The 118,053-nt window shown below is 43.2% G+C and overlaps 1 protein-coding gene across 2 annotated transcripts; it reads left to right on the forward strand.

Annotated features, from left to right (window-relative positions):
• Positions 1-12,857: 12,857 nt before the first annotated feature.
• Positions 12,858-96,286, forward strand: PIGN (phosphatidylinositol glycan anchor biosynthesis class N). 2 transcript variants are annotated; one of them, XM_026034562.1, is made up of 28 exons: positions 12,858-13,102; positions 16,677-16,798; positions 17,927-18,025; positions 22,060-22,166; positions 27,655-27,779; positions 28,897-29,027; positions 33,393-33,509; positions 36,301-36,341; positions 38,236-38,295; positions 39,382-39,474; positions 41,178-41,233; positions 56,519-56,597; positions 59,281-59,463; positions 63,243-63,379; positions 64,385-64,484; positions 64,607-64,699; positions 66,278-66,369; positions 69,996-70,107; positions 74,931-75,039; positions 77,946-78,048; positions 79,843-79,945; positions 81,881-81,967; positions 84,679-84,734; positions 85,224-85,299; positions 86,590-86,663; positions 88,588-88,630; positions 89,465-89,517; positions 96,005-96,286. In XM_026034562.1, exons 1-28 carry the CDS (start codon positions 12,876-12,878, stop codon positions 96,126-96,128), a joined length of 2,802 nt encoding a protein of 933 aa, XP_025890347.1. In that variant the 5' UTR covers positions 12,858-12,875; the 3' UTR covers positions 96,129-96,286. The 2 variants fall into 2 exon arrangements, with proteins under 2 accessions (XP_025890347.1, XP_025890346.1); XM_026034561.1 differs by lacking the exon at positions 38,236-38,295 and having other exon boundaries at positions 12,950-13,102.
• Positions 96,287-118,053: the final 21,767 nt, after the last annotated feature.

Here is a 118,053-nt window from a genome sequence, read left to right on the forward strand (position 1 = left end):
CCCCCCGCCCGCCCCGGGATGGCGCCCGCGGCGCGAGCAGGGCCTTAAAAACGGGACGAGGAGGCTGCTTAGGCCACGGCCCGTACCGGGTGCTGCCGCCCAGGTCGCAGCCAGCGGGTAATCTAAGTTGTGGAGGGATTTATTTTTAATAATTTGCTGTTTATTATCATCTGTGTTAGAAACAAATATATAGTGTCGGTGTCTAAGCTGGTTGCCAGTTCCCTCTCTGCCTCCGCGCTTGAGGCGGGAGAAAAGCTTTCCGCCGTCCTGTAGCAGCCTCTGGTGGCCGGCTGCGGTGTTAACGGGTGCTCCAGGGCTGCCCGGCCGTTAAAACGGTCAGTTCCGCACGTGCAGGGCGCGGCTACGGCCGCGGGCTGGCACCTGGCCTTGCGGTAACGGCGGTTTGCCCCCCGCCCTTGGAGGAATCAGAAATACCCCCTGTATAAAGTGGTTGTGAAGGTGGGGTCTGGATAAACCCTCGCAGAACTGAGAGGGGTCGCTTGGAAATGCTTCCAGCCAGGCCGAAAATGCAGCTATCCCTCTGTCCCCCGAGTCAGGTGAATGGGGCTGGGGGGAACGAAACCAGAAATGGGTTCCCCGCCTTTTGTGGTGGGGGAAGGTCTGGATCTGATAACCTTTCTACCTATAAAACAGTTGTTTTGAAGCGTTCATGTGGACTATGGATATCGAGAGGATGTCAGAAATACCGAAAAGAAACAAATTGTGAGAAGAGGTTTTTAGAAAATGGGGAATGAAGGTTTGTTGGTGCATTGTGATATGAGTGTTATATTTTTGTGAGCATGAACAGGAACAAGGAGAAGTTAGAGTCGTTGTTGAGTGAGCAGCTTTAGCCGAGGGAATAAATGGAATGGCAGGCGCTAGACACCAGGCGCTCGTTTGGAGGCATCTGGAAGGCAAGTGCGGGGTGAGGAAATGTGGATTGCGGGAGCTCTTTACTGTGTGTGAGACATTTTGAGGAGGAGGGTGAGCAAGACTAGACATGGGAAAGGTCCTGTTTGTCCTGCTGACTCGGCACCGCTGCGCGGAGCCTCTCAGGGCTGCCTGCCCTGCCCTGCCTCGCTCCTTCAGGCTCCCTTAGGCAGCCTGCTCGTCCTCAGGCCTTCGGATGTAAGGGAAAACGTGGCATTTGAGCCCATCTGTGCAGAAGGTCATACACTAAAGACTAGGGTGCTAATAGCTGGGACACAAATAGCGTGTGCAGCCTGATGGGAGAGCGAGCAGGAGCCCGAGCGTGTGTTGGGGCAGCGCGGTCCTTGGGAGGAGATGCAGCCCTGTCCTTGTGGGTTATATTGGGCAGCTGAACTACAACAAAGTGCTTTGCTTCCCTCCTCCTCCCCTTCTTCCCGAGCTTATTGCACGTAGGGACATTTTCTGGTCTCTCACTGTGCGGTTGTGCAGGTGACTGCTGGTCCATGGGTTTGGCATGGTCAGAAGTGGCTGGGAGCAGAAGAGGGCTTTCTGCAGCACTGCTGGTTTAGTATTTTCTGAAGTGTTTTGTGACTGTGAGGACCTCTTCTAAGCATGTTGGCTATTTCTGTAGTGTGGCCTGATAAAATTTGTTTGCCTTTATGGTCCTAAATATTTTGAAGGGAAAAAGAAAAAGTAATTACAAGTGAATGTGTAAGGACGCTGCATCCCAAATGAATAGCTGTCACATATGAGTGGCAAACTGACTTTTCCTATCCCGTTAAAACTATGTGGTTGTGTGTTCTCCAAAGGTAGGTGTTAAGATAGGTGGGTACACCTTCCCTTCCTGTTCTTAATTTCAAAGTGTATTTGATATCTCTTTTGAATAACATTAGTTGTTTGCTGTTTGTAATCTGCTATCTACTGGTGTTGTAGGACTCCTCCATTCTAGTAGCAGATATTAGGAAACTGCAAGTAACTGTCCCTTTTCCCAGGGGAGAAGTGTAATAAAAACTAGAGAGATGCTATCCACCCACATTTTGAAGCTTCTGGGTCTCTGTCCAGTTGCTCTTGCCTTGTTCTCTGAGCTGTCTTCTAGAGTGCAGCTGTTGTCCAAGTTTGCCAAGGAGAATTTTGGAGGAGTGGGGAGCTTCCCTTTTAAATTGGTAGTGTCCGGTTGTCTCCAGGAATAAGCCATTATTTCCTGGCTGTGTTTATACTGGAGCCGGTCAACATCTGGAAAACAGATGTCTCTTGTGTACAAATGAAGTGTACTGAAGTGTCCTTCAGAAAGCAAACTGGAACTCGTGGTGTTTCAACAGAGGCCGTTTACAATTTCACATGTCATAAATGATCATTTTAATTACTGAATTAGACTGATGTAGGGGCAAAAGGAGAATATTGTTCTGAAATAAATATATCCCAGGCTGCAGTGACTGGAATTTCAGTTCCTGTCCCACGTGCACTGGGGAAAATGCTTTCTATACTAGCGCTCTGTAACTGGGCCTAATAGAGGAAGACGTATAGAAAGAGCAGGTCATTTCTTTCCATGAAAACTTTTTAATAAACTTCAAAGTGTCCTCAATGAAACAGCACATAAAGTTATATGTTAAACTTAAACTGCTTCTAGTTTAGAACTTCCATATGCTAGTTTATTTGTGATAAACCTGTTTATTAAAAGCATCTGCTTTTAAGCTGGCATTTCCTAATGACCAGGATGTGCAATGGCACCCAAGTCCAATTGGAGTAGAGGCAAGATCCTTGGGAATATTTGCTTAGGACTTAGAAAGACGGGTAAGGTAATGGATGGGGAAGTTCCCTTTCAGAAGCACCAAAGAGAGCAAGTGCTGAATGTGATCAAGTCACACCAGGAAGCGTGGCTTCTTTTCCAGGGACATGGATGCTTCCTTTCCTGTGGAATTGTGTTAGTACCTTGGAGAGCAACCAGCAAATAGGAATGGAGAAAGCTTGTCCCTTTGGTTACACTTTATATAAGTGTTTCATCGGGACGTTGATCGTTGTCTCTCCTGTTTAATAACTCCTTGCTCTTTTGACCTGCATGTCTATTACTGGCATTTGTAATATAATCTTTATTATTAAAAAAAATCCAGGGTAATTCATATTGCTTTCTTTAATAAAAAGATAAAAAGGAGAGATGTGATTGCCTCAGGCTTTAAATGGGTTTTTGCTCAGAATCACAGAATGGTTGAAGTTGGAAGGGGCCTCTAGAGATCATCTAATACAACCTCCTGCTCCAGCAGGGACACCCAGAGCACGGGGCACAGGGCGACATCCAGGCGGGATGGGAAGATCTCCAGAGAGGGAGACTCCACAGCCTCCCTGGGCAGCCTGTGCCATGTATTTTTCAGTGGGAAAAAATCCATTTACAACAAGGTTGACATAGAAGTAACTTAGTTAATGTTAGTTAAGTTTTGTAGGTGAAAAGTTTCAGTTGGGTAGCGTAATTGGCTAAAGGAGAGTCATTTTTTGCACCCATAAGCACTTTTTTTTTCACCACCAATAAGCCTTTTTTTCTTTTAAACTTTTTTTTTAAAAGTTCGAGAAACCTTGAATTGATTGTCTGACTTGTTTATTTCTTCAGAGTTTTGAAAAATATTTTAAAATAGATATTTAGAAGGTCTTCCTGGAATTCTTTTCTCTTTCCTTGAGCCTGAAAATATTGCCAAGTCAGCCTTCAGAGGCTTACATGCAAGATTCACTAGATAGCTGCCTTCATACTGCTAGACTCATTTTTTGCTTTTGGTAACAATTCATATAAATTAGGAAATACGACTTAAATTATGATAAAACTTCTATGGCAGCTCTTTTCTTCTTTTTCTTTTTTTCTTTAATGCCTTCCTCTCTCCTATTATTGCCTAAGGGACATTCTTTAAGCACTATATTTTTTATTCAAGTACTTTTCTGTGCGAACAGAATAAATTGCAAGCTGGGTTATTGCAAAAGTTAACCCAGCTGTAGAGTATTCTTTTTTTCCAACTTTTTTTGTGCACTTCACTTCTGTACGTACTGTATAGCTTGGAGCAGGGACGAACTCTTTCCTGTTACTGCTAAATATTCCTGCCCCTCAAATATTCCGGGTTATTGGAGGTTGTTTATGCCTCCAAACCAGACAGAAGAAACCAATGACAATACTAATTCAGTGGAGGAGTAGAGAAGCTACACAAAGAAGCACAAGGATTTTTTGAGAGGAGAGTCACTCCAAACTGAGATGCAAACAGGATGTTGAGCTGTAGAAGAAAAGTGGTCCTTGAGGAAGACAAGTTGATGGGGAAGAGCTGCGTGACTCAGCGGAGCAGGCAAGAAATAGCCAGGAGGAGCAGTGAACCCTTCTGGAGAAGAGGCTTGGGCCCCACAAAGTGCGCTGGCCTCGTGAGCTGGCCGAGCTGCAGGCAGAACGCAGGATTCGTTGTTAGTGGCCTCTGCTTCCCTAAGATCTGAACCTTTGCCTGTGCGCGTGCTCAGCAGGCGGGATGCTGAGTTTCTGCTCTTAGCTTTGCCCACTTGGCTAGCAAGTGTTACTGAAGGATAAGAAGGATGGCTACAGGATGCCACTTCTCTGTCTGTGTGTCTCAAAGGAGTTGTCATCTTTCAGAATCATCTTTGCATTAATTTTCCTGTTGTTAGCGTGGTCCTTGAGTACATTCCTGTTTCTGGGACGTTTGTGAGTACTGTTTTCCATGCGTACGGGCTAATTTGGAGAAAATTGCCTATGTTAACATCTCGTTAACTGACTTGTTGATAAATCCAAGATTATGCATTTGATACTTTATCTGTTCTTCTGCCTTTTGGGCCATAATCAGAATTCTTCTTTGAAAATTTTGGCAAAGGAGGCATTTCCGTGCAGAGCAATCTTGCATATGAAGTGGTGTTTAAAAGAATATTTGATTTTCCCTGAACTGTTTGCCTCAGGTTTGGATGTGCTTTACTGAACCACGTTTAAAATTTAAAGCAGATGTCATTTGTTATTGTGTCCACAAAAATGCTCAGTGAGGATGTTGAACATAAAACAACTTCAAACAGATGGTTTGAATTACAAAAGCCACTTCAGCGCAAGAGCGAGTGGAAATACTGGAGCTGCAGATTCATTGCCTGGCACAGCGCGTTGCTCCTCAACGGGGACAGAAAATGAAATTGTGGGAAGGATGAAAAGGGCCTCGATCATTATTCCACCTCTCTTTGCTGTGTGATTATGTATCGTGAGGCCACAATGAAGAGTTTCAGTTCTCTGTGCTTGAGCGTTGCATAAGGGTACGTGTGAGGGCTGCGCTGGGGCTGGCTGCTGAGTCCGTTGTATAAAGACACTTACACAGGCAGTAGGTGCGTGCTTTTGACAGCAACCCTCACTGATTGCATTTCTTGACTAATGTAATTTCTTTTTAAAGTTCTGAATTAATAAAACAGCAGGATGAGGCCTGCCAGTGCCAGTTTAGATGATATATAGTTGCCATGCTGTGAAAAATCCTTGTCACTTCCACCGGAAAGCCTCAATTTTGCTCCTTTGCCCTAAGCAAAAAGATCATTTTTATGTATGGACAAATTGGACAGTCACTGTTTTGACAGCTTAAATTAAATAATGCACAACACTGTTTAGCTGAAAAATGCATTTGTCAGACAGAAAAATAATAGACGCTCCTGTCTTTTATTTTTCTGTGAAAGATACTTACCAAGGCCATTGATACTTACAGAAAATGCATTGCCAAAGGATTTTCTTCATCTTTACAGACTTGATGTTTAGTGGAGCGTGGTCCTTAAAAAAAAAAAAAAAAAAAAAAAAAAAAAAAAAACCACCCTTGACTGATGTCTCTGGAGCTCCTTGTCTTGCCAGTTTGTCCTTAAAAATATTCCTGCCAACAGGGCATATTCTGTGTAGTATTTTGTGTATGTTTTATTGCATATTTGAAAATAGGAAAAGGAAATACTACATTTCTCACAGAGAATTATATTGTGCCCCCATGCAAGTGCTGGGAGTGTTTTTTCCTGCTTTATTTACAATGCTGAGAGCTTCTAACTTCAAGGAAATACAGCTTAGCTGTTGATTGCTGTGGGGAAATGAGAGCTGCGCTTACTTGTGTCAGTATTCCTGGGAAGATTGAAAGGGCCTGATTCAGTGGGGTGCTGTGGATCCTGTGGTCCTGTGACAGGCAGGGCTCGCGGCAGGGGAAGGAAGTGCTGGTAGGTGGCAAGTGAGTAATATTTTCTTTTTTCTTAAAAAAAAAAAAAAAAAAAAAGAGAGAGAGGAATCTTGAAATCTTGTTGTGAAGCAAAATATCAACTTGAAAAGCAGACAGAGCTAATGAGAAATGAGCCCCTGGCTGCCAGCCCTTCTTGTTGGGCTTGGGTGGCTCCCTGCAGCTTTCCTGCCCCCATCCCATGGCCGTGGCCCAGGCCACACGTTCTGTGTGTGGGTCCTTCTCTTACTCACAAGATTGCTGGGGAGGAACTTGCAGCTATTGGATTTTTTTTCCTATGGTTTTAATACCTGTGAGTATAAAGAGTGGTGGTGGTGGGGGGTTTGGTTCCTAGTAGGTGGCAGATGGGGTGAACTTTGTGTCTGAAGATTCTTTTAAAAGTAAACAGATAAATAAAAGACAAAAAAAACTTCTCCAGTCTGTTGAGATCACTTTATTCTGGAAAAATAGCTAATTATGGTTGGAAGGTCTTTCCTTTTTTATTTTTAATTTGTCTCTTTAATCTCCTAGACTTTAAGAAAGGTGCCTGCTTATTCTGCCTGGTCCCCCTGTATGTTCTTTTCTCTATTCGTGTACAGTAGAAAAGAAGGTTTGATGAAGTAAGAAATTATAAACGTGCTGGTGGAATAGCCATGACAGTGTTAATTTTCCGTGTGTTACATTTGTGTGGAGGACTCGTATTTAAAAAGCAGTCATAGCTTGGTGGCTCTTTAATACTTTTGTTTTAAGAGCTCTGAACAGGATCCTTATTTAAAAATCAACACCAAGTTTGTATGGTTGGCTCCAGCTTATTAAAACAGAAGATGCCCTATCAAGATAGACAAAATTCAGATATATTGGGGTTTGGATGATGTCCTTACTGGCTCTGTATTTAGTTTAGGAGGTAATGGGAGAAGCAACAAAAATATGGAGAGGAAGGAGTAAACCCTAATTTGATGAATTGTTTACTATGAGGGATGCAGCTTTAAAGGAGGTGAGTTGTCTGAGCTGTACTATAACAAGTCCAGTGTTGGGATGGATGATAAGAAGCATCAGGGGAACATCAGGGGAATGTGCTGCAGCCTGGGATCTCTTAACCCAGGAGTTGGGTGCTGTGCTGCTAGTAGCAACTAGCAGTAGCTAACATTATGTAAATGATGCAGTCAGGATTTGGGGAGAATCCACGTCTTGTTTTGAGAAAATAAAGGTGGTGGGAGGTAGCTCGCTAAGAAGTTTAATGTAGGAGTGTCTGAGAAGGCATCGGAGGATGTAAAACTGCAGAGGTATCACGGAATGGTTGAGGTTGGAAGGGACCTCTAGAGATCATCCAGTCCAACCCTCCTGCCCCAGCAGGGACACCCAGAGCACGGGGCACAGGGCGGCATCCAGGTGCGTTGGGAAGATCTCCAGAGAAGGAGCCCTCATCTTTAGTTTACTTGATAGAAAGGGATGGAACTGTTTCCTCACCTTCTTGTGGCAGTTTGTGTCTGCTCCTCGGAAGAGATGGTGCTTGAGGTTGGAGACACTTTTTCCCTAGTAGTAAACTCTTAGGTCTGGCTTCTTGTCCTCCAAAATGGTGTGTTCAATGCATTTCCTTTCTTTTCTTGATTTGCTTATACCCATGAGGGCACAGAGGCTGGACTTCACTTCTGTGTCTCATGTGAGCCTTCTTATGAGGAACTAGGTAGTTGAAGTGTTTTCTGCCAGGGCAGATGCATGTTCCTGGGAAGTGTGTCCTGTACCTATCATGCAGTGCAGGCTTGTGGGGTGTCTGAGCACCTGAGGTGCTTGGGTTAGCTGCTCCCTGCGCTTCCCAGCCAGAGGAGCATGTCAGAGGGCTGCTGGGCATGCAGGAGTTGGACACCCACACTTCCATGTGCAGCTCCTCCTGATGCTGACAGGCCTGTCGTGTCACTCGTGAGATGCTGCTGGGGCTCTGGTTCCTAGCGTGGGCCTTTAGCTTGAGGCTGCCAAGTGGTGATGCAAAAGCGTGAGGAGAGAGAAGAGGATGGAAGAGAGCTCCATACTGCAGAGGGCTCTGCTCAGCGCTCTGAAGAGCCACGTTTTCCAATTTGCTGCTGCTGTCAGCCTGTGCCTGCTTTAACGTTGTCAAGGCTGTATTGACTATTTGGTGGGATCCCCTGTAGGCATTTCCAAGTCCGGGATCCTGCACTGTGTCTTGAAGAAGATGGATTAAGTGATGTTTCTGTGCTGCTTGCAGGTGAGTATCCCCAACAATGTTTTCTTGCCCAGCAAAGCGCACTGGAAGAGATCCCTACATGGATTCAGTCCATAGTTGAGGTCAGAAAGTCGTCCCTGTGGTGGTGCCGCTGGTGCTCGTGGCTGCAGTTACACAGCACAGGTGTTGCTTAGCGGTAAGCCTCCTGGTCTGTGAAGGTGCATTCACAGGTCCTGCAGGTCGCTCCACCTGTTGCCTCCACTTCTGCACAGATGGCCTGTGGTTCAGTGGTCCACCATAAACCAGATTTTTAATAGCAGGGTTCTGGAGGATGGATGGCTGTTCTGAGACGTGTATTCTCTTCTGTTGCCTCGGAATCATCCCATTTATATGAAATAAATTGAATTACATGGATGTAATTACAGCATTCCACAACAGAATGGAAGGTCGTAATCCATTCCAGACTTAAAAATATAAATATCTGCAAATGTGAATTCAAGTGATTTTGGCTTTGCTGATTCAGGAAAAGGATTTGGATTTGGGAAAAAGATTTGGGAAAAGGTTCCCTAGTTTGCAGAGTGCCTCAGATCCTCAAAGTTCACATTTAACAATTAATGATATTGGCAATAGAGTCCTAGTGGTTCGTCTTAGTCACAGTCTGGTAGTTCTTACCTGTGCTTGTAGTTGGGGTGACTGCTCTTGGCAGGGGTGAATGTTCGTTTTCTTGGCTGCACAGATGCAAGCTGAAGGAGGGTCTGAATGACAGCTCTGACACTCCATTCGCCCTGCCGTGACTGACTGACTCGCTGGCTTTTGTTGTTAGAAGAACTGTTTGAAGTCTCAGCTGATGGTGATTGAGCCAGGGAAGGAGCTAGTACCACCTGGGACCTATTTTGCACAACAGATCAATAAGATGAACAAGCTTTCTTTCAAAATGGGAACTAGTTTGTGCCCGTTGTTCAACCACCTGTGTCTGTCTTACACCATAGTACATAAGCTTGGAGCGAGGACATTCCTTCAGTGCGGAGTATTTTACTCCATTCCTATATGAATTTGATATTTATTTCCAAGCACAGGTGTTCTTTAAGCCCCTGGTAACACACATGGATGTTTGTGAAATGCATTATCTTGGTCACCATTTGCTCTGCAAGGCAGGTCTGCCCGTACTGGGTATGTGTCATGTCCTTGGCTGATGCTGTTCCTCTGGGACCCATTTGACTGTCTTACAGTCAGATTTTCCATCTAGGAAATCATCTTGAGCATTTTCTTCTTTATTATCAAACCTTTTGGACGAACTGGTATTTTTACTTCATGGTTAGTGAGGGTGACTTATCTCCCTTGGCATTTAGAAACCTGAGTCCTTCTCATGCTCTCTACATCCTCTCTGCTTTTGAGAGGACTTCTGATACCATTTCATTGCTTTGCTCTGTCAGATCCCCGTGTTCACCTTGTTTAGCTGTAAGAAAACACTTGGTTAGAAAAGTGCTGTGTCTTAAGGTTAAAAGGGTCTTCGATGTTGCCAGCATTAACTGCATACCTGAATGGTGCTTCTCGCTGAGTTGTTTCAAAAACTGTTGCCCACTGCTGAAATGGTTTCTTTGCTTAAAGAACTTCCCGGGTGGCTGTTACTGAGAGTTTCCAAGCAGAAACCTTTGCAGTCATAGAATGGGTGCGTAGATAAATGTTTGAAGATGAAAAAAGCTTTAGTATCCGACTGCCAGCTGCCAAATCTCAGCAGGAGCTCTCAGCCACGTGGCCATCTGCTGTTCTTTTACCCTTCCTTGCAGTCAAATGACTCGACGTTACAGGCTGAGAAGAAATAAGTGTGCACTCTGAGTAACAGAGTGTGTTGAGAGGAGCTGGCAGTGGGATCTAAATGGACCTGTGGAGAGCTTGATCAAAATAAGCCTCTTTTGGGGTTTTGGTCATCCATGGGTGGGTCTCGAGGAAATCCAGGAAGTGATTTAACTTCCCTTTTCTTTGAAAATCACAATTTACTGGAAATGTCGGTTGTTATTCCATAGCACTTTTTCTTGTTGGAGGAATAGATGTTCTTTTATAGGTTGACTATTACAACAGAAGAGCAGGGGCTTTAGACCAGGAAGAACTGAACGCAGCTGTAGCTTCCTTGGTGTGACGAGGTGTAGGAGGTCAGTGCCTCTGCAGAAGAGGAGATCTCAGGAGATCTCGTTGCTCTTGGCTCTCCCTACACGCTGGTCACTGAGCCTGAGCTTTCTCTAACCACAGCACTGTGCTGATTTGCAAAACCTAACGCGATGCTGGCGTGTTTGAAAGCAAGACTGTGGTTCGGAAGGGAACCAACAAGTAACTCTTGCCCTCTGCTCAGATGCAATTGGGTATTTGCTCAAGAAATTTCCAAATTTTGCTCATTCCACTGGGAAGGAATTCGAGTGTGACAGGAGACATCCTTAATATTGTGCTGTTGGCACTATTGTGTCACTGTGGATAATATTGCATGCTGGAGTAGGGAAGTTAAGCTAGAGATGGAATGAGCATGGAGGACATGGCAGAAGCAGATGGAGGGAGACCTGGCTGTTCTAAAACATTCTCATAGTGATGAGCAGCTGGCTGCATTTTGCTTAGAGGAGTAGTTCAATATAAGGCAATTAAACTGTAGTTGCAGAAGAATTTTTTCCCCGAGTTAATTCTGTAGGTCCCTGTTATGAGATGAGACAGAATTAGACTTGAATTACGTTGCTGCACTCCCTGTGCTCTTTAGGCTAGGGCTCGGGCTTGGGGAGTTAAAGCCAAGAGAGCTCCCTAGTGCTGAGAACAGATTAACTTGCTAATACTTGAATTAAAAGAGTTTAGAATATGTTAAGTGTTTAGCGTTGTAGCCCTGGGAATATACACCAGCAAGTATCTGATTAAAGTAGTTGCTTTGTTTAATAGGATATTTAGATACCTCAGGGTAAAGCAGGAGTAGTTGTGGTTCTCTTATTTAAATTAAAAACAAACAAACAAAAAAAACCCACAAACACTGAAAAAGTCTAATGGCAAATAAGACTGAGTAGAATAAGATCCTGTGTTCAGCCTGATGGTCTTTCTGCGTCTGGCTGTGGTTTCATGTATTTTATCTTCATATCACAAACAAAATAGGCAAAAAACATAGAACAAAATCTGAGCACTTAAAAATAAAAAGCTGGAGTGCTTAAAAAATGAAGAAACCAGTATTTACAAATATTTGAAGTCTCACTTCTGGGACATAGAAGTTCCTGCTTAATAAAACATTTTAAGCCCTTAACTATATGACCACTAGATGTCTCTCTTTGAAACGTTTTAGTTATCTCAAATTTGATTGCTACCTGTTTTTTCACCTCAGCCTCTAAAATGAGAAGTCTTTACTATATTAAGGTTTTTGATAGAGGTAGAGATGATTGCATCTCTGTCACTTCTGTATTTCAGTAGGAGAAATGAATGAAATTGCAAGTTACAGTTGTGTAGAGCTAAATTTTCTTTTGATTAATAGGTAGCAATGCATATAGCTGCTTTCTTTCATAGCAATTTCCGAGTTTTGATCAGAGTTAACGTTATGTGATGGTGAAACTTTTTCTGTGCATGAGAAGAATAATTTTACTGTATGATAACTATGTCTATGAGTGTTCATATTTCTAAATACTCAAGCTCTGTAAATAATAAGAAATGTTGTCATTTAGAAGGACTAACTAGCTTCTGAAGTGGGTTGCCCTTTCTGAAGAAGGGCAACCTCCCTTCTTGAAGCGGGAGATGGAGGCTCTTGTAACCCCACTGTTTTTAAATTGGTGCATGGAGATGTTAGGTGGGCAAGGCAGATGAGTCATCAGCTTAGATTTAAATAAGGAAGTTGGCAGCATGGTCCAAACCAACACTGCACTGAGCCGAGCCTCATTCAGGCTGACATCCCAAATCTATTTCAGTCGATATACGTGTTTGCATTGACTTCAGTGGGCTGCAGACAAAACCGTGAGTATACGGGTGGCAGAGGTGTGTGTTTCCAGTGTACCTCTTCCTTCTGCATCCTTGTATCCCCAGGCTGACCTCAGAGGCTGAAAGGTGCAGAGCAGGGTGACAGAGCCCTGGCACAGGCTGCCAGGGAGGCTGTGGAGTCTCCTGCTCTGGAGATCTTCCAAACCCGCCTGGATGCCGCCCTGTGCTCTGGGTGTCCCTGCTGGAGCTGATTGATTGAGCTGCTGGACCTGATGATCTCTGGAGGTCCCTTTCAACTGGGAAGGTGCCTCAGTCGTGTGGCACTGATGTAGTGGCATCAAAGTGCTGAATGCCAGAGAATCTGGCTTGATTTGTGGTCGCATGGAGCCATCTGATACGCTGTTAAACACCATATGTGACATGCCGAGACATGATGACTGTCTGCAAGTCTGAATCTGCAAGGCCCTTCTGACCCAAAACAGAATTTCTGGGAGAAAAAGTCCTAAATGGAGCTCGGTTATGGAACTGGATACTGTCTCCAGTTATGGTACTCCTGTTCTATGACAAATTAAATAATTTAAGTCTTGCCTGACGAATTTCTCCCTCTGGCTGCCTCCTAGTGCTGAGCGCTGCCCCGCAGGGCTGCCGGCGCCATGGGCCCGCCGGCGTTCGTCCTCGCGGCGCTCCTGGTGCACTGCGTCTTCCTGGCTTCCCTCTTTGACATCTACTTCAGCTCCCCGCTGGTGCACGGCATGGCCCCGCAGCGGGTCCCGCTGCCCGCTCCGGCCAGGCGCCTCGTCCTCTTCGTGGCCGACGGCCTCCGCGCGGACGCCCTCTTTGGACTGGATGGCAGCGGGGCGCCTCGCGCCCCTTTCCTCAGGTGAGTGCCTCTGGAAACGCTCCAGCGGTTGTTGTTCATTAGCATGGTGGTCTTCCAAGCTGCTGCTGTGTCTCACTGCAATAACGTGGTCTGGTTTAGGATGGTGAGAAGCTAACACACCACAAACGAGTGCTCGAAGCCTTTTCATCCGAGTGCTTAAAGTTCCTTGTTTTCTAATATCAGGGCAAATGTTTGTCAGTCAAGTAATTTCCAAGACTTAAAAAAATGAACAAAATTCAATAAGCCTACTCTTGCTTCCTAGCCTACCAATAAGCCTACTATTGCCAGTAATAGTACTGGTTTAGCTTGAATATCAGAACAAATCCAGGTAATCGTTTGTCTGGAGCTGTTACAGTGTTCCAGTCTGCTGTGGAAGTGCAAGGAAAATGCTCTGTGCTGCAGCACTTGTGGTGCACACGGCACAGAGTGGGGTTGCTTGCAGCTGCTCGTGCTGAGCTGCAGTGTTTCTGTAAGGTGCTAGATGCCCCTTGCAGCGGCTGCCACCTCCACATGAGTTTTCCATGCCTTCTTTTGGCAGTGCACTTCGTGGCTTCTCCAGAGCAGGTTTTCTTTATATTGGTAAAAGTGTTGGGCTTTGGCACAGTCAGCAGGCTGGGAATGCTGTAATGCCCCGTCACTAGCAGCAGCGATGAATAACAGCTAAGGAAGAGTTATACTGGATAATTTCCTCTTAAAAGTGTATCTTGAATTTCCTCAGATTCAGCAAGTTGGTGTTATCACGCCTATCTAAAAATAAAAAGACAAACCATATACCAACTTTCCATACCAGCCCCAGTGCTTAGGGAACCCGGGCAAGTTCACAGTTCTGCTACCTTTTCATTACGTTGTTTGTGGAGTTAGAGCAGACTTTTGTTTTCCAAAATCACCAGATTGAGACACTTACCTGCAAGGAACACATGGGGCCAGGAGGGGAGGAACTGCCTTTCAGCTGGGTCCATGTGTGGAACAGGCTGCCAGGGGAGCGTGCGGGGGCATCTGTGTGAGTCTCCCTGCCCATGAAGTCGCACACGTGTGTGTGTGTGTAAGAGCATGAAAGGAAAGCCTGTGGTGAGCTCCCCATCTGGGAAGGTGGAAAACCTGGTAGGGCTTGCGGCTCCCTTCCATTGCACCATACTGCTGGAGCTGGGAAGTGATCTTGTGTCTGCAAAGCCTTGAGCTGTCCTAAGATTATCTTGCCAAAGAGGCCGACGGCAGCAGATGCTGGTGGCTGGAACCAGCCTTTCTGTTGCTTTCCTCCAAGTGATTGCTGACTATTTGTCCATTTTGAGACAGCCCCGAAATATAAGCAGTTTTACATAAAAGCTCGTTATTGTATGCTCGTTCCAAAGTGTCAAGTATTAAGTCCGTTGCTCACTTTATAGCAGGAGGCAGCAGAGCAGCCAGACAACTTCTCATCTGGGTGGAACACTTGAGAACCACTTCTCCCTGTTAATGAGGAAAGATTATCATTAAATGAGCTAGGGCCCTTCTTGTCCTAACACGCTGGAAAACGGAAGCGAGTTTTTTAGTAGATGCATAAGATTATTCATAAATATAATCCATTATGCTTGGAGCAGATCACTGACGTGGTATGCCAACTCTTTGGTCTTTTCACCTACAAAATTGCTTCAAAAATGAGCACTTTCTGCAGCATCGAAAAAGCTGCAAGGACGCCTGGGCAGCGTCTTCTGAACTGCATTGCCATGGTGTTGAGAGCTGTGGGAAGACTTTTTTTCCCTTGCTTGGCACGTTTCAACTGTGTTACGGTGTCCTGACCGTTGTAGATATGGGTTGCTGTCTCTGCTATCAAGGAAAGTAATTTTTAAAAAGATTCTGTCCAGTAAAGGGTTTTGACATAGTTTTACATGACTAAATGAATTTTGAAAAGGTAAATGCCATTCTAGCTGTGCTGCTTCTACCTGACTTGTTTAGATTCTGTAATATAAAACCTGAAAAGCAAAGGCAGAGGATTGCTTTTCAACTTAATAAAATCAGTTTCTTACCTGTTGACACTGCAAAATGCAAGTAGGACCCAAACTTTTTTATTGATGTAGTTTTCCACTAATGCTAATGCAGTGTTTCAATAAGTCTCTATTAGAGAGAGGGGGGAAAAAGTTAGAAACCTTTTTATCTGATATTGAAATCCTTTTCCAAGTAATAATTGTTTTAAATATAATTTGTCTTACATCATAGGAGACCATAAACTAGGAGTATAACGGAGCATTATATCAGCTTTTTCATTCTACACTGTAATATTTGGGTTGTATTTTTGAAATAGGCCTGAAAATGTGAGATGAGTTTCAAACAGACAAACAAACAAAAACCTCAAATCCAGTCAGCTTAGTGTGGATCCTAGTGTTTTAAACTGCTTTGACTCTTATTTTATTACTGCAAAATGGGTTTGAAACAGAGTACACAGATCTTGCAATAAGCAGTTGAATGAAGTAAGGGTGTTCTCTGTTTGAGTTCACACAGAATCCCAGAATCTTCAAGGTTGGAAGGGACCTCTAGAGATGATCTAGTCCAACCTTCCTGCTCAAGCAGGGACACCTAGAGCATGTGGCACAGGGTGGCATCCAGGTGGGATATTTCATGTTTGGAAACCTTTTACTTCTATCTACTGATGGGCTGTGAGCACATGCAATTAAAAATAGCAAATTCTCTAACTTGCATTTTGAACAACAAAGCTCAGAAACGTCTACGTTTTTATCTTTTTCCTGTCTTTTTTCTTTAAATCTTGAGCATTAGTGTAAAGCATGTCTCATTTATTTTACCTTGCCCAGACTTTGGGCATTGAGTATTTCTTCCAGGAGATGGAGACAAGAAAACAGTGCACGGCTGTGCTCACTGCTCGCTCTCCGACAGGCTCCAGCTGTTCACGTCTCTAGTCTCTTATGCTTAGGCTTTTGTCCTCTATTTTCTCATCTTTTTATCAATTATTGCTCTATATATGCATGCTGTTAAGACAGCTAACACTTCCATATGTTTGATGAGGATGTATCCTCTCTCACTTTGGTGAAATTGCATCAAATATGGGGCTTGCCTGAATTCGTCCGTGTTTTTCCAATGATTTGCTGCTTTTGTTTTCCGTTGTTTCTACATCCTCTTGATGCTGACTTCCAAGATTGAGCACAGATAAAGAAGACAGACGTGGTTACAAGAGCTAATTATGATTGAACATATTTAATGAATAAAGGGACATTAATCTAGACACTTTCAGTCTTAATGGAAGGAACAAAGAAAACGCTATACCAGACAGTAGCAATCTAGTGGGAGGGGAAAAGTGAACTGTATTAGAAAAGAACCAAAAAATAACATTAATTCTAATTGTAGATAAACTTGCCTCTTTGAAGTGCTGATGGCCCCCAGTAGTAATGATCTCTGTCATTTGATTTGATCATCTACAATTCTGAATGACTTGCAGGTTAATATTCTGCTTGCATTGCTGCAGAGCAGTATACAGGGAAAAATTGTTTAAATTGGGTCTTTTTTTCATTTCTTGCTTAAGATCTACCTGTCACTCTTAGACACAATGGAGTGTCAAGCACTAACAACTTTTTTATCCTGTTTTCAGGAGTATTCTGGAGAATAACGGTAGCTGGGGGATCTCTCACACCCGTGTCCCAACCGAGTCTAGACCAGGCCACGTTGCACTGATAGCTGGATTTTATGAAGATGTCAGTGCTGTTGCTAAAGGTATGCTAGTTCTAAACCTTCCTATTTTGTCCTCCTCAGTAATGTGTTTTAGAGATGCAGTAGCTTTCTAAATCCTGGCATAATTGTTTATATACTAAGATTATCTGCAAAACATAAGCTTCTTATAGAAGGATATTGTTAACAGTGAATATTAACAGCAGAGAAAAAAATAGATTCACATGCTTTTACTTTAGAATAAGATACTATTTTGCAGCACAGTGAAACTTAAGTATAGTGGTCTTAAATTGTAAAAGCAGAGGTGCCTTACAGGCTGACTTCAGCAGTTTTTAATTATGATTGGGGAGATGGTTATGCAGATACCCATAAACAAGAAGTGAGCTGCAGCATTGGAACTGAACTGCCTTGTTAAGCTGAGCTAGAAGAAGGGAATTTGATTCAGTGGGGAATCAAAGCAGAAGCCCCAGCTCTGTGTTTCATCCAGGGAGGTGGTTGAGGGTTGGTAACGTGGAGCAAAACCTCATCTTTCTGACCCGCTGTTTCGCATGCAGCTCTGCCCTGTCCCAGGCCCAAACACTTGCAGGGTTGTGTGTTGTTTTTGGAAAGGGGAGGCGAGAGAGGAATTATCTGATGTTGTCCATGTTTCTAATCAAAAGGTTCTTCATTCTCCCATCTATAAATGAAGATTTGGCAGGAATGGCTGTTAAGAGCATCTCTGTCAACTGCCTTGTCATGGAAATAGAAAATCTTGAAGGTTTTATTGTGAAGGGGTGGAACATAGCTGTTAATGTGATATATGAGTGTAATTTATTGCCTGAAATCTTGAAAACTGAGCACAGAGGTCAGGCAGCAAGGAATATAGCATTGAGAAGAAATTTAGCTTTGGAGAAGGTAAAACAGCCCTTTTTTCTTTTTTTCTTTTTTTTTTTTGAAACCCTGCCTAATAGGCTTGGCTTAGGTTTTCAGCCCATTTCATATTGAATGGGGAACTAATTGCAAACAGACTGAAGCTGAAGTAACACTGAGACCTGCACTTTATAGTCCGTTGTCAAATAGTGGAGACTTTTGATGTGTTTTGCCTGCATTGTCAATTTTAACAGTCAGTGAGATGTTTTGGCAGCCCCACTGAAATCTGTGTGTGTGATGGGTGCTCTTGTATTTCTGTACCAGGCTGGAAGGAGAATCCAGTGCAATTTGACTCCGTTTTCAATGAGAGCAAGTATACTTGGAGCTGGGGAAGCCCAGATATTTTGCCAATGTTTGCCAAAGGTAAGATTTAATTTTTATGGATCTTTAATATGCATCAGGTAATAAAATAGAGTCTTACCGTTTTTAAGAGTTAAATGAAGTGAATGAAGCATTTCCACTTGGTGTATTTTCACCAGTCTTCACAGATTGTTATTTCTAGTTTGTGGATCCTTCAGTGGGTGGGGAAGAAGTAAGTTTTTAAAAAGGATATCCCTATGTGTTCCTTAGGCCTTACCTATTTCTGTTGACATACTAAAATAAAAAGACACCCGTAAAGGAAAGGACCTATTCTTTTCTTCCTTGGTTTGTTGTTGAACATCAAAGCTCTGGTTTGCTGCCACGCAGCTAGGGCTCTTCCTTCTCTTCCTTGCAGCCAAAGTGAATCAGCTGATGGAGCTGGAGCTGTCCCCTTTTATGGGCCTGATCTGGAGCAGTGGCTTAAGGTGGATTTGTTCAGAGCAGCCACGTGCAGAGAGCAGAGCTGCACATGAGCCTCGGTATCGTCACTGGCGCTGACATCTTGCCCCTTGTGGGCAGCATGTGGCCAGTCTCTGTCAGCCCAGGGCACTTGATCCCTGATGGGCACGATGTGGTTGTTAAACAGCATTCCAGCCTTCTAAAGAGCCTCAGAATTTAATCTCATTTTGTTGGTGGAAAAATGTGGATATATGCACCATTTCCCTCGATCTCAGAGTAAGGCTAGGAAAGCTGAGAGAGGTCCAAACTATGGGCAAATCCAACTGTTGTATTTAGATATCAATAGTCACAAACTAGAAAGAAATGATAGAATAGCACTAGAATCTAATTTTATAAAAAATATATATATATTTTCTTCTCATGAGAATTTTTGAACTTTATCTCAAATTTAGTTTCTTTTAACCTGCTGCCCCCATACTTCCCACACACTCACCTCTTTTTATGTTCCTGGATTGATAGTCATAACAGTTTATGATGAGCTATCAAAATATCTCCTCCTGATAACTTTGATAATATATACTTTCCCAGGACCTCTGATTGCAGTTTGTGTTTGGGACTCTTGGCTGGGATGAGGGGAAAGGTAACAGTACGCTACCCTTGGGCAGATTATTTACATTTCTTGGAGCCATGTGTTCTTGGGAAACTATTCCTCAAATTCAGGAAATTCCCAGAGCCCCGTCCTTTAACCAGTCTTATTTGAGTGAGGAGATAAGCAGAGGACTGGAAGCAGCCTTGATGTTACTTGGAGGACTATACAAGAGTAATAACTACAGCTCCCATGTGTTTAAAAATATGGCTTGTTCTGAGCAGGCTCCAGTAGTTGGACTTTAATTCTTTTTTTTTTTTTTTTTGCTCTCCCCAAAAGTCCACTTTGCATGGCCTGTAGCTACAGTGCTTGAGGAACACTTAGCGTAGTGCTGTATTTGAAAAACAGTGGCTGCCTTAAAAAAAGGATTGCACTGTCTGTGCAGTTTGTTAGTGCTGTTAGGAAATTTCTAAAGCATCTTCAAAACTAGACTTTGTCACTTTCTAATGGTTCAATATGGTACCTGACACAAAACTAGCCTGCAAATTCTGGCTCTATTTTTCGTAACTATTCAGGACTAGAATATGTATAATTTCCTAGAGAAGCTTTGTGCCCTTGAAGTTACCTGGAAATAAGGTACTTAAACATCTGTACTTTATTTCTAGAATGCTCTTTCAGATTTTGAAGTTTTCTTCTAGACTTGCTAGAAGTTGAGATTTGACCTATCCTGTTTTATCATGGATCAGGGCTCCAGAGTCACAGTGAGTTGAGCACTGAAGCTGGGTTTCTGCTGAGGGAGGTAAATACAAACCCTGTGCACCCAGGTTGTTGCTTACTCCATGAGTTCCCATTCCCTCTCCAGAGCATTAGCCGTAAGGCTTGTACGGGTCATTGCTTAGCTTGAACCCTGAGCAGGTGCTATAAAGACCATGGAGACAGTAAAGCCAACAAGATTCCAACTTAGGCTGGGATTATTCGGGAGAGACTGTGCACCTGAGTGTCTGAATACGAGCAGACCTGCCGTGCAGTGCTGCAGTTCATTGCTCCTGCCGTGTGCTGGTGCAGCACAGATTCCTCACCCTCCCTCTGCTCCGAGCTTCTGTTGAGCCACAAAAGGCATCAGACCCAGGGGCTGCCTCGCTAGCTCAGGACATTCTTTTTTTGCAAGAGGGAATCCTTGCAAAAGGATTCTCTCATCCTAATACTTGAATCTTGATATTGAGGGCTGAGAAAACATGCTGAGTGGAGGCCTGCAGCAGGGATGGCTGGTGTCCGGGGTAGAAGTTTATGGTATCCAGTTATTTCTGTTAGTGCAGGTGGTGGCACTGAACCCAGTAAAAGTTTCAGGATTCCTTCTTCTTCTCTTTGCCTTCTTTGCTGCCCCCTCCCATTTTCCCCAGATTTAAAGGAAATATCAGGCGCACTGCTGTCTACTACCTTTCACAAAACAAGTATGAAATATTTTAAGTGGTGGATTGAGTAGCCTGTGTGTTTCCTCCCGTTTCCATCTGCTAACTGCTTCAAAACTTCCCTGTGATTGCTCCACTTAGCCAAAGCTTTTATCTGTATGAATGTGGTGTTGGATGGTTTTTCCTCTGGGATCCATAAGACGTAGATGTGCTCCTTTACTGTGTACTTTCCATTTAGCTCTCTCTTGCTGCCCTTGGTGTGGTACCCCCCAGAAGAGCCGTCTTTGAGGGTTCTTGTAACACTGCACAACATCAGTACAGAACCTCCTAGAGCATTGGTCCTTCTGGCAGTCCATGGCTTATTTCTTCTTCCTTCATCCTCTCTCTCTGCCAAGTTGATCTCCTTAATGATTTTTGTTTTAATGCCTTGGAGTATTTTTTCCCCTTTTCTTTCAGACTGAGAAACTGCCATGAGTATTCTGGGTTGTGAGTAGCAGTAGCATCTCCTGAGGGATGGGAGAAACTTTCTGTGTTAGCTTCCATCTTCCTGGACAGAAATACCTGCCATACACTTACATGGGTTTGGAAATCATCTTGGAAAAATAGCCCTTTAAAACTGGGCTCAAACTCTACAAAACTGCATTATATAATTGCCACATTGAGCAAATTGGTTGGATTGTCTGGCTATCTCCTTGCAGAAGAACATTTCTCCTTTGGGAGTTTGCATAGCCGTAATGGAACTAGCATCTGCAAGCTTTAACAGTGAGGGCAGCCACCGGCTGAGGAATGGCATTAAACCTGCCTAATTTCAGAGCTTTCCAGGATCTCAGAAATTCACTTCCTTATAGGTCTTAGTCTTTTTATCTCCCCCTTCCCTACTTCACTATCTTTACGCTGTGTCCAGAGTGAAGTTGTCTTGCCCAGATGCTGTGTTTTCGAATCAGAGGGCCTCCTGTTGAGCTTTATGCCAGTAGCTCCCTCTTTCATATTGCAGAAGCACGTTTTAAAGTTACAGACCTTGAATTTTGTCTTTATATAGTTGTCTGCTTGGTTTTCAGCACTGACTTGTCTTCCAGGGTTGATACAGAGTAGTTAAGTCGCACTGATGCTGTTCCTTTCCTCACCTGTGCTGTATGACGGCAGGACACTTATGTATTTCGGTTTAATAACTAAATCTTAAGAGTCAGGGATTCTGATACTGTGATTCTGTGATTCTCTCAGGTGATTGCTAAGCAGCATGTCCTAACATGACCCTTTTATGCTCAAATGAGACCCTGGGTGCTTAGCTTCCTCTCCCGAGTTTCCCAGGGAAACTCCTTTCTTCAAAGTTAAATGCTTTGCTTTATTTGCTTTAATTGGATTTTCTTCTATCTGCTTTTCCATACTTTTTCTTCACCTGAATCTAAAGGATAACATTGACTTAGAGATGCTGATAAGCTAATGACTTAAAGTACTAAGGCTTCAAAGCACCCAAACGATGGAGTAATTTAAACTAAAGGAAAAAACATTTTTTTCTCTTCTATCTTCTTTCAGATTGTCATTTTTGATGTGTTTCTGCTCCTGGATATTAATATTTGTGTCCTCTCAATTAAGAGAAAAGGAAGAAAACTTTTTACTGTATTATATCTATATTGTTTTTGCAGGTGCTAGTGGAGATCATGTTTATACATTTTGTTACACAGCAGAAAGTGAAGATTTTGGAGCACAAGATGCAGCGAAGCTTGACAGTTGGGTTTTTGATCATGTTAAGGTGAGTAAAGACCCCTTTTATGCCGCCTGTGCATGAAAAGCACAGCTGGAAGATGATGTTAATTATCGTTTTCTCTGTAGATCTCGGAAGTATCAAATTTATGAAAAATCTGTTGTTTGGGTTAATAATTAAACAAATGCTTGAATTGATTATCATTGTTAGTGTACTGAAAAATTAAAGGAAGCATTTGTCATTCAACACTAATCTTAAAAAAATACACTTTAAAAATACTGTGTTTTCCTCTGACATTTGCATATGCTCTGCACCCCATCCTTTTGGAATATTGCAAGCCCTTCACAATCTTGGATGTGTCAATGAGTCTCGATTATGACAAAGCAACGGAGAATATTCTTCTTGACTAATTTCTGCTCTAACTATAAAGTGTTAAGGTGATACGTGCAGGTGTCCCTTCCCTGCTGTGACTTGCACAGAGGAGCCCGAGCTGGCTGTGTCCTACAGGCAGCTTGGGCCCTGAGGCAGCCTGACTCCCTGCCCTGTGCTGTGCTCTGCTGACTCAAGCCAATGCTCATCCATGGACTGGTCATTTTTTGTGATTCCCTCTCCATACGTATTCGTATCCCAGTACATGTAGGTTGGATTTTAATTATTGTGAAGGCCTGGCTTTGTGTTGTGCTGTGCCTTCCCATTTGACCAGGATAATGAAATGTTGGTAAGTGGGTATTGGCTTAACTGTTTGTATCAGTGGAGCAATTAGAGGAGTTTTGACTTTCTGGATCTCATAATAACGTTGAATGCAATTTAAGATTTAATAAAGCTTTCCCACAGGCTCTCTGGACTGCACTAATGCAAGCCAAGGGTGAGTCTGCTTTAAAGAATGATGTTGGTGGAGAAGGATTCATTATAATTTGCTAATTCTGAAAGAGATGATTTTTCTGAGTCTGCAAGTGGAAAGATAGTTCTTTGTAATTGCCGTCCTCTCCCTGAATTTGCACTTTTACTGGGTTACATGTTGTAAAGTGTATGAATAATACAAAACAAATTAGACTTTTAATTTTACTTGAATAATTGCTGTCTTAAAGTTACACCCTGCTGTGAGTTGGAGTTGCCCAAGTGTTTGAGGGTGGTACCATCCTTTTTGCTTCAAAACACCTTACAGCATTTCTTCTTTCAGATTAAAATTAAAGGCACACTGATGACTTCCTGCTTGGAACCATCTTCTTTATTTTAAATACGTATTTTGCCTAGCTGCATTTCATGGTGTTGAATGGGTAGGACTTGACTGCCTAGTCCAAAGCCTCCATTCCACTAATCATCACTTCTATTGCACGTCGGTGATTGCTCCATGAGCATGAAAGCTTGAGGCTCACCAAAACTGAGGTCGCTCTGCTGTAAATCCAGCAGCTACACCAATAACAATGAGAATTTGAATTTGAAATCTGCTTTGACTAAAATCTTTCTCCCTCACCTGTTGCCTTTTGTCTCAGTTACTAAATGGCAAATCATCTGACCATGTCTTGAGCAAGGTGGTCCCGAGATTTCTGCTTCCTATTCCTAGGACAGGAATATTCCTTCCTTCTATTCCTTCCTATTCCTTCTTTCTGTTCCTAGGACAGGAATAAAATGGGTCCTAAAGTTTGGGACTGTGAGCTCTGGCATCCTCAGGTTGCTCTTTCTCTCTCTTTAATGCTAACCAACAATAACCTGGTTGGGACGGAGACCTGTGAACTGTAGCTAGTTTATATTGTACGGATCAGAAGCGGACTGCTTATAAATCATGACTAGAGGGAAGAAAATTTATTGATGCTTTGCAGTTCCTCTTAATGCTTGTTGGACAAAGTGTCCGTCACTCTGACCCAGACTTTTTTCTTCCTCTGGCAAACTGAGATGTTTTTCTTTTTTTCTTCTTTTTTTTAATTTTTTTTTTATTTATAGATAGGTTAAAACTCTTTGTGGAGTTGTATTATTCTGTGGCAGTGATTTGGTGATGGCTCCAGAACCAAATGGATGTGGAGTGGATGGAGCATTTTTGCCAGAAGCCTTCAAAATAATTGCGGGACTAAGCAGAATTTGCCTGGATGTGGCAAGTGTTTTACTTGGATCATGCTTTTCCATGGGCTTCTGCTAAGGAAAAAAATAGGGAGAAAAATATTGAAAGACCAGATTCTCAAACATTTAAAAAAAAAAGGTTGTTTTTTTTTCTTTGCATTTCAGATGCATTAAATTGTTTTTCTCAAAATACTTAACATTGAACATTTAGTTCAAACTGATTAAAATATCCCAGGCACTCGGGCAGTTTTGCAAATGAGAAAGTATCAATAATGCACATCAAACTGCAGTTTAATTTCTTAGACCTCTCTTGACTTGGACATGGGTGTGGACAAACAGATGCAAACATTTCTCCTCCTTTTTTTTTTTTTTTTTGAATACACTACTTTTGTTCTCCCTTTGGTGTCCCCATTGAGCATGGAAGGGCCTGGCTGAGACTTCAGTCTTTCTCTTCTAGGTAGGGTGGGGATGGGACTTGAGAACTGAGTGATGTTAAGCTCCAAATATCTGCAGACACAGTGTCATGTCTTGATGCTAATCTCTGCAGCTGGATTTCAACATGCGTAGTTCTAGCAAGCAGCACAGTGGTTGAGTGGTTTTTATTAAAGTAAGTGTAGCAACCTTGTGCATGAGCAAGCTCAGTTGATGTGATGTATCTGTTTAACCTGCCTTTGTACATTTTAGTTTGCATCTAAAAATTGGCCCACCTATTTAAACCCTTGCATGCAGACACATCTGCACTGCTTTAATCAGCCAATTTGATTACATTGTCTTGGATTTGTGTGTGGAGGGGCTTTAGGCAAGAGCAGGTTTGTGAGGTCTCTCTCCTTATGCATCCATGCAGTCAGTAAATATATTGGTTGTATAAAAGGAACCCGTTTCTAAGGAGGACTCTCTCAGTGGGAGCAAACGGTCCCCTCAAACGTCTATGAAGCCTGCATGTTTTTCAGATGCCAATATAAATAATGTATCTGCTAGACCTTTGGAGTCTCATCTTCTACTTTTGCTTTCCCCTACCCAGGAAGGGATATGATACAAAGATTTTCTATGCTGCTATTAGACAATTGTAACCAAAGTTCTTGAGTGATATTTTAATTAGTACTTGTATTATAATCAACCATCTCTTTTGCTTGTTATCGTGGGTCTTATTAGACTGTGTATCTGTGTAGGTAGGACATTATTTGTTGATATTTTACAGAAAAGTGAGAAGCTGGTTGGAATTCTGGAGATGCATCATCTGCTCCTCATAAAACTTTTCACAAATATATTTTAATGCCACAGAAAATGTAGCTTGGCTGGGAGCTCTGGAGGCCATACAGTCTAATCGTCTGCAGGAGGTCCAGTTAGAACAGCTTGCTCAGGCTTTGCCCAGCCAACTTTGAGCTTCCTCAAGGACAGAAACTCCACAACCTCTCTGGACATCTGTTCCAGTGTCTGATTACACTCGTGGTTTTCCTTTTCTGACTGGAATTCAGTGCTTTGAATTGACTGTACCGTCTCATCCTCTTTCCAGTCATTTCTGAGCAGAGCAGAGGCCGTCTCCATCCTTCCCCACCCTCGGCCTCCCAGAAGGTAGTTGTAGGCAGCAACTGGGTCTTTCTGTAGCCTTTTCTCAAGGCTAGAAAACTTAATTTCTTAATGTAGATCATATTCTTAATTTCTCTCTTAATGTAGATCATATTACAACTCCCAACTTGTTTTGGTGTCACTGTGCTTACATATGCAAAGGAGGTAATATCACTGAAGAGAACAACTGGAAGGTTGAAGGGGACATGAAAAATATCAAGACAAAATGCTGTAGTTAGCATTACAGCCGTGGCTTGGAAATTAGTGTCAAGTAGGCCTTAAGATTGCAGATAATGAGTACTAAGAAAAAGATGCATTTAATATGCTAAAAGGGCATATAAGGTTAGTGTTGGTAACCACTACAACAAGAGGAAGTGTTTATTGCCCTTCTTGTTTGTCCTCTTGCGAAGCCATCACCTCTGTCAGCCTGAGACAACTCCTTGCAGTGAACTTCCCATAGGCTTTTTTTCAATAAACTCTTCTACAAATGTTCTGCGGGATAAAGCTTGCTGTTTGCTCTGGGAAAAGATGCTGCGTCTTATATTACACTCTCCTTCCTTTTGTTGTCTTGCTGTTAATTAGCGTGAGGTTAGGGGAGCTGTGCTGACTGCTGCTGCTCCAGGTCAAGAGGTTTCTTGTGCCTAGGGACATGAGGTATCTTTGGAATGTCATGGGAACCCGTTGAGTGGAAAAGAAGGCCTTGCTTTGCTCCTGGAAAATTTTAGTTGTTCAATTAGTCTTTGCTGGAAAAATATACCTTTCTTAAAACCTTTCTTTAATGATGTTAAATCTTATTTAACGTAATGTTTCATTTCATTTAACATCATTAAAACTTTTAAAAGTTTTAAATTCAGGAATTTACTGTTCATCTGCTTTGAAATATTATTGATGTGCCCTGGGAGGTTTTTTCAGTCTGCAATTGAATGCGTGCAGGTAGACTGCTGTGGGAAACTGAAACCTCTTAAAAAAACCCCATTACATTACTATTAAAAATCAGATTTTTTTTTTTTGGTATTCTTATTTTAAATAACTCTGGACTTTAGTTATATCTCTTTTGGAGAAGAGTTGAAGTTGAGAACATGATAGAGCTTGCACGTGATTGGCAGTCTGCAGCTTGTGTGCATTCAGAAAGTCTTTGTTTTCTTGAGTTTGCTTTTATTAAGGTGGAATCAAGTATTTGCACGGTTTCCTGACGAAGCTGACAGTGGTTTTCTTGCTGCCAGCTTGGTTTTCCTCTTGATGCAGTGACTTTGGTTTATATAATGTTTGAGCTTCGTCTTTTTTGCTTTTGAGCCGAATCCTTCGCAACGCTGTTTCCTTGGGCAGTGCTGCCGTTGGGGAGATGATGCTGGAACAGCTGTCTGTCCACATCTTGCGTTGCTGTGATGTGGCTCGTCTGCAGCAGAATGGCCATGTTGAGACCCATGCCCCCTGGCATCAGCCTCAGGATGCTCAAGTGGGCCATGTGCAAGGCAAATACGTGTCCTTAGTCCACCTATTAAATACAAAGCACGAGGGGTGTGTTTTTGTTCTGTTTCACTTTGGTTTATACCAATGACTATAGCTTGGTGCCTCTGTCTTGCAGAGCCTGTTTCCAAAGCAAGAGTGCTTCAGATCTTTGCTTCTAGCTTTAAATCAAGAACTGGATGGAAATGGAAAGCCATAAAAGGAGCTCAGGAATGGTGTACAGCCATGCTAATGTGTGAGGCAAAGAAGGGGGGAGGCAGTTACCTGCTATCACTGTCTAAAAAACTAAAATAAAAACAAGAGTTGGGAAGTAATCAATTTTTCTTTCACAGCTCAAATAACTGCTAGTATTGAGACATGAAAACAGCTGCATTTTAGTTTTAATAGGCTGCCTGCCATCTTTTTCCTTTACAATCAAGTTAATATCTTGATGTCTTGTTCCATACAGGACTTCTTTACTTCTTCCAGAAATAATCAAACGTTGTATTCTGCACTAACTGAAGAAAAAGTGGTTCTGTTCCTGCATTTGCTAGGTATAGACACAAACGGGCATGCTCATCGGCCAAACTCCAGGTAATTTGAGAAACTAAGTATAGCTTTCCTATTAGTGTTGAATGCATGCCCCGAACTCTTTTTTTTCCTTTTTTTTTTTTCCTCAACTGTTTTTCTTAACAGTACTATTTACCAAGACAAAAACGTGACTTGTCTTGATGAGTTTCTATCTTAGGCCACAGAAGTCATTATGACTACTCATGCTCTTAATTTTTTTTTGGCGGGTGGGGGGGGTGTCGCTGTTTTAAATCTTCATGTATGAAGTGACTAATGTTACTGTTTTGCCTTGCACTTCGTAATGCTCCTTCAGTCATATCTGATTTTTAGCAGTAAAGGTGTGTGGGCATTACAGTTTTAAATGTAAAAGTGGAAGCAGTTCTTGAATTCCATCTATCAAAAACAAAAAAAAAGTTGAATTTACCAAAACCAAAAAGTTTAGAAATAATAATGCAGCCCTGCTTTAGCTTTACTGGGTGACTAGAGAGAGGAGAAAAAAAAACACAAAAAAGGTTTAGATCAACTTAAAATGTGCTTTCTTTTCACTCTTGAAATGCTCTGAATATAGAATTCTGTATTTTTCTCTTGCATGCTTCAAAATCTCCACCCTAATTTCTTATACTACTGCAAAGTTTGGACTTGCTATGTGTCTCATGTATGTCTTATTTTAAAATTAGTATTTTACAGGCACATTTTTTTTAAAAAGTGCACAGTCTTTGCTTTGTAAATTCTGTATCTGATAGTCAATTACTAGCTTCAAATAACTTTCAAAACTCACAATTTCGAGTTTCTGTTTCCTGGAATTCCTTTAAGTTTTGGCATTCGCCTTTGATTGCCTAATCGCTATGACTGATTAAATTATAGTCATCAATCAATGACTGATGGGATTTGAAACATAAATAAGAGGCCCTCTGAAACTGTAGTTTCAGGAACCTTAAAACTGCACAGTGATAAAGCAGCATCTCATCTAAGAATTGGAGAAAGAGATTTCAACTCTAGGATGCCTTTTGTTACCTTAAGGTCCTGTGAAGGACCATGTTGTCCGTAATCATGGGACTAGGTAGGATAACTCGCTGTCCAAGAGCCACCTTGATTCTAATATTGTTTTTCTCCTTTTATTTTTTATTTTATTTTTTTACAGGGAATACAAGGAAAATATTAAAAAAGTTGATGAGGGTGTGAAAGAAATTGCTTCAATGCTTGAAAATTTTTATGGAAATGATGGAAAAACTGCATTCATCTTAACTTCTGACCATGGAATGACAGATTGGGGTGAGCCGTTTTAAACACTGATAGTGAAACTTACTGGTGAATACCTGGAGTGGGATTAGAGGTCTGTTCCTTCAGAAGGTTTGAAGCATTTGCTTTGATTTAAGCCGTTTGCTTTGATTTAACATCCTAGATTTGGCCCTTTTATGAAGCCTATGTGAATTAGGAAAGAAATACAGGGCTGAAAGGGACCTCAGCAGCCCTGTGAAAAGAGAGATTGATATCTGGGCTGCAGAAAGAGTTAATAGGGTAGAGCTCAACACATTGAGCAGCTGCTAGTGAGTGAGTCAGAACCAAGAGAATGGGAGAAAAAAACCCTAAATACCACTTTTATCAGAGCCTCCCTGAAGGAAGCTCGCCTGGGCAAGAGGTGCTGTTTTGCTTGGCTGCTAACAGCAAATCTGGGCTTGCTCAGAGCCCCATGGCACAGAAATTTTCAGAGCACTTTGTTGCTCTGAGGTGCCTGGCAGAGGTGAGGGGAGCCAGAAAGATGGAGACCAACTTTGTGTCTCTCTGCTTGTTTTGTCCCTTAGGCCCCGCGGGGAAGGACAGGGCTGCTGCGTGGCCTTTCCAGAGGGGGCTGGAGCCAGGGCGTAGGTGCAGGGGCTGGAAGCACCAGGAGGGGAGCGAGAGCCGGGCAGATACCCGCCGGGGGTGCCTGGGAAGGACCTGACCACAGTGGGCAGTGACTTGAGGCACTCGGGGCATCGCTAGGCTGGGGCAGGGCAGGGAGAGTTTCCTGGGGTGAACTTGTTCAGACAAACTCCCCACTCTGCCCTGAGATCTTTAGGAACTTTCCTGTCCATGCTTGAAGTTGATTCATGTGAGGGGAGGGAAAAAAAGACTCCCTTAATGCCATAAACACAAGGATACCATTTAGGATACCAATTAAACTTTAATTTTCAATTAAGTTTTAGAAGGGTTAAATTACACTTTTATATTGTTTTTATCTCGGAAGGGAAAGTGCTTACAGCCATGTTCTTTGATCTGCTCAGATTTTTCCCCTTTCAATATTCTTGCTAGCCTTTTAAGACATTAGTAGTAGCTCTGCAAAAGGACAAGTTCATTTGTAAAACCTCAACTACCTATCTTTGTAAACATTAATAAAACAGTAATTCTGCTTCATTTCAAACAATAAAAAGTAAGAGATATTTAACAGTCTAGTGAGGCAGCAGTAGTGCTGTCATAGAAGCTGCAAAGTAACCGTAACCTTTTTTGCTAGTAAGCAGAGATGAGAGAGTGCTGTGGTACTATTTTCAGGTTTCTAAGAGAATATAAGTGGAAAATGCATGAACTTTTTAGTGGAAATTTTCCCAAAAAAAAAAAACGAGCTAAAGAAACAAAAAAACTCCCAAAAGTCAATACTTCAGCTTTGGAAGAGAAATGTAAATTAAAAAGACTCTAATAATGAAAGTACACTTGCTTTGAACAGAAAGTATCAAATGCAAGTGTCAAATGCAACAAGTTCCTTGTTGCAAGCAGTCAATGTGATTCTGTGAAAGAAAGCTTATGCATCAATCACAAATCTCATCTGTCCCTCTCCCTACACCTGCAAATAAATAAATAAATAAAAGATGAAACAGTTTCCCAGCTCCATCTGCTTCTAACTTTGGAGGTGAAGTAGTATGGACAGACTCTGGATATAGAAAAACTTGGAAGTAAAGCAAAATAAATGGATAAATGGCCAGATAGAGCACTTGATAATTCTGAGTTGCCCAAAAAAAAAAAAAAAGCTCTAGGGAGCACTAAACCCTGACAAGTTTGGTGCCTGGCACTTGTAGAAATTTTCATCTGCTTGGTGTACCTGTAGCTATTAATATCTATTCTTTTGAACCAGGGATGCTTTGGGGGTGGTCATGGCAAAACTAAAGGCCACAAGTTTTCTGTGTTATCCTAACCTTTTCACATGGATAGGATGCGGATTTGTCCTGATATCAGGGATGAAAAAAGTATCTATTTACTTATTCAAAATTGTCATAATTACTGTCAGCCTATTTGCCAAACAGGCCATTAGAGTATTATTTAGAGCTGTCACTTTTAATAAAAGATTTTAATTCCAACATATATATATATAAAAAATATTTCCTGCTTTATTTCGAGCTATCCCTTCGTATTTTTTCCTTCCCGTACGGTCAGTGGGCAGTGGGGAGGCCCAGCGCCCCGTTCCCAGCGCGGCCGCGCCTGTGGGGACGGGCCAGGTTATGCAGCCGGGCCTGGCGGGGCCTCCATGGCCGGAGGCCGCACCGCCTCTCGGGGAGGCCTCCTCCTCTGCGCGGCCCTCCTGCCGCTTTCCCTGTGCATCCAGCCTCTTGCTCCCCCTTGCTTCCCTCCGTGGTGTCCGTCCTTCGCAGCACGCCAGTGAGAGCCCAGCGCATGCTGAGGGGCCCCGCAGGCTCCCCCATCCATGACTGTCTCTGGCGCGGCCAGAGGAGGCCCTGCTCCCTCGGCCTCCCTGCCCAGCAGCTAGGCACCTGTCTTGCTCCAGCCGGTCCACGTCTCTGCTCTGTTGGGGGACCCCACGCTGGATGCGAGAGGCCATGTCACGAGCGCCCAAGAGAGGAGATAACCTTTCCCTTCAGCTCTTGTCTTTGCCAGGGTTAACATAGGCCATGCTGCCCTTGGCCCTCGCTGCTGCCAGCACATGCTGCTGCCTCCTGCTCAGCTCGTGTCTGCCAAGGCCCTCAGCTCCTCCTTGCAGGCTTGTGTGTCTCTATATGTACATATATACACCTTTATGTGTGTGTGTATGCATGTATGTGTGGGTATGTGTATGTATGTGCATACACATATGCATACCTGGAAAGTATTCAAATACCTGCAAAGACCAGAACCTGCTTCTGCTTAGCGTGTAGGTTAGTGTTGGTAGGTGAACCCTGATCAGCTTTGCTGTCAGTGCATCTAGAAGAGCAGCTAAGGAAAAGGTAGTGAAAAGTACTTCTGGTGAGCTGGAGAAAAGAAGAAAAGACGTTAAGGCTAATCTCGTAGTCTTTGAGAGCTTCTGCTCTGTCATAGTTTTCTCTGTGACTCCCATTTTGTTTAAGGAAGAAAAAGCATGATTTTATATGAGGAAGCTTAATGACATCAAAATTGACTTTAGTGAGTGCAAGAGCAAACCCAAAGGAGAGGCGCTGCACCCCAGCCAGCAAGCTGAAGGGTTGGCTCAGTAGCCTTTTAATTAGATCTGTAACTTCAGCAACTGCTGCTTTTTTTTTTTTTTTTTTTTCCTCCTGCAATTATCTCCAGATGAAGATGGACACCAGGTTTTAGAAACAARAAGTCTCTKAGKKAAKAKAKCWTAKCTAKACCTGGTACAACCCCGAAACTAGGAGTTGTGGGCAAAGACAGAGAATGCCCCTGCTAGGGGGTTCCTTACAGCTGGATTCTCTTACCAGACCTGGGTCTGTATGTTCTCAAGCTTAAAAGGAAGCCAAGCGGTTGTTTCCTTTCTGCCATAGCAATCATTCTACATTCAGTGTCAGCCCTATTCCCAGTGTCACCTGGTTCTGTAAAATAAACTCACATGCATGAGTGTATGCACATATATAGATATGTACATGCACAAAGATGGAGGTAGAGTCTATACACCCAAAATGTATAATCCTGTAAAGTGTGAAGTGACGGCCATAGATTTTGTATGAGCATCTCCTTCCCTCCAGGACTGGCTTCTGCCACTGCTGTGGTACCTCAGCTGCTGAGCTGAGTGATCAACAGATCCTTCAAGCTTGTGTAGCTGCTGCCGAGATGTTGTATTTATTAAAGCTTTCTCCTTTTGGCAGCTGATAAATTAATTTTGAGGAAACCAGTTTCCCCAGGGAAGGAAGTCATGTTTTATCAATTTTTAAGGAGTACACTGCTGGGCTTTATAAATGGTAAAACTTAACTTGCATCTGTAGGAAAGTGTGACTGTCATTATGCACATTGTCTCTTGTTTTTGAAATAGAGGTCTAATCCTTATCTAAGTGCCAAAGAGGTGAGTTTTGTGTAATTTTAGGCACACATTTCATTTTGCACAAATGTGTCGTGTCTGGTTTCCATGGAACCCTCAGGATAGTCACGCACACACTGCTTGAGCAGTGAGCACCTCTCCACCTTTCCAATGCTTCTATTTTGATTTCTGTTTCTGTATTTTAAAAATGAAGAGAAGAAAAAACTGTTAAAACACCTTGTATATTTTTATAGACTTGATTTGCTTAAATGCCAGCAATTCCCACCCTATAACTTGGATTCATTCTCAAATAGCAGAAAATAAGTTGTGAAGCTAGGGAGGTTCGTCTCTAACAGAAGCTTAGATATATGTACTTTATTTTGCTTTTAAGCACAGTGCATTTTGAATTTTGTTTACAGTAGTTTCGATTTTGTGCACCTTAGGATCCCATGGAGCTGGCCATCCCTCAGAGACCTTAACACCTCTGATTGCTTGGGGTGCTGGAGTGAATTACCCACAGAGGGTTGCATCCCAGTTCTTTGAAGACAGTTTTTTGCAAGGTATGTAAAATGCAAAACTTGAAGTGCAAAATTTTGGTTGAAGGGCAGTGTTTAACCCTTACACCTGTTTGGCTTCACCAAGTGGCCTCACTTGGTGAGGCCACTCCTTACTAAGGAAGCTTAATTCTTAGGTAGCCTTCTAGAGGTTAAAAGCTATTTGTACAGAAACATAAAACTTGGCATGTCCTAAGCCCCTTTCCCAGCTTAACAGGAGAGCCCTGGGAACTTGCCAGGGGCTGGCTTGCCTCATTTTAATCCTTGTGGCTCTTGTGGAAATGTAAACAGTCTTTCTCAGTAAAAAGTGACGTGGCTCTTCTCTGTTATTTTTCTTCCTTGGAGTTTATTTAAAAGGAGTAGATATCATTTTTTTTTTCCTTTTAACCTATTTAATATTTCAAACATAATAAATAGTGGCTTATTGGAGCATTTCTGCAATTTAAACAATCCATGTGAAAAACTGTGTAAACCCTTCCTTTTATATATGCTCTGGTTTTGGAGCCTGCTTTGCTTCTGAGTGTTGAATCTCTTTGGTTATTACTCAGGATCAAGGAGGTAATGGCTTTCTGTTTTTATTGCATTGCTTATCAAGCTACGTTAGAGGAGAGAAAACAGGCAGCAATGTCTTCAGGCCTGAGGTTTCAATTCCACCTTGCTCTTGAGGAATCACTGTAGCTAGGACTCTATAAACATGACTTCTTAACTCTAGATCCTGCCAATGTTTCACTTTCTGTGGTCACTGGCTGGTATAAGATTACAGCATCTCTAATAGCTCTAAAAATAAGTTGTGGAACAATGGAAAATAGAGTGGAAGTGACTGATTTGATCGTGCTTACGATGGATTATCTGTTAGTATCTTTAAATGTCAGTCCATAATAGTTGATTTTTTACAGCTGTCGCAGTTCTTTTCGTTCTCGGTGGTTTTGGTACAGACCTCTGCATCTGGTTGCAAGTAAGGATGAAAATGCTGTGAGAGCATTTGGAAAGGATGAAATAGGTACTGAGCTGACATCCAGGTACAGATGGTAGGATTTTCAGCTGTTACCTGTTAGAAAATGTTTGCTCACCTATGGGAGGGAATGTCTGCACCGTCTTGTGTCCCCCTGGATAGTCTTGCACTGGTTTAAAACAGACAAACAAAAAACTCCACAATTCCCCCTTCCTTACTTACTCTGCAGTAAGGGGCTTATTCTGCAGTCTTCTGTCTGAAAAGCCTGGTCTAAGTCCGCTTCGAGGCTCCGTTCACAGCTTTGTAATTGCTGGGAGTAATGTTGAGAATACCCTCTGGTTGCTGAGTGCTCCCTCTCTGCGGCAGGCCGTGGCAGCTCCCGGTACGCTCTGCGGCTTGCCAACAGAGTGGCTGTTTTGGCACTTCTGCAGGTCGGTACAGAGAACAGCTCCTGCACCAAGATACAACAAGGTACAACATCACGAGTGTTTTCTTAAAGCTGAGAAATGAAAGACAAGATGTTAGTAAGAAGTCTCAGTGACGTTCTCTGTGTTTGCCTCTTCAGCTCCTTCTCCAGGAGAAGCTGAAACGGTTTGCAGGAAAGGCGAGCTCTGTTGCTGTAGGTGCCCAGTTTGCATTTGACACGGCATGCATCTGTATTCCAAGTTCCTGCATCCACTGGCAATCCTTCCTACTTTCTCCAAGTTAGGAGTTCATGGAAACAGCACATTATTTTTAGAGCTGACCAGCTTATTCTCCGTTCAGTGCAAGCTGGCTCTGGGACGCTCAGTGAATTGTCTCCTTTCTCCCCATGCCCAGCAAGGGCACGTGTTCCCAGAGGCAGTGCCTGCAGCTGAGTCTGGGTCTGCCCAGTCTGCCATGGGATCACAGGGTGGTTGAGGTCGGAAGGGACCTCTCAAGATCATCTAGTCCAACTCCCCTGTTCCTGCAGGGATGCCCCGAGCACGGGGCAGAGGAACGAATGTGTCCCTCAGGGGGCTTGAGGTCAACTAGAAGATGCAGCAGATAGAGCACAGCCTGTTCAGCTTATGGTGATACAGAGGAAGGGGCTGTGGCCCCCTTGTTGGCATGAGCTGTGGCTCTTCCATGGAGGAAAGATGGGGTAAAGAAAGGAAACAGCTAAACTCCATTTTGAAGTAGCTTTCCACCCCCAAAGAAAGCACAGAATCAGACACTTTCTTCTTCCTTTCCTATGAGGTTGATGGTGAGCAGAAAAATGCTGGTTTTGAACCAACTTTTTACATGCTGTGCCACAGCTGCAGGGGCCAAAGGGACATTTGTTTCATCTGTGCTTTGGGCTTGTTGTGATTGCTAAATCACTGAACTTTTCCCTTGAGCTTGCTCTTGGCCAGCATTACATATGGCAGACGTGTGAAGTATGTTTACCACCCTGTACCAGTATATGGGACCTTGGGTTAACCTTTTTAAAAACTATTTAAGAGATTTAAACAGATTTTCTCCTCAACCTGCCTTGGTATCTTCCAGTTGGCACAGAGGTAATACATCACTTCATGCTGTATTGAAGAAGAAGGAAGAAAATTCAAAACACTTGGACTTTCTTCAGCTGTTCTGGGTCACAGTTGCTGCCTGCAATTTATGCTGAGGGATAAAAGAAAATGTGAACTGAAATGGAAGTGTTTTACTCTTTCTGCCTGTTGAGTTCCATCTATAAACCCTCTTGAGCTAGGATCCGAAAGCCAAATTATGATTTTCTTTAGTAGCAGCACGTTACAAAAAATGGCAACAGGATATTACATGTCAACTGAATTATCCATATGAAATCTATGTAGATTAATTATTCACGTGTTTTCTTGTTTCTTGTAGAATGGAAACTGGAGAACTTCAAGAGGCTGGATGTCAATCAGGTATTAAACATGCCTAATTTACTAGGTCATAAACTTTGTTTTTTACATCGTAAGTTTTGTGTGATTTAGACTAGTGGAAGGAACATGAATGAGCGTTCCAACAGACATAACATTTTCCTGGAATGTGTTACGTAATGTTAAATGAAGAGCTGCAGGAACTGCCCTGAGACTAAACATAACATGAAAAAAGCTTTAATCGTGTTTAACGGACGTGGCAAGTGCATATAACAACCCTTCCTGAAGAAGACTTCTCACACCATTCTGAACGGTTTGGGCATATGGCACTGTAGAGAGAATGCAGAACAATATGCTAGCTGCTCCTTGAAAGCTTGACGCCAGTTACCTCAGCAGTGCTTTGAATAGCATGTAATGTCTTCAGAGTAAGTGCCCCCCTAAACAACAAAAAAGCTTTGGAAATAATTTATAATGTTTTCCTTCTGCTTTCTACTTTGAAAGCATTTTAGAAGGGAGCTTGTGCTTCCTCTTCTGTGCATCCTGGGGAATGCCCAGCTGAACACAAAGCCTGGTCTCATGCCTGGTCTACTTAGTGAGCACCTTTACAATGCTGTCAAGCTGCCTATTTGTGTGTTCAGTGTGGCTTTCCACCATTTTGGTGTCTGTGCTTTTTGCCACTTTTTTTTTCCAGATGCTGCTATCATTATTAAATCATTTTTTGCCGTGGTCTTGGATTATGTGTGGGGCTTTTTCTGCATGTGTGTTTTATTTTGTTTCGTTTTTCTTTTGTGATTAATCCCCAGGCATGTGGTAATTCAGACAAGTATTTAGCATGTTCCTGGAAAGGAAGAAAAGAGTGAACTTTTTAACCTTTGGTTTTGAAGCAGCCACGTTTTTATAGTGTTTTTCCTATAACACATGGCACGCATGCATGCACATACCCAGAAACTCAGGCTCATATGTTAAAGTTTGGGAAGCTCTGGATCAGCAGCTTTCCGTAAAGCGCTGCTGTGAAGCTGGAGATGAGCTTGGTCTCAAGGGTGGCAGGAATTTGGGGAATGTTATTTCTAGAGTCACGTAGAAGACTCTTGAGTGAGTCACTTTGTTCCTGGTACTGGACTTTGCAAAGACACCAGTGCGTGTAGAATTAAGTGTAAAAACAGCTAATTAATTTCTGCTTGATATTACACTACATGGGTTGTGTCCTCCGCAAATAATGGTTTGGTGTTTGCCTTTGCACAGTAGTTCTGAGGCTGTAGCAGTGCCTTTGATTTTGATAGAGTTGCTTCAGCTTTATGCTGGAGAGAAAAAAAAAATTGAAGAGTTTTGGTGTATAGTTTTGCATTAAGGGAAAATGTAAACCTAGTAAGAGCCAGTGTTCATACAAGTAAAAAGGAACAGTAGGTCATTTTATGAGAAATCTTACTGTAGGTAAAGAGACCCCCTTAAGGATTAATGGGCATAGTAAACTTACAGAATCCCCCTGCAAAGGGGAGCAAGTGAATAGCTAGCACTAAGGGAACAGGGCTTAAGAAGTGCTTTTAAGTGCTTTTAAGAACAGTATGTTTTATGGACAGCTTAAAATTGTAAATACGGAAATAGTTCCTTCTGTGGTGTAAATAGTAATAAAAAGTGGTATGCTCTTCTGCGGGCAGGGAAAGACATGTTGGATTTCTGTGAATGTATACTGTGGGGTTTTTATATTTGCTTTTAAACTAAATGTATTTTCAAAACAGTACTAGAGTCTCGCTTTTTGAATCTAATCATGTCATGCTGCTGCTTGAAACAGTAAAGAATATTATGAAGGGGTTTAATACTGTGAAGCTCTAACTTGTAATACCATTTACTTTGCCAAATACAGATACATAAAAACTAAACTAAATTTATTAGCTCTGTAAGCTGGAAGTATGTTAAAATGGGGGTGCTTCTGTTTGCACAGGCTGATATAGCACCACTGATGGCTTCTCTTATCGGTGTTCCTTTTCCTCTGAATTCTGTGGTAAGAAGTTAAAATTATTTACCTTATGATAGCAGTTTTCTGTTCTTAGAGGAAGAGGTTTTCAAGAGAAGACTTGAGGATGTAAGACAGGGGAAGATTAGAGTTTTGGAAAAATTATTGTAGAAAATGAGGACTGCATGTGCTTTTAATTGTGCATGTCTCTCTTGAGATTGGAGAACTCAATCTTCTGATATATTGTTTAGATTTTAAATTTCCAATTGAATAATCTAAAATTTTATGCTCTTAAGCTGGATGAAAGTTTTGTTGATTTGTAATTGGGGCTGGTAAAATGCAGTTTGGTTCAAATAACATTTGGGTTTAATCATGGAAGTTGAGCCTGTAAAGCCAGTTCCTGCAAATTAATGTTAAATGCTCTTTTAATTTAGTGTGCTGAGTCTTTTAGATGATATCTTGTACCACTAATTCAGTGAACAGTTCCTCCTTGTGAGATGATGTTTTCTTTGAATTTGTTTCCTGTATTTTCATATAGTCCAAAGGTAGTCTAATATATTTTTGCTATTGATCAATAAAATCTGTAATGAGTGTTTCTATTTCACATGAAAAGCATCTATTTTGAATGTACTTCAAAATACTATTTTTTTCTGGCAACTTGCATGAGATTCTGTGCCTGTGCTTTTACTCATTGCTGCTCCTCGGAACTCTCTTGTGAGCGAAGTTGCCCAACATGCCGAGAAAGGCGTCGGAATTGCTCGCTCGCGCCCTGGGAATAATGGCCCGGGCGAGGGCCTGCCTGGAACACTGAAGTATTTAAAGAATGGACTCTGATTACTGGCTGGGGTTTTAGTATTATGTAGTGTAAAATGCCACAGCTTCTCCTATTTGTCTTTTTTGTGCGGCTGTGGGAGTTGGGATATTATGAACAGTCCTTTTGATGGAGAGAAATGATGCAGGAGGACTATTTTTAGTTTTAATGGAGTTACAGCAATTACCTCAGTAGTAATTTGATTTTTTTTTTTTTTGTTCGCTCGTCTTGTCATTCAGCTCAAGAAATTCATGTTTTTTTCAGTTAGATCTTTGAGATGTACATGTGTGTGTAACTACCTGTGTCTATATTTTTCTCTCCAGGGAACTCTGCCTCTGGACTATCTGAACAGCAGCGCTCATTTCAAAGCAGAGAGCATGTTTACAAATGCCGTTCAGATTCTCGAACAGTTTAAGGTAACTAAAGACATACTAAAAAGAGGGAAAGTAATCTCTTAGAGTAATAATTCTTGTTGCTCTTTGTACAAACTGTTAGACTAGAACAAATATTGTTTACAGCATGCTGTAATTCAAAGAACTAAAATTGAATGCAGATACTGGGTGATATCGATTAACTAGCCATGAACTAAATGTGAGTGGATTTGAGAGACTTTAATGAATGTCATTTTGGAAAGAAAACGAGTGCCCGCTTTTCTTGATTTTAACATAAATGTTGGTGTTTGTTGCTTCTAGTTTATCATCCCTGCTTGCAGTGAGTAGGCAGGCAGGCTCTATTTGGAGTGCTAAATTTTGAAGAGGAAATGTTTCCTTTGAAACAGTGCCCAGGACACACAGCCTAAACTCAGGATCAGTAAACAAACAGATCAAAAGGTAGTGGTCACCTGCGTTAATGAAATGCAATTAGTGCCTTAATTACCTTTTAGCTAATGGTTTCATATCAGCCTTTTCTTTCCTGCCCCATCTAATATTGAATATTATTATGTTAGGAGAAGTCTTTTCTGTCCTGCTCCATCTGATACTGAATGCTACTGTGTTGTGAGGACACTTCTGAGAGCAAAGGTTCTGCTTCACTAGATGCTCTTCAGTTGTAGAATAAGAAACCGTCTCAAATCCCAGAATCTCACTTTTGACAAAACCTAGAGATGCCGTGAGGCAATGACCAGGACAGAGTAAGGAGCTTAGCTCAGATGTGCTGCATGAGGTGAGCGTGGAGGTCAGCACTGTTGGCATCTCCTGTCTCTTGAACGCCCAGGCTCCCAGTGTAGTTTGCATAGATACCGCATTGGAAGTGTTGGTTTCCAAATCTGTGGTGGCAAGCTTGCGTGCAGCAGAGATGACACGAGTTGGACGTGGCTTTAATGCAGTTTATCCAACACTCCTGGTCGGTATAACCACTGGAGTCCAAAGACCTTTCTGCTTTAAGCACTGAAAGTGTCAGCTCTTTTTTAAGTTAAACTGATGTCTTGGGGAATATTTTTTTCCTTAAGCAGGTCATCCTTTCTCTAAGCTTGTTTTCATTCAGTCATTTTGTGGTGGTAGATTTGTTTTCTTCCTCGCTGGCTTGTTTCTGGTATTGTTTTGGGCCGATCGTGTGTGAACTCCTTGGGTTTCTGTACTGGGAGCAGAAGCAGCGCGCGGCTCGGACACGCCAAGCAGGCTTTTGCTTTTGCCATCATGGGCTGACCTGAGCACGGCTCGTCCTCCCTGCGGAGGATGTTGGTTTGGACAGATCGGATGCAACATGTGGATTGCTCCTTAAAGCTCTCAGAGTCGGGGGTGCAGTGTGCTAGAGACTCCTAGCTCTGCTTCATGCTAGTGGTCAAACTGGTGCAGGGGGCCCCAAAGATATTCTGAAGGGCCTTGGACAAAGCGATTCCAAATGCAGCACAGCCTTGGCCATTACTCAGGTGCAGGTAAATCGGTCTAGTAATAGAATAATAGTTCTTTGAATGTTGCTGAATGGGCCTGGGTTGAGAGGTTACTTTCTTTAAAGTCCATCTGGTCTTTTGCAGCACTCAGAGGAGCTACAAGTGCCTGTTTGGTTGTTAACAAGAGAGCGATACCCCTTTTCCTGGACGGTTTATTGATCACTCATTAGAGAATGCATAAATGTATATTAATATATATTAATAATATATAAATATATATTTTTAATGCAGGTAAAGATGACTCAGAAAAAGGAAACAACATTGTCGTTCCTGTTCACCCCATTTAAGTAAGTGCCTGTGAAAATTGCATACATTTTCTTTTTACCTTATTACTTTTGATATTTCAGTGGGATGCAACAACAAAGAAATTTGGTCTCTTCAGTCTTTTCATTGAATGAGTCTGCCTATCCAGCTCTTAAACTGTTAAAGTTATGCAGTTAATTTCTATTCAAAAATTCTATCCAAAGGAGATTTTTCTAAAAACCATATAATTTAATCCTTAACTGAGGGCTAAATGTATTATTTGCCTATCCTTTCTGACAGGATAGCTATGTATAGGCTGCATGGTAATTTTCACTGATTTAAAAAACAAATGCCTTGGGAGATGCAAGTCCCTATAGGCTTAAGAAATACTACCCATTTTTATCCTTGTTTATATGTAGAAGAAGCAGAACTTGGAAATGTTTCTTCTGTGATTTAAAAACTAGTATTCTAGGAAAAAAAAGGGGCGGGAGGAAGAAAAAGAAGAGCCTTTGCAGCTAAAAGAGAAGCTCAAAATCTTTAAAATTTGTGCTGTCTGGCATTAGAGTTTCCCTGATCATGAAAGGATTTCCAAAATCTTTTTTGCATCTGTGACCTCTGTGTTCTAGTGTATAGACTTGCTCACCCCTCACTCTTACCCAGTTAAAGCCTCATTTTTTTTTCCACTGACAGGCTTTTGAAAGGTTTCCTATGGGTGTATGTGGGAATAGGCAGTTCTGCCTTCAGCTTGTGGAGTGCTTCATAATGCTTTGTCATTGAGAGCAGCTGTTTTCCTTTGGGAAATAAAGCTGATGTTAATTAAGGTCCGTAAATCATAGGAGCTGTGAAGTACTTGAATCTTTCCTATAAAGTATATTTAAGTGCTAAACAGGATTGCTCTCTTTCTGAGCGGAGATTTACTGTTACTTTACACCAATAGTTTCCTCAAAGGGAGAGGTTGAAAATGCTTAGCTCCTGAGATCCCAATCAAGTCTTGGCCACATTATCTTGGGTACATAATGAATGTTTTAGCAAACATTTGATTAAGAATGACAGTTTCATTATCAAATAACTTCTTGCTCCATATGGAGCAAAAATGCCATATGGAAAGGTTGCTCAGTCATCTCTTTTTTTGAATCTGTGGGGAAGACTGATAGTTTAGTTTTGCAGCTCTTGTGTATATTTTACTATCTTCTTGTCTCCTTCTCCCAGGAAATTTGTTTCTGTAAAACAGGATATATTTTTCTGAAGTTAGTGCTAAATTTGCCTATGAAGGACCTAAGTGTTACTGATTGCCTCATGGACTAGTGTTTTCTCTCCTTTTTGTAATACATTGGATGTTTTAAGTGGAAATGCCAGAAACATTTATTACTTCAAAAAATATGAATAAAACTTGATATGAACATGATGTTACTTTGATATGGTTGATTGCAAAAATGCTTTCTTAGGTACTCTTAAATTGCTTCTAAACAGAGCTTGGGTTAATGGTCCTTCCAAGGCTTATACATGAAACTAAGAGTGCCTTAGGTTTGCGAGTTATTTGCAAGTTGTGTGAAGAATGACTTTGGTTCCTAAAGAAGACAATCCTTCAGCCTAGAAGGAAAGAAAAGATTTCATAAGCAAGCTGTCGTGGTGTTAGTATGAGTATTAATGTCAGTAGTTATGCTGCTGTGCCTGGGCAGTGCTAGCTACTTGGTCGTGTGCTCTTTGACTCCTCAGAGCTGCCCTGGCTCTGGGAACCTACCAACCAACCTTGTCCAGCTGATAATTTGGATGAGGCACTGGAGCACCAGCTTGGTTTTAAGCAGAGATGTGACTTCCTCGTGGTGCAGCTTATCGGAACAGAGGGGAAACCTTGGCATGTGGTGCTTGCAGCCCCGGGGCCTGTCCCTCCCCTGGAGGCTGCCCTGTGGGAGCAGCAAGCACCAGGCTGAGCGTCAGCTGCTGCAGTTCTCCTGCTTTATTCTTCACCTAATTTATTGAAATAATTTGAGGTTCCTCAGATGTCCAAGCTAGATCTGCAGGACTGTGGATAGGTCTCTTTCTGCGGCCTTGTTGTGGCACTGGAGGCAGGCCAGGTGTTGTGTGTGTTTGGGCAGGTGGAAGGTGCACATTTACAGTTATCACAACTAGCTCGGTCAGTGTTAACTTTCAGATCCCTCAGACTGGCTAGCACGTAAGAAGGGCTTTTTGTTTCTGAGCACCTAGTGAGCACCTCAGAAAGACTCGAGCCCAAAAGGAAGCAATGTTATTGCCCATGGGATCCGATTTATTGAAAGCTGGTAATGGAGCACCACTAGTATCGCTATACTGGATTAAAAACTTGCAAAATGAAATATGAATGCAATTTTATATTAGCACCCTCTTGAAGGAAGGGAGAATGAAGATGAGAAGAAACATTAAACTAAATTTCACAGACTCACAGAAGAGTTGAGGTTGGAAGGGACCTCTAGAGATCATCTAGTCCAACCCCCCTGCTCCAGCAGGGACACCCACAGCACGGGGCACAGGGCGGCATCCAGGCGGGTTTGGAAGATCTCCAGAGAAGGAGACTCCACAGCCTCCCTGTGCAGCCTGTGCCAGGGCTCTGGCACCCTCACAGTGAGGCAGTTCCTCCACACATGGAGACGGAACTGCCTGTGTTTCAACTTGTACCCATTATTCCATGTTCTGGGATAGTGGCCATCACTTTTTTTTTTTGAGTAAATGTTAAAAGGATAGAAGATTGGTGCTCTTGCTGTACCTTTTTCAGGCCAAGATTTCAGAAGGCAAAGCTCTGAGGACACCTTCCCCAGCCTGCAGCAAGAGCTCTCCTGCTGTGCTGTTGTGTTTCAGAGTGATTAGGGTTCAGTATCGGTACAGAGATTCTGTTTCTGCACAGCTACACAGAGTTTGACCATCTCAGTGTAGTGTTAATGGAAGCTTTCCCACAAATTAGTCTCAGTCTGTGATTAGCCATGTCTGCTGCTGCAGCCAAGCACAATTCCGCGTTGCCTTTCTTCCTGTCACTATCCATCTCATTAAGACAACCTCTCCCACTATTGATGGATTTGAATTTTTGTACCAAGGAATTAAATGTCTTTATTGTTTTTCTGTTCATCCTCCTGGTGTTTGAAACTTTTAACTCAAAGCTCAGAAAGAGTTTATGCCAGCAAAGTACTGCATTCCTCCCTAGTTTTTTCAGAGCTTAGTGAAGCATAAGTCATGTCTGTTAAATGCCTTAGGTCTATCAAGCTTATGTGGAAATAGAAAATGCAAATATTCTGTGTGAGAATATTACAGATTTTATGTATGTTTTAGCATCACAGGCATACTTCGTTCATTTTTAAAGTAATCAAGTATGCCTGTAAGAATAGTCTGACTAAAATTTGTCAGTTAGCCTTAAAAACTGGAACTGAACAAATGGTATTTAAGTTTGTGCAATGGGAATGTCAATCTGAGTTAGGGAATCTAAAATGTCAGACTAAGATGTTCCCTTTTCAGTGAGGTTGATGTAATTATTATTAAAGGTATTTTTAGGGCTGGCTGAAAATATGTTCACGTATTATCAGAAACATGAGCTTTTTTCAGCCAGAAATAATACAGAAAGGTTCATTCCAGTACTTCCTGGGGAAAACTGCATTTCCCAGGTTGCATTTTCGAATATTTTATTTCTCATTGCCAAAAAACCTGTTCATGAGCTTCAGATGTAATGACTTAAAAGCTAGTCTCTGGGTTGCCTGTTGAGGCTGTCACACCTGACATGTGGGCTAGTTTGTCTACCTGCCAAGCCGGTTTTTGCTGCTTGCTAGCATAGAGCAGGCAGGGGAAAGGAGGCATAATGTCCCTGCTGCAGGATTCTTCCAGTTTCCACGGGAATCTGTTTCCTAGAAGCAGTATGAGTAGCACGATGGACAGAGGATGGCCGTGGCGTTTTGAACGTGCCCTTTCTTTGCAGGATCCCAATTGGATCTTTGGGTGAAATCCAGCTGTTGAGTGCGTCAGGATGGGGAGGATGCATCTGATGGCCGTGTTGTGCTGTGGAAACTTGGGGAGCATCTACTTGGGAGGGATTGGGGCAGGTTAGAGTTGGGGTGGCTGGAGCTGTTCCCAAGGATGTATCTGGCTGTTGGTAAAGCTCTTTAGTCGCTGCCTCTTCATCAAAAAAGGAATCTGAATGAAAGACGAAGTGGAGGCTACCTGTGAAACAGAGTATTGAGGCATTTCCAGAAGAGCTCAGCTGCAAGTGTCCGGTAATGCTGCCTGGCAAGGGGCTCAGCCAGGGGGGGACACCCAGAGGGACAAATACAGAAGGGCAGGAAATTGTCCCCTGCCTTGTACACAAGTTAACTGAAAGGCTGATACTGAAAAATTGCTTTGAATGTTGACCTGCAATTCCAGCTGGATACTTGGAGAGATTTACTGTCTTAAATGAGTTTAGTCCCCATTCCTTTCTACTCCCTGCATTTTTCTCCTGCTATGGAAGGCAAGGTTTCCAAAAGTTACTTTCTTTGCGAAATCAGAAGCTCATCTTACCAGAGACGAAGGCACAGTGCTTTGACCTTTATGTTTAGAAAAAAGCAGGCATCAAGATGCCACAGCTTCAAAGGAGGAGTGAGGGAGGACAAATCTAGATTGCTGACAGGGGAGAACTCACGTCCAAGAAAGTTCACTATGTTATTAGCATTCTGACCATTTGATGTACCTTGAGGCAAGCGCAGAGCTGGCACAGCTTGCGGAGGAGTACGCCAAGGGGCCAGATGCTGCTGCAAAAGCAGCCCCACAGCTGGCATCTCTGGGCTGTGAAAATAATCTTGAAAGGAGCAGGAGGACTGTTGTACTGAGGTGAGTAGATGGGACATGAATGTCACACTAAAATCCTCTTAACCAATTAATTCAATTTGATTATCCCAGCAGGTGCAAGAGATTTAAAATATTAAATCACACAAAAGCACAGAGGTGCCTCTTGGGTGTGCTGGGTGTATACAATTTTTTTTTTTTTTGAGGGAAAACTGCTCCCAGCTGTTAGGGTTCTTGTTGCCTTACAACAAGATAGACGGGCAGTAGTTTAAGCAGAGCTATATATGAAAAAAGCAGAATGTGAGCAGCTGGATTTTAACTACTGCTTGCTTTTCATGAGCAGTGATTTCTGTTGAATGTCTGAGCAGTTTACACCAATAAGAGTTTTCTTGTGGCAGAGGAATAGCTTAGTACTGTTTGATGTCAAGTTTGTATCTTCTTGTATGAGAAATGCTATCATAGCTTGACAGTGCATTTTTTCAAATAACTTAATTTTGGGGAGGATACTGCATGTCAATCACCCTAAGGACTTGCTTATTTTTTTTCTGTTTGTGTATGGGAATGTTATAGCTATATCACTACTATCACTACTGTTATATAGAAAATCTTTTTTTTTTTTAATGACTTTCTGGCATAAAGTTCTTAAAAATGTGCCTCTCCTTCACTGTACCAAAATGTAACTCTTCCCCCCTCTCTCACCTCTAATATGGATTTAGATACAGCTGCTTTAAATATTTGCATAGGTTTAATACAAGAAAAGACTGAGTATTTCCATGTAATTATGCGTCATGTATTTATTGTAGTCATAGAAAAGAATATCACTTTTTCATAAGGTGGAGTGTGTCTTTGAAGATGTGCAGCAACTTCAAAGAAATCCCATGTGCACAAACACTGATTTCTTTTCTCCCTCTGATGACGGAAGGTGCAGCACTACATTGTGCCGTCCTGTCTGATGGTCCTTCATAGGAATAGGTTGCAATAATAGGTATTTCTGCAAAACTGACATTTGAAGCAGTGGAGTGATTGTTCTCCACCATTAAATGGGGCAGTGCTCCTTAAGGTGACAAACACAGCTGCTCGTCCTTTGAAGTTTATCCTATTTTTGTTTTATTATTGAAATAAATGGCAGTACATGCGGTGTATCTGTAATGTGTTGCATCAGCACCCATTAAGGATTGAATGTCGGGAAGAAAGGGTGAAGCTGCTGCTGCTGCAGGGAAAGATATATCCAATAGTGATAACTCTCCCTGTCGCTTACAGCATTTTATATATATAATGTGTATATATATAAAATATTTTATATATATATACAGTATATTATATATTGTATATATTTTATATATATTATATATAATATAATATATATTGTATATAATATATTATATATTTTATATATATAATATATATATAATATGTATTTTATATATATATATAAAAAATATGTGCGCACACACACATATATACATATACAGACCCACAGACTCACATAGGCTTTTCAGTGGCGTCTCAGTCCACTTGCTTTGTGCTCCAGGAAGAACCATGGTGTAGCCAAGGCCTGGGAGGGCAGCAGGACCTGTTCCTGCTCTGTCTCCGCTGTGCTGCTCTGTGAGGGTCTCAGCATCTCCTTGGGCCCGCTGCTGCAAGCACACCAGGTGGACACCTATAGGGACTCAAGGTCAAGGAGGGGCTCTGACCCCTCCGTGTGCTCCGACCCCTCCGTATGCTCCAGGCTCAGTATGTATCCATAGGAATGTGAAGTGCAGCACTCTAGGCACAGCAGTGCTCAGCAGGGAACAGCGGTATAATACGGACCGACTGACTGAAAGATTGATGAATTACCTCTTAGATGGGGGAAAGATTAATGCCATAAGGTGCATGTACCTTAGCCAGAACGCCAGCCCGTGCCTTGCTGAACATGCTGTGCATGAAGCGCTCGGTAGAACGTGGATGAGGAGGATGCAGTGCTGCTGGAAATCAGGCATCCTGCTGCTCTCAGATTTCGGCAGCACTCTTGGAAGCTTTCGGCTTTTTCACTGAAAGCTTGCTGGCAGTGCCTTTCTGCACAGAAGGATTGTGCTTAATTGGATTTACTGTCAAGTAGGAAACAGTTCCTTCTAAAGGCCTTACCTAAGAGGCTAAGGTATTAGATAAAGTATCACAAGAGTTGCTTGCTGCTCTGTTTACTTATATAAATCTTTTTGGTTGTCTTTCAGAAGCCACAGGCCCTGCCAGCAGGTGCCTGCCCAGCCCAGCACATGTGGCTCTCTTTTCCAGGCTGGCAAGCGGGAGCCAACGCTTGGGTGCTTGGCGTGTAGGATCACGCAGGATTGAAGAGCTGTGGGATGTGGCTGCATCTCCCTAACGCTGCAGGTCTCGCTGCAGCTCCGGGTATCCGTCGTACACTTTGCAGGGGGCAGGACTTGCTCACAGTGTCAGTAGGGCATTGCTGCAGAGTTAGCATTGACATGTGCCCACTGTAATCTAAAGTGGGGATTTAATACAATGGTTTTTCCCTTCCTTCGAGGACCGTCATCTTTCCCGTTAAGCTGTTTCCCTTTTCAAGGCTGCTGCATCAGGTCTCGCTGGGGCCAAAGGCAGGCAAACCCAAGTGAGCAAACAGCCCAAGAATCCCTGTGGGGCGCTGCCTGGATCCCAGGTTCGGGGAGGTGCTTGGAGCTGGCCGGAGGGCCAGTTGGGAGCATGACTGCCTCAGTGCCAGCCTACTAGTGGCCATGGTGCCTGGGCTAGGCCGGGCACGTGGGCTAGGCCACGGTGCATGGGCTGGCCTGTGTACATGGGCTGGGCTGGGTGCGTGGGCTAGGCTGGGCACATGGGTTAGGCCATGGTGCCTGGGTTGGCCTGTGTACGTGGGCTAGGCTGGGCGCATGGGCTACGCCATGGTGCCTGGGCTAGGCCGGGCACATGGGCTAGGCCGTGGTGCCTGGGCTGGCCTGTGTGCATGGGCTAGGCCGAGGTGCGTGGGCTAGGCTGGGTGTGTGGGCTAGGCTGGGTGTGTGGGCTAGGCCTCTGCCTGCTGGCCTGCCAGCGTGCGGCCCAGGGCTCCTCGCCTCTCCTGCCTGCCCAGCTGGCAGTTAGCTTGTCTGTGCCCTCTCCTCTCTCTGCTCTGCAGAGGATTTACATAAATATCCTGAGGCACTTTGCTGTTGAATGCATGAATATGCTGCACCTGGGACAGTAGTTTGTGGGAAATGGCAAGGCTGTTGTAGTTTTTTTAGCATCTGACGGTCCAGGATTAAACCATTATTGCTCAGAGCACTTATTGTGGTCTCACTTATGCCCTGCACTTTCTGCTTTTGCATGTCTGTAAATATGAATGCAAAAGCCGATGTGTACTGATAGATTTTCAGAATGTCTCCATGAAGATGCTTTTTGGTACCTCTGACCTCTGAAGGTGTGCCTTTCATCCCTTCATTCCATTATGCTTTACAGAATAAAAAATCCCCAAGAACTGAAAATAGGAGTTTCATTTCTCCTTTTCTGTTCTTTCTTCAGGATGCCTGATATATGCAGTGGTACTTTCTGATGCTTCTTCAAAACCTTTGCAAAGATAACTGAATACCGACCAACAGCAGTCAGAAATGATAGCCACACAAACACACTCCCATTTTAGATCCTACAAGACTGAAAAACTGTTGGTAGAGTATAGGAGCAAGAGTATATCAGGACATGAAAAAGAATATTGAAGGTCCTGGGCTTTAAAAAGCTGTGATAGAGGATTCCTGCCCTTTACTGTGGGCTAATGTGGGACAACTTTCCTTTAAACCAGCACAGAATAATTTTCTTTCATTCATTTGTAAACTAGATATCTCTTTTATAAATTATGTGAATCTTGCTTCTGAATTAAGAAGATTAAGTTTTGTAAGACGGTTTTATTTCCTTTGCTGCTTTTTCTTCTAGGTAAGAAATTAAAAAGTCATTTAAAGAGAGAGAGAGAGGTACAATTGAGTTGACCACTGAATTATTTAATCTTTGAAATTTTACCCTTTGATCAACATCAAAGCATCTGTGAAGGACTGTCTGTATGTCACAGTATGTGTTTTCAGTTTCTTTTGGTTAGAGTCAGTAAAACAATTCTTTGAGTAGGTGCATCTTCTAAAGAGCTGCAGTGAGCACTTTTTAAAAATGGTAAAATCAGCTTCTGAGTGACTAAAAATTCACATAAAGATGTAGTTTGGTAAAGTCCACAGAACTGTAATGCACTGTATTTTATAATCGCCTATAGTGGCATCATGCACTCTGTACTGTACAGTAAGTTCAATTGCAAGTAAATGTCATGGTTACAGGCTTTGATTTTGAAAAATTTGATTCTCTTTTCCCCCCTCCATGGTTCACTGATCGAACTCATGACTTTGCATAACTTGCCATTCACTTTCTCTGTTATGATCTTCTTGATGGAGAATTAGAAGGGCTTTATATATTGTGCATGCCATCCTGCTCTTACCTGTGCATACTGCCTTAAAAAAAAAAGGGTAAAATGACAAGGTTATGCCAGTGTGCAGTAGCACTATCATTAACACCAAGTCTCTGCATTCACAGATTGCAAGTTGGCATGAATTTGAGATGAATCAGGAATAAGCCTGCAATCACCCTTCTGCCAAATGAGCGAATACTGTATGTCCACTAAGTTATTGCCCATCTACCTGCCTACTGCTTTCTGAGAAGCCAGCTGGGTGCATGGTGAGAGGGGGTGAAGGCAGCTCTCGTAGGAGGCTGTTGTTGAAGTCTGGTGCTGCCTTGGAAAAACTGGAGCAAGAGCTGGCACACAGCAAAGCAAGTGGGAAAGTCTTCCCTTTGCAGCATTCCTTAGAAGTTGACACACAGAAAGTCCTAGTGGGCTTTACTCCCATGGCCTTCCCCTATCTTATTGGGTGTGTCAGGAAATTCAAGGGATGCCTTAGGCTCTAGCTTTTTAAGTTTGGGAATAAGGTGGGGTGTTTTTTGTTTTGTTTTGGGGTTTTGTTTTTTTTTTTGGTTGTTTATTTTTCTTCCACACATACTATAAAGAAGACAGAAGATCAGGGTCTGCTGAGCAGCTGGCAGAAGTGGGACCAATGCACATAATCACTGGGTCTGCTGCAAATCTTGCTGCTCCTAAGGAGTTGTAGGATGCAGAGTGTTTTTCCTAAGGCAGGCAAATAAGGGGGAGTAATAGGGAGTACCTGTGTATTAATTGAGAAGGGTCAGGTATATGGAGTTTGTGTTGAGGAGAGGTACTTCTGCACAAAATTAGAGTCCTCAAGCATGAGGACTGCAGTTTTTGCCTATGGCATGGAGCGGGGAGTTGGAATGAAGCACCTTAAATGATTTGTTTTAAATTGCCAGTGAGCTGGGCAAATAACAGCTTCCCTCCTCCCCCAGTACATCACTCCTGCTGGTTTGTGATGCTTCCTCAATGTTCATTATAAAATCTGGAGCATTATAAATGTTGATTTACTGCCAGTCCTGAGGGGTTCTTTTTTAAAGCATAATTCTGGAAAATTTACAGTACAATAAAATGGCTATAAATCATTACCCATATAACCAGGCATAGCAAAATTAACATACGAGTGGTGGTGGCTCCAGATGCGCTTGCAAGATGCCTCCTGCTGTTCCAAGACTTTTCCTGTGCTTTGCCTGCACTGGGCTACCTGTGATGCTGGGCATGGGGGCTCGTGCACGTGATGATGGAGTGGAATGGTGGTGGGACAGAGATCCTCTGGAGATGGCAGTGGCCGCCACGCTCTGTCACCGCCTTGTTACTGGGGCTGTCAAACAGTGGGGATTATATGGAGCATGGACAATTCGTTTTGTCAGGTAAACCTGTGACAAGGCTAATGAACAGCTCTTCAGGGATAGTTGACAAGCACTAGCGCAATTAGCCTGATTGTTTTGTCACACAGTTAATTCTCTTTGTTCGTGGATGATGCTCTGATTTCTGTTTCCAACCAAAAAGGTTGGTTTTTGGTAGACATCTCGAGAACCAAAGTTACCCTTTGCTTGTATCACCAGCCTTTCCTCAGAGGAATGCTGTTCCAAAACTTTACATTCCCACCATTACTGTGAATCCTTATGTGTTATTTAGAATACATGGGACCATAGAGCTCCTGTTTTTCGTTATGTTTACATCTTAGAGCTGCACTTGAAAGTACATGAGTCTTGCAATACATTTATTCTTAAAAAAAAAAAGGGGGGGGGGATAAGAGTTGTAAGGGTTAAATCCAACAACTGCAATCTCTTTATATATATTTGCTATTTAATGGGAGAGATGGCAGAACTTCTTGGATATTCTGTGTTTTAGGGAAAAAAAAAAGGCTTGATTTCACTGTTCAGTCTGTTTTACGTACTGTAGAACGGGAGTGTTTAGCTGGGAAGAGCATACATACCTTAAACTTTCCTTACAGAGCTGAGGACTTTTTAATACTGACCAGTAAATTGTTTTTCTACTCTTTTCTTTTTTCCTTTTTTTTTTTCCCTAGTTATTTTGCTATTAATTGCTGATAAGCATGTTTTAACTTTGCAAGTGCATTGACATACTAGCAGTGCCCCTGATATGGTGCCTACTAAAGCATGAGGAAGTCACTGTCTATTTTGAATTCTCAACCTTTTAAATGTTGGATGGTGGTTGAAGAATAGTTTAGGCTTTAACTTCCCACACTTAAATTTGTGTTGTTTTGTTGCTTGGTCACATTCAAAATCTATAGAAATGTTTATGTTTTTTATTCTGGCAATTGGAAATATGAGGATCATGCTATCTCAAACTTTGTCTTGAGATGGTGAAATTCTTAGGATATCTGATAATTTTTGTTGTTTGCCGTCTGGAACTAAAATCTTAGATGTATTCAGAAAGTTCAAATTAGCCATAATGCGTAATCATCCTTAAATACAGGTGATACTTGTTTATTTTGGGTGGTTCCTTCCTGGCTGCCTCAAAAGGACAAGTTTCAGCACTTTGCAGTTTTATTTTTCCTTCTTCAGGGCCTGACTGTCTTTCAGTGTGCAATATTACGCTACCGTGGGGCCTCTATATTGCATATGGATGGAGCTGAGTTGAGTCATTTTTAGCACTGCACTTAGGTCTCACTAAATATTCTTAATGTCCTCAACGCTACTTTAATAAAAAAGGCCTCTAGTTTGTGCATCCCTCAGCACCGTGTGTTTCTTATGTGTTTTGGTGCACAAGAATTTCATTTTTGGTCTCCCTGAGAGAGTGAGCTGCAGATTCCGAGCAGGCACCAGTTCTGTTTGCTGGAGATGCCATCCTGTTGTGCCTGTGTGCCCTAAATTGCATGAATGTTTTTTTCCTGGTGACTTGTTGCACACCCATTTATGTGTGGCTTCCACCTTGTGATTCTTCTGAGTTTACAGGCCATTTGTTCTGAAGTATGTTCTTGCTGAAGCAAACAGAAATGTGCAAGTTTAGCAAAGACTCCAAGATGACTTGCTAGTTTAGAATTGGAAGTGCAGAAATTCGTGAAATCAATTTACTCTGTATGCATTTCTCAGCCTTTTTGTTCTCTCTATGTTCCTCTGGGCTAAAGTCAGGAGGCTGGCAGGGTTTCTACACTTGCTTTTTTTGAAGTTCTTGGCTTCTGCCTTCTTAAAGGCGACTTTTCTATATGGCTCAGCCTTGTCTCTCTTTCTGCTGTACCTTATAAGAGACTCCTTTTTAAAATCTCCCATTGTCTTTGTCAGCTTTAGCAAGTGATGACAATCCTCAACAGATGATAAACTTTTTATGCCCATCCCTTAGTGGAAGAATAATCAAAATATTTAATAACTCTTCTTTCTAGCCTGTTGCAAGATGCAAAATTCTCCTGTCATTCTGTAAGAGCTGAATATGGTGACAAAACTGTCTCAGAAAACAAGCCTTGCGTTCAGGATAAAATGTGCATTTTCATACAGGTACCTATGAACAGTCCTTAGTTTCTGGTAGTATTCATACAGTTTACAAAAGCAGAGTCTGTGGATTATTGTAAGCTTAACATCTAGAAAAGCATGATAAAAGTAAGATAAAAGGTGTGATACAATATTAGCTAGCTCTTAAAAATTAACAATGCACTTGCCAGTGGTAGCTCTTTTGACATAGTAATTGTATTCTGTGTTGGGCCTGCTGAAACTTAACGGCTTAAAAGCCCCATTATTCAGCTGGGCTGCACAACGTGCGGATCCCAGGAGCTGTCATCTAGGAAGGAACAGGAAAAGGCTGTAACTTGTTCATTAATAATAAAATGGGTCTCTGAGAATAAAAAGATAATGAAAGGGTTTATAGCTAAATGACTACATGGAAAGATACAAAGTGAAAGATGAAAATAGGGCGTTTTTAGCATATTAAACCATGGCATTGAATGTGACAAGGATAAAATTGGTAGAAAACTGTGCAGGTGTAAAATAGTAAAAATGAGACAGTGCACATGGGAACATCTTAGATGTATTTGGGTCTTAAATAAAGCTGCTTCATATTTATTCTGTTTTTTTTAAATCCTACCTAAAAGCTAAGATGCCTTTTTTTTTTTTCCCCCCCCTTCGCTTTCCACTGCCAGAAAACTTGGAAAAACTTGAGGGATTAATATTTCTGTAAGGCAAGACTTGGATCTTGTTAATTGTCTTAAAGAGTTGATGCTAACATTAGCCTTGGTCCATACACACTGTCTACGTGCTTCTCACTCTCGGCCTGTGCAGTCCTAAGACTGGCTTTTAGAGGGACATAGTGTGAAGGTGCAGAGTGTTCTCTGCTGCTTTTCAAATCTTTGTTTTCTATAACCTCTCCCCTGCACACACCAAATTTAGGGGGTCAGACACCTACCATCACCTTAACTTTTTCTTCATCCTCCTCTTCCAGCCTTCAGAAAGTTCAAGAAGGGAATGACAGGCCAGTCAGCCTCATCTCCATCCCTGGAAGGGTGGTGGAACAGCTCATCCAGGCTGTTGTCTCTAAGCATGTGGAGGACAAGAAGGTGATCAGGAGTAGTCAGCATAGATTCACCAAGGGGAAATCAAGCTTAACCGATCTGAGAGCCTTCCATGATGGAATGACGGGCTGGATAGGTGAGGGGAGAGCAGTGGATGCTGTCCTTCAGTGGGTGTTCTGATGGCAGAGCTCGGTGATCAGTGGTGCTGAGTCTAGTTGGAGGCCTGTAGCTAGAGGTGTCCCCCAGAGGTCAGTACAGGGTCCAGTCTGGCTCCATTTACTCGTCAATGACTTGGATGAAGGCAGAGAGTGCCTTCTCAGCAAACTCACTGATGATACAAAACGGGGAGGGGTGGGTGATACCCCAGAGGGCTGTGCCCCCATCCAGAGGGATATGGATGGGCTGGATAGATGGGTTACAGAGAAATCTCTTGAAATTCAACAAAGACAAGTGCAGGGTTCTGCTCCTAAAGAGCTCCTAACCCCCTGTACCAGGACAGGACAGGGACTGACCTGCTGGAGAGCAGATCTGTAGAGAAGGACCCCTGGGCACCTGGTGGACTGCAGGCTGACCATGAGGTAGCAATGTGCCCTTGTGGCCAAGAAGGCCAATGGGATCCTGGGGTGCATTAGGAAGAGTTCCCAGGTGATCAAGGCAGGGGATCCTGCCCCTCTACTCAGCTCTAGTACTACTGCATCGGGAGCAGTTCTGGACTCCCCAGTACAAGAGGAACATGGAGCTAATGGAGAGAGTCTAGCATAGGACTACAAATATTAAGGATTTAGAGCATCTGTCCTGTGAGGAGAGGCTGAGACAGCTGGGCCTGTTCAGCCTAAAGAAGAGAAGGCTGAGGGGATGTCTTATTAATGGGGATAGATACCTTAAGGGAGGATGTCAAGAGGATGGGGCCAGACTCTTTTCAGTGGTGCTCAGTGGTAGGACAAGAGGAAATGGCCACAAATGGAAGCACAGGAAGTTCCACTTTAATTCGAGGAAAAACTTCTTTGCTGTGAGAGTGGCAGAATCCTGGAACAGGTTGTCCAGAGAGTGTGTGGAGTCTTCATCTCTGGAGATACTCAAAACCCACCTGGATGTGACCTTGTGCAACTTGCACTTAAGTGATCCGGCTTCTGCAGGGCAGTTGGACTAGAACATCTGCAAAAGGCCCCTTCCCATGTTAACCATTTTGTGATTCTGAGATGAGGAGAGAAGCACTTATTATTCAAGGAAAAGATTGTTGTGTCATGTATTGTAAGTGTGGCATCTGAACAATTGATCCCATGTTGGCAGGCTTATAACCTGCTTACAACCGTTGGTGTGAAATCGGTTAAATAGCTTAATTCTTGCATGTGCAGTGTTTCTAGTCCGGAGGAATCATCCATAATAGTGCATAAATTGTAGAATTTTCACAGGTGACGCTAGATGGGAACACCTACATAGAGGAAGTGGCACTTAATACAAGGATCTTGGGATAAATTAGACGGTAGCCATGTTGACTCATCCTTGGAGAATGTACAGGAATGGTTTACTTCTCTAATGTTCAGGATATTTTGGTTTACTTTGTTCCAAAGTCTTAGATTTTTTCACCTCTTCCTCTATTTGTGACAAGAAGCAGCATTAGTATTTTTCTCTTTTGTTCTACAGGCCACTTTCTGATTCTGAACAAATTAATTTTTTAAAGAAAACAAGACTCTACATTCAGCAGGAAAAGTACGATGAAGCGGTAAGTGTGTCTTTGCTATTTACCTTCTAGAAAATTTTTCTTAGAACTTCCATTTTATGTAAATATCTATTTCAATTTGTTTAACCTGAAATGGAACTAGGAAATGTCTGATTTTTTTTCTAATGCACATCTCACTAAAACAGAATATATGATTATTTTATGTGTCCAGAATTCCACACTCCATGCCATCTGGTTCTACACAGTGCTGACTTGCTGTTTTTCTCGTGCCTTCTAGACTGTTCTTCTACTACTGCATAGTATGCTAAGATGTAATGCATGTATTCATTTCCACATTTCCACTGTGAAAAGGAGTAGTTTCAAGCAGAAACTAAGGCATATGACTCACGTCATATTTCTCAGGCTGTTAATTCCATTAAAAACAAAGTATGTCTTCCCTGTCATAGATCCTGCTTTGTTTTGTTCTTCTCTTACCAGCTGTTCTTGTTTTTAATTTCACATTCCAGATTACCAGACCCTCAGAGCTGCATGTGGAGAGAACCATTCTGTACTTCCCAGTTCTTACGTTGTTTTCTAAACATTTGCTAGAAGTCACTCCCAGGCAAGCGATGTGATGATCATGGTTCACCAGTGATTGTGTTCTGATGTTCACAGAAATCATTTGTAGAATTTAATGATACAAAGAAGTCTCAAGTTTTAATGGGTTTAGGCTAGTTACTGTCATTTGTGTTAAAAAGTACATGGGAAAGTTGAAAATACGCGTTTCATACAGAAATGCATGCAAGGGTAATTGTGTTTTGTGCTAGGATTTAGCTCTTTCTTTTTTCTCTTGCATGTTTCCCAGGGGAGTCAACTACTATTTTATGCAGAGAAGAGCTACATCTATTTTATATCATAGTGTCTTTTCATTTACCTCTTGGTAAATTGGAATTACCTCAGTGGAAATCAATGAACCTGCTTGGGGATTCGTTGTGGGGGGAACAGAGTTGTGATATTTTGTTTTATTTTCCTACTACTTGTTGACTATTATATATTTACTAATATAAAGTATTTTATACATTTTGCTGGTAGAACCTGTGATTTTGAGTGTTTTCTTGATTATATGAGTTTTACCCTTTGTTCACTTGAGCGCCCTGTGTTCAAGATTGCTGGTGTGATCGCTGGCACCTGTTGGGTTTTTGTCTGAGCCTTTGGTCCTCAGCTCCCCGAACTGGAAGGCAAAAGAGTGGTTGTGCTGCTGGGACATGGGAGATACTTTTGTCTCCTCAACTCTCTGCAGCTCTTTTCAGTGCAGATGCAGATGCACGTTCGTATTTGTTTCATGGAGAGTGACATGATCTTGCGTGTGTTTGCCCCTTGGCAGATTCGTGATGGCTTCGGTAGCTGACGTGCCTTTTCCTATTGATTGTTGCTGGGATTTTTTTCCACTTTTGTGGCTTAAATAGGAATGCCAGTGTCCTATCAGTTTATCTAAAAACTGCGAGGAGGTGGTATGATCCATTTATTTTGGGAGACTTCATGCCATTTCAAGTATTTTGTATGTAAGGCCACTTCTCAAAGGATTTTGTCAATGAGGCGCACGTATCTTAAAATAACGTTGGCCTGCACCTTGTACCTGACTGTTCTTTGACTGGAACATATTCAGTGAACAACAGCTCCTTTCTTGAAGTGTCACGGTGCCTTATGGATCGTGGCACATTATTGATTGAGGCCTGCTGAAATTCAGCTGGGCCTGGAAATGAAGTGTGCCAAGAGAAAAGAGCTAACTTAGTGCTTCTGCTGAGAGGTGGGTATCAAATTTCCATTAACTGTGCCCAGACTTAAGGTCCATACTGAGTCAATTAACCAAGACAATAATAAAGAATCGTAGTGGATACCAGGATACACGTAGTAAGCATCATCCTGTATGTTCAGCTTGTTTCTTGGCCCCTGTTCTTGTTTTTCTCCAGAGAGCTCTAAGAGAGTCCTGTATGGCCCAGCTGTACAGCTGGGTTTCCCATCTTTGGGGGGATTGCAGGTGTCAGCATGTGTCTGTTTGGAATGGCCCTCACGGTGGGAGAATCAGTCTTTGTTATGGTGTTTCAAAATGATTCCTAACGGGGAAAAGGCGCTGAGTTAAGGGACCTGGAGTTGGATAAAGCAGAGCCCTTCTTATGTTCAAATGACTTGGGAGCCCAAAGCAACCTGGCAAAGTTAACCTGGTGCCCCAGATCAGTCTCTGATTTACCTCTCACGTTTAGGCAAGATACTTGAAGTATTTGCTGCTGCTCAAGTGGAGAGTGTCCCTCCTAGGAGAGGATATTTCAGGCTGTGGAGAGCAACCGAGTTTAACCCCATCCCTAATCCTCTGCCGTTTAAATGTTGTGCCTTCAGAAGAGCAAAGCAGCTCTGTGGCTCACGCTCAGTGGGAAAACAAGCAGCTTGCTGTATATTAGGTGTCATACGAGGTGCACTGCCTGTGGTGCCTACATGATCTTCCTGGCCACTGCTCTGCTGTCAAAAGAGCCAAGTGACGATGGAAAATGTGTCCCCCAGGAGCCCAGAGCAGCGTCGTGTTCATGTCCGCAGCAGCTGCCAGCCCAAGCGCTCTGCTTGAATGCACGGATAGAGAAAGCAGATGCCAGGAGTGGCAGAGCTGCTTGAGCTCTGGTTTACTCGGGACTTTATTTGAGGAATGAGCTTGCAGTATTCTAACCTCGTGCATGCGTGTTTTTTGTCTCTCCAGGTATCTCTGTGCAAAACGGTGATCAACCTTGCTTTGGAAGGCCTGTCTTACTACCATACTTACGACAGATTATTCCTGGGCCTGAGTATTGCCATGGGTTTTGTGGGCTGGACGGCTTACGTGATCCTGGTGATTGTCAAGACCCATACCAATCTGGCTAAGGCTGCTCCAAGACATGGCAAGGTAGGTCAGAAACATGCACTGTTTTTGTTATCATTTTTTTCAACCTCTCAGTGAGGTCTCGAAGCACCTGGTTCTCTTGACTTGAGAAAATTGGCAAGCTGCGATGCTTCCTAGCCCCACTCTTCAGTTCCTCAATGAGGATCAGCATTCCTGAGCGTGGCAGGTCTGCAGTACTGTCTTCAAGTGGGCACAGTGCGTGGCAGGGGATAAATGTTGGGGAAAAAAAAGCAGGGTGTTTTTTTGAATCAAAGCCAAACCATGATTTTCTTGCCGTGAAAATACGGGTAGCTTCAAGCTCTTCTGACCTTCCATCTCGGCTCTTATCTGAAGAATCCCCTTCTCACAATTTCTTTCAATCCACATCTAGAGCACTGCTATTTCTTCCTGCCTTTATTTTGCTAGATATTAATGCAAATGCAAACAAAGATAATGATAAATCAGTCTTCTGAAGCTGAGCAGCAGTTGCATCATCACATTTTTAAAATACATAACATATTCTAATAGAAAGGTGAACTGTGGTTTCACAGATCAGCTTGCTCACTTGCTTCTTGTGATTTGCAGAGAGCAGCAGAAGACATCAAAGATGAAGGAAGTTCATTTTTACGAAATTGTTATGGTTTGATTTTTCACAAAGTACAAAATCCTGGGAAATTCAATTTTCTTTCAATCATTCATCAAAAAAAGAGAGATACCTCAAAGCTGAACAGGAAAGAAAACACTAGAGGAATATTAAAGCCTTAAGGGGGAGGGGGGGAAAAAAAAACTACCTTCAAGAATTTGTTTCAGAATAAAAGGAGTTGTTTCAATTAGATATTATAAAGGAGAATGAGCACTCACTTAACATCTTTACTGCTTTCTGTAAATTACTCAGAAAATTCTTATCATGCGATCCTGAGGATTTCACTGCTGGCTGAAATGAGATATTCTTGGCCTTTAATGAAAATGATCAAACAAAATTGAAATGGAAAAATATTCATAAGTGCTATACTCTGTGACTTAGATTTTCTTTCATCAAAAAATTGAGAAGAAATCCAAGATGCTTGTTACATTAGACATGAACAAAATAATTATAAGAAAATAGACTGAGTGTATTAATAACATCATAAAGCAAAAGCCTTGTATTTTGATCAAAAAACAATAAGGGAAATGTTTGCATTTTTAATGTCAGATTTGCATTTCTCAAATAATTTGGTATATACATTTTTTTCTTTGTGTTGAAGAAAATTTTTATTCCTGTGATACCTTGTAAAACAAAGATTTTTTTTTTTTTTATATTCTTTGTCTATAGATTTCTCTTTCCCTAGTTGTAGTAACAGGCCTTTTTCTGGAGAAGCCATTTTATTCTTAATGCTCCTAAATACTTAGGAAGTCATAGTGTGAGACTAATGCTTCTTATATGGAAGTTATTTGCTTTATAGCTAATATTGAAGCTCCTTACAGAATTTTTCTGTGAAATTAATCTACCATTAAAAAATGGTCTTCTGCATAAAATCTAGTAGGAACCTTTGAGTAATGAAAATGCATATTCTGCACATCATCTACTAAAATTTTCCTTTTCTTACAGTGCTTCTGAAAAAACTTGTTCTTTTAAAGTGGTGTGTTGTTTCAGCTAGTGAGAAGCTCAGCCCTTCAACTTATTTTTTAAAATTTTCAGAAAATGCAAATCTTGCTTCTGTCTTTAGTGCATGACCAACTATTGGATTCTATAATATTTATATCTCTATATGGAATAAAACGTTGATTGTGCGTTTACTCATTCTCCGACAGATTGTATTGTGTGCATATAATATCTATACATTTTCATTCTGTCTGTATGTCAGCAAATGTGAGATTTAAAGCTAATAGAACAAAATTGCAGGAGGTCAGCTTTCAGTGTGACATACTTCATCTTTCTTTAATGGCTCATCTTACCAGAAATTCTGCTTTAGAAATCATTTAGAACTTACACTTGCCGTCAGCTTTCATCAGGGCAGCTTTATATCAATTACAGTGTGGGGTAGGCACAGAAAAAAACGATAACGTCTCGGTGTGAACTGCTAATTGAGTGGCTGTCAATCCCAGCTTAGACAACGCAGCGACCTGTTTGTCAAGTTAACTCCTGCACAGAAACACAAGGGCCATTCGGAAGAAAATAAGTTTCTTCTGTCATTAGCTACGCCATAGACAGGCGGCCTCACGTAGCGAGGCTGCTCCTGCTGTGGCACATTGCAGTACGTGAAGATAGTTATTTCTTAGTAGATAGTTATTTCTTAGTAGATAACTTAGTTATTTCTTAGAAGTTTGTTTAAAATCTGTATATAATCTTCCCTCACCAGTGACATCTGGATCCCCCAGTGCTCCTAAACTGAGTGTGTTTTGATGGTCAGATGAAAGGCAGGTGGAGAATCTGTCTAATGTTCCCCTTTGTGCTAATGAGATACTGCTCTTAACTGGTGCTGTGTTAGGGATTAGCCTGTCAGCTGGAGAGCATCCCTTTCAGGCTTCCATATCCCTTTTTGATATTCCTCCTTACAGCTCACGGTTTAAGATGGTGTTTGTGTTAGTACATGGCGGGAAGAATGTTCTGATCTCACAGAGGTCTTAAATGTTTTTAGAGAAGCCCAAACTTGGCTCTGTAGTTCACAGCTACATATAATAGCTGGGCTAGTTTTGTCTGGGAACCTTTTAGTGCATCCCTCTGAACTACATTCAGTCCTCTGTAGCGTGTGGAAATTTTAGCATCTCCGAGTAAGGCGAGCTCTTTCCCGCATCTCTAGCACCGCTGGGCACTTCTGAGCTGTCTCAAGCCTGAACAGCAGAACCGTTTGCCAAGCCGGCGCCAGCAGACAGTGCAAACTGCTTTTCCTTCATGACGGGAGCAGCCTCTTTCAAACACTCGGGTTCAGCCCCGGTTTGGACGTGGTGCAGCGCTGCGTGCCGAGGCAGCGGCCGCCCCACGGCCCTGCGCGGCCTGCGGCCGCCCCACGGCCCTGCGCGGCCTGCCCTACAGAGCAGCTCCTGCACCTCCATGTGGGCAGCACGTTGAAATCAGCACTAGGCCACCCTAATCCGCGCGGCTGGAAGCGGCAGCGGGATCGGGAGCAGCTCGGGGAACACGTAGCTGTGCATGGGAGCTGGGAGGAGAGGGCAGGCTGGGCCGAACAGCTTGGCCGGCGGCTGTGGGGCAGGTGAGAGGGCCTGCTCCCCCGAGAAAACTCCCCAAAATCCATCCTGTAAATCCTGAAGACAGCTGCTTTATTCTATAGTTGTTAATGCGTTGTATTTTAATCTAGTTACTTCTCTTAAAAGGAGCTCGAGCAAAAGGAGGGGTTTGCTAATGGAATTGTCATTAAACATTTTGACTGCAATGCCATAAACTGTAAAGTACTGCTCCAAATCTATACCTAGTATCTAAATGTAAAATAATCCAAGAATCCTTTCTTTTTTTTCTTCTCTCCCAAGGCTCCTCTAATTTCCGCTGGATCTTAAATATCAGATGAAATGAAGTTGTGTTGCTTGGCAAGGGTTTTCCAGATTGTATAAGCATGCTTTGCTTGTGTAGTTTGCTGCAGGACCCTATGCAGAAACTTATTTAGAACTAGATTTTTAATTTCTGCTATTAGTTTTCCATCTGTCTGGAAACTGTGTAGGCAGTACACTAGGCAGCTTGAGCAGCTGGGTTAGAGCAGAACTAGCTTTACTGTGTAAAATACGCCTCCACTTTCACAAGTGAAAAACAGTGTAGTTTAAACTATTTTACTGCTATTTCAGGAATGTTTGTATAATCGTTTGTTTTTCAGGAATCCACTATTCTCTTGTACGTCTTTGCATTTGTTGGAACAATAATAACTTTCTTCCTGTTGATCCAAACATGTCCTTGGACCTACTACATATACTGTCTGTTGCCAGTGCCGGTATGGTATGCAGTTGTGAAAGAGTAAGTAAAGTAGAAGCTAAGTAAATAACTTAATTGTCAATAAAAAGAAGCACAGATGTGGCTTTATAAAGCATGGTTTGTAAAACTTGCAGTCTTAAAGTTATTCCTGAAGAACTGGACAAAAATTATTACATACAATTTTTAATTTTTTTCTGAAATGTTTCCTGGGATGTTCTGGGATGCTCAGGTTCATATTGCATTTGGTGTATAGAGCAGTCTCCAAATTGACTGATGCAATTGCCAAATCAAGATAATGTCTTCTCTATTACCCAAATTTAATTAATATCTTTCCAAAACAAATATTTTCAGTACTTTGGTAATCGTAGCAAAAAAAAAAGGATGCTAAAACCTTGGATTGTGACAGCTGTCTCTCTTTTTTTTTTTTTTTTTNTTTTTTTTGTAAAATAGGACAAATTATTCCTTTCCTCAGGTAATTTTAAAGTTGTCTGATTCTGTAAAGTGTCAAGTCTTCTGAACTCCAAGAGTTTTTAGAGAATATGTGCCAGTCATGTTTAGGGTTGCATTCTGATAATATAACAAAAGTGTCTTGCTTGATTCCACTGTAACCTGAAGAAATGTCCCAAACTTAAAAGAATTTGGTACTTTCTGGTTGCCACTGCTTTCCTAATCTACTGGCAATTTTGTAGACAGCAAAAAGGTATTATTCAGGGAAAATGAGACCGACTGCAGTTAGATAATGAGCTTCCTCGTAAAGTAGTGAAAAAGCTAACAGGGGAGTATTTTCTTCTGGATGTTTTATCAATTGTGATTGACAATAAACACAGCATAAGCATAAATGTTCATAAACCTGCAGACAATTTGGATAAAGAGTAATCTGTGGCTTGTCCAAATGCAAAGGAAGATGAGCCAAAAACTGGGGGGAAAGAAACCTTAAAGGGTTTTTTGCCTTTTTTTTTTTCTTTTTTTGACCCCTTCTGAGAGAAAATCCTCTGCTATTTTTGTGCAGCTAAAATACTAATGATCTTGTGCTGTCATTTGAAACAGATTTCATGTTATTCAAAATCTTGCTGCAAATCTCTCGTTGCTTCCTGTTGGCCAGTCTGTGGGATTTCTGTTTGTTTGTGCACTGGGAATTGAAATATTAGTAAGTATTTTATTCATATGTATTAACAAAGAATATTATTGCTCAAATTTATCCATTTGAGGAAATTCAAGTCATTATTAGTGTGTTTGTTTATCAGTATTTTGTTGATTTTTTTTTATTAGGTTTTCAGCTTTTTCTACCGCTTTGCGCTCACAATTGGACTTCTTGTCTTTGCTGTCTGGCCAGTGATCACTCAGCTGTGGGTTCAGGCAAAGGTAGGGCATTGCTTTGCTGAAAAAGGCATTTTGGATGACAGGCAGCTCATTGCAATTTAGGACACTGTGACTGACGTCTTTCCGAACGCAGCTTCTGCTTCTTAGTCATGACCATGTTCACGTGTGTCTGACGAGCAGCCTGTAGCAAGGCAAGAGGCTGCAACAGCATCTGGATTCATCAGTTGTATACAAGACAAGTAATGAGGCTGCTTAGGAATGAAACCTGCTGATCTGATTGACATTTTGACTGGCAGCTGTCCTGGACTGTAGTCAGTAGTGCAGTTAGGCAAGAATAGTCCTAATCCAACAGGCAAACCCCAAACTCACTGCTCTGGGTTGATTTATCATGCTTCTGGCCTCATTTCAGGATAGCTATCAGTAAGCTATCAGAGTCATCTTTTCTGTTTGCTTTGAATGTTTGGTGATGTCATATCTGAAAATATTTGGATTAAAGTCGATAAAATACATGTCGTTTTTCGCATTGTCACAGTGACAAAACTATTGACATCCATGATGGGTGAAAAAAAGTATGGTCATTTATTTTGAAAAAAAAAAGTTGAAGATAACTGAAAAATACTTCTCATTTCTTTATTACCTGCAATCAAATGGCATATGTTGTTCCTCAGAGGCAGCTTGCTCTGCTCTTTTTCCCAGGAAAAGCTCCACTTTTTTAAGTATGGATGTGAAGTGGCACAAACTATAATATGTGAGATGGTTGCTCAGCTAGTTTTATTCAAACCTCTGTTATTTCACAATATACCCAAAACCTAGAGTTCTACAGTAAATCCAAATCTTAGAAGTAAATCCAAATAGAGGAAGGTTTATATTTACTTATTTACTTTATATTTAGTTATTACTTAGTTTTTATAGCATGTGATTAATCAAGGTAGACACGGAAGAGATTTTGTAGCACTGAACATTACCTTTCAGGCACCAGAATCAGATTTGAGCTTGAAAATTATAAGCAAGGTTGCTCATAATCTTTTTTATGTTTGTTTAAAACATTTAGAACATTTAAAGCATTTTTTATTTATATTTAGAATATTTAGAATATTACCAAGAATATTCTTACTTAGAAATTAGAATAAGATACTTTTTTTTTCTTACGCAGGCAGAATTAGAAGATTAGGTGATTATTGTGGATGGCCTTCAGATTCAAAAACTGGAAAATGTTACTGCATTAGTAGAGAACAGATGATCTGTTAGCTGTGGCAAGCTTCTGATGAGATTACCTTTTTTCCTTTCTTCTTAAGGTTACTCATCAGCTCTCTGGTGATTGCAAAGTGTGTGAAGGCCATGCTTTGAGAAAGTGCTTTTAAGTACAAGCTTAGCTTTAATTCTCACTGTCTTTGATAGGATTTTGACATCTGTTTAAATTAGGTTCTTCTCTGCGTTAAATTGAAGTGCTGTGATACAACTGACCTTGTGCCCTTTTTTTCTGTTAATTATGTTCTTAATAGATGAGATTTTTTGTTGTTTTCTTAATCCGTGGGGGATGTTAGTAGCCGTTAGTAGTTCTGAGCAGGCTAGTGGCTGTTCACATGACCTCCAAAAATCCCATTTGTTTGTTTCTTCTAGAAGACAGCGTTGACCTGGATTCTTCTGTGTGCACTTCTGGCAATATTTCCTTTAATGCCTGTTGTGGGAAGAGAACCAAACATTCCTCTGGTGTAAGCATCTCACGCTGGTCTTTAAACTTTTTACTTGCCTCTTTGATAACCACCATTTTAGGCTGAGTTTTAATATATGTGAGGGATTGTATGATTGAAAGTTGGCTGAAACAGGTATTGAAATGCAGAATTTAAATAGCGTGATTATAGAGATGTCAGTTATTCACTAATGTGAATGAGAATAGACTTCTAATTTTCCCGCAGTACTTCAAAAAAGCCACATCCATTTGCTGCTTGCATTATTCTGTAATTTCTTGTGGATGGAAACATTTCTCACAATACAAAAATTTGCAAATTGTACATGAAAATGAAGGCAATCATTAATGGAGGATTTTCGCTGGGGTGCGGGCCTGGTAAATAGGACTGACATATGTGAATAAGAACATTTAAAAAGCAATTTACTCTGACAGCATCTTTCTGAATTCCCTCATCTAATTTTGAATATTTTTTCTTTGAATAAACGTAGCTAATGAGTTATTCAGCAAAGTGTGTGAATGGGGTAGGAAGAACTCGCCGCTTTCTCCTCCTCCTCTATTTTGTGTCCTTTCTGCTTTTGCTTCTCTTTTCTATATTCTCTGGTGTTTTTTGGTGTTGCTTTTCTGATTGTTCGACGCTGGTGGTTGATTTGCTTTTTCTTTCTACTGCATCTTCCTTATCTCTTGCTTTTGTGAGCTGCTCTTTCATCATGGAAGTCCTTTTCTCATATCTGGACACAGTCTGGTTTGTTGGCCTGAAGGAAGTTGATGGTATCATTGTAGTAACTTCAGAAAAAGCCTTGAATTGACCTAGACTGCAACGTTTTCATCTGCTGTCTGACAACAGACTGTGCCCCATCAGCACCAGAGTGGCTGATGGTCAGTATATTATAGGATTAAAGCAGTGATACAGGAACGCAGATAGAATTATAAATCCAAGTGTTTTCAAAGGCATTGACATTCTGCCTTGATATTTAAATCTGCCTGTTGCAAGTCCTTCCTAATCTCGATGTCTGGGCATGCTATACATATACGAGAGATTTATTATGCCCGTTGCAGTCTACTGGTCATTTATGCACATTTATATGTTTCTACTGGTCCAAATAGAGCTTGTTTATTCCTAAGAACATTTGAGTAATTTGGAATTAAATTACTTTCAAGTCATTTTTCCCACCATTTCTTTACATTTATTTTACCCTGGCTGTACACCTTCCTGTTTATTCTTCTAAAATAACAAACATCAAAGCTCTGAAACTATTTGTACCTTCCTGACCCTTGTCTAGGGAGTTCTGAAATTGAAAAGACTTGAAGCAACAATGAAGATATATATACATGTGTGTATGTGACATTTTGGGATGCTGAAGATAAGGAGATGCTGGAAGACAAAATTCAGGAGGGAATAATTAGAGTGCCAGTGGAAAACAGGCACGTTTATTACATGTGCTCTTGAGCAACAGCACTGTGTGTCAGGTCAGGACTGCTTCAGTATGTTCATAAAACTTGTATGTGATGAACAAGGAGCTGCTGATTAAGCTCAGACATAAAAAGAAATGGAATGGAAGATGGAAGCAGGGTCAGGTGACCCAAGAGGAATGTGCAAGAGATGAGGTTGGAAAAGCCAAAACCCACCTGGAGTTAAGTCTGGAGGGCAGTGTGAAGGGAATCCCGAAGGGCAGGAGCAAAAGGAAGGCTAGGGAAGGTGTGGGCCTGCTGCTGAAGGGGATAGGGCACTTGGTGGCAAAGGACATGGAAAAGGTGAAGGTACCAGTCGAGTCCAGTTGGAGGCCTGTGGCCAGTGGTGTCCCCCAGGGGTCAGTGCTGGGCCCGGTGCTGTTCAACTTGTTCATCAGTGACCTGGACGAGGGCACGGAGTGCACCCTGAGCAAGTTTGCAGATGACACCAAGCTGGGTGGAGTGGCCGACACTCCGGAGGGCTGTGCTGCCATCCAGAGGGACCTGGACAGGCTGGAGAGCTGGGCAGAGAGGAACCTCATGAGGTTCAATAAGGACAAGTGCAGGGTCCTGCACCTGGGGAGGAATAACCCCAGGCACCAGTACAGATTAGGGGTCGATCTGCTGGAGAGCAGCTCCACAGAGAGGGACCTGGGAGTCCTGGTTGTCACCAAGTTAACCATGAGTGAGCAGTGTGCCCTCGTGGCCAAGAAGGCCAATGGGATCCTGGCTGCATCAGGAGGAGTGTTGCCAGCAGGTCAAGGGAGGTGATTCTGCCCCTCTGCTCAGCTCTGGTGAGGCCGCACCTGGAGTACTGTGTGCAGTTCTGGGCTCCCCAGTATAGGAAGGACGTGGAGCTTCTGGAGAGGGTTCAGAGAAGGGCAACCAGGATGATTAAGGGAATGGAACATCTCTCGTATGAAGAGAGGCTGAGTGAGCTGGGCCTGTTTTCTCTGGAGAAGAGACGGCTCAGAGGGGATATGATTAATATGTATAAGTTCAGGAAGGGAGAATGCAGGGAGGAAGGGGACAAGCTGTTTTCACTGGTGGCCAGCGATAGGACGAGGGGTAATGGCCACAAACTGAAGCATAAGAAGTTCCGTCTCCAGGTGAGGAGCAACTTCTTTCCTGTGAGGGTAACAGATCAGTGGAACAGGCTGCCCAGGGAGGCTGTGGAGTCTCCTACTCTGGAGGTCTTCAAAACCCGCCTGGGTGCCACCCTGTGCCACATGCTCTAGGTGTGCCTGCTTGAGCAGGAAGGTTGGACTAGATGATCTCTAGAGGTCCCTTCCAACCTTAAATATTCTGTGATTCTGTGTGAATCTGTACTCGATGCCTCTTTCACCTCAATCTTTACTACTAAGACAACCTTCAATATCCCAAGGCCACAAAGACTCCTGAGAAGGTCTGGAGTGAGAAAGGCTCTGCTTTGGTAGGGGATGGATGGGTCAGGGAACATCTAAATGAACTGCACGTGCCCAAAGGTACAGAATGCCTCAACAAGTGCTGGGGGAGACGGCCACTGTCACTGCAAGGCTGCTCCTTAAAGGCTTTGAGAGGTTGTGGCAGTGGTGAGAGGCTCCTGAGGACTATTTAGGAGGTTCAACTATTTCCACACCAAGATTGTAGCCTGACAGGGAAATGGATGCAAAAGTTTCTACTGCTTTGCTGTTCTTCTGCTTGGTGACTGGAGGAAGGCAATCATGGATGGTGTTAGTATGGGTCTTTCAGTGAGTCATATTTGTTATTTTGGAACAGTATAATAATAAGCTGATTTCTTTCAGTAATGCCAATCCACTGTTCTGTGATTACCTGATGAGTTGTCATTCAGCCTGCCTGTTAATCAGGCCGTTATACCACCATTACTAAAAGATGTGGAGTGTATTTTAAAGGCAATTTCCCTGCAGGATGACAGACCTTGAAGCCATTAACTTTAGTTGTGCAACCACTTTATTTCACTCAAAGTCTTGCTTGAAGGTAATTGAAAGTAGCTAAAAATATCAGGTGCTGATTCAGTGACACATAGCAAAGATGTATTTGAATAGAAGAAGTACTTCTGCATTTTATTTTTTCCAAAATTGAATGTTGAAGTAGAATTCATTCATTTCATCTGAATGAAGAGCATACCCATGAAAATTTATTGATTTGAGATTTTTTCTTGAAACTTTGTGTGATTTTATTTTTCTTTTGTTTTTACAGAATAACAGCTGGTTTGCTGACTCTTTTGATCTCTTGCTCCTCCTTGGCATCTCTTTGTAAAAGCAAAAATAAATACGTGATTAAGGAAGATCTGAAAGTACACCTTTGTCAGGTCAGTTGTTACTTTTCCATGTTTGGGAACATGAAGGAGTTTTTGCATGGGTGCTGTCCAAGCATCCATTCCTACCATGGCTACAGTTTTCAACAAGAAATGACTTGCTCAGGGCCTTGACTACTTTTTTCCCAAGCAAACTGTGTGCTCTGATCCATAGCTCTGCACACACGTTCTGATGCTCTGCTCTGAAGGTCCTGCTTTCAGTCTGGAAATGTAAATTCCAGTGACTTTTGTGGGAGTTTCACGCGTGAACATGCTTACTTGTTCAGGGGAGTCTTTACTGTTTCTGGGTGGTTAAAAATCACCTGAAGCTGACACAGAGCTGCTTTTTTGTTGTTTAAATCTTTTGAATGTCCACTGCAATCCTCCTCCGTAGCCTCCTGAAGTAGGTAAATCTTTTCCCTGGTAAGCACTAGTTAAGTTCTAAAGAGCGTTTGAAATTCTGATAGTGCTTTGCATGTCTGCTGTCCTCATCTTTTTAAACCTGTTCCAAGATAATGGTTTTCCTTCAGGACCAATAATGTTTCTTAAATGCTTTATCGGTTATGACTTGTAATGTGTTGGAATTTCTTATTGAGCTGAGCAATGCATTCATTAGCAGTGATTTAGAGGCAGAGATCAAATTTGTTCAGAGGAGGAGAGGAAAGAAAAATGAATGCTTCTAATGCCTTTAACTGTGTGCGTGCACATTTATAATGTGGTGGCTGTTCCTGTTCAGTTTTCAAGCTTAACTTGTTAAAAGAGGTATCCAGTCCTTTCTTAAACATTTAAAACAGACGATACTGTAGTTAGTCAGCAGTGTTCTTCTCGCTGGCTTGCCTGGATTGCCACAGGATCTCAGCAGCTAGAAATGTCACTTTGTGTAGTAGTTTGCTGCAGGGGTGAGTTGGAAGATCTTGTGGGAACAGACGTGTAGACGTAGGGTAAGAGACATGACAGACTATTCCTGAGCCAGCTCTACAAAGTCAGGAAATTCTCTGAGCCCTGAGACACATAATTAGATGAAAAAAAACCTGCCTGCATGCTCAGGAAGAAACATCTTCCTTCGCTTTATAAAGGCAATAAAGCTCCTCCAGTTGGTTTTTTTTTTGGGGGGGGTATCTCACAACAGTGCTGTGTAATAGTGGTAGGCAACACAGTAGCTTTTATTGGATTTCTATTTCAAAGGCTTTCCATAGTGAGGGCAGTGCTGGGGACTGCCATTCACATTCCGGGGCAGGAAGGATGGGAGGGCAGGGTGCTTCAGACGTAGAGGCAGGTGGAAAGAGCCCTGCAGAGGCATTATACCTGCACTGGAACCACGAGCTTTTCTTCATGTGTTTGCATGTAAGAATGCCAAGAGATGTTTGCCAGGAGATTGCTACTATTTTTGGAAGTAGAATTTGCCCTTTCTCCCTTGGCTTTTCCTTTTGGGCTAGAGTTCTCATTGGGAGGAAAAACTTCAAAAATGCAGATTTGAGGCGTTTTGAACCCATAGGTTTTGATACAGAGCTGCTGGGCAGGCTTAAGGCTAAGCTGAAACTTCTCATCAGACAAGACATAGCTGTTGTGAAATGGCAGTGATCAGGGAACTGACATCTGTTCACGTGAACACACACAGTGAGGTTCCTGCTCTGCATCTGACAGGGGGATTCTTAGCAACAGATCTCTCACCTCCCAGATACGTCCTCTTAGGAGGCAGTTGTAAAAAGTTTACGCTTTTATCTGATACGTGGTTCCTACATAGGAAAAAGTGAGATTGGGGGTTTGAGGGTCTTCGTTGTGGGGAGTGAGAAGATGGCTAAATCTGCGGCGGTGCCTTCTGCAGTGGGTCCTCTTTTCCTGACAAGTACTGGCTGAAGTAGGAGGGAAAACATCATGTCTCTTCAGCGATGGTCTTGGGGGCACATCTTGGGATTCTCTTAGCCCCTCAGCTGACCTCTTTTATAGGCTCAGCTCTGGGCAAAAAAAAAAAAGAAAACAAAGCACCTTAAATTGTGCCGTGGAATAGGAATCTCCCCTGGTTTTTGCCTTTTTTAATTATTTTTCAGGGAAAGAAACTGTTGTTTTCTCTAAACTTCTCTGACCAGGATGCCCCTGCTGCTTTTTAAAAATCATTTCCCTCCTCATTCTGGCAGTGTCTCTGTGCAGGCATCCTCTTCTGAATCTTTCATTTGACAGGATCTCAAGTGCCTTCACCTGCTCGTTTTGGGTGAGATGGACTTTCATAGAAGAAATCAGATAATGTTTCCAGGAGATTCAAGCAGTTCTGTCTGGTTGCCTGCGTTTTTTTCTTGAATTGCACTTAAATAGTGACACTTCCCTTTTCACTCCTGTCAGGGCAAGAGAGGAGTTTGCATTGCGTAGACTTTTTCCAGTGCTTGTGAAGATCTTTCCTCTCTTCAGAGAACATCTGTTTTCTACTCTCTTGCTCACATGGGCCCTTTTCACCTGAGAATTGGCAAAGATGCCATGGTAGCACCACCTCCCCTTACCTGGTGAGGAACAAGGCTGAATTACTCCCCTTTTTGACACAAGGAAACCCGGGCTCCGGCTGAGCATTTTGGCATTTGGCCATGATTCTTCTCTGCTTTCACGTCCTGCTGCTGTTTGGCAGCACCTACATAGTGCCCATGCTGAAGTAGTTCAAGGGATTGTGCCCTCAGAAACCCAAGATCCAAAGAATTTCCAAACCTATTTACTCACCTCTCTTGTATTTCCTAAATACTCTGTTTCTGTGCCCTCTTGCTGAGATTGTGGTGTAGCGCTGGCAAGGGGGCTTCACTCCCTCACAGTTGGGTGTGTTGTTTTGTTTTCCTGTGCTGTGCACCTTCTCTCAGGACCTGCTTTCCTGGGGGTGAAGCCTGGGGGCTGCTACGGGCCCAGGGCATTAAGAGAAAGGGGAGGTTGGCCCCACACAAATAACAAACAACCCACAGCAGTTCCTTCTCCATACGATGTGTGTCAGAGCTCCACCTCCAGCCTTGAGGCAATTTATAGGGAGGTGGAACCGTGATGAGAAACCTCCCTGTCTCACTCTGCAGTTTGAGCCTGCTGGTCACTTGTGCTTGTCACTTGTGCTAAGGTGGGCAAAAGGCTCCACCAGCTTCCTCCCAGTTGGCAGAGACTCTCTGAGTAGGCAGAAATAATGGCAGTTCTCATTTTATTCTCCCCAGAGGAGCTAATTCCCTATGTCCAGTCCTGGACTCTATGTTTGTGTTGGTTTCTCCAGGGATGCACCAGAGCTTACTGCTTGGCGGAGGAGTACGAGCTGCAAAGCTAGTGATCTGAGAGACCATTTACAGATATTAATTTGCTGATTAGGCCTTGTGCCTAATATTACAGATTTCCAGCATAAAAAATGTTGCAGACAACCAGAGAACTTGATCCCAAAAAAAAAAAATGATCAAAAATGGAAACAGAAAAATAGAAACTTAAGCAACTTTGTGTTTTCACCAACATTTCTGTTACAGTAACTTCAGTTACTCTTAGACTGACTTTTGTAGTTTTGATACAAGTTACTGTTGCTTGAAGCAGAAGATACCAGCTACTCCCTCATAGCTTCTCCAAATTGCCAGCAGTTTGTCCCATTTTTTGTTAACATAACTAAAGCAGAAATAATACTTTTGGCTGAGTTTTGTGTCCTGTAGCCAGGAGAGAAAGCGTTGTCTTTTGGCTAACGTCATTTTTATCTTTGAAAAGTCGTTAAGGCTCCAGGAATGGTGAAGACAGAATCACAGGATGGTTGAGGCTGGAAGGGACCTCTAGAGATCGTCCAGTCCAACCCCCTGCTCCAGCAGGCACACCCAGAGCACGGGGCACAGGGTGGCATCCAGTGGCACAGCATTGCGTCCAAAGATGAGCTGTTTCTAATTTGTCAGCCAGGTAGCAGTGGTGTTTAGTGTACACCATTTTTTGCTGGAGTAAAACATCAGTTTGTGTCACCATTTCCAGTTTCACAGATGGTGTCCGGCTCTTGTGGCGCTGCCAAAAATTCCGCTGTTTCCATTGGCTGTTAATGCTGGGCCATAGTGGGGACCCACGTCAAACCCATGGGGTTAGGGCACAGAAAGAATATTCCAAACCTGCTGCGTATCTAGTCCAGCTGATGTTGGAAGTGACGGTGGGTCTTGCACCATTTTCCCTGCGGGGCTATCAGGGCGGGTGCTTCGCAGATCTTGGATGTTGTTCCCGGAGCAGGTGCCGCTCAATGTCAGTGCGTGTGGAGGGGCCACGGCAGCGACTGGACTGGTTAAGCAGGAGGGCACTGAGCAGAGTGGGGCTTTTTTGCTGAGGTTGTTTTGCAGCTACCCGGTGAGGGAGGGCTGTCTCTTGAGTTAGTCCTGAGGAGCCCCTTTTTCTTAGCTCCGCTCCTTTTGTTCCTGGATCTTTGCAATATGTTGCAAACCTGAAATAAATATGTTTGTGTGTGTGTCTGTCCATTAAGAAATGCTAGAGAAAAGGCAACTTTATTTCAGGAGATGTTTGTAAAAGCCATAAAGTTGGGGCATGTGTTTTTTCTGACTTACGTGAGTGTTCAAGGAACCACTTTTGGAAAAGGACATAGCATTTCAGGTCGGTGATCCAGGACACTTGTTCAAGTGATTTTAAAACAGCATAAAGTCTGGAAAAAAATAAAAAACAATCAAAAAAATCCATAATTGTTTCACTTACACATCAGAGAGCCTCCCCAGGTGTTCTCATTCTCTTCCCATTTCTCTTGTATTGATTCAGATAAGGGGTTTATGCAACTCTGAAAAAGCAGTTTACATATTTAATATGGCATGGCTGAGTTTCGCTGTGCTGCTTCTGTGTTTCATTGTGAGATTTATTCCTCCTAGATGTTGAGCATTGCACTTTCAACGTACGTCGTGAGCAGTACGCATAGCAGTCTTCAGAGCAAGCAGGGACTGCCAGTATTCAACCAGATTATTAGCTGGGCAACTCTAGGTAAGATCCCCACCTCTCCCAAACCTGTATGCTGAGCATTGGGTTTGGGGGGAGTCTTATGTCTTTTCAGGGGGAGTGGAGATGGGGATAGACCTTGTATTAACATCTCATCCATCCTGCACTTTTTATTTTATTCCTGTTGGTTTTTAGATGTGCTCGCCATCTTTCTTTTCTGTTCTTTTTTTCTAATGAATGTAATAGTCTTCTAAAATATTACTTCTCTGTAAGCTTATAATAAGTGAACAACTTTGATTTAAAAGTAGCTTTATCTTTACTTTTTAATATTTTGAATATCTCAAAGATCCCTTTGAGATACATGGGATAAAATGGTACATGGCAATGGTACAAATGGCAAATTCGATTTTTGCTTCATTTGAATCCAAAGAAAGACAGTCTGGGATATTCCTTGAGCAAACTAGTCAAACACAGGGAAGTGAGCAAAATTACTCCTACTTTTCAATAAAGACTGAAGTCACAGCTAATGGCAGAGACTCTTGCTGTATCGACGTGCTCTTCAGAGCTGCAGCACAAAATATTTGTGATCTGGAATTGAGGCAGGTCTGCTAGCTGTTGGAAACTTTATTAAAGGAAAAAAAAAAAAGTAAACCCATGGATTTTAACCCTTCTAAATGAAAATCTTATGATAGTTAAACAGAGTAGATATAAGTATCACTGAGAAAATGAAATACAGTAAAAGAAAACCTTCGGTATTTCGTCTCTAAAACAGTCCTGCAGGGCTCTATTAGAAAATGTTGCACATTATTTATCCCTGGCTAATTTTGCAATGTGAGGTATTTAGACCTAAACATCTCCCCTTTATGATTTCATAGCATCTCTTTGCTGCAATTCAAAGCTAGCATATTTAAACATTCTTTTTAATGGCAGAATTAGGACTCTTGTTATCTGGCTGCTGGAGGCCATACATATTGCATACATTCCTGAAGCGGAGGCTCTGCCTTCATTTGAGCAGTGCTTGTTAGTTTTAGCAATCTTGCTTTTGAGTGAGGAAACAAGCTGAAGATTAATGGGACTGTGGTTAGCCTGTGCACAGGGAGGGCTCTCCTCCCCACTTCCTTTCCTCTGGGGCATTTTGCAGCACCACTATCCTCTCCTGGCTCTTGGTAGCCTGCTCAGCTACGTGGTGATCTCTGTGTGCCTGAATTCCTTGCGGCTTGAAAAGCCCCTGGAGTCAATGATGTCCTGCGTGGCTTGCTATCATAGGGATTGAGGGTAAAGATTAGTTTTCCCTTCCGTGTAATGGTCGGAGAGAAATATTTTTCAGCCAAGAAATGACTTGGGCAGTAAGAGTAATCAAGAGTTGAGGAAAGTGTACATGGGAAATTCTCTTTGCTCTGGGTGATATTTCTATTGAAATTGAATATTTTAGCAAAATCCTTCAGACTAGAAGTAATCATTTGTATGGTAACCAAGGTAGGAGCTTTATGCATTTGTTGAAGCAGCTTTACACAATTTGTTGAAGCTGCACAGCAAGGCAGGTGAAAACTTAGGTATCTAACAGGATGTCCTTGATACTCCTGTTGGAAAGATAAACCTTGTCACTAGCCTAACAACAAACTAGCACCTACCACAAACATGACGTGATAACAGGGTCTGAATGTGGCTTTCTCAAGCTTATCACCATTGCACATGGGTGAGATTTCTCTTTACCTGTTTCTGGAAGAGAGTTTTGGAAGAATAGCACAGTTACTTAACCCACATTTTTTATCACAGTAAATTTATATTTTTAAGTTATTACAAATACACAGTTATTCAGTACTTATTGATAAGCTAGGATTGACACTTGTGATATTTTAACTAGTTGTTTTTCCCTTCTCGGCTATTCATTCTGACAAATACGAAGGCCACCTTGCATAAAGTTTTAATGTAAGCCTAAAAGAGCGTTTTAAAGAAGGTGTGCTCTTTGGAGACCCAGGCAAGTGAGCTGGGCTTGTGTTCTTCTAAGGCCTGTGGAAAGAACTGGCCTTAGCTGCGGCGCTGTGTGGCTGCTGCAGTGCAACATACCAGAAAAGAGACAAACCCAGTGGTCAGTGTGATTCCAGCTGCTTCCCATGATCTTCAGAAGCTTCTTTTTTTTATGTTAGCAGATATTTTTAAGTATCTATACCTTATATTTCAACCACACTTTTTCATCAGCAGAAATCTATCTTCAGCATGTGACAAATTTTGAGGACCTTAATGTTATAACCATGGACAGGAGTCGCATAGAGAGGTTTGCGTAAGTCTGCCAGAAACATGGAGGTCTTTAGATGTTTAATAGGTCTGTACTACTGCAGACCTATGTTATGTCAAAAAAAAGAAGCACAACCAAACAATGCCCTTCCTACGTATTTTAGTTTTATTACTGATTCAGGTAATTATTAATTATGATTTACTGGTGATGCAGACTGAGTGATTCAGTAATGTGAGGGGGACTGTAGCACATTGAAGCATCATACCCAAATTATTTGTCATCTCACTATATAAAGAGATCAAATAAAATTGCTCAATAAAAGTTCCATGGCCCTGAAAGCCATGGTAAGTGTTTCTCAGGCTCCTGTTGAACATGTCGAGTTTAACTGTTTTAGGGGGCTATTGCTGTCTGAATTATTTGAAGGACATAGCGGTTCCTGAGAAGTTATAATGCCAGTGGGCTAGATAGCCAGGGAATTAATATCATAGAGAAGATAATTTATATTTTTTTCTTTCCCAAAGTTACTTTTGATAAATATTAAACTTTCTGAACACTTGGCTTTCTGTAGGTAAAGTAACTTCTCAAAATAGGGGCATATATGTCCAGATTTGAATTTCAATATGCATAAAACGCTAAGCTTTGAAGACTGATGGGTGGTTGCTGAGGGTGAAATGTTCTGCATGTAGTGACTGACAAATCTCTTCTTGTGTTGCAGTTGCTTCCTCAGTGCTGCCTTTACTGAGCCCCACGTTGCTCTTCCAGCGACTGCTGAGCGTGCTGCTCTCCCTCATGGCCATCTACCTGCTCCTCAGCACCGGGTACCTTTCGGTTTCTCTGTGTGTGTTGGTCTCAAATAGGAAAATCAGGGGCTAACTGTGAAATTGTCTGCTGAATCTCATAAATATTTCTATTAAAGACATAAAGCTTGCCACAATTGAAGGCTCAGCGTTTATCTGGTTATTTAGCTTGCTAAATAAAATTTCAGGAGAGCTTCCAAGGTTATGCCTGTATTATAAGCACTCTATTTTGTTGACATTCCTTTCAGCTGGATCAGGCAGTGGTTGGAAGGATATGTATTCAAGCAGCCTTGTACCAAAATAATGAAATCTGTTTTAATTTGTATCTTTTGTTGTTTTGGTACATGTTTTTCTGCTCACAAACAAAAAGAAATAACTTCTGTCTCTCAGCTGCTCAGCATTTGCATCTAACTATGCCTTAAATGGCACCCTGTAGGAAACAGCCCTAAAATGAGGGATAATTTTCTTCAAGGAGATATTTTCATGGGAGGTGGGTTTATTTATTTTATTATTTTTTTCCAAAGGGATGTTAGACATGCATGAAGAACAGGACTTGCTCCTTTTCACATAAAAAGGCAATTCCCCAGGGTTAAAGACTGAAGAAAACAGTGTGAGCCAATCCCATGTTTTATTTTCCAAACTCAGTAGGTCTTCAGAGCATAATAGGAACCATTCCTTCCCCCTCACCTCCCACTTCTCCTTTGGATTTAATTATACTGGAAAACTAAGTGGAATAAAATACATTGCAGCAGACACTTAGCAATAGCTTCCCTTTGAGGATGTATTCATTTTGCATGAAGCATTTTTGACTCTCTCCCTTTTTTAAAATTTCTTTTTCCTTTCCATCTGTATTCCCCTTCCCCCCACTTCTCCATTAAGATTTTGGCCCTAATTGTACCCCTGTCCACCCAAACAGTCTTAGATTCAACCTTCGTAGTCTGTCTTGGCTCCTGGGCAGCGTGGATGTTGCCCTCTCTGAGGCTGATAATCTCCCTGTCTGTGCTGTGAACATGCACCACACCACCTGAATGCTGCCAGCTCTCTCCTGTCATCCTGCAGCGTGTTCAGAAAAAAATAACAGATTATCCTACAATATTAAAATCTTGTTAGTCTTTGCCAGGTGCTCTAGGTGAAACGAGTGACTCCAGTATTAGGGATCTAGCGTCTCGGGTAGCAGAGCTGCCTTGATTAGAGCGTAGCTTGGCACAGTCTTGGAGATGCAGGAAAGCACGTAGGGAAGAAAAGGGTTGTTTGGTGGAATGGGATGCTCGTTTTACCACAAGGGCTGCCTCTCTCCTGGAGCTGGATTGAGATCAGCAGGATAAGTTTGCGCTTGGACCCCGAAGAGGGACCCTTGCTGATTGCCTTGTTGAGCTGGACTGCACCTCCTGTGCTCACTTTCAAGTAGTTCTGACTATAGAATTTTCTGTTTTGCAGAAAATCATATTTTTTTTTCTTTATCCTCTTCCTTTTTGTTTGGTCTGATTTTTGTTAAAACTAATCATTGCACTAAGGCAGTGTGAATGGCCAGCATCCAAAGTACGAATTGACCAAAGCTGAAGCAGCCTCTGTCTCTTCTGCATCTACCACTTAATCTTTGTGTGTCTTTAAACTGCACCAGTGAAGTGTAGAAATACCTCAGAAATGGGCACAGAAGGGAGGAGGGTGGTGTCAGCTCTTGGGTATGTCACATAAGAAAGAAAAAAGAAAGAAAAAAGAAAAAGAAAGAAAAAAAGTAAGAAAGAAAAAAAGTATTTGGTGTTAAATGTTTTTTGGTGACTGCACGTGCTGTGATTTAACTATGTTGTTGTTCAGATATGAAGCTCTCTTTCCACTGGTGCTGTCTGGTTTGATGTTTGTGTGGATAAATATGGAGCAAGAAGCGCTGCAGCACTACGGTCTTTCACTCAAACCAAAGGTAACCACTGCAGATAATTAATCTAATACAAATATAACTATCAGCTTTATTGTCTTTTCATTGAGGTACAATAAATAGTCTCAGTGGTTTTCATAGCACAACACTTTGCAGTTCCTTCTTTTGAGTTTGGAAAGCCACTATCAGATCTGTTATAAAATGGGAATGTGACCTTGTAAAAGAGATTTATATGAGATTTTATTGAAGATGTTCCTCACCAGAGCCATTCCTGAGAAAGCAGGAAATCGGTTTGACTTAGCTGTGTATCCTGTAGACTACAAAGCTCTGTTCTTTGAGTGTCATGCTGCTTCAGAGTAAGTTATAACAACCCTGTTTAAATTAAGTACAATATTGCTGTACTTTCTGCGCGTCTGATAGAAGAGTCACAAATGTGCTTGTAAGAGACTGAAAAGACCCATAGGAAATGCCAGAAATCTTGTTTGACTTAGCCCTACCACTCTCTCTCTCTATTTCTGTTTGGACAGCCAGATAGCCAGAGACTGAGCTGGAAGTAATACCTTGGTGGGTTTGCCTGGAGAGGGAGTTTTGGAACAGGTAGCAATGCAGGTGGAGATTGGAGATTGAATGTACTGTTCAAAGCCCGTTTTGCTGATGTTGCCACTTGGCTCTGAGGCTAGGCCAGTGGTTTAATGTGCTGTGGTTCCTGCTTCTAAGTTGGTTAGCACCAAAGGGCTTGCTCTGTGGCTGGGCTGAGCCGGGCAGGGATTGCTGCGCTCTGCTTTGCTCCTTCTCCCAAATGTGCTGCTGTTGGTGCAGGTCACGGAGCCCCTGGCTGCTCCACTGGGATGCAGCGGAGCTGCTTGTAAGGGGCATTGTTGCATATACTTAAGGTATTTCACGTGGGCACGTTTTGAAGCATCTTAAATGTCATAAGAGGAACGTGAATGTGAAATAATGTGTCCTTAGTGTGAGACCATGGAAGCAACGGGGGATTCTAGCAGAGCGTAGGCATCTCGAGGCTTCATTTCCTTCTCTGGGACCTACTTCGACCCTTTGCATATTCTGACAAGGCATCTCTGCTACTTGCCTGCCTCATAGAGGTCTATCTAATATTTAACCTGTTTAAAAACAAAATTCTACTGAAGGTGAATATTATGTATAGGACTAGGACAGTTCTGAAGCCCTGATGAACCAAATGCAAAGGACACAAGTGAGCTGTGATGAAGTTTTCTGCTGTCCCTCCCTGTATGTCTCCTGAGCTTTGTTTTGTTTGGAAATGGAAAGACTGATAGTGCTCAATCCCACCCACCTTTTTTGATTAGAAAAAATCATCTCCAAAACGGCTGCTGATACCTGCCCCAAAGAAAATTTTTAATTTGAGAATCCAGCTCAGTTCTCTGATATGAGTTTGCTTTTAATTAAAATGTTGACAGTATTGAAAATCTATTACTCGTTTTTTAATTTTCCCCAGTGAAAAGTTCATTGGCCGCTTAAACTCCACGAAGATGATTTCCCTTCAGATCAAGGGATGTCATGTTAAGAACTGAGTGAAGGAGATGGAGAATATTTTAGTGTTCTCATTCACAGCATAAGTCAGCTGAGGATAATTGTAGTCATTTATTGCTGTGGGTTTTTATACACATGCTCATGTGAACAGTGGAAGTGTGTGTGCGTAGGCGGAATATTTATGATGAAAGAAAGCTGATAAATCTAAAGCATAGAAGAACTTCTGTAGTGCAGACAACAGCAGAAACTCTGCTGTGTTCATTTGATCATCTCGCTTGTATTATCCTTCTGACTGGTTCATTAAAGTATAATGAAAATAGAGGAAAGATTTGCAGTTCTTACCAGGATGCCACTCTAATATCAATTGATGGGGAAGTAGGTTTATTTCTCATTCATTCCAGTAAAAATGCAGTGCTTATATCAAAATCCTGCAGTTGATATTAGGTATTGATTTCCTCTCTGTTTTTCCAGCTTGCTGTTTTCAGCTTCTCCTGCCCGACGGATATAAGCCAGTTTCGGCAGCTCCACTTGGATGACGTCCGCAGGTCTTTTTTCTTTGTATCCTTTTGCTGGTCGCTGTGTTCCAGCGAGAAGATGGACTCCTTTCAAAAGGTGCTGAAACCAGAAGTCTGGTAGTGGGTGGAAGCAGAAACTGGGGTCCTCTGGTCAACATAATTTGACTCATGTTGCTCAGAAGACCGTGACCTTCTGGTGTTAAGGTGTTTGATGCAGTGATGCTGTACAAACCGCACAGCTTTGAGGCCTGGCTCCAAGACCACTCTGAACAATTTGGTCTCTTATGATCACTATAGTCATATTCTTCTAAGGGGACCCATTTTCAGTGTGGTTTTATTGCATTTTGTCTGGAGGGAACTCATTCAGCCTTCACGGACTGTTTAGAAGAGGTGATATTAAAATTATTCACATTTTCTCATTTCAGCATATGACTGCTTGTTAGGAAGAAAAAGCCATGGGGCAGGCAGTGACCGTGGCCAATGGATTGGGTGAGAGGAGGAGGAGGGAGGTTACTGCAGACCCATGGAGACGTGTTCCCAGGATCTGTGCCACTGTTATTCATAGCATAGGTTGTTTTCACTGTCAGAAATGCTTCTGGCTAGGGTGGGGGGTGTTGTCTGTCTGTTTGTTCACTAACATAACAGTTATTTTACCTTTCTCAAACTGAAATTGCTGTTAATGACTTTTTTTTTTTCTTTTAATACTGTAAAGGCTTAATCATCCCATTTTTCTCTCTCATCATGTAATTGCAGTTAGGTGACAGTGATTTGGCAACAAGGGTAATGGGTATGTAAGTGGGAGAGAAATTATGAGCAAGTCTGGAACAGAAGGGTTTCTTGTGTAGGTAGGTTTGGCAGAGCGGGAGCCGGGGCAGGAGTGGTCTGAATACAGCCTGAAAAAGCCTGGAAAACGTCCTTACAAAAGAAGAGGTGAAACTGCTACCTTATTAAAAATGAAGTTTAGAGCTAAAGAAGATGAAAAAATGCTCTGCTAGGTGCTGAATATAGGTGTTTGCTTTGGAGTATCCCCCAAAAGCAACTAAAACACCTTGCAGAAAAGTCTTCCATTTTGCTATATACATATTTAAAGAAAAAAGAAAAAGCAAAAATTGCTAAAGCTCTCATTATTTGTCAGACCCTAAAAACTGTAACAAAAAAAAAAAAAAAAGATTTTTTTTCAGCTTCAACATAGTCCTTCTTTTATGCCAACTTAATGTAAAATACCTAAATATGTTCTGTTAAGCTCCTGAAAAACACTTGTGTTTTACTGAGACCAGGCACATCAAACTCAGCTCAGGAGGATTTTTTACATTTACAAAATGTTTAACAATTAGAAATAGTTGTGCTAAAAGGGAAGTCTTCTCTCCTGGAGCAGTCACATTGCAACAATGACCCTGTAAACTGTGTCTCTTAACACGACTATGCCACCATTCCCATTTAGGACCCGAGAGTCAGCTTCTGCTGAAGGGTCTTATAGCACAGTTTTCCAGAGAAGATGCTGGTTTCATGTGCTTAGTGTCTTGGTAAGGCTGCTCCACATGACCTATGTGCTACCGGGCTTTTCTTTTTTTTCGTTCATTGCAGAATTGTCTTTCTTATAAATCTTAACTGGCAGAATTGTGCTATGTTGCTAGATTGCTGTTACTAAACTTGGAATGATGTGGTACACTTGGGAGCTATAATTTCTTTAGTTTTGCTGGCCTAATCCTTCCAAAATACTGCAAGCAGAATCTCAACTCTTCTACTGTAGAGTTGACAGCAAACTGTTTATGCAGAGACCTTAGGGATCCTATGGAAGAAGCTATGGCCAGGCTGTGGGAAGGACCAGAGGGAGCTGTAAAGGCAGGAGCCATCATCACCGTCCAAACTTCTGTCTCAAGCAAAAGAGAATCTAAACTCACTGCTGGCAGAAGGATGTGAGCTGATATGGGCGCTGGTGAGCTCCGGAGGTAGGGAGATACCATCCTGCACCTTTCCCGGGCTCACAGAGCAGCACGGGTTATCCTGATGTGAGAAGGGTAGGTTTATAAAAACTTGGTGCTGTCCAGATCCTGCCAGAATCATCCTCCCACCCCACGTAGGGAATAATCACAGAATAGCAGACTCACAGGATGGTTGAGGTTGGAAGGGGCCTCTAGAGCTCATCTAAGTCCAACCCCCTGCTCCAGCAGGGACACCCAGAACACGGGACACAGGGTCTCATCCAGGTGGGTCTGGGAGATCTCCAGAGAAGGAGACTCCACAACCTCCCTGGGCAGCCTGTGCCAGGGCTCTGGCACCCTCACAGTGAAGATCATAATAATCATGAATCATCTGTTGCAATGGACAGAACAACTTTTGGGCAAGAAAACTATGGGAGGGACAGTGTAAAAAACCCTTGACTCTTGTTTCTTAGCCACTGACCTCTTCCCTGGCTGGTTCCCCAGCGACACCATCGATGGGGTGCAGGACCACGTGACATGAGTGTGTGGGAAGTGCAACGGGGATCCTTGTCCCAGTAACTCCAGCCTGGCTCGGAGCCTGCGACAAACCAGTTGCATCCCTCCAGCAGAGCCTTGGAGATGGGCTCTAAAACCCTGAACAGGTCCTCCCTCCCTGTCAAATATTTTGTGTTTCTAAAGTGCAGAGCTATAATAGTGGGCCAGCCTCTTGTAGCTTCATGGCAGGAGTTTGAAAGCAAACTGCAATGGAACAGAGAGAATGTTTTTGTTCTGCTGCAACTTTCCATGGTCTGTTTTCCTTAAATACATCTAGGTTTTCTTCATAGTGACAGCCTTTTTTGGCACTGGCAACATCGCATCTGTTAACAGGTAAATTTTATTCATTCATTTGAAAAGCAGCAGGGTGCAAAAGAAAACCTTTCTACAGTGAGTGTGCTGAATGTAGATTTGGTTAGCAAAAGCAGGGCAACAGTATTGTAAGAGTGGGTCGGTGGAGTAGCAACTCCTTGCATTTGTGCTGCCTGTAGCCTGTTCCTAGGAGCCAGAGCTTGTCCATGACTTAGTCGTCTCCATTTTCCATGGGAGCTTCTTGGCAGTTCAGGGGCTCCCCGGCAGCAGGTGCCTCACAAGGCACAGATAGAGAAAAGCTGCAGGAAAAGGAAAGGGAGGTGGAGAAATGAGCCCTTGCTCATTTAGAACTTGGGCAAGACATGAGGAATTTGGAAGTCTTGCTTAGAAATATTATATGCATAATGTGAGCTTCAGGAGAAACTAAATAACCTTTCTTTCCCCCTTTTTTTTTTAATGGAAAATGCTGTTTCACAGATAAGTTGTAATGCCTTTTTCATGCTTCTCTAGTTTCGATCCGGCTTCTGTCTATTGCTTCCTGACAGTGTTCAGTCCCTTCATGATGGGAGGCTTGCTTGTGCTGAAGGTGAGGAATCTTGGTGAAATTTTGTGACAAACTGTTTAATAAATGGCACATCGTGCACATAGTTGTTACCTTGCAATTTACAAGCAGCTATATTTATATAATTGAGATTCATTAACTCACTCGATCACGTGTGTAGCTTTCAGCCTTAGTGGTGTTTCTGAATAGACCTTTCTGACTTCCCATAAGAGAAAGGCTGAAGTGTATAGAAAATATAAATGGCCTATTGTATTTCAAAAGCAATTGTGAGTGTTGCAAAAATTATTTAACAAACAATAAATTTTCCCGTGCTGTAATAGCTACAAAAGCACTGAGGAAAACTATATATACATGTAGTTGTATATATAGTGTTTGTGTGTGTGTGTGTGTGTGTATATATATACACACACATACAGCTATACACCTATAGTGTGTGTATATATCTGTATGTATAGCATATATATGTAGAATTAGCTTCGTCTTTGTGCGTTAAGTACAGGCTGTGAATGTCAGAACGACTAGTTTGTCATTCTAGAGTGAACAGTATTTTTGATGATTTTTCATAGCTTGTTAATACCTTGTTAGTTGCTAGAGATTGAGATGCACTTTGTGTTTTCAGGCAAGGAGTGGGAGCTCCTTCCTGGTATTTGAGTACCAGGTATTGAGTATTTGAGGAGCACAGCACAGAGGAGAGACACCGAGTTTATGGATTATTGCCAAATTACATTTCTTACCTCTGTTTCTCCTTCTTCTGTCCCCGAGAAAGCAGGCTGAAGTTAGAAAGAAACTATTTCTAGCATAGTGTTTTTGTTTGTTTGTTTAAATTCACAGATCTATTTGTATTTGCTTAACTTGGTTTTGGAGGAGCAGTGTTGCCGTTGTGCTGCAGAATATAATCTATATTTAGATATTTGTGGCTGAGCTGCGATTGCCTCAGTATGCTTGGAGTTCTGCAGCCTGCCGTGTGAGATATTGGGCCTGGCCAGTTCTGTGTTCTAGCCCTTTTTGAAGTATTTATTAACAATGCAAAAATGGATAAATGAAGTGAGGATCATGAGTGTGGTTTAATTATCCTTTTTCTCATTGCTGCATGGTTTGTTTCACTGCAGTTCAGCCATGACCATGGAAGTTTTTTGTTTTTCTTTTTTATTCATTTTCCTACAAAATGATTTGCAAGCTTTACTTGCCAATATTTTTATTTTCGCACCATAAACATTTCCTGATAGTTTTGAAAGGGTGAAAATGTTTCGTCAGCCTTCCAGGTTGTTTTATAAATGTGGTTGGAAACTAAAATATACTTTGTGTTTTAAACAGGTTGTAATCCCATTTGTTTTGGTATCATGTGCTTTTGAAGCTGTCCAAGTCACCACACAACTTTCTTCTAAAAGGTATAGTAAATGCTGTATTTCTACATTGTTAGGGTTTCAAATCTATTTTGCCAGAATTCGTAGTTGTCCAATTTCAGTCTTATTATAATAAAGCAAAACAACTAAGAGATCATACTGTTACTTTTATTTGATATTATTGTTCAGGGTTTGTGTTGTTTTTGCAAGCTCAGGAATCCTTTGCTGAGTAATAAATGAGTATAAATGGAAGTGTTGGCCCTGTCTGAAACAATCAGCTATTTAATATTCTCTGTTGACAATACGCAGCAGGGACACCTTTTTTTCCTTAATGTAGAAAAATGAGCAGAATTTAAAATTTGATTTTTGTTTTATATTGCACGTCTGCCTACAGTATGATTATTTTAAATAACCCATTTGTAATCTAACCAATTTAGTAACACTGACCTCACCACAAACAGAGTTGGAGGGAAAGGGGAAGGGAAAAAAAAGGAGGCTCTGTGCTTTTCTGTGGCAATTTGTTAGTGCCCAGATAAAGCTGTTACGCCTCCCTGGCCCTTTCGGTGGGCCAGAGGACATGGTTGATCCTCTGTTTCTCATGTAGGATTGGGGATGATGCCATGAGGGAGGATGCTCCTTCTACAGCTGAGGGGACCAAAACACAGATTTTTGTAATTTGGACAAATTGTTCCCAAACTCCCCCTCCTTCTATGAAATTTAGGGTTTTTTGCCACTCATGGGGAATATTCTGTCATGGGGAATATTCTGTAATGTCCGTAGAGCTTGCTGGTTACAACAGCCCTCTGACTGAGCATTACACAGCCCTCCAGTACTGCGGTGTCCTGTCTGAAAGGCACACACAGTTGGAGCACGTATGAGACTTTCAGCAAGTCTGAGAAACAGTAGGGTTGTTGCATCCTTAGTTACTAATGATTTAGCAGTATCTGAAGCTACAGCTTTCCCATCCGGTGACATCAAGTACGAGTGTCACCCCGGACACCCTCACACAGAGCTGCAGTGGGACATTAAGAACCACACACACGCATACACAAGCACACACACAGTCCACCTACTTTTTGATGGTACTGGTAAATGAGCTGTATTATGCTTAAAGACTTTCCTGTTAATGGGTCAGCTGTTGGCAGCGTTGTTTCAGTGCCATTAACATAGAAACTAGTTTTAAGCAGTTCATGGCAACTACTTTCATGTAGTTTAAGCTTTATGTATTTTAATGAAAAGCAAATTAAGGTAATAGGGGGAAAAAAAAAAACAGCTTTGGGGCTTTCCTGAAGTAACCTGCAGTCTGCCAGCAAGAACCCTGCCTCTGGGCACATGCTCCACAATGCCAGGAGCCACATTCCTGGAGCCCCACATTCCTGGAGCAGCTGGAGGCACCCAAGGGTCTGGATGGGAGGCTCTCCCTTGCTTAGCCTCCTAGCCAGCCAGGCTGTCAGAATAGGGCTGATCAGCTCAGGTATCTGCATATACAAAAGCAGTTTTGGTCCCACTAGAGTCCGTCCTGAAGCTTCTACATCAGCTGTATTTGACTTATTCAGCACATAAGCTCCCTGTGTCAGGACGGGGTGCTACCTGCTGGACAGGTCTGGTTTGTAGCACTAGGTTGTTGATGTGAATTAAAAGCATGCCTAGCACCCAGCCTTTGGGATGCTGCTCTTGTTTTCTGGTCAGTGACTTGTGTTAGGCTTCTCTGTTGCAAAACTGGAACTCTTTTAATTAAAAATGGCTTTTTCAAGCAGAGTGGCTAATTGAAGAGCTGCCAAGCTGCCTGACAAGCACCAAACGCTCTGGTCATCTGTCTTAACTTTCTGTGCTACAGTGACACACACACCTGAGTGATTGAAAAGAACTCGTATAATATTAATTTCTTAATGGGTTTTAGCAAGCTTTGTAATTGTCTGTGGCCGTGAGTAACAGTTGATGGTCTGGTTCTTTTCTGTTTCTCTTGCAGCCTTTTCCTCATTGTTCTTGTGATTTCAGACGTGATGGCTCTGGTAAGCTGCTCTTGTGTGTTCTGCTCAAATGAGATCAAGAAGCAGAGAACTCCCCTAATTCCATGTGGGAAGAGCTGAATTTGTTTCAGACTTCAAAGTTTTCAGAACTAGGGCACTGAATTGAGTCAGAATTCTGGCATAATTTAGAGATAAAACTCCTCCAATTGCCACTCTGAATTTTATGTAGTTAATGGCTTCTGAAGAGGCAGTGTTCTTATTACTTCACTTTCTGATTCTTTAAGTTCTCATTCCCCATTTTTCATATGATTAAAAGAATGTCCTCAGTGCCCCCTCCAGCTACCTTCAGCCCAGCCAGCAGTGCCCCATGGTATCACAAAATACACAGGAACGTTTCAAAATTACCAGGTAGAGTTGGTGTTCTCCCTTTGTATGAACTGCTTTAGTTTCAACTCTGTGGAGTAACTATTCCTGATGTGAGTTGATTCTACAGTGTGATTTATGGATCTAAGCTTATAGGAAAAGCAGCAGGTACAAAACCAAATAAGGATTCATTTGTCTATTGATCTACTGATCTAAAAAATCTGCTGATTTTTTTTTGTAAGTAGCATAGGAAAAGGACTTTTCTTCCTGAAACGGTTCTGTGCTGATAATCTTTTGTGCTTCTTGCAAAAAACCCCTTGACAGAACTTAATCCCTCCGTAGCCGTTCGTGTTCAATGCGACATCAAACGTATTTCTCACTCCTAGAATATTCCTCACTTTGATCCAAACAAGCATTCCTGGAAAGGACTTGCCCTTTTTCTATGTGAAGAATTAAAAACTTCAAGTAAACAACCTGCAAACATTGCTTTTAATTTTGTGTTTTATTTCCCAGCACTTTTTCTTTTTGGTTAAAGATTATGGAAGCTGGCTCGATATTGGAACAAGGTACAGTATTTTTTGCCTTCGCTGCATTTTCAAAGTGCTCATAGGTTAATAATGTTGTTTATCTACTTAGTACTCTTGTAATTTTTTGCAATTACTCTCCCTAATCAAATGCTTGAGTAAGGGTCACAGGAGTTAAAACACATGCACATGCCCAAACTTAAAACTAGTGTCTTAAATTTGTGCTAGAGTGGCATGAAATAAGTAATGGATTTATGATGTCAAGAAAAACAGTACTATTTGTTTGCTTTCTAAAGAACAGTAATTACACAATGTATTTTAATTACTGTTTTGCATCTTAATTACTTTTAATTTCTGCTAAAATCATAAGTTATCAGAATTGCTAATTGCCTTGAATCTACTTAAGCCTCCACATGTGATCCCCTGTGAATTAATGAGGCTCGTGCAAGTGTGTTGGTATCTAGCAAGACCTATGCCATTTTCCAGCCTCCGCTGGAGGAGAGTAAATCCGTAATGTTTAAACATGGCAATCACAGCTATAACAAATATATGTCCAGTTTGCATGATGAGCCCCTCTAGCCTCCATAGTAAAGGTCTGAGGGTAGCATTGCAGTTCTGCTGTTTTATTTTTGCCTCTGCCAGGGTGACAGAGACTACACGTCTTGGCTTTGCCTTCCCTGACCTGCAGAAATCAGCCATACTCTGCAGGCGGGTTGGGAGAGCACATGTTGTTGTTAACACGGCCAGCCAGGTCACCTGAAACTGTTGCTTAAGCCAAAGCGGAATGGTGACCCGTGGTTAATATTAATGTTGTGTTTGCTCTGCGTTGCCTGTGGTGGGTGCGTGTGTACACACACATACCCCCACACAGACAGGTCCTCTGCGCCTCTTCCTTTGTGAGGGAGCACATCCCGCTTGTGGCTGCCTTGTGGAAGCTCCCAGTCGGAAATGCAGCTTTTGGTAAAGCAAGCGGCCTCATCCTCTGCTTATTTGAATTCCTACGTAGATTAATATGGATATGAAAGACCCAGAAATGTTCTCTTCTGCTTGACAAGAAGCTTTCTAGTTGCGAGTTAGCAAGCAAAAATAAAAGCTCTTACAGATAACCACCAGCTTCCTCTCTGTAGCATAGTGATTTATAGTCATGGTACATTCTTGGATGTGTTTCAACTGGAAGTGTGCCTTGTTCCCAAGGCTTGCAGGGAAGCCAGCTCTGCACCAGGGTAATTCTCTTCTCCGTGTGCACGCTCTGTGCCCTGAAGAAAGCTCTGAAAAGGTCCTCTTGAAAAAGTAATTTGTGGCCAATTTATAATGTGCTAGCTCACAATGCTCAGGCAGCCTTAAATTTGTTGTCACTGCATTCTGGAGTGTGCTCCACGTAGCCACTTCCATTGTTTCTAGTTCTTACATACTTGATATGTCTGTAAAACATGTGTATGAAGCAGAGCTTTCTTGGTTGCAAAGGAAAGCAGGTGAGGCTGAAGGCAGCACCTTGCCTCACGCAAGCAGCGTTTTGACCCCTGCACCTTCAGATAGGAGCAGTTCTCTGCTGTTTGATCCTGTTGTGGTCTGCAACAGTAGCAGACAACAGGAGAAGATATTTTGTGCGTTCCCAAGGGGGAAGAGGAGCATTTTATAGGTTGGTGGGCAGCTCCTAGTGGGAGACAGGCACTGAAGTGGCTCTTTCCTGTCCTCTTGCTACCGCTGCTGTGACAGTTCTGCGGCGTTCCTGTTGTCTGCTATTGCTTTGGCAGCAAGTCCTGAAAATATTCTTACTCAGTTGACCTTTTAGGTGTTGCCAAAAGACCTGAGAGGGACTGAGTCAGTGCAGGAAATGATTCTGCCTCCCTCTCCCTGACCACTTGTATCTCAGCAAAGCCAGTATGAAATGTCAGGGAGCGCCGAATTGGGGTGCCCTTAGGGACAGATTTGCTGCTGCCACCTTTTCTTCTTTTTGTGACACAGATCATAGGATCATAGGATGCCGAAGGTTGGAAGGGACCTCAGAGGTCATCGAGTCCAACCCCCCTGCTCACGCAGGGTCACCTAGAGCACGTGGCACAGGGCTGCATCCAAGCGGGTTTTAAAGATCTCCAAAGAAGGAGACTCCATAACCTCTCTGGGCAGCCTGTTCCAGTGCTTTGTCACCCTCACAGTGAAGAAATGCTTCCTTAAGTTCCTGTGGAACTTCCGATGCTTCAGTTTGAAGCCATTTCCTCTAGTCCTATAAGAGGCCGCCCCCCTCCTCCTTACTGCCTCCCTTGAGGTATTTATACACGCTGATCAGGTCCCCCCTCAGCCTCCTCTTCTCCAGGCTGAACAGRCCCAGCTCTCTCAGCCTTTGGATAGGAAGCAGTTGGGGGGGGGGGGCTGGGGAGTGTAGTTATCAGGGTTTGTTTGGCATTAGTGGTTACCAGTCCACTGAAAAAGCAGCAATTTGCCTAGTGAAGTTTGAAAGATTCAGTTGTCTGAAATCTGCTTGATTCCAGGGATATATGTGCTGTATTTGGAAAGCTTATGGTGCATTTTTCCTTTTGTTGCTGCTTCCGTTGACAGATTTTTCTGGATTTTGTAAATAATAGGCTTCAAAGCCCTTTTATGTCCTCTCTCCTATGTGCAAGTTCAATAGGACAAGCTCACTGGACAACACTTGAGTATTTCAATGCAAGTGTTCAGAACTTCTAATGTCAGAGATGATTTTAAATACCTCAGGAAGGATAAGGACTTCACTGCTGTTTTATGGTGTGCTGGTGTTCTCTTGCCCTGTTGACTTCTTTCATCACATGGAAGTCTTTCTTCTTTACTCAACTCTTGTGTTCCCATTTCATAATTTTGTCCCCTACTTCCTGGCTTTACATCTCATTCTGCCATACCGCATATCTACATTAACATGGTGTCCTTATTCTCTCAGATGCATTGCAGCCTTAACACTTCAGTGTTGTCTTTGAACCTAAAGAGATTTCTACTTTGCCCTCTGCTTCCAGATTGCTGCTGAAATGCTGAGTACCATCAAATCCATTCAGTCACTCTCAGCAAATGATGAAGGCACCATCGGGTCCCGTATTTCAGTAAATTACCCACTACCATATTTATCTGTGCCCTCTTAGGAACTTTTTATTCATCTTGCTCAATTGTGGTACCAAAGTCAACTTGAATTTGTTTTCAGAGAGTGTTTTTCATTTGCTTTGATATAAGAACAGGGTCATAACCTTGGAGAGGCCCCTTAGACAAGCTTCAGAGGTCTGCTAACCTTACTGTGCTCCTCTTACCCTACACATCTTGGGGTCACCATAAGCTGCATTATATTCACTAGAAAGTATCCAGCCTTAAAATTATAATAAATATATTTATAAATATTATAAAAATAGTAACACAGTCTTCCTAGTATCTTTGATATGTCCATTTGTGGTGCGTGATCTTAAGAAGTTTGTTCCAACAGATTCTTCTATTTTTGAATAACAGGCAAATGGAATAGCTAATTTCTGCTTCTTTGTCATTAAAATCAACATTTCTATAGCTTAAAAACTTCTTTACAGAAATACTTGTAGCTTTGAAGATGTATCTGTATAGAATATAAAGTTTCTAAATAGTTGTATATTCAGAGGGTTGAGATAAGCCACTGAAGCCTCGCTTTATATGACAGTATTATATAGGGTTTTTTTACAGACTCACTGTACCACTCCCTCTTTTTATAACAGTTGCTGGAAAGTATAGAGATAGATACAATCTGAACTCCTCTTCTGCGGTTTCAAAGTTCAGGGGATAGAGATAACGTGCAGGAGACTGTTTTTTTGTGTTTCTGTTTTCTTGAAATAGCAGAAAACGTGAGAGAAGTGTTCTAGCAGTGTTGGTACTAAAAAGAAGTGCACCTTGGACTGCTAATCTGTGCATGTTATTGGGGCATAGAGTAGAAACACTTTTGGAGAGATGAAGTTTCTGTGTGTGTTTATTAAAACAAAAGGCACGTAAATAGAGCAAGAGTGCTACCACCAATCTTAAGACTAGGAGCTAAGAGTAATATGGTTTGGGAATTGTTTCAAGTGGAGGGAGGAAGGAGAAGGACTCTGCCCTAAAATGCAGTAGACTTAAATTTTAGAGTCCACATCTGTACTCCTACATGTAGGCTTGTTCCTAGGCACACACTGCATGTAGCACATCACGAAGAAAGGAGGCTCTCAAGCTCGCCTGAAATGAGCTCTCCAAGAGGGATTGTGAAGTTTTACTTAGTTCTGTTTCAGTTCCAGTTTTTGAACGGCTAAGGTGACGTTCTCCATCTTACCAGTTTCTAATCCTGTCTGCTGTCTCCATGCACATCTTTGAAGATATCGCTAGAATTTCCCCGCAACCGTGTGACCAAGTGAGACGGATGCTGAGGGGTGCTTCAAAATCAAGCACTGAGGAGTTCCCCGATAGCAAAGTGCCACGGGATGCAAGAGCAAAAAGCCTGCTTTGCCTGTAGCTTTGGTGGGTGGGAGAGGGGAAAAAAACAGGAAAAAAATTGTTACAGTTTTTGAGAGAAGGGGTATCTCTTCCTTCTGTCATCTGAATACTCTGTGGGCTACAGCGATCTCTGCAGGGATCAGCTTGCACTTTGGTCTTGGTTACGGCGGGTATCTCTGAGGTCTGCCTTTAGCAGTAGCTGAAGGATCTCATTTGGGAAGCAGCTGAGGGGCAGGTAGCTAAGCAGAGTGTGGGGAGGTTTCTGCTTTCAGCAGCCCCACTTTGTGCCTGCCTGAAGTCATCTGCTGGCTCCCACACCTGGCAAAGCCCCTTATGGGGCGCGGGGCATCAGACACTGCACAAGCCCCATGCTGAGGGCAGCAGGCCTTCAGCAATGCTCAGGAAGTGTCTTAGAACTGTCTTGAGGTGCATACAGAGACCGAGCAGCCCCCATTTGACTTCTGCTTCTGGAATTCCCCACTTGCAAACTTTCTTGGAAAGGTAGAATCCTGGGGAACACTGAAACTCTGTCAGGCTCCATGGCACACCCGGGGCCCTTCCAAAGGGCGCTCCTGGGGAGGGAGGTGCATTATCTCTGTGCTGTGAATGTGAACTACGAAGCCCCAGGGGCCTGGCCAGGTTAGGGCACGCTGCTGCCTGCCCCCCTGCTCTCACTGGGCCGTCTTGCCCGTTCCCCACAGAAACCTGCCTGACATGAGGAATATTTTCAGTTTTCCTGCTTGCAGCCGGCAGTTCACACGGATGCATTTGAGGGATTTGCTGGGCTCAAACCTGCTGAGGTTTGAGGCTGTTTGCAGCCGTGTTTTTTAAGGAGCAGAAATAACTGGTAGCAGCAGTCAAGTCCTTTTCAGTGCTCTCCAGCCTGGCGTGTTCAGGCTGGTTCCTTTGGTTGCTCGTATCCTGGCTATGGAAGAGTTCCCACTCATTAGCCAATTTCTGGATTAGTTTTATTTTCCTGTGCTGGTTAGTGGCCAAGCTTTGTTAGAGCCAGTGTTTCTACACTTCACAGAACTAAATTATGCCACGTTAGTGCCAAGGCTGTCACAGTCTGGGGTCGTGAGGATTGATAGCGTCAGAATTACGAGCTTTGCTGCTCTTCCGTGGCTAAGCTGTCAAAAAGGATGAGTCCTCAGGCAGAAATTCCAGACCATTAAACCTCCAAGCACTCCTTGGAATCCTTTTTTTGTAAATAAGCTCAGACCTCATCAACTCTGAAGTTATCCCGCTCTTTCTAAAGAGCCATCTGTTTTGAAATAGTGGAGATGCAGGAGGTATGGATACCTCTAATGGCAGTGTCTTTGATAGGCCCAGGGAAAAATGAACAGCTGCATGGTGGCTTTGGATGCTGTAATGGACATGGATGCAGTGGTATTTCCTCTGAAACTCCAAGCTGAGATGTCACTGGATTCGGGGAAAAAAAATCCAGTTTCTTTATGGCTAGTGACTTACATTAAAGAGCTGCTTGATTCAAATATCAAACACGGGATGCTGAATGTTATAGGTCACAACTCAAGTCTAACTCAATACCCTCGCTGTAATGTTAGTCAAATCAGATATCCAAGCAAATAGCACGAGGCCTGGAGCACGTGAAGAACAATCTTTCTGCTTGCTATCTTTCCAATAAACAGTGAATGAAAAAATGAAACTCAGCTGGCATATCTGAGCTGTCTTATTACCAAAGAATATATCTGCCTGGTGGTGAGCTCTCCTTTCTGCATGATCTTGCACACACTAAAATTCTGCAGTGGTTTCAGTCACATACATTGAATTACTAGCTGAGTGAAAGAAAAAAAAAATATATCCTGTGCCTCTTTTTTGCTTGGTATACATTCAGTTGCATTTATTGTTGTCCCTACCCTTTCATTTTGCCAGAGATTTTGTTTCTGACATTGTAGTGCTATTATAAGGGTTGCCATCCCAGGGCAGTCTATGTAAAATGTAGTACTGAATTAATAAGTAATAATTAGATATGAGTATTTTTTCAGAAGGCTGTTTTACCACTTTTTTGGATCTCACATTGTGCATTTCTCTTTCCTTTGTCTTTTTCCCAATCTGTGCCTCCTTGCAGCATTAGCCACTACGTGCTGGTGATGTCGCTGACCATATTCATGATGCTGATGAATGGACTGGCCCAGCTGCTGACTACAAAGAGGCTTCAACTCTCCAGAAAGACTAAGCACCATTCCACGTGATGACGTGATAAATGTTCCCGAAGATTTTCCCACCCTCAGCCTTTCTCTGAACCAACCTCCGCCTCTGGAATGTAAATACAAGCTAACAGACTAGAGTGACAAAATCCCATCCAGGGATCAGAGTGCTCTACTGATACAGATTAAATCATGTCCCAGGGCTGAAATTTGTGCTTGGAGGTTGTCATTTAGACATCAGCTGGGCTAAAATAGCCTCGTCTGTAAGCGACACATCCCTTGAAAGAAAAACTAGCAATTAAGGCCTATTTAAAAGAAAGAGGCAACCATCTTCTGGGTTTTCTTTTTTGAATGAAGATGAGTTCACACACATACATTCTCATTAGGCGTCTGCAACGTTCTAGCTCCGTTTCAGGCCTCGCCTAAGCGTCTCGGGGCCGCCCACATGCTGAAGTCACTCAGGGCAGCGTGTGTTGCCCAGCGTGGCCCGTGCATTGGAAACCTCTGCAGCTGGCGGCACTTCATGCGGGAGGACAGTGACAGCCAGAGCAGCCTCTGTATTCCTGCTGCACACGAGGAAGAGCTGCTTCCCTGTGAGGGTGCCAGAGCCCTGGCACAGGCTGCCCAGGGAGGCTGTGGAGTCTCCGTCTCTGGAGGTCTTCCAAACCTGCCTGGATGCCGCCCTGTGCCCCGTGCTCTGGGTGTCCCTGCTGGAGCAGGGGGTTGGACTAGATGATCTCTAGAGGTCCCTTCCAGCCTCATCCACCCTGTGGTTCTGAGGGCGCGCGAGGCCAGTGGGCCCAGGTGCCACAAGGCAGCCGCTTTCGGCCGACCCCGGTGGCCGCTGCCACCCTGTCCGCCCTCCCGCTGTCCCCTGTGCCGGCAGTAGCACGTGGGCAGGCGGAGCAGCAGCCATGTGGAGCGACTGATGCAGCCCAACACGAAGCTGATGACAGAGCAGTGAAACACATCTCGGCCTGACCAGTTCTGTGGGCTGCCTCAGGGGTGAGTGCAAGCAGGAGGGCAGGGGCTGATTTCAGTGGCAAGTGAGGGGGTACATCAGTGTAAAGAGATGAGGAAACTGAGGCCAGATGGGGCGGTTTGCGTAGAGCGAGAGCCATGCTGCCCCTGCAAGGCAGTTTCTCTTGGTGGCGTTGGGTTCTGCTCCTGCTGGCCAGGTTCATCCTGCCGGATGGCTGCGCTGGGAGTTGAGCACAGGCCTCCTGGTGCTGCCTGGATCACGGGCCGAGGGCAGAGCGCGACGCGGTGTCTGCAGGCTGCTCTGGGTGACTCGCTCCCTCTTACATGAGGCTCTGAGGCAGCCCTGCAGCCTCGTAGCCTCCCCGATGGCAAGTGCCAGCCCGAAGCCTGCAAGGTGGGCACAACTGCAGCACCTAGCTGTGGTTCAGGGCTTTGTCACTCCTCAAGTCGTCTCTTCATAAGAACTAAGGAAAAAATCTTGTCTCCTGCTCTCTGGGAGCACTGCACAGAGCTACCTCTCCTGCCTCTGAAACATCTTTTTGCCTCTGTACTGTCAGTTGGAAGGACCTTTAAAGCAGATGGCTTTGCACAGTGAAGAAGGTGAGTCAAAGAGAACACTCTTTTCCCCACTCTTCACTGGGGGTGATGGCGTCATTGACGAATCGCGCTAACTCCCGTGTCACGCTCCGTCTTGCAGCCAGTCCTTCCTATCCAAGAGCTGATCCATACATGGTGCTGGCAGCCAAGGCTGGCCATCCGTCACGGGGGCAGCTCCAACACGCGGTTTCCAGCCATCTGGCACTTGCCCGTGGTCACACGGCTCTTTAACGCTCTGGAAAACCAGTCATCCCTGCAGGACATTTGGCCGGGAGAAGCCAGTCACAAAGCTCCATCTGCTTGCTGCGTGCCGGTGCGCCCTGCACGGGGGCCTGCCGTCACCCGTGCGGCCTCCAAGCGCCCCGTGAAGCCCCTCGTTGCTGGTGAAGGGCTGGTGGCCCTCGGGCGCAGCTAGGAGCTGCTGCAGGTGCCGTCTGTAACACGTGGGGAGTGACTGAAGAAGCAGGAACGCCGGCGCCGCGGGGCGGCCGCCCTGCACGGGGGCGTCTCCTGCACACGTGTCCGAAGGGCCAGGTACCCGTGGCAGGGCCAAGCGCATGTCCTGCTTGTCAAACGAAAGCACTGCAGGTGTGTGCTGCCTCGTGCTGCAGGAGGATGCACGCAGGCCGGAGCTGCGTGCTGTCCTTTATGGCCTTTCTTACTGGCAGTAATACGTGGGTTTACCCTGGTGTACTGCTAATACCTGCAGGAGCAATCCTTGCGCTCTGGCATGCAGGCACGTGAAAGTGGCTGCCCAAACTAGCAGCCCACAGTGGTTATCCTGTCTGCTAAGGCTTCTGTAATGTCTCCTTTCACGGAGAGGGCAGTGGGTTTTCTCCTTTGCACCCCTTCCTGTGAGATCAGAAAGGGCTGAAGAGCCTGAACTGATGAGGGAGCCGTCACAACGCGCACCCCCTCTATCCCCAGTGCTCCCCCGAAAGGGCCTGTGCTTGTTTGTCGGCTGCCCTGGCCGGGCTGCAGCAGCCTTAGCTGCCCTTTCCCTTTTTCCCTTTCCCTTTCCTTTTCTCCTGCCAGGCCCCCGCATCCGCGTCATTCCCAAACACCGCTCCTAGCACGCGCCATGGGAGTCGTGGAGAGCAGCTCCTGCAGAGGGACCAATTGGCCGGGCTATTCCTGTAGCTCCCCAGGGGAGGCTCTTGCCGGAGTCTTGGCCTGCGCGTTTGGGTTCACTCCAGCGCGGGGAGGTGTCAGGAATTCTCCCATGCAGCTCCTTTTTACAGCCCAATGGGATCTGTGGCAAAGCCGGCTCTGGCCTCCTACCGATGTGTGTTCCCTTCCTTCCTGCGAACAAATGCCATCTGCAATAAAAAGTCTTCCACAACATTAAAACCTACCTTAAAAGCTAAGGTAAGTAATAAAGCGTTGCACTCAGCTGATTTTAGGCTTTCTGCTGTCCTGCTTGTGATTCTTAAGCATCATCCCTCTTTGTGAGCATCCATGTGGGCACGGAGGTGCGGATGCAGGACGGTGCAGGGATCAGGTAGCTCCTGTGTTTCTCCTAAGGGCATGAGGGCAGAGTTAGCCCAAGCCCTCCTACCTTCCTTCCACCTGCAGCAGCCACAGACTCGCTGACTCCTGGAGGAGGTGAGACTGCTGATGGTGAAAACCTCCAGCAGGGAAATGCAGATGGATTGACATCATTATTTTTGCTTGGGGCTATGCTTTTTAAATATATTGGTGGCATAAAAACACTGCAAAGCTTAAATTTGCTGGCATTCAGAGCCATGGATCCCTGAAGGTACAGCCATAAAGCTGAAGTGCCCAGCAGGAGCTGCAAGGTAAGCGAAGCTCTGCTGAGGAGCCGGTTATAAAGATCTTGTGTTCGCCCGTTCCAGGAACTGAACTGCTCTCGGCTATTGGATTTTCAAGACTGCACACAGCCGCTTGATATAATTCCAGGGAGTGAGCTGTTTCTTCAGAGATGATGAAGCTTAGATGGTACCAAGGTCTCTTATGACTCAAACTAAATGACTTCCCCCCTCTCTCCCCACAGAGTAAATCAGCTTTTACAAGCTCTGGCAATTTCAGTGCATGTCATAGCTGTTAGTTGTAAGCGCAGCTACAGTCTTCCCAGTCTTGAATGAGCCCGGGGATGTGAATGAACTGCCATAGTTTTACCTAAACCTTTAGTTCTTTAGCATCACCTTTAAACTCCACTGTTGGCTTGGCCAAGCTGTGCTGGAATTGATGGTTCTCCAAAATTATGTGTACATCTGAATTGTGCAGTCCCTTTTATTTCCAGTGCCTGTCTGCGTGGGCTGGTGAGGGTTGCCCATCTCAGAAGGCTATGGGGTGGAGATGAGTGTGTGAAGGACAGATGGATAGGTGGATGTCCTACCTATCAAATGGATAGTGGGAAGGTGGGGTGGTGGAGGGGAAGGCCGGACGGCTCCGTATTGGGCTGCCCTGGGCCGCGCTCTCCATGGTGGTGGTTGGGAAGCCCTGGGAGGCTCCCTCACCATCCCGCCAAGGCTCCATCCCGCCTGCAGCCGCGGGACATGGCCTGTCTCCGGGTGTGCCCTCTGGGCAGCTGCCCTGTGACCTGCTGCAGTGGGGCAGCTTGGGCCGCACGTCTCGTTGGTGGGAATGTGCTTGTGGCGAGTGGACGGAGACGCTGCTCCTGCAGCTGCGTCCTCGCAGAGAGGGCTCCCGGCGTCCGCTACCATCAGCGGCGTGGATTGCGTCCGGGTCACCTCTTGGAAATCCTGAGTTCCGCCGCTTTCCTCAAGGGCTGCGCTCAGGCCTCGTGCAGGGCTTGTGTCTGAGCTCCCTGCCCAGGACGAGGAGGGATGAAGCGCTGAGGGGAAGGCTGGAAGCGGTGGCGCTTGCCCCGTTCCCGTAACCTTTGGAATCACGCTCGTCGATATGTTCTCCATTTGTTTATTTATTGACTTGTGTTTGGCAGCAAGCTCCCTGACTTTCTGACTCTCAACACGGATAACATCAAGCGGAAACAAAAGAGAACACACCTTATTTCTTTGCATTTTCTTTTCCAGGCATGTGGTAACAGCATTTTTTATTTTGTTTAATGTTCTATAAGGTGAAGCTGACACGGGGTTTCCTGTTCACTTGGATCATTGTTACTGACAGACGTGTTCATGGCTGGATTGGTATCCAGTGAATTTCCCTCCGGCGAATGAAGGGAAAGGAGAAGAGCAGGAAGCGCGCGGCGGAGCTCCAGTTCTGCTCGGGATGTCCTGCCCTCCGCAGCCCTGCTTGCCAGGGCTGAGCGCGGTCCCGCTGAGCTGGGCGTCCCGCAAGCCTCCGGTGGCGGGTTCTGCGCTGCCCGTGCCTAAGCCAGGCAGGGATGGTGGCGAATCAGGCCCTGGGCACTGAAGTTCACACCGCTCCCCGTGTGACCAAAACTGGGTCCGACGTTTCGGCCTCTTGGCCCTCTGTCTGCTCCGGCCACCGCTCTGGAAAGCGGCCGGGAGCTGATTGCCGGGGTGCACGTGTCCGGCCGTGACTGCTGCAAAACTGGCATTTCGGTCCGGGGAAATGTCTGACCCGAGACCTAAGCTCCTCTAATTAAACGTGGCTTAGTGCTCTTGCATAAACGCTAAAGGACAAAGCATTCTGAGCACAGACTTTCCTATCGACTTGTGGCGAAATAACCTTTATATATCTCCCCAGGCATGGCCTTTTTGGGCTGGACATCATTATCCTGCCTTTTGGCATGAGAGATGGTCTGAAGAAAAAAAAACCTGCAGAGTAATTTCAGCCTCTGCTTTGTGGTGTGAGTCCCGGCGAGCACACGGGGAGCGACAGGCTTTAAAAATATTGCTCTCCTATTTTTGTATCAATTTCCATATTAAGTTAAGAGACACTAGAACTTAACGGTGCAAAAACACTGCTCTCCAGGGTTATATTTAGCTACTTGAATGTTTTGTGTCTTCATCTGACCAGATCTCCAAAAGTGAGTGGATATTTTCCATCATGGGCTTTGAGGAGGAAGCCTCTTATATCTGACCTGCTGAGAAAGGAAAACATCTGTTTAGCCACCATGCATTTTTTATACGAGCAGCTTCTCCTCCAGCCTGTGTTAACACGTTGTAGTTCATGTCAGATGTAACAAAGTTACCTAATTTTAATGTAACTTAGCGATCCATGTTTCCTGCAAAAAGGTGTTTGCAGCAAAAGGTTCGTGACTTCAGTGGTAGCCAGTGGCAGGACAAGGGGCAGTGGGTACAAGTTGAACACAGGCAGTTCCATCTGCATGTGAGGAAGAACTTCTTCCCTGTGAGGGTGCCAGAGCCCTGGCACAGGCTGCCCAGGGAGGCTGTGGAGGCTCCTTCTCCGGAGATCTTCAAAACCCACATGGATGCCGCCCTGTGCCCCGTGCTCTGGGTGTCCCTGCTGGAGCACGGAGGTTAGACTAGATGATCTCTAGAGGTCCCTTCCAACCTCAACCACCCTGTGATTCTGTGATCGTTGTAAAAGGTTAAATAATGAAAGATGACCTGCTCTGTTCCACAGAATACTTGCATTTTGCCTGTGTCTTTTGGGGGATGAGAGCCCAAGCTTGTCCTGTGACCTAAATCAAACACAAGACATCTAGAACGCCCCCATCTCCCCCCTCCATGCGGGGGCTTCCCTCTAGGGTCTCCTGCATCCGTGCTCTCTCCCGGCGCCATTCCCAGCGCTTGGCCTCCACACGGGGCTCCCTGCCTGCCCCGCAAATTCCCCCCTGCCATTGCCCTCTTGGCAGCAATTTTAATTCCTTGTGCAGAAAAGAGTAACGGGAGCTGAGAGCTTTCTGGATAGGAGGTGGCCCAGCAGGGGCTGGGGGAGATGACCATCCCTCATAGACCACAGCAAGAGGAAACAAGAGGAACAAAAAGTTGAAATGGCCCCTTATTTTTGTGGAAATCACTTCATGGCGCCTGGCTGGTGCCCTCGCTGTGGGCAGTCACTCAACTTGATCTGTGCCACGGTCAGGCAGCCGCGCTCATGCAGAGACAACCCGCTCCCGTCCTTCCTCGTTGCATGGGATGCCCTACGTGCTCCTCACGGGAAAACGGGCGCTCCTTGTCACGTTAGTGCTAAAAAGCATTATTTATTTGGATGTTTATTTTGCAAGCCTGTGAATGTGCCTCGCTATTAAGAACAGGAACGCAGTAATGATGCTCTTTAATTAGCGGAGAAGGAACCTTCTTGCCAGTTCTAACTACCGTCTGATGTATGTGAAACGGCACGAGGTTGGCGAACCCTTGGAAAAGGCTCAGGAAGTGTTATGTGTGTTTGCTGCGTGCAGATTTATGAAGGCAATTTACATATTTGCACACCGAAGCAGAGCTAACAGAATGTAAGCAGGGTGATAAATGATTAACTCCAAAAGATTGACACTTTGGGCAAGAATCCAGCGAGGCACTTAAGCGTGTGCTTAACTTCAAACAACCTGGCCCTGTCGTCTGCTGTAGACCCCAGTCAGGTCCTTTCTTAAGCTCAAGAAGCTGCTCGTGCACTTTAAATTAAACATGTGCTCAAGCAACCTGGAGACACCAGGACTCTGGCTAAAAGATGTTATAAAAGGGAAGCACTTAAGCACTTTCCTTGTAATGTTTAGATCAGGATGGCGGGTGATAAGTAGGACTGTAAATAGACCTTAGCTTTAACAAAGCTTTGCCATGGATGAAGCATCTATAGTTGCTATTGGTAGTGTGAGAGTTGCCTACTGTCTATCTTTTTATTATTTTTTCAGATTTAGGACAAAAAATAGCATGATTCCACTAGAATAGTAATCCAATCTGTCTGTTTCAGTACGATTTTTTGTTTTATTTTAATTGGGGGATGAACGCAAAACATATTGAACATTTTATTACTCGTCAGTGGAAATCTCATTTTGTTTTGGCCAAATATTGCTTTCACTGAGTGGCTTAATTGGAAATGGAATGTGGCCAAAAAGAAAAAAAACCCTCCTTTTCCCATTGCAGTAGTTTGAACCTCTTCTCCACCATTCATCCTGCACTGTCCTCACACTACCTATAGCAGTAGTAGCTTTGCTTGGTCACAAGCCACTTTCTCTCAGTGCAGATGGAAATTGGTGAAGCTGGAGGTGGAAGGAGCTGCTCTGAGCCAGAAGCGCTGAGCAAAACCTGACATCCCAAACTCTGCCAGGGTCCACAGGGTCGTTCTGGTAAAGCTGGTTTGGGCCTCCGCGTGACAGATGATCTTCACACTCCCAGGAATGATTTCAAGTGCCCAAATCAACTAGAGCTACAACTAAAGTCCATCACTTTCTGCTTTTAACCCTTTTGAAGGTGAATATTTGGGCTTACATTGCTGGATCTTGCTCCTCAGGTTACCACATTCATCTCCAGCAGATGGTCTGAAGGCCACAGGTTCTCTCTACTCCTTGGGCATTCACTCCTTGGGCATTCAAGAGAAGCCTTTTTTCCTCCATCATTTTTATTTTACTTTGCTTTTTGCTTCATGTTACTTTTGCTAATGGCGTATTTCAGCCCTGGTTTTAAAATATGTCACAAGTAGACGGTCGTTGGGTGAAGCTTAATAAAGCTTGTCAGCAATGATGAATTCTTTCATTCAGGAGGCATGCAAGAAGCCAATTATCTCCTTCTCCGGAATAAAAATTGAATGAGTAGCTTCATTGCCCAAAACTTAGACCCTGGATGATTAGCCAGAAAGAGAAGAAAGGGGCCTGAATTCAGACCTGAGCAATGAAATAGTGTTTCTAGGGTATATATGTCTGGAGTAGTGAGAAAAGAGGCAGGGAAAAAAAGCAGTTAGAAAGCCCTGGGGACAGGCAGAAAAGAGAGTTAGAAATACCAGCCTGAGAGAATGGCTGAGAAGTCTCTTCATAGGCTGGAGTGCTGACTAAAAATTAGTAAAGAAATTATCTTTGATTTGATTTCTGCTGTCTTCATGGCTTTTATACTTCCTTTTTTGGTGAGATCAACAGAACTGCAGAAACATACCTGATTCCATCGGCTATTTCTCCTGCAATTGGAAACAGCTTGAAGGACACGGAACGCTGATCAAAAAGCAGAGCAGACAACTGCTTATGAAAGCAGTTGTACCTTTGTAGTTAGAGGGAAGGGAGAGGGCAGGGGGATGAGAACATCCATTTCATAGCACATCCATTTCATAGCATGAAAATGGACATAATGTTCCTGGAATGTGTGGGCTATAGAGAAAAGGTCACCACCACCAAAGCCAGAGGAGTTTCCCAAGGCCTATGGAAGTCAACAGATCAGGTCCCAAGAGGGAAATTTCAGGTCGGTTGTTACAGAATTTGAGCACTGCAGTATCCAAACTGTATTTTTCCTAAGCCGGTTATCATTTCTTCTTTAAGCAAGATTTGATATACTGGACAGGTAGGCAGGTTAGAGCTTCCTAATGTACACACAATATTTGTGTGCTGTTACACTGTTGTAATTTTCCTTGGTTTCAGATTTGAAACCCTAAGATTCATTCAAGACTCTGTGTGTACTGGTGAAGCCTTATAGGAAAAGCAATGTCTGGTCAGCTGTGAACAGTTAAAAATCTCTAGCATTCGTGTTCTGAATCAATCCTGATTATTTGTGCTGAGGCCTAACTTGGGGTGGATTATATTACTAGGAAATTAACTTGGGAATGAGTGAGGGGAGTTGGAAGAGCAGCTCATAACTCTTGCATTAGAATTATGGAACTGTTTGATTTTGCTTATGTTAACAATAGAAACAATAAATATCTATCTGCTTTTCTGGACTCTGACATTTTAGAAATCAGTAAATTATCAGGAGAGGGAGGTTTTCGTTTCTTATCTGTTTTTAATTGTTTCCTCTGTGTTTGCTATTGCCTGCAAAATCCTGCCTGCTTCCAAAATGCAGGATAAGGCCAGCAAGCAGTATTTCTAGTGCAAGCCAAAAAAAAAAAAAGAGAGAGAGAAAGATAACTGCTTAACTTCGGTTCTCCATTTCTTATGCTGAAAATAAGAAAAGGTAAGAGATAGACATGTTAATGATGTCCTATCATAATCATATTCTCTTCAGGTAGCGTGGGAGGAGGGATGGACACAGAGGAGGGATAGAGGGATGTTGGCTTCAGCTATCCCTCAGCTGAAGCTGTTTCTCAGCGTGTGAGCACAAAAAGCTTTTAAGGAAAAATGCATAAGATGCTATCATCAGCTCTGGGGAAAACAATATTCAGTTGGCCTGGCCATTATGTAGGTGAAAGCAGGATGTGAAGCAAGAACGTGGAGGATCTTTGCATGAGATTAGCTAAATCACCTAGGCAAAATGTCCCCCCTACCCTCATCTGTTAAACCCTCTGCTCAGGTGCTGTGAAACTTGGAAGCTAAAGTAGAGATGAAAATGCAGCACTGCATAAGCAATGGCATTATTTCTTCTGGTAAAAGGAGAGGCACAAAGAGGTGGAAGGAGGTTGATTGGGCCTCAGAAATCCTGGTCGGGAAACTGGAGGCCCAGCCTCAGTTCTGGGCTCTGTCACACCAATGAACCTGCAGCAAACTGAGTAAGTATCCAGGACCACAATTTGCACGTGATTTGATCTTGAAAAATGCTTCCTGACACCAAAATTCCCATGGAAATTAATAACATTAAGCAGAAGGAACAACTTACTGAAGTTCCCTACCTGAGATCTGGGAATCGTTTTACACAACAACCCCCATTTAGCCCGCCTCTGAAAGGTTAATAGCCAAACCAGACAGCAGAGGCAATTTCCTATTGTTGCTTCTCCCCTCTAGGCAGTAGGATCCTCATCTTGGCCGAGATCTCTGGGAGCTGCAGCAATCCAGGTAACTGCCTGCACGGCATCAGCTAAATGCTATTTCCCAGGTTTTGATCTCCTGGTGCTGATAGGAAGCAATGGTACTTGGTGGAACTGAGACTTGCGTTGGCCTTTCCAGCACAGCACATGCACCCACTTGTCAGGATGGATGGGGTCTTTTTGTGGGCTGGCTTTGTGTTGTTCCCAAGCCTTGATGGGCAATTTAGAGAATGTGCCCCCAGAATATTGTACTTTGGGAAAAAAAGGCATAGGGATTGGGGCGTATTAGCTCAGCTGCGTTTTCATTGTCAATATGGGGCATGAACTAACACCAAGTTTTCATCTGGCCATAGGAAAGACTAACCAGAAGTACTTTATGACTTTAGGAAAGCTGCATTTTTGTCACGTTTCAGTGTTTGCAGACACAACAGGTGAAGTAAATTAAACTATGCGCGCACTAAACGAGCACGTTGTTAGCCAGAGTCTTCGTTAACTTGGCTGCAGATGAACGAGCACAAATAACTAGCAGCTCTATCCTGCAGGGTGATGAATTGCCGGGCTGTTCTGCTGTGTACGCGTGCGCCTTGGTGCGTATCGGCACGTTGCCCGCCAGCCTTTCCCGCCACACTTGTTACCTGGCGGTCTCATGATCCCGAGAAGCCACCGGGCAGCTCATCCCTCATTGGCATTCCGGCCGCATACGGCCTTGGCCATTTGTTTATGCGACTAAATGTATGCAATCATCAATAATACAGTTTGCAATAAGTTCCAATTAATGTTGCCGCAGGAACCTTCCTTCATGTTTGTGCTCGCTTCTGTAGATTTAAATGCTCTACCTTAATGATGCATTAACGTTGTTTTCTGGGATTTTTTTTAAACGCTATGTTTGCAGTACAAGGTCCACAATTTATTTTGTTTTGTTTGCCCAGCAGGGACACTTTTCCACTGTGTATTTATTAAGAAGCCTTCATGAGTACAAAAGCCATTTATCTTTATTAGTTGTATATTTTTGCTCATCACCTCTCTTACATTTATGAATTAAATATTTATTGATTTTTTTTGAAAAAAGAAATGCCCCATTGCTCAGTAAGAATAAAACAAATTAGCACAAGCTATGCGCAAGAACAAGAACTGTAAGCAAAACAAACTTAAGATACATCCATAAATTAAGTCAGAAATGACAAAAACAGGAGTCTAAAATGGGTTGTGAAAGAAGGGTTTGAATCTTTCTCCTTGCTATGTTTTCCTTTTCTTCCTTTACATATTTCCTTTCTGATGCACAGAAGACAGATAGAGGAATTTTTGTTCTCTTCCCTGCTTTGTTTTGCTTGTAATCTCATCTGTAGACTGAGATAACTGATAAACACACATGTGTTTATCACATGTTAATCATGTGAAGCCTAGTTGATTAGAGCTGAAAGTAATTAATTTGTTCGTACTTTTGATGAACTGATTTTAAGGCCCAAAGGACCTGTGTGGTCATCTACCAGGTGATCTTGCATCAAGCCCATAGCTCTGGTTTTAAGTCAGTGAAGAAGTCATGTGAGCGTGAACAAAATACTGTGTGTCATGTAGAGTATCAGCACTTCTGGGAATTGACAATCACCTCTGAAAACAGGTTAATTACTTTCAATATAAATTATCTATCTTCAAATTGCAGTTATGGAATTTGATCTTATCTACAGGTCTACCTTATCTAGCTTATCTACAGGTCTTGTCTGTCACTTAGGTATCTCTCATGAACTACCAACATGCTTACATGTATGTGTGTAAGTATAGGATTGACTCCTGAAGTTTCAATCCTAAATGTCCGTTCAGAAAACAATCAAAGAAAACAAATTAAAAATTGTTTCTCTTCCCCAGAAATATTCTGTTCTGCTTGACATTATCCTGCTAGTTATGATTATTGTGAGATCAATTTGTCTTTTTCATCTCTCTCTATGTAATTCAATGGTAATCCCATGTACCTCAAGTTTGACATATGTAGTCTGTAAATTTTATGTTTTTTTTTTCTTTAATTGTCAAAGATACCTCAAGAAAATGCTTTGGTTCACCACATGACCCATCTGGGTCGATGCTTCCCCACATCTGGAGTACTGCTGGAGTACTGTGTCCAGTTCTGTGCTCCCCAGTACAAGAGGGATGTGGAGCTGCTGGAGAGAGTCCAGCGCAGGGCTACGAGGATGATCAGGGGCCTGGAACATCTGCCCTATGAGCAAAGGCTGAGAGAGCTGGGTCTGTTCAGCCTGGAGAAGAGGAGGCTGAGGGGAACCTGATCAGTGTGTATAAATACCTCACGGGAGGCAGTGAGGAGGAGGGGGCCGGCCTCTTTTCAGTGGTGGACAGTGATAGGAGTAGAGGAAACGGCCACAAGCTGAGGCACCAAAAGTTCCACAGGAGCTTAAGGAAGCATTTCTTGACAGTGAGGGTGACAAAGCCCTGGAACAGGCTGCTCAGAGAGGTTGTGGAGTCTCCTTCTTTGGAGATCTTCCAAACCCGCTTGGACGCAGCCCCGTGCCCTGTGCTCTGGGTGACCCTGTGTGTGCAGGGGGTGGGACTAGGTGATCTCCAGTGGTCTTTTCCAACCTTAAGCATTCTATGATTCTGTTCACTGGGGGACACAGCTTGGTGCAAAGACACTTCACCCGTAGCTGGATTCCTAGGGAAAAGCTGGGTGCTGCGGTTCATTTTTGATGTGAGAGTGCCTAGCATCCTCGTCTTGGCCGTGTGCTTTTCCCCAGGACAGTAACAGGGATCTCTTATGCTCTCTACTGCTGTTTCTTATTGAGCTTGTAGGAGTTCAATTATTCTTGAGACTTATCCCTCTGAGACTCCTTTGAATTTAGTTGGAACTGGCCAGTGGCTTTGAGAAGTGCTTAGGAAGAGAGGCAGCGTCAGTGAATAAATCTTTTCGCCTTAAGACACAGGATAAAGATTCTGGCCTCTGTCTGCCCATGCCTTGCAGCCCTCCCTGCCTTGCAGCCACTCTTGGTAGTCAATCAGAGATCAAAGAATTGATGCCCACTAACAGGAATCGACTGTTTTATAGGCAGACAACATCCCTGTGCACGCCGAACTCTGAGCCTTGTGATCCAAATGGACCAAAACTAAGCTGATCCCTCTATTCATTATTGGCTCCCTTGAAGTCAGGAGGATGCCCTGAAGATCTTGGCTTCAGCACAAATTTTCAGGACTGAGGGAGCTTGGAAAAAAAAAAAATATGGAGCTTCTCTCCCCCGGAGGCTTTGCTGCTGCAAGAGGTTCCTCCAGCTACACTGAGTGAACCGCTTTGAACTCGGTCCATCGCAGCGAAGCTTCCATCCATATACGCAGGGAATACTCCTGAAGGCTCCATTATCAGCACTTTTCTCTTTAAGGAAGTCGTGATTAATAGTTCTTAGGGGTGGATCCTCACCTTCTGTGGGAAAATTTCTCTGCCCACGACGATGAAAGTGTGAATCCTTAGCAGCAGTTCAGGACCTTCCTCTCTAAACTTGGCCTCAAATATAGGAAATATGTTTTTTTTTTTTTTCTTTTTAATTGGATAAAAATAAATTCTGCAAGAAGGACACTGACTGAACACAGCTGGGCTGATGCAACAGATGAAGAGTGATCACCCTAAAGAAGGACAGAGAGGAAAATGCAGGGAAAAAGGACCTTTTTATCCGGTGGTATCTTGTGTTGCTGGAGCACTTTATTGAGGAATACCTCATCTGTAATGCTTGAAGAGCAAGCAAATTCATTAGGCTTTGTCTTGGATGCATGTTTTAGTAGGCTGCTACCGAAAACACCTTTTGTCCAGATTTGAGGTTTGCTTTGGCTTTAGAGAAACAGAAAAGAAAGGAGGAGAAATCTTTCCTCAGCTGCCCTGTTTACATACTTGCAGTTTTCATTATCTGCACTTTTTATCTGTAACAGCAATAATGTCACCTCCTTCTGACCTCTCTGGGCACTTCTGACACATCAGTCAAATGCCCACAGCAAGTTCATCAAGAAATGTCTTTTGACAGGAATGGCAGCTTGTGGCCTATGGCTATGAAGGCTGTTACAAAGATCAGCATGAGGACAGGACATGGGGTAAATGCTGAGGTAAGGTCAGACATCAGGGCTTACATAATATCCTTCCAGATACTCATTAATCACCTCTTCTTGTGGGGTCTCTCCAGCTTCAGTCCCAATGCGTGATTTTTTCCTTGAGGTTTGTAGGTGTTTCTGCTGTTACCTCTCTCCTGTGAAACACCTCTGTCATGGCTCATCACTGGAGCCGTGCTTCTTGGGAAACTGAAAGGTAGGAACTTTGGCGATTTCAGTGTGTCCTGGTAGGTAAGCCTGAGTTAACTCTTGCTTTCCAGACACAGGCCATCCACAGCCCTGTGAGTCATACTCCTGTATTTAAGCGTTAAATAATGGAAAGGAGAAACTCGAGACGTCCCTGCTGGAGCAGGGGGGTTGGACTAGATGATCTCTAGAGGGTAGATTTTCTGTTTCTCTAAAATGAAAGCACACCCCAAATTATGAGCAAAGGAGTTTGTTGCTGACATCCAGAAACAGCCCTGCTTGGTGTGAAGGTGAGCAATATACTCTCCTGTGGCTTGGCATCAATCACGTCACGGCTTCAGCAGCATCACATTTGCCATGAAAGATGCCCTCTGTCGCCTCCTCCTCCTTCTCCCCCTCCCCAGCTCTAATTCTTCAAGAACTGCAGCTATTTTTCAGATGGTGGCAGTTAAAAGGGGCAGCAATGTGCCTGCCGTGGAAACTAGCTGTCCTGAATGAGCTCACGGGAGCACTGAATCTAACCTGCCTGCCTGAGCAGTGTCTATAAAATAATGTCCTGTCCATGGACCAGGCTGCCCGGCCCCTCTGCACTGATGTAGTCAATGAAAGCAGCTGTTCAGGCTTTGAACTTTCTGAAGTAATGGTATTTTGCTGGCTTTATAAATGTCACAAGGTCACCCCACTATTGTTTTCTGTTTGCTTTTTGCTTTGTTTTGTGTTTGGCAAAGCCTCTAGAGGAGCAAGCAGTATTTCAAAATGCTGCTGCCTCCACTTAAACCTTTCAGTATGTTGTTTGTGTCTTCCCCCCATTCCCAAAACCCCAGGAAATATCAAAATTTCTCTTTTGAGCTGCAAAGGAAACCAAGATTAATTTTGTGGAACAGAGCCTTCTTAGATGTAAGTCCCTATATCTGCACCAGTGTCAGGGGAGCTAAGATAATTTACACCAGCTGATGAGTTTTAACTGATGAGTGAAGTCACCACTTCAGAGCAGCTCACACATGAGAGCCTGGACCGGGGCTGTGACGCGAGTGCTCTGCTAATCCTGGTCTCCAACGTGTGTGGTGAGCCAAGCGAGACACTGAGGTGCCCACTAGTGTAGCGGGAGCTGAACAGTCCTGCGGGTTGCCCTGGCTCTGCTCTACAGCTCTTGAAAGGAGAGGAGTGAAAAGTCTGTGTAGGACTGGTGATATTCTTATGGGCTTAATGGGACCTGTCCTGAAATCCCTGGGCTTGTGCCTCATGGGAATGAAACAAAGCAGGCACAAAGCTGTGAGCAGCACGGGGGCTTGAAATCAGGTTGTAGTAATGCTCAAGGTCCAGAGCAGGTCCAGTAAGGTGCCCCTCGCCTGTGGGTTTCAGGTGGTCTGATTAGTTACAAGATGGTAGGAGGCAGCTGGAGCGTGAGGGCCTGCCTCAGGCCTAGCTGCATGCCAAGCCATGGGGGGAAGTGATGGGGGCGCTTCCTGGGATTCTCTTCATCCATGGATGTGGGAGTTCATCCTTGAGTGTTGGGCTCCTGAGGTACGTCCCTTGGACTTTTGCTCTGTGGACAACTTGATACTGTGGCTTTTATAGGGAGGCAAAAAGGCCTTCAAACCTGCTCTTGTAGATTTTGGACAACACGTGGGCTCAGGGATGGCGCTGCTACCTTGCTGTGAGGAAGAGCGTTTCCTGTACCCTGCTGGACATTACAGGGTGATTCCTCCTCTTGCAGAAACCACTAAGTGGAGGTCCATGATGGTACTTGCACGCTAGATTGCATAGATATTTTTTCAGCCCATGTTTATTGGCAAAGCTTGCTAATCCTCTGATTCCACCCTGGTAGGAATGGAAATCCTTGTTGCTTCATGTTACTGAAAAGTCACCTTTATTGCTAGATGAGCTTGAAGGATAAAAGCATGTTTATTTAAGAATGTAGACTTGTGATACTTCAATAAAATTAATAGAAGAGAAAATTCTACTAATATAGTAGTAGTATTTTTTTTTTTCTTTTTCGGGTTACTCCTTAAGTCAACTAGCTTTTTGACTGAGTTCATTTGCAGTTGCTTGGAGCTGGCATATTTTTGGCCTGTTCTCAGGTCCTTGCCTTTCACTCATGGTTACTGCTAGAGAAACTGCTCTGGTTGTCCTGTTTCTTCTCTCTTTCACATGGGATAACTTTGTTTTCCTCCTGTTTGATTGCCCTGTGATATCTTTTACTTATTCCTGGGACCTGTGTAAGGGCTTGTATCATTTCTGTCATCCTTCCCCTTTCAGGCTACTGGATTTATATTTCTACTGTATAACTTAATCACCTCATTGCTGGCTTTAGGCAGCATCCTTTTGCTTATGAAAATGCTGTGCTATGACTCTATAAATGATAGATTATGAGAAATGTTAACAGTACAAACTCCTTTTATGATTTATAATTGGTAACTTGCCACAAACTTTGCATACAGCCTAAATGCATAAACACAGCAAAAGGGTGATCTGAGGATATGAATGTCAACACAGCGTACATCTTGGCTTCCACACTATTAGGTTCTCAGGGCTTTATCCCAACCAGCTATGGAAGGGATCCTGGCATATCCATAGCCCATAACAGGCAAATCCCATACCCATTGCCATGCCCGCTTTGGCAGGTTGCTGCTTGTGCAGGGCTTTTTTACATCAGTACCTTTGGCAGACGTGTACCTGCAGAAGTGAGGGCTCTCCAGCACCCTGCTGATGCTCAGAGCATTGAAGGAGGAGCCAGTGCTCCCTCTTCCTCCAAAGATGGTGCTTTTCCTTCTGTTTAGGAGAGGTATGGGCAGATGGGCTCTCCTAAGGCACCTAGGGCTTGCCCTGTTTCCCAAGACTACTTGATTCAATTCAAATTTAGGTATGAAAGTTCACACAGAGTCTTCCTCCCTCGCTCTCAGGCATGCAGCATCCACAGGGTGCTCTGTATGGTCTTATGGATGTGTCAGCTGCTCTCCACTAAGGCCACAGAAGATGGCATCATTTCCATATTATTTTCAGAATTCCATTTTCATTTCCATATTTCCAGAATATTTCCAACTTTGTTGCTTAGAATATTCCCTTACACTAGGTGGGAGATGCCTACAGTCATCTCCCTTATTCCCCATGCTGCTTTCTGCGATGCCAAATAGCAAGTGCTGCTTAAAATCAAAAAAAAAAAAAAAAAAAAAAAAAAATCATGAGCTGCAAAGATCCCACTGAGATCAGATCTGAGAACAGATGAATAAAAGTAGTAGTTTTAGCTAATTTAAAGCACATCTTCTTTCAAAAATATTTTAAGGCATGTCAAGAGTATATAAACTTTTTTCCCAACTTATTTAAAATTAGAAATGAGATGATAGTGATGCTGCCTTGAAGTGCAAGGGATTTTTCTCTGAGAAATTATGTAATGGACTTCTTTGTTTAAAAACAAATCCAACAAAAAGGCTTGCCTCTCCACCAAAGTTCCACTTTTGCAGACTTTGCTTTCCCATTTTCACAAAAGTCAGTTTAGAAAAATATTTTTAATGGAAAAACAAGGCTGAAGAAGATATGTTTTACTGAAAGGAATTTATGTCTTGAAGGTAGCTTTCCCCTGCCTACTTTCTCTATTTAAAATTCTAACAGAGAAAAGGCTATTTTTGGAGGGAAGTCGCAAGAATCCATTGATCGGTTCTGTGCACGAGTCAGAACTTCAACAGAGAGCAACTCTTCCCCGAGCTGCAGTTCAAAACCCGACACCAATTAATTTTCTTCAGACTTGAGACGCTCCCCTTGGCTTGCAGGGTACACCCGGCTGGTGTACCGGTAGTGGTTCTCTAGGTCAAAGCAGTGCTAGGGCTACAGCAGGGCTTTATGCTTTTATGTCTTTTGTGACTCTTGGTGCATTCTTAGGTTTGAAGCTGGATATGAACGACTCGGCATTTGTCATATTCCTACATGTATTTAAATATAAATATGTGCTGCTCTTCTCGAGTAGATAGGTGTGTAATTTGCAGCCAAGATTTGATCCGTAGGTGATAATACCGCTCTAAAATGTGCATGTTCTCTTGATATAACCTTTCGAAAAATAATTCGCTAGATTAAAAAATCTAGCCATTAGATTTTTCTGGCTATTAGAAAGTCAATGAAAAGGTAAAGTGGTTAATATCTGCCAGAACGCCAGGTGTGGGTTGTCACTTGACAAGCTGTTGGGTTCTGTGCACCTTTAGGGGCAGCAGGCTACAGCCCAACTCACGGGTTAGTAAGACCATGATGCAAGGTTTAAAGGTTTTAAAGTTTTAGCACTTGAAAGGTATGGGGGGAGGTGGGTGATGGCAGGTTAATCCAAATACCTCATCATTATTATCTACTTGAAAATTGGAGTATTGAGAGTGAACTCTTATTGGCCTTGAGGTTTGAAGGTGATGTTGTTATGAATAATAGAACAGTAAGTTTTATAGTGGTTAAATTCTAATATTTTTGTGAGGGTAATCCTATTTTTTCTGATTCTATTTTATAATTAACAAGCATATTTCCATTAGAAATCATAGAACACTCCTTCCCCATAATCTCCCTATGCATTTATAATTAAAAAGGCCAAAAATAAACTTCCCTTACCCTTTAAAATGGAGTTGTTCTGATGGATCTGTATGTCCTGGAGCACTGAGAAAGGCCTGTCCTGGCCTAAAGGTCTCTGGTAATAGTTGACCACTTTCCCAGCCATTATAAATCAGATGGGATTAGACAGGTTTGAGGACTATAAGAAGGTATAGGACTCATTTCCCATGAGATCCAATTCACAGCAAAGGAAGAACTGTGAAGTCTCTAGAGTTACTGTTCCCCCGTTGGGCACAAGCTGGACCAATGGTAGTGGATGGCCCAGGACTGCCCAAGGGCTGCTGGTGCGTGGGCTGTGTCCACCCTGCAGCGAGGGCACGAGCATGGTCACCATCCTCCTGCAGCATTCCCTGGCCTTCCCGTAGCCGTTGTTTGGGGATCAGCACGGGCAGCTGTCACAGACTGGACTTCTTCGCACAAGACAGCAGAGACTGAGCTTGTATGGGCAAGCTGGGAAGAAGCGCTCAGCAGTCAGGATGAATGGTAGATTCAAGTCAGGGTAGATTGTGGCTCGGAGAGGAGCAAGTTGCTACAGATAGTTTGGGAAGCAGCTGAGATTTCAGCAGCCAGTTCAAGCAAAAGGGATTAACAAGTTTACCACCAAGGCCTGCTCCAAAGCCCTCCCTGGGAAGCAGCCTAGACCAGCAGAGCACGAGGGACCTGGTGATGAACTGGTCTGAACCCTCAGACTTGGGGTTGCTTGGATCATCTTGAGGGAGCTCTAGAAGGAGCAAGAGCAGGGCTGGTAGTCGTGACTGAGGGGAGCAGAGCGGGTGTCTGACTGACAGGCTGCTGTAAAGGAGAGACTCCAGGTTAGACCCATTTCTGGCTGTTGTCACATTTGTTGGCATTGGGGTTCCCCTGGATTTGGAAGAGTACAAAGATAAACTATAAAACCCTTTTCCCTCCTTGAAGTCCAGTAGAAAATTTCAATTTTCATCTTACAAGTTATCCTCAGAAGGAATTTTCTTGTCCTCTCTATTGATCAAAGAGTTTCCTTCTTTGATCCTGTTGCTGGATTATAGCATAGTAAATTGTTGCCCCTTTCATCCTCACAGGTCAAAGTCTTTCAAATCTAACTCGATCTGCTGCCTGGTAGGTAGCATGTTGTATTACAGCAGTTCTTACAGGTCTTTTCCGAAACATCAGCTCCACGGATATCTGTCTATTTGAGATTTTAAAATATTCTTAAATGAAAAAGGACCAAAGAAACATAGCTTAAACCTCCTGTAAATTCAGAAGAAAAATTAAAGCAGGCAAATGTATTCAAAATCTTTGTATTGCAACCTATCTCTTGATTCTTAATATTAAGAAAACAAATGCAATTCACAGTTTTTGCTGCTGTGTTTTGGGGGGATAACAACTCCTGGAAAAGCTGAGAGGAGGGACCTAAGGAAAAGTTTTGATTTGAGTTGCTCACGCGTCGTTCATCAACGTGCCGGGTCTACAGCTGACGAAGCGCTGCACAGCCTGTAATCTTACAGGTCTTGTTTGTTTTTTTTTTTTTCTTTCTCTTAATAAAGGATGAGATTTATTGTAATACTTAAAGAGGTGCTAAGAATCATCCCTGTCCTGTAATGCTCCATCTTAACGCAAGCATGAAAACACAAAGGCTTTTTGTGCTGGGCTTGACTGCTCCAGATTATTTTCTCTCTTCCTCCTCCCCCTTCTCTCCCAGCATCACCGATGCATCTCTAATAGGAAAAATGCAAAGTGTGCAAGTTGTCTTGGCACTGTGGCTCAGCATCTTGTCATGTTGCACTATTATGTTGACTCTTCTACACAGGGAGAGTGCATGAGAAAAATCCCAGGAGCGCCACTCTGGTTCAGGCAGCCACAACAGCAATTCCCCTTTTTTTGTTGGCAGTGGGAAAAGAGATTCTGCAGAGATGGGCACCGCGGAGCTCATCAGCTACTTTGACTCAGAGGGATCTGTATGGAGGACAGCCAGTGGCATATTGCAGAGCTAGCTGTGCACAGGCTTAGCTGGGGTTTCTCTGGCCAGCTTTCTGGATGCAGAGAGAAAAGAGAAGGGGCTGCAGATTTCTGCTTCCAAAAACTGGATGTATTCATTGACTACAATTATCTTATGAAATAGGAGGGGATGAAGTAGAGGGACTGGACACAATTATTTTCAAGACTTCTAAGGGAAGAATTTAATTATTTCAATATTGTGGTTATGCCCACTGAAGTATGAAGTCCTTCAGCTACATGTGTCTGTCCATGTGCTTTTATTGAAGATATTTATAGAGCTCCACTACTGTGGTCTCTGTCTTTCACAATCCTTAATTGAGACCATCACTCTGAGATCAGACTGATGGTGCAGATGCTTTGCAGATGAGGAGCTACGGCAAAGAAGGCGTGTGCATTTGTTTTCCTCCCTATTTAAAGAAGTAGATCTGTTTTAGTAAATCTTTCATTATTATATATAATTTATTTAGCCAAGGCTCAATAGCCTGACACAGGCTCAAACAATAAACTCTGTCCCAGAGCCGATGCTCACACCTACTTATAGTTCACACCTACCTCATGCCCAGGCAACTCCTGCCCGAGAACACAGCCTCGAGCATCCCAAGAAACGGGACTGCTCCTTCCAGGCGCAAGGACTCCTCAGCAAAAGGAGAGGAAATGCCTCAGCAGTGAAGCAAGGACCCTCAGCCCTCTTTTTTATTCCCTTATGGAAGGGGTTACAGGATGTGGCAGACCTCAGGCCGAGCTCTCTGATCAGAACCAAGACTTCCTAACTCTTCCTTCCCTCCTTCCCTCCTTCCCTCCTTCCCTCCTT

This window comes from Nothoprocta perdicaria, unplaced genomic scaffold (genome assembly GCF_003342845.1).
Source record: "Nothoprocta perdicaria isolate Ctin4 unplaced genomic scaffold, notPer1 scaffold_147, whole genome shotgun sequence".
Lineage (NCBI taxonomy): Eukaryota > Metazoa > Chordata > Aves > Tinamiformes > Tinamidae > Nothoprocta > Nothoprocta perdicaria.

Coding starts and splice junctions, on each gene's coding strand:
- PIGN (XM_026034562.1), top strand. CDS start 12,876: ATGGGCCCGCCGGCGTTCGTCCTCGCGGCGCTCCTGGTGCACTGCGTC. Junction 63,380..64,384: donor TGGTATGCAGTTGTGAAAGA/GTAAGTAAAGTA, acceptor CATTTGAAACAG/ATTTCATGTTATTCAAAATC. Junction 70,108..74,930: donor TGAAAGTACACCTTTGTCAG/GTCAGTTGTTAC, acceptor TATTCCTCCTAG/ATGTTGAGCATTGCACTTTC.